Below are 117312 nucleotides of genomic sequence, written 5' to 3'. Positions count from 1 at the left end.
CGCGGCTGTGCTAATCTAAGACAAACAAGCTGCGGTGAGCAAGCGCACATTCTTTGCAGTGGAGCTGGTATAGTAAGGTCACTTATAGTTCTGGAAGATGGCCGAGTAGTTCCGGGAGACCGGATCGGGTTTCTCATAGCCGGAGCTTGAGCACGCTCGGCTGCCGCTCTCCACGGTGGTCTAGTGGCTGAAGTGCCGGTCTGTTGACCCGCAGGACGCGGGGTCGAGTCCCGGCCACGGTGGCTGCATTCCTTAGGGAGGCGAGGTTTCTGAGGACCGTGTGCTTACATTTAGGTGCACGTTAAACAACCCCAGCTGGTCAATATTTCCGGAACCCTTCCCTATACGGTGTCTCTCATAATCAGATTATCGTTTTGGGTCATCACCCCCTCCGCTTTTCATTCAAAAGCTATTATTAGCGTCGCATATCTATACCAATAATATATTACGTACATGAAAGGAACAAAGCTTTTCAATATAGTTTGTTTTGTCGCCGTTAATTTGTTTGCGTGTTTTCCGTATAGGGCACATACGCTTACTGCGTGGCTCACCATCAAAAGTGTTGTGGCTCGGGCGAGTTGGTTATCCATGAACTTAGCTTCTATTAGCGCGGCACATATGAAAAGGAAAGAGGAAAGAATACAGAACAGCGGGCAAGCAAGCAAGCTACCTGTCTTGACGTCTCTGTATTCTTTCCTCTTTCCTTTTCATATGTGCCGCGCTAATAGAAGCTAAGCTCACCATCAAGTATGTTCCAACAAGCTGTAAGAAGAAGTGTAGGAAATGCTTCATTATTTTCAATAAATGTTGTTCGATAATGACAAATGGTATCCTCTTGTTTCGAATTCTGGCTCCTGCCAGACACAAAACACGCGTTGTGCACGTTCTGTATGCAGCACACTGGGGAAACAACTGTACTAAAAATGGCCCTTTACTTGTGGGTGGTCATTTGTGCAAAATGTAATCGATAAGAGAAGGGTTAATAAAACTATATTTCACAACAAATGCCTTTGAACAAGCGCGAATGTCATGTAGTCTGACTTCGTAAGTTAATTGCGTTTCTGGACTTCGAGTACCCCTGACAGTGAATTTTTAGATGCGAAGCACATTTTTCTCGGGGTTGTGTCCGTCCTTCCCCGACGCTCCCGCTCCCCCACTGCGCATGCGCGTCCCCTCCCCCTATCCTCTCCTACGCACTCTCTCTCTCTCGAGTCGGCGGCGAAGGCAACGTTTCCGCGAGACAGAGCGCCTGTGCTTTGTTCGTAGCCGTCGATTATCGGCCTTGCGACTTTCCACGTTTCCATGAGGTAGAGCGCGTCTGCTTTGGTTAGCATGCAATCACGCTCGATGTCTTTGGCATGGGCGTTGAGGGACCGCCTGTTTAGCAGTCACAGGCAGCGCTGGTCACCGACAGCGTTTACGGCAAAGGCCATCGGCATCAAGCGATGCTCACCGGCAGCGTTAGTCAGGTAGATGTGTACTGAATGTTGGCGCAGCTACCTAAGGCGACGTAGATGAGCTTCTGTGGGTGCCGCTAACCGTCAACCCGCTGCTTCGCATCTACACATGGTTCTATTTAGCGGGAGATAGTGTAATTTTTAAAACAAAAGTGTTTTATGCCGGGGTTCACCATGGCTTCACTGACGTACTTCCGTGACGGAAATAACGTGGAAAAATATATGCTAAGAGATTGCAAAGAAAAAAATCCGAAGGCAAACATCTGTCACGCAGAATCGAACCAGGAACTTCTCGATTCTCAGTGCGCGGGGCTAACCACTACGCCACGAAGCATACTTCACTGCAAACGCAAAAATAAAAATAAAAATCTCTAAAACTTAGTAGTACGGTGGACCCCCTCCTAAAAAAAGTGGTATTCCCAGGGACCACTCGATAAGGTTTCTGGAGCATTTTTCGGCTCTCGTCCGGTATGACGAAGCGTTCTTTATCTGTGCAGCACATGCATATTCGAGCACAGTTCATGCCCATTTAATGCATACTTTACGAACTTAAATCCAGTGGTATAGCCAGGGTCGCAAGTGGCACATCAGTGAATACAATTCGTCGACGTGCCGGTCAGGCCTCTGGCTTCATCCATAGATTTAGGCGTGTCAAATTTAGATTGCGTGTGCATTTACGGATCCAAACACTACCCACAATGCATCCCGTTAATTGTACAAATTCACGCTTGTGAAATGACGCAAAGAAGATTTACCTTCAATGTTAATCACAATTGTACAAATATATTTGAATAAAATGCCCACGCGCTTGAGGGTTGTCACAAATGTTTCAGCAAAACCAGGAACGGCAATTTTCAGTACTAGTTGTACAATCTGGCTCAAATAGAATAATGTGAGAAATGCAACACTTGGCAGCGACCGCGTCGCTTCACTGCGTACTATTCGCTGATATGAATGGCGAGACACGAGAAAAACACATGATCGTCGCAATTGTAGCGAGTGTCGCGACTTTCTTGCCTCTTTCTTTTTTTTTTGTCTCTTTGAAAGCCTTGCTCTGTTCGCATCGTATGATGGCAGTTACTACCAATTATTAGTGTGCACAACAAGGCGAGACGAGAACAAGACAGTTATAAGTATATGCTCCTACGCGGTTCTAATTTATTTTAACAGTGCGGCTGCTCTAGTTGGGTGTGTAAAGTGGGCAACCCTGCCACCATAGTATCATCATCGTGAACAGGAGTGTGCCACGGAATTCGGATAGAGTGTAATAGAATAATGGAGTGCTCAGAATGAGCTCCGAAAAGGGTAGTCCAAATATGGAGGAGACGCTTGTCGCGCTGTGATAGACAGTCTGCAGTGTGTCGTCATTTAAGAGCTGCACTTGGCCCCACCAAAGCGGTGCAGGGGTGGGATTCCCGCTCCCCACATCAAAAGGACCGGGTTCGAATTGCAGCTGGTAATGGTGTGTTTTTATTTTTAGTGTTACTTTTTACAGCTGCATATTATTTTCCTTTGTTTCATAAACTAGCCACAGCTGTTACGTATTGCAACAAAAAGTGTGATGAGAGAGAGAAAGAGAGGAGTAAACGTTTATTTTTGAAACAGTGCCCAGAGCAATGCCCGGTGTCCCCCTTAGGTGGGAGGGCTCCTGAGTATACAGGAACCCTCTGGCTACTACTGCCCCTCTTGGTCCTGGCGACTAGTTGTTGGTCTTACATGAAATGTGAAATTGAAGAAATTTGATAGCGTAATTGTGGGCAGTGCCTGCGCATGGCATTATATAAAAACATGAAGTATTAATTTGTTTCAGAGATTTTCGTAAAAACGAGACTCGAAATGAGAGATCAGATTCAGCATTACGTTTTGTTGCAATATATAGCAGCTGAAGCTAGATGTTCAAGAAAACGAAAAATTAATACAACTACAATATTAAAAGTAAAACATACCGTCTGCCGCCGGGACTCGAACCCGGGCATTTTCACTGAGAAGCGGGAAATCTACCGCTGCACCTCTTTGGCGGAGCCGCGCGATTCTCTTAAAACGACAACACGTTGCGGACCACCGATCGAAGCTACACAAACAGCATGAGCCTGTTTAGGCTTCACTTTTTGTACATTGGTACTGCGGCCGTTCCGACCACAACCCTGCTCTGGTGCACTCTAATTTAGTCAAACCCACCAGAAATAGCGAGAAAGAAGTAGAAAAAAGAAAAAAAAAGACTTCGGCACAAGGCGGCATTCGCACCCATGTAGTTTTCTAACATTAACTAGAGGGGACTCTGGCGTTGCGATTGTTCAGCGACCATGGGAATGATGGGTAGTACATGAATTTGCCTAGTCTACGTGCTTGCGGGCTTCGATCGCAGTTGTGGCTTCGCTTATTGCAGTGTTTCTGTTTTATTTAGAATAAAAGAAACTGTGTTTCACTTGTGAAAGTTGGGACGATAAATCTTACATATCGATCAACCTCCCACTCCATTCAAGCCACTTCATTCCACGTCATTCAAGCCCAGCCACTTCACTGAAATCCAGCTTCATTAAACTAGTTGAAATAGCTAGCGAAGCGAAGGTTTCTTAGAAAGCCAACAGATTCACTGTTCGATCAGTGTCCGCAAAGCGCAGCTCGTCGAATCCTGTAAGTAAACAGAAAGATATATAACAGAGCTGTCTCTTGCGTCCACGGCACTTAACAACAGCGCCGCGAAGAAATATCCAGTTGAGGTATAGGGGCAAAGACACCGCCCAGAAACCGAAAAAAAGGCCACCACGATGTCGCTACGAACCACATCGCTTACTTTCACAAATCTGCATACTCACCAGCGCGAAAGCAAAGAGGCCAAAAACATACTCGGTGATAAGTTGCTTACAACCCATACCATTACATGGTTCCCAGCTCATATGGGAAACATGGACGGAGGGATCATAAATCTCAATGAGTTGGCCCACTCCAGGGCGCGAGGGTTAGCTGTCCGCGGCCATGGAGGACCTTTGGGTCGAACTGGAGATTTCGTAAACAGGGATCCGCCAACTACATATAATGAAATAACCCAACATTTCGCTATGGATAGGAGAATCTTTCCACCTCCACATGCGAAGCTAAATAGAGCGCAGGCGCTTACATTGCGATTACTTCAAACAGAAACGTACCCTAACCCTGCCTTTCTTCACAAGCTTTATCCTGATGTTTATTTAACCAACTCGTGTACAAAATGTGGCGGTTTAGCCACCTTACACCACATGCTCTGGGAGTGCCCTTCGGTACGTGGCACCGATACAGCATCGTCCAGAAAGTGGGACTCCGCTCTCCGGAGTCCAGACATAACATCGCAACTTTGGGCTGTCCAGAGGGCCCACGATGCGGCGCTAGGGCTCGGCCTTACTGTCCCATCGTGGGAGCGGCCCGCCGTGTGCTAGGGCGCACGCCTTCGGACTTGTCAATAAAGTTTTTCCAAACCAAACCAAACCAGCGCGAAACACGTATCACTCGAGTACTACCCCAAATTGTCACAACCTCTTGGCCGGCAGAGCAGGAAACTTCAAAGACGTCAAAAAGTTTATCGTATATCATGTACTGAGAATCTGACTTTGGTTGAAGGTAAAAGCCTGGAAACAGTGCGCCGACCAAAGATATATATATATATATATATATATATATATATATATATATATATATATATATATATTTATGTGTGTGTGTGTGTGTGTGTGTGTGTGTGTGTGTGTGTGTGTGTGTGTGCATATATATATGCATATATGAAAACACAATAAAGAAAATCTAGAAGCGAACACTCCGGCGCGCGGAATCGAACGTGGGACCTCGGCGTGGTGAAAGCGAGCCGTTAAACACTGAGCCACCCCGGAGAACATTCTTCACCGTTCAAATGCCAAGATACTTATATCTACCACTTACCGCTTCTCACGAGTATCTCGGGGTGGGGGGGGAATTGTGTTTTCAGCATTGCCAGCAATATGGCGCATAGAGCGCACGTCACCACATCCCGTGGCGGCGCCTACTCTTATCTCCTCCTACGTGTACTTCGCCCGGCGAGATGAGGGCGCGTGAGGAAGCGATGCTCCCTCACGTGAAGCCTCACGTAAAGCCTCGGGCTTTACCTGGAACGATTCTGCTGTAGTTACCTGGTGCACAAAGGTCACTGCAATCATTGCAGTCTCCATTTGCGAAAAGCGCGTGCTTTTCAGACACAGCAAAGTAATAAATGAGACGCTTATTCGCGTGCACCCGTACCTGTGAATACGTTTTGTGCACGAGGAACGCGGGGCATGTTTTGATCTGCTTTCGATTCTGCACGTGACCTTTCAATTCGTTGCAATCGCGTTCATTGGTTCGCCTTTCCGACAAAGCTGTGACTTTTCTCACAATGTCTCACAGATGGCGCGCACGCGCACGCACGCACACACACACACACACACACACACACACACACACACACACACACACACGCACGCACGCACGCACACACACACACACACACACACACACACACACACACACACACACACAAAGTTGTTTCGGCTCCCACAATTAAGGAGTCTGACTTAACGCTGTCTTGATTCGGGGATCGTGTCGCGTTGATAACACCAGTAGCACCTATTCTAAAGGGGTAGTTTTTTTGCTGCAATATTTTGCTGAGACTCCTTTAGGCATAAGAGGGCACATCACTTGCTGCAGTGGGTATAGCGGATAGCTAATTACAGTCCGTTTATTACCATCCAAGTTTCACTTTGGAATTATCAGAGAACAACTGGCCGACGAGTGCCACTAACGACATCTAGCTTTCGAAACGGCTCACGGAACTGGGACGCACTTCCGCGCTGTCTGCGTCGTCCGCTGGCATTGTTTCGTTTGCCGCATCTGCTGCGCCGCCATTGCATTTTTATCTTGTGGCAACGAATCGCTTGAGGCTTCCACACTTTCCCCTCACAGGCCGCGGGCATGGATTCACGAGCAGCTGCCGAAATAACCCACTGGCATTACGATAGTTATAGCGCGAGAACAAAACGATGACACAGAGACAATAAGGACGCGAAGGACACGAGCGCTACCTTCGTGTCCTTCTTGTCTCTTTGTCGTAGTTTTGTTCTCGCGCTGTAACTATCGTCATGCCATACCAACTAACGCAAGCTGCCACAACCCACTGGCGCAAGCGCAGCGAAATCGCAATGTTGACTAAGACGTCATAGCTGTGAACATTGGCTGCGCCAGCTCGGAGCTTCACCGCAGTGGTGAAGTCTCTGCAGTTGGGCTGGAGTCGCCTTCAGGTTGCTTTAGACGATGTCAGTGCCGCGAGGTGCGGTGTGCACAGGATCACACACGCGAACTTGCATATATCATGAGAATAAAGAAGTTGCAGGTTACCAGCTGATCTAGCCTTGCGAGATATGCAGGCTACTTTGCCACTCGGTTTCCTGCTTTCAGATTATGTTGAACTAATGCCCCTTTTAAAGCGAAGCACGGGCAGGCTAGCAAGAAGTTTCGCGCAGCGAGACACAACATGACACGTGCTGCTGTCCCATGAACTATCTTTTATGTAGTGTTGTGCGGGGTCCTCATATGACTACGATCCAACACAAGTGTCATTCATTCATCACCAGTCACATGCGAGGTCTGTAACGTTCGAAAACTTCAAAAGTAGCCGCAACTTCCGAGGCTACTGTACTCGCCAAGCAACGCCGGCCTTGCGTAAAAGAAAGAGTCAGTTTTCTTTGGTGTCGCGTTCTCGTCACTTCACATTACGCACCAGCACACACACAGTTTGGCTCCAAGTTCTTGTAGGCCACCACCATGTGATGAATATTTGTCATCCTGTCCTCAGGCGTTTACGAACAGTGTGGCTCCAAGCTTGACTGCTTCCTCCGAAGCCGATGTCTTGCCGTGAATTGACTACAGAGGACTTCCATACCAATACACACCTCTTTCACGGTGCCACTGCGCATGCACCCTTCCCCTAGCAGGAAAGTAACGAAATGCCTCTCGATCCTGGAGGCTCTCGTTGTGGTGACACCGGTGGTCCCGACCCTTACCAAAACGGCAGAAGGCAGCACAGGAATATGAAAAAGGCTGAATAATGTCTCTAGTTGGTCCAGTAAAACTGCCGAACACTCCACGGGTTTTGTTAAACGGGCACGCCAGTGCCCCCTAGGAGGTGGTCCGAGATGAACGGCTTCCGGTCGCAGTTGTAGCGGCACCCGTAGCGAGTCCAGGGGTTGTCCGAGGCGTTGGCTGGCCGCAACGTGTTCCGAAACTCACTCTCCTTGAGAACGCTCGCCAGACGGTGTGGCATGTTCGTGATTATGGCGTCCACGCTTCCCCTGCGACACAACGGGAATGAAACAAACAGAAATTTTGTTCAACCCAGCATGTTGTACCTGTATACGATAGCACTGCTATTAATATATTGAATGAACAACATTTCGGTAACATAATATCCAATTGAGCTAGTTAGAACGGTTTATTGGAAATGTGAAAAGTGAGGCGCAGTACGCACGTAGTGCCCCTGTGTTGTTCTCTTGATGCGCCTGTACCGTACGGCGCCCCACGTTTTGCATTGACAATATAGGCAACACTTGACCAATCATTTAGTGTATACTCTATAGTCGCCACTAGCCCATACATCATTCAGTAATAATTAAAAACCATGCACACGCTATAGTCAGAGTTGTGCTTTAGATAGGTGTTTTCTTTTTAACACTCTTCGAATGTTAACTTTTTGGGCAAAATAAAATTTTAATTTTCTTCAGCGCCCTACTAAATAAATATATTAAGATTATTATGATTGTAGTGAATAAGAAATAAGCCGATCGACCAAAAACAGCCTTCGTGACACCGGACGGTCTGTATGAGTTTAATGTCATGCCCTTCGGCCTCTGCAATGCGCCTGCCACCTTCGAGCGCATGATGGACTCGGTTCTTCGGGGTTTGAAATGGCAAATCTGTCTCTGCTATCTCGACGATATAGTTGTCTTTGCGCCAGACTTTGGAACACATCTCAAGCGCCTCAAACACGTCCTCACGTGCCTGAAGAATGCTCAGCTCCAACTCAACCTCAAGAAGTGTCACTTCGCTGCTCGGCAACTTACGATTCTTGGGCACGTCGTATCAAAGGACGGTATACTTCCAGACCCGGCTAAGTTACGTGCTGTCGCCAACTTCCCCAAACCAACGACTATGAAGCAGTTACGGAGCTTCGTGGGGTTATGCTCCTACTTTCGCCGGTTCGTGCGCAACTTCGCCTCTATCATTGCGCCTTTGACCGAACTTATAGGCAGCACCACTGATATTTCGTCATGGTCTTCTGAGTGTGACCAAGCCTTCTGTACCCTTCGTCGTCTCCTCACTTCGCCACCAATACTGCGTCACTAAGATCCTACGGCAGCAACTGAGGTCCACACCGACGCCAGTGGTGTCGGCCTCGGTGCGGTTCTCGCGCAACGCAAGCCTCGATTCGCCGAGTATGTCGTCGCCTACGCCAGCAGAACTCTTACCAAGGCTGAATCAAACTACAGCGTCACTGAGAAGGAATGCTTGGCGATCGTTTTGGCGCTTGTCAAGTTCCGCCCATACCTTTATGGCCGTGCTTTTGATGTAGTAACGGACCACCACGCATTATGCTGGTTATCGTCGCTTAAGGACCCATCAGGTCGTCTTGCCCGTTGGGCTCTTCGGCTTCAAGAATATGACATTCGCGTGGTATATCGTTCCGGCCACAAGCATGCCGATGCTGATGCACTGTCACGATCTCCCCTATCCCCGGACATCGCATCTGTTTCCTCGGACAACACGTTGTCAGCGCTTGACGAGGATACCATCTCTTCTGCACAACGCAATGACCCATGGATCGCTTCGCTTCTTGACGCGTTATCCGAGGCACCGACACTTCCAACCACTCGAACCCTGCGCCGCCAGGCTCCGCACTTCAGTATTCGGGATGGCCTTTTGTACCGGCGCAACTATTCAGCAGATGGTAGGAAATGGCTACTAGTTATTCCCCGAACGTTGCGCTCTACCATCTGCGCGTCGTTTCATTCCGACCCGCAATGTGCTCACGCCGGTGTTTTCAAGACCTACGGGCGCCTACGAAAAAGGTATTACTGGCGCGGAATGTTTACCTTCGTCCGCCAGTTCATTCGCGGCTGCCACGAATGTCAGTGGCGGAAAAGCCCGCCACATCCTGCAACAGGTTCATTGCAGCCACTTCCATGCCCAGACCACCCATTCGACTGTGTAGGAATTGACCTCTACGGACCACTACCATTAACAACGGCAGGCAACCGATGGGCTATCGTGGCAGTGGATCATCTAACACGGTACGCTGAAACCGCTGCTCTCCCCACAGCTGCAGCACAAGACGTCGCAACTTTCATACTCAATCGTTTTGTGCTTCGTCATGGTCCTCCTCGAGAACTCCTCAGTAACCGAGGGCGTGTTTTCCTCTCCGATGTAATACAAGCACTTCTTCAACAGTGCCGTATGGTTCACCGGAAGAGTACAGCCTACCACCCACAGACGAACGGCTTGACTGAGCGGTTTAATCGCACTCTGGGGGACATGCTCGCTACGCATGTCGCTTCTGATCAAACAAACTGGGACCTCTTTCTCCCATTTGTGACATACGCGTATAACACCGCTACGCAAGTCACTACCGGGTTTTCCCCATTTTTTCTCCTGTACGGTCGCGAACCATCACACACCATCGACACTTTACTGCCATACTCGCCAGATCCCTCCGAATACAAGCCTGTCTCCGAAGCCGCTCGTTACGCAGAAGAGTGCCGCAAGCTAGCCAAGCGGCTTACTACATCCGACCAACAGCGCCAGAAGGAGATCCGTGACGACGATCATCGTTCTGCACCAACGTTCGTTCCTGGAGCACTTGTATGGCTTCATGTACCGCCCTGCGCCTCTGGTGTATCACCCAAGCTACTCTCCAATTATCATGGTCCCTACCGCGTGGTCGAGCGTACTTCACCCGTGAACTACGCCATTGAACGCCTCACGCCACCGAGCGACCGTCGTCGGCGTGGACGTGATATCGTTCACGTAAACCGTCTGAAGCCGTATTTTGACCCGCTTGTCCCCACGTGTTAGATCGCCAGGATGGCTTCAACTTTTTCGCCGGGGGTAATTGTAGTGAATAAGAAAGACGTTGATACCATCAGGTCAGCTATCATCAGCACAAGAAGAAGGCACGAGATCGGCGATCAAGCACCGTCATCTGGGTTCGCCTGCGTTCCTTTAGAGCTACCACCCGCTTGCTCAGTCCTTCAATAAACCCCCCTTTACATGATGATGGATGAAGCGTGTTTTCTAGTTCGCGAGATTCTCGTTCAAGCCGAACTGCTGCTGGCTAGAAGCGCAGTTGATGCAACACACTTCTGACACAAACAAAACCTGTGGGCAAAATAAAATGCACCTTTTAATAATTCACTGGTGTCCGTCGATTCGAGATACTCTTGGCTTGGGAGTTTCATTGCGCTGGGAGATTTCTCAAGAAATGCTGCACAGTTTAATATTATTTACGAGCATCCGCACCCAGTAATAAAAAAAATGAAGTACTAGCATTCTTCTGTCTGTATTCCCGGATAACTTTTGCGTTTTTTAGCAAAAGTACCTCCAAAATATCCAGCTGCGTCAAACACAATTCTACGAGTATCTCAGTTTCTGTCTCTTATGCTTCCTGCACGTGCATTTTGATATCGGTGTTACAAGCTAGTCTCCGGGTATGAAGCATGCTGTCATGACGTAGCCCAGTGCTAGACGAACATAAGGTGTATTTTCTGCAGCGTTGAATAGTCATAACGAACAGCTTAGGGCTAGTAAGGACACCAGGGGAACGCGCTCAGACCCACAACGCTGCCTTCTTGCATGTTATTCTTCTTGTCTTTGCTCTCCCTGTGCTACTCTGTGTCTTTTTGTAGAGAGTCCGGAAGAAAGGTAGAAAACGCAACACGATACGTATGTGTCAGGAGTAGTAGGTGCCTCATGCAGGTTGGCCGACGTGTTAAATTTGTGTCAAATTTTAACACAAACACAGGTCCATCTGTCAAAGAAAGCTCTTCTTGTTAAAAAATTCCCTAGTGAGGAGCATGACTCAGCCTCTGTGTGAACAGAGCGAGAGAGAAGGTTCCGCCAAAGGCAGGGAGGTTAACCAGAAAATATTTCCAGTTTGCTACCGTGCACTGGGGAAAGTAAAATGGGATGTAAAGAAGATAAAAAAAATGACAGCGTATCGGTGAAGCTAGTTCCGTACGCCGCTACCGCGCCAATTCGCCCTTCTGCGATCGTACTGCAGGGTCCTCGCGGTGCCGCCGCGCACATCCACGGTTATAGCTTCGACCTCCCGCGCCTGCATTGCGGGGCCGCTTCTTCGAGCGCGAGCAGCCGCCGCCTTGCGCGCACGCCGTTCGGCAGTCTTCTTCATCCGCCAACCCTCTGAACGCGCACGCGCGCCGTAACGGCGGTTATATTGTACTATAGAGCGCCCCCTGGCGCACGGCGCTGCCGAAGAACACGCAATCGCAGTGGCGCGATCGTTTCTCTCTCTCTCTCTCTCTCCTTCCGTACGTGTGACGTAAATTCTGTCTCATAAAACTCAGCTTTTAATATTATCTTTTGCTACAAAAAGCCCTCTAGTGTGGGACGATTTTGCATTTCTCAGCGTACATGCATTTGTTCTATAGTACAAGGAGTGCCATTTATGGCCGGGTAGTAGACTCGACGAGTGGTGGTCACAAACGATAATGGGACGATTGGGTGACGCCATAAGAAGCTTCTCCTCTAAATGTCTCTGGGCTGACAAGTATGTAGCAGTGTATGTGATGGGAAGAGAGAGTTGAATTCGCACCTGAGTGACAACCGTAGTTGCTGCGAGATGTCGATGGTCCACTGATAAGCTTTGTCGATGTATCCGGACGCTTCTCCAGCGTCGCGATTTTTGACGACGCTGTTCATCCTGCCCGCCGGTCTTAAGTAAGACAGGCAGTTCGTCATGCCATCCCCTTGCCATCGATGTCCTTCGATGCCAAGCTCTCGGTACATGTTTTCGATCTTCTGCAGCTCATCGTTATTGCTGACGTCGAACCCTGTGCATTATGAGTCAGTAGGGAGTTTGCCTACAACACTCGCAGTAAAGGAATAACAAACAAACAACAACAACAACAACAACAACAACAAAGAACTCACTGGCGATTTCACGGTGTAGGCGATATATATATATTTCGCTCTCTTTAAGCACGTACCAAAATTCTAAGTTCAAAGCGACATCGAATAATGAAAATCAAGCGTAAAATAAATTGAATATTTTTCTAATACGAATTTTTAAAAGAAAATATTGCCAGGAGGTGATGTTCCCTTATTCTGCTCAAGCTTTCTTTACAAAAAGTGCATGTTTTATTCGCGGCTTTCAGTTGCATTCCTTCACTTGGGTGACATTTTTTTCTTATCATGGAGCTACTCGAAACTCTCTTCTGAAGTAGACCGCACAAAGATTCATCGTGATTTTGGTTTCTTAATCCGAAATTTGAACATCAAGCAAAACACGTTTGCGCCAACAAAATAAAAAGAATCAATGTTAGTTTTTGGGATGATTACCTATCTTGTTGATCATTTCGGGCATTCGACGATGTATAGTTGTAATGGCTCCCCGAAGTAGTTCCTTGTCGTCCACCGTGTGCACAGACAGGAGAACATTCAACGCCCTCTTGACAGGGACTGCGCAATGAAAATGAGATAGCCAGCGATAAACAAAAATATTTGTCATAATCGTAGACATCCGGCATGCGCACGCTGCCTTCTCACAACATACCAAACGTCCCAGCCATATTGGAGACCATCTCAAATGTATTTGTAAAAAATTGTGCATCCCAAACCTAACTGGGCCAGTCAAGTTTAGGGTGATGGAGGTAATCCCGATGGTTCAGATGACCACGACGCCACGTTCAAGGACTGGACAGGCCCGGTTGCTCAATTCCTGGCACACTTCAGTTTATTTATACACTGGCACAATCAAAGGCCGGGGTGGCCACTAAATTGACGGCACAGTAAGCACCGGGCTGTATTAACGTCGGCGTTACTTGCCGAGCCCTTAGTATACCGCACACATCGACATCAACTTCTCGATGTAGTACCAAACCCTGAATCACAGTTGGCGCCAAGCATGACCTTTGTCCACGTTTCCCGATCTTGTCCTCGAGCACTAAGCTCTCCTCCTCTCCATTTCATGCCTCCCGTCTCATATGACACCGCTTCGTGGGGCGCACTCCTTCTCGATGCTCCACCAATGCAGCAAACAACTCTCCTTTCCTCAGAGACGTGCCTCCACGTCTGCGTTCCCACACTTTGCCATCCTCATCCTCCAAGAACCAGCTAAAGAAGAACTCCGTTATTTCGTCAACGTACAGCTTAAAATAATTTCGCGCAACCAGAAGCCTGGCTATACAGCCGGTTGGTTGTCTGGAGTTAGTACAAACGATTGTGCCGCCTGTCCACACTTGCTGTGAGAGCACACCGCCACATTATACTGTCAGGAGCGGTGTCGTGCCAGGGATCACTTGTTTCCCAGACTGTCTCTCCGTGAGAACGCTTCTGCAGTGCGGTTGACTCACCAGTGCTAGGTGCGGTGAACAAAAACTCACGGTGCTTGACAGCAAAGGCACGTGCAGAGGTGAACGACTTAGTAGCTCGTCTGCGCAGCCACTTTTCATATCTTTCCCTTTTCGTCAGGCGCCTTCTACCGATTGGACATTTTTCGCTTGGCCCAAACATAACTCACACTCTTTGATGACTTTAGCAATGTTATCGTTCGTTGTGTGAACGGTAACGTCGGTTACCTCGTTTTGTCCTTCGAATCTATTCTGAAACGAAACTCTGAATTCCTGTACTGTCACTCCCACCTCTAGTTCATTAATTGTCTTCTTGTGTATCAGTTTTTGTGTTTGCTTTTTTTTAATCTAGCTGAATACGAGCTCTTACCGTTTGATGGTCACAGCATCCAATCTTGCCAACTATACTTTTACATCCTGTACAAGTCCTCGGTGTGCACACAGAATGAAGTCTATTTCATTTTCAGTTTTGCCATTAGGACGGCGTCACGTCTACTTACGGCTAGCCCATTTTCTGAAGAAGGTATTTAAGATCCATAAATTATTACGTTCTGCGAGCTGTACTCAAACTCCCCTCTGGCATTTCTAGAGCTGATGCCATATTCCCCCCATCATGATCTCCGGCCTGATTCTTGCCTACTTTGGTGTTATAGTCACCCATCAGAATAGTGTATTGTGACTTTACTTCATTAATGGCTGAATCTACGTCTTCCTATGTAAACGTTCAACCAAATGATTATCATGACTCGATGTAGGCACGTAGTCCTTTACCACCTTCATCGTGTACCTTTTTTTAAAATTTATTTATGATACATACCACGCTCTCACTGATGTCATAGTATTCCGCTATGTTACCAGCAATATTCTTGTGTATAAGAAGCCCCACCCCTCGTTCTTTTCTATCTAATAATCCACGGTAGTATAGGACGTGCCCATTCTTCAGCACTGTATAAGTCTCACGTGTCCTCCTAACTTCGCTGAGCCATATTATATACCACTGAACACCCTCTAATTCCTCGAATAGCACAGCTAGACTAGACTCACTAGATAGCGTTCTAGCGTTGAAGGTAGCCAAGTTCAGGTTCCAATGGCGGGCTGCCCGGACCCAGAGAATCTAAGCACCCTCCGCTACGTTGCAGGTCTGACCGCCACCTTGGATAGTTCTTCGTAACCGCTGGGGACTGAGGACTAATGGTTAATTGCTGTAGTTATGGGATGTAGTGACCAAATACTGCACCAGGGTGGCCAATCCTGCTCTTGTGAGGAAGTACATTACTGGCAGGTAGTCGCCAGTGAGGCCGCACCATGACCTCTTCTCTTTTTCTTCAATCGAAGCAAAGGCCCATTGATGCGACATATAAATGTGACAAACATTATGTGACCTATACTGTTTGAGTTTGATTAGAAATTACTCGAAGCAAGTCTCTATTTGCTTCGAAGCTAACACTCACTACTCGCACAATCCTTACGCCCGTCACAGAGGAGACTGCCATCGCTCACCTTCCTTTGCTGCATCTCGGTCATCCAACTTTACACTCTTGCCGAGCTTGCAGACAAATTATATGTGAGCAAATAATCAAGGCTATCATTAATCCACGCCTTCTCCCCTCTTTCTTTCCTTCGTCTTGAACGTCACATCCCTCCTCATCTTCACTCCTAGCCGTATTATACTATACTTTGTCGTGCTCTACTCTCTCCCTTTTTCTTCTCACAATAATTTCCCACTCTTTGCTTTCATAGTAGACAAGCCGTTACTATGCTTCAGTACATCTCCCTCCTTCTTTCCATCCCCTCACCTTTGCATCCCTCGTACTCACCCTCACACATTTTCCTGCCCCCTTGGTATACTATACTACACTTACTTCTTGGGATAGCTGTAGGCTGACCTACACCTCTCCTAACATAGCGCATTCACGCTGAGCGAGTCAACCCGGCTCGACAATGGAGTTTCGCCAAGCTTGAACAGTTCCAGAATTGAAAAATATTCAGTCTTGTTTACTATCGACACTCGTAAACCATTACATGCTATACGTGCTATACATTACGTGCTATACTTTGTTGTTGCCGTTTCATTTGTGCAACGCAAGTTTGCTATTTAGTTGAAAAACGTCGAATGATTTCGTCATGAGGTTTTGCTCAGGTGGCCACGTGCTATTGCTTAAATGACGTGCTAGCGATTCCAGCTTACATGGAATCACTGCGGCACGTCATTTGCCTTACCTCCGAGCCAGAGATGATTCGTAAGCTTGGTCGCGATGTCAACGCCCGCGTCGTACTTTTTGTCTGAATAGAGACTAGAAGTCTTGAGATCCAAGAATAGAAGTGCAAGGCTCTTTCCGTATATGCCGCCGTCTGAAAAGAAATATGTTTGTTTTAACCTTTTTTAGATGCAACCATTGAATGGCGGTAAAGGCATGGTATTTACACATATCTTCAAGGCCCCAAGTTCTCACTGGCAGTGTAAATGTTATGATACGTATTAGTCGCTGTATTGTAATTATTTAATACTTAGGTGTAATTGAATATTTACTCATCCTTAAATTATTCATGTCATTCACAGGCAAAACAAATAATATTATAGGATGTGAGTTTATGTGTTTTATTGTATCCATTATATACTAAAATATATAAATACCCATTCATCTTGTGGTCAATAATGTTGTGCTTCTGCAGAAAGTATGATAAGATCTCAGGCTAGAGCTGCAGTGCAACTTTGTCTTCGGTTATGTTATTCCTAGCAACAAAAAAATTAGAGGTTTGTTGTAGCTCGCCAACGTGGTCAGGCCTTCCCACAAATTATACTAGGCAAATGTACCCTGCAAAATGAAATTATACGATAGCACGTTTATTACGCAGAATGTTGAATTCATCGATATCTCTCTATTTATATGTTATCTTTACCTAATGGTCAAAGTGACTAGGGGAAACAAGTTGTGGGCCCAAATACGTGCGAAGCGAGTCTCAAAAATTTCAGAAAACGTAAAATATAAAAATGTCTGTTGCTACGTATATAGGCGAAAAGGAAAAACAATCTTAAAAAAAACCAGCAGTTTAATTGGTTAGGCGACGTTCATATAAGTGGGCCAGTAAACTTGCCTTTTTCCCCCTACAGTTTGATCATTCAGTCTTGTAACAACGTCTCAGATCAAGAAACTTTCCTTTTTCTGAGCTTTGAAATTCACAGCGCCAGTTTACGCCTTCAAAGTGTGTAGCGTTTTATTTGTTTATTGCGCTTTTATTTGTGACTTGCTCATAATATTTATGCAGGTAAGTAGGAAACAAACAGGCAACTTGCTGATTTCTCTGGCTTTACTGCCTGCTCACTTAGGGTGACTGTATAAAGCAATCCAATGGAGAGGCAAGAAGGGGAAAACGGAAGCCCATGATGAGAAATTCTCAAACAGCGGGTGGGTGCTGGAGGCAACATTTCGGCAAGTGGGCATCTATTTTTCAAGAGTGCAGTTTATTTTCTGAGCACTGGTGTGTGTATGCTTCGTATCCACCACTCCAATCAAAACAAAGGACGAGGAGGACGAGGAGAGGGCAACTGCGAAATCAATAACAGAGCCCATTGAGATCTTCATTCTCGCCCGCATGAAGAACCCATTTGAATTAGAAGTAGTACCAGGTAGGCGAAACGGTACTGATCACAGCACATTGCTCTCCGAAGTACTAAGAAAAACAAGATAAGGGATAACAAAAACTATTGTAAATGCAGGCTTGAAGTCATCTGAATATGTCGGGCTAGAAGTTTATGACCTGTTGAACAGGCTATAAACAACTGAAGAACAGACAGGGCGCGACGTAGGCGCGCTGACTGGGAAACGACTTATTATTAAAAGGCATATAACTCCTAGCGATTATATGAGAATAAACAGATATTTACTCATTCGCAGACATTTTTTTGCTGGCTTGAGATACTTAGTCGGTGACCAGTGTAAAACAACCTCTTGATAAAGATATTTAGCCTTTTCACGTGTAGGCACATGTTAATACATGTTGGTACACGTTCACATATGTTATTACAGGTTCATAGATGTTGGTATGATTGGCGACGAAAGTACCCGACGGTCTACCTTACTGAACTTCCTTTAATGGGGCGAAGTATTCCGTTCGCTTCAGAGACATGTTGCTTTAGCCTTACTGACGATTGTTCCCGTCTTGTTTTGTTAAAAACTATATCTTCATACCTTATTTGCAGTCAACTAACCAATTTTTAGGCCTATTCTCGAAACAGTCGTTGCCTACTTTGACTTCCCACCAGTTTGTGTTTCCATTCATGATAGTACTTGCGCTATTGTGAGTGCGCTTTCTCCAAGCCTTAGGCGACCCTAAAGTGAAATAAGAAAGCAGTATAGACTAGTAAATTGTACTCCGCTAACTTAGTGTCGTCAATTTCAATCGAGTTATTGATTTTATCACTTCCATGAGGTCCTGCAGGACGTACGCTAGCGGGCAGTATATAAGCGACTCTTCATTGATGAAAAAGAAATGTCGGAAGTTTTACTTTTTATCCGCCAAAATCTCCAATGGCGACATCACGAATTTCGAAGTTTATTTTATATATATTTTGCTCACAATGGCTCAAGGAAATTTCGAGAAACTCGGTACGCCGTCTCTGCGTACCTCGGGAGGGAACGCACGTCATTTGCGATTAAGAGCAGCGTGGGCTTTAGTAGATGCCGTCAAAATCTGTGACGTAATGGCGACGGGGCGGGAACTTCCAAGCTGGCGTCGCCACCTGCGTTTGCTTTTCGTGCACTTCGTCGCTTACCGGGCGTCGTCTCCCAGCAAGCGTTGTGTTTTATGTATTGTTGTGACTCTCGTTCTTTATCGACATGCTGTCCACGAGGAGCATATGTGGGCAGCGTTCCCACTACCTGAAATTCCAGTGCCTTTCTCACAACTTCTACGGACTGCGAGCCAACGTTCCTACAAGCATTTCCTCCAGAATGGCCTGTTTGGGGAAGCTACGCTGCCAAGCGACTTCGTAGGTTGAGACAAAAGCGATAAGTCGCTTAAAAATTGGGGCACGCTTCAATCCGCCTTTAAAAATTAAATGCGATAGCGAAATCCGGCCCCTAGTACGCCCTTAAACCGCCAAGTGCATACTTATTAATACGTTTTGTTTTATACACACACACACACACACACACACACACACACACACACACACACACACACACACACACACACACACACACACACACACACACACACACACACACACACACACACACACACACACACACACACACACACACACACACACACACACACACACACACACACACACACACACACACACACACACACACACACACACACACACACACACACACACACACACACACACACACACACACACACACACACACACACACACACACACACACACACACACACACACACACACACACACACACACACACACACACACACACGCACACGCACACATGCACACGCACGCACACGCAGTAGATTGTACTAGCGCGCGCGCGAATCGTACATACAGGTTTTTGATGCAAAGCAAGAGTCGCATGGCTTCCAAGATACACACCGCGCGCTTGCCATGTCTGCGGCCATAAAGAGTCTCAAAATGCCTCACAGATGGCAGCACAATATCTAGCGTTTGCTATTAGCTAGATCAACGCCTCTGGAAAGACATGATATATATTTTCCGCCAGAAGGACATAGTTATCTATTTTTAGAGCTGTTTGAAAGTTCATATGTGTTTTTAGCGGTGATGTCTGCACTATCCCGGCCTTTTTCGACGTAGAATGATGGCCTCCCAAATACGCCTACGAATCGACGGATGGGCTCGTTTTCGTCTCGACACCTGTCGAAAAAAAAAATGCGTTAAGGAGACTCCTTCCACTACATGGCATTTATGTAGTGTTTTTTTTTTTTTCGAAGCAGCTACAAGTAACATCGTGGCTTTGTGGTAGGACACCTGCTTGCCGCTCAAACGGCCCGGGTTTGATCCTCATCGGGACCCAAAATTATATTTGCGTCTTTCTCGATTTTTCGCCCACAACCAAGGGTGCCGACGCCGACGGCGGAATTTTTGCGACACGACCTCTCTAACGCTATCGCGTTAATACTTTGCTGCCTTCGAGGGAGAGACGGCAGTATAAACTACACGCCCGCCAACTTTCCCCGTGGTGGACCCCACTCCCCCTCTCTTCCGTGAAACTGACCGGGCGAACATTGATTGATACGTGAGGTTTAACGTCCCAAAACCACCATATGATTATGAGAGACGCCGTAGTAAAAGAATCCGGAAATTTCGACCACTTGGGGTTCTTTAACGTGCACCCAAATCTGAGCGCACGGGGACCGGAGGAACATTGCGTCAGCGAGTGCAATGACTATTTGGTGACCGTGTGCTATTGGCTGATGCCCTGGTGGGTGGGGATATGTGTGCAATTGGTTTTTCAATCAAGTAGGATCGAGCCTGACATGGTTTGAAACGACGCTACAAAGTGCAGGAAGTCGCACTGAACCTTCGTTTACGGTTCATCCACCACGCTCGTTGTTTGCGGAACTCTCACATTCCATGTTGTATAAAGTGGTACAATGTGGCAGTAAACTTGTTTGTTTTTCGTTTTCCCCAACTTTTCAGCATTGTTTCCTTCATCCGGAGTCGCTCCACGCTACCGCAGGAGTCTGGCTGCGACGTCCCTGGCGTATCGGCCACCCATGTTAGCGGGGACGTGTCGGGTAGACCCTGGATTATGGTGATGGGAGAATTTTACTAATATTGCCGCGACATAGTGCCTGCATTCAAACAACGCGCCCATCACCACGCGCACTGGGACATACATGCGCGCCGTCTAGTGTTGCGCAGAGACGATGATGATAGCACGAGAACCCAGCTGGCCCCTGCTGATGCACGCCACGTGCTTGGGACTCTTCTTGAAGAAGCAGAAGAAGAAGACATCTTTGGTGTTCTGCTGTAACGTGCTACGACCATAGTCCCTTTCAGTTGTGGGCACAGGTTCGCCCTTTCATAAATACGTTTTATTACACCCCGTGTCCTTCAACATCGTTACATTTCTGGTGGAAGTGTTGGGTAATGAATCAAAGCCCTACGAACGCAAGACAGCGTAGCCCCGACCACCAGCGAGTTGATCCTGCGGAGCCGACACCTGTGCATCAGAGGACCAGTCGCCGTCTTCGAGGTGATTCACCAGAATTCAGTCCACTCCACTTCATGCCAAGGGGAACTCAGTCAATGGACGCCGCCATCATGACTAGTCATGTAACACCAGCCCAAGTGGCGATAAATCAGCCTCACCAGCCACCAGTATTTCATGGCGACTCGTATGAAGACGTAGAAGATTGGCAGAACCTCTTTGAGAGAGTGGCACGTTTGAACGGTTGGGACGAAAGAGAGAAGCTCCGCCGCGTATACTTTGCTTTGGAGGACTTCGCAAAGACGTGGTATGAGAACCATGAAACCTCCTTTACGACCTGGGATGAATTTCGGCGACAAGCTCTGGCGACTTATGCTAGCGCGGATCGTAAAGAAAAGGCGCAGGCTGCGCTCGAATCTAGGAACCAACTCACCAACGAAAGTGTCGCAATGTATATCGAGGACATGATCCGCCTGTTCAAGCGCGCAGATTCCCATATGACTGAAGACAAGAAACTGCGCCACCTCATGCGTGGGGTGAAGCAAGAGCTATTCGCTGTTCTCGTCCGCAACCCACCACGAACAGTTGCGGAGTTTTGTACGGAAGCGACAGCCAAGGAGAAAACGCTAGAACAGCGGGCTCAACAGTAAAATCGAGACATAAACTATGCACCTGCCAATGTCTTCTCTGGACGCCAGCGAAGTGACATGGATGCCCTGCGAGAACTCATCAGGTCGGTGATCAGGGAAGAGCTCAGCAAGTTGCAAGCACCTCACACTACAGCAACACTGTCTGTCGTCGACGTAGTACGAGATGAACTGAGGCAGATGATACGTGAGGCGGAGCGTGTGCCACAGCCGATCCAACTCATCCCAACATACTCTGAAGTACTCAGACAACCCGCAGCGCACACCAATGCAGCAGTTGCGATGGCCTCTCCTTGCCCACAAACGGTACGCAGCGCACCTCGTCCACTGGAACCGACGGCTACCTACCTGCCACGAGCCCGTGGTGTAGCTCGCTACGTGGATCAAAGGCCCCGGAAAAGTGACATCTGGCGTGACCATGAGCGTAGGTCTTTGTGTTTCCATTGTGGGGAAGCAGGTCACCTGTATAGGTTCTGCCCTTACCGACAGGCAGGATTAAGGGGCTTCCCGTTGTACGCACCATGCCCTCGAAACGGTGAACGGCCAACGGAGATCAAAGAGTACTTGTCCGCGCGCCAGAGCCCACTCACTCCACGCCAACATCAGCCAAGATCGCCGTCGCCCAGGCGTTACCGATCACCCAGCCCACGTGCTTCTTCCGCACGGTCTGGGCACCGTTCTACAAGCCCACACCAGGAAAACTAAAGCAAGCGACCTGTGGAGGTGAGGCCGCTGATAACTACAGTTGCGAAGATCCTCCATTACGGTTTCAAGGTGACGATGCTATGTTTACAGAGGATAAGCGCAGCAGTGCGAAGATTACTTCAGATTTGCGGTGGAAAATAGAAGGATACGAGCTAAATGCTTTAGTTGACACCGGCGCTGATTATTCGGTAATGAGTCACAAATTGGCAAAGAAACTGAAAAAGGTTGTGACAAAATGGAGTGGGGCACAGATACGCACGGCAGGTGGCCACACTATTACACCGCTCAGCAGATGCACCTCAAGGCTCGAAATAAGAGGCTTTACTTACGTTGCTGACTTCATCGTGCTGCCGGACTGTTCAAGGGAGCTTATACTAGGAATGGATTTTCTGCAAGCCAATGGAGCCCTAATTAATCTGCGCAGATCCAGTGTAACGTTTTCGACCGAACAAGCTATGTCGGTGGAGGAATCGGAAAAGCGACGTCTTACTGCTCTGCGCGTTGTTGATGATGACGTCACAGTGCCAACACGCTGTAGTGTAATGGTGCTTGTTGAAAATAAGGCATTTTGTGACCACGAAGGATTAGCGGATGGAAACGTAGAGCTCTTTTTAAACAAGGTAATTTGCGTGGTGAGGGGTGTTGTTCACTTAAGGAATGGCCGCTCAGTTGTCCTCCTTACGAATTTTGGGAATGAATGTCAGCACATCGCGCAAGGTATGGCTATCGCCTATTTCCACGAGCTCTGCATGGCGACTGAACTATGCAGTTTAGTGACAACGCCAACCACTCCACAAGAGACCTGCAACGTCTACGCATCAGTTACCGTCAACCATAGGCTCCCAGAATATCAAAAGAAACGATTGTTCACCCTTATAAAAGAGTTTTCGGACTGCTTTTCAACGTCCTCTAAGGTGCGACGCACGGCTATTGCAAAACACAGGATCATAACAGAAGAAGCCACGAGACCGATTTACCAACACCCATATTGAGTATCGCAAAAGGAAAGAGACGTCATCAAGAAACAAGTGGAGGAGATGCTTTCAGATGACGTGATCCAGCCTTCCAGCAGTTCATGGGCGTCTCCCGTAGTGCTTGTTAAAAAGAAAGATAACAGCCTTCGATTCTGCGTCAACTATCGGAAACTGAACAGCGTAACGAAACGGGATGTATACCCTCTGCCGCGTATCGATGATGCACTCGATCGACTACGGAGTGCGAAATACTTCTCCTCACTTGATCTCAAGAGCGGATATTGGCAAATCGAGGTGGATGAGCGCGACCGTGAAAAGACGGCATTCATTACCCCAGACGGCCTCTACGAATTTAAAGCGCTTCCATTCGGCCTGTTCACAGCGCCAGCTACGTTTCAGAGAATGATGGACGCTGTCCTCGCGGGACTGAAATGGCAGTCCTGCTTGGTGTACCTGGATGACGTTGTCGTATTTTCCGCTACATTCCACCAACATCTAGAGCGAGTCTGCACAGTATTAGAAGCCATTCGTTCAGCAGACTTGACCATCAAGCCAGAAAAATGCCACTTCGCTTTTGAAGAGCTTCGATTCCTCGGACACGTCGTCAGCTCCGACGGCGTTCGGCCAGATCCCGAAAAGACAGCTGCCATCGCGAAGTTCCCGACACCCAAAGACAAGAAGCCAGTACGTCGCTTCCTGGGTTTATGCGCGTACTATCGGCGATTTGTGGAAAATTTTTCGAACATTGCTGAACCACTTACTAATCTGACAAAAGACGAGGTGCCCTTTATGTGGGAAAGTGAACAACAGGAAGCATTTGATAAGTTAAGAACACGCCTGCAAGCCTCTCCAATCCTCGCCCACTTCGATGATACTGCCGAAACTGAAGTTCACACTGATGCAAGTAACGTCGGCCTCGGAGCCATTCTAGCCCAGCGGCAAAACGGCCAAGAAAAAGTGCTAGCGTATGCCAGCCGCAAGCTTTCGAAGGCTGGGACAAATTACTCTGCAACCGAAAAAGAGTGTCTCGCGGTCATCTGGATCATAAGTAAATTTCGGCCGTACCTCTACGGTAGACCATTCCGAGCAGTCAGTGACCACCATTGCCTGTGTTGGCTGGCGAATCTTAAGGATCCCTCTGGCTGACTAGCAAGATGGAGCCTTAGGCTACAAGAGTACGATGTTACTGTGGTATACAAATCTGGGAAAAAGCACAGCGATGCCGACTGCCTGTCACGCGCACCAGTGGAGACGAGTGAGCTGGAGGAAGAAGACTTCGCGTTTCTAGGCGTCGTCCAGGCATCAGAAATCGCTCAACAACAACAAAATGACCCCAATTTGCTGCCGCTTATACAGCGTCTCCAAGGACTCAACGTTAAAGTGCCGCGCACTTTATCCAGAGGGCTGCCTTCGTTCTGTCTTCGAGAAGGGGTCCTTTACAAGAGGAACTTCAAGCCTTATGGTGACAAGTTTTTACTCGTTGTACATGCACGTTTACGAAACGAGATTCTGCACGCATGTCATGATGAACCAACATCTGGACACATGGGTGTCAGCCGTACATTCGCCAGAATTCACCTAAAATACTACTGGCCAAAACTGTTATCATCAGTTCAGCGCTATGTGAAAACTTGCCGTGAGTGTCAAAGACGCAAAACTCCATCCGTGAAACCTGTAGGCCTCCTCCAGTCAATAGAACCACCGCATGCCCCATTCCAACAAGTCGGTATGGATCTCCTAGGCCCGTTTCCGACATCGACTGCACACAAGAAGTGGATAGTCGTAGCCATCTCACTCGCTACGCTGAGACTGACTCGCTGTACACCGCAACAGCTCTTCAAGTTGCCAAGTTCTTCATCAACAACATAGTCCTCAGACATGGTGCACCCAGCGTCGTAATTACAGATCGTGGCCCAGCTTTTACTGCAGACCTAATGAAATGTCTGATGCGAATGACCCATACAGACCAGAGAAGAACTACAGCATACCATCCTCAAACAAATGGCCTAACGGAGCGCTTGAACAGACCTCTGACTGACATACTTTCAATGTATATCGACGTCGAACATAAACTGTGGGATGAAATATTGCCCTACATCACGTTCGCATATAATACAGCCGTTCAAGAAACAACGCGAGTGACACCATTTGAACTTGTATTCGGCCGAAGAGTCACCACTCCACTGGATGTCATGTTACCACTGAATGATGAAAGCAGCAATCCACCTGGCCTAGACTACTTCCTGCAAAGAGCCGAGGAAGCACGACAGATGGCGAGATACAGAATACGCCGCCAACAGCGTATCGACTCCTATCGGTACAATCAGCGTCGTACCGAAGCGCATTTTCAACCAGGTGACAAAGTATGGATATGGACTCCAGTGCGTCACCGTGGACTTTCTGAAAAAACTTTTTAGCCGCTACTTCGGGCCTTACGAAATACTCCATCGTGTAAGCGATGTAACTTACCAAGTCAGATCCGCTATACACGGGAGCTCAAAACGCCGCAACCCTACAGAGGTTGTACATGAATTCCGGATGAAGCCTTACTATGAAAGATCACCGGAAGACCAGTGACGCCTACCACGAATCTATTCATTGCCTGGCGCATCGGGACGATGCGTATGAGGAGGGGGATTATGCCGCGACATAGTGCCTGCATTCAAACAACGCGCCCATCACCACGCGCACAGGGACATACATGCGCGCCGTCTAGTGTTGCGCAGAGACGATGATGATAGCACGAGAACCCAGCTGGCCCCTGCTGATGCGCGCCACGCGCTTGGGACTCTTGTTGAAGAAGCAGAAGAAGAAGACATCTTTGGTGTTCTGCTGTTACGTGCTACGACCATAGTCCCTTTGAGTTGTGGGCACAGGTTCGCCCTTTAATAAATATGTTTTATTACACCCCGAGTCCTTCAACATCGTTACAATATTACAAAAACTTGTCCGCCCTAGTGTACCATTGACAGCGACAGCGTAAGTCCAACAGAGTAAGGGCCCCTACGTGCGCTTCTGTTGATGCACCGATTTCCTTTTTTTTTTCACATTGAATATCACCTGCCATAAAACTCAACGTTAACTGGGTTTCTGATGGATACAGTAGGTGGAATATTCCTAACAGTGCTGTGTGATTGGTTATTCCGTGTATTTTTTCATTACCATCCTTTGACCAGCGGACGACGCGTGAACATGATTGGATAACGACAGGTGTTGCAGAACACTGGAGACAGGAGATATAGCCCCTTGAGTGCTATCTGCCATGTGGCTTTGGCGTTCATATTCCCTAATTTTGCGCCTCAACAACGTTTTGCAAAGCTTTAATTTGGGCTAGTTGGTACGCCATTGTAATTTAATTTAACTGAGTGAAATGCACATACGAGGAACGAAGCAAGAAAGCGGACAAAAAGTAAATATACATATATATATATATATATATATATATATATATATATATATATATATATATATATATATATATATATATATATATATATATATATATATATTGTAGGCATCTATTATGCGCTTCATCCTCATCTGAACAACAGTCAATCATCATCATACGTTCTGGCTGACAATCATCATCTGCTTGGCACGAGCGCTTCTTTGTCGGGTCCGTTGCGCTTGTTCGTTCCCGAGTTCACGGCGAATAAACCTCGCTACAACCGAGTCGTCATACGTGGTGGAGGTGGATTGACGTTCCCAGTACCTCTATTTACAACGCCTACTCCCTGGAGCTCCGTTCAGGCCGCCGCTTGGACCCTCAGTCCGCCAACATGTCTCAGAGTGAGTGGGTGGATGCCCTTTCGGCTCCCGTCTCTGCGCCGCAAGCCGTCACTGCGCCGCAAGCCCCTCCTCTTTACATCGTAAACCACCAGCGTGACCCTCCGATCTTCGCTGGTCTCCGCGGCGAAGATGTGGAGGACTGGCTCGATAACTACGAGCGGGTAAGCGCAACTAATCACTGGGACGACTCTAACAAGCTCCGCCGAGTATCGCTTTATCTCACGGGCGTTGCCAAGACATGGTTTTTGAACCATGAGATCGACCTCACCGACTGGCCTGCCTTCAAGCAGCAGCTTCGCCAAGTATTCGGCACGCCAGCCGTTCGATCCGCTCTAGCGAGGAGGGCCCTAGATACTCGCCAACAACATCCCGGCGAGTCATACACATCTTATATCGAGGATGTCCTTGCGCTTTGTCGGCGCGTCAATTCTTCGATGTCCGAGTCGGACAAGCTGCGCCACATCCTGAAGGGCATCGGAAGCATTGCCTACAATGCCCTTGTTGCCCAGAATCCTTCTACTGTCACGGACGTCGTCTCTACGTGTCAGCGTCTCGACGAACTTGATTCTGTTCGCCTTCAGTCGGGCAATAGTGAACACCGTACCGCAGACCGGGACCTGCGTGACATGATACGGGAGATCATACGAGAAGAACTTCTATCAATGGGCATCTCACAACCTTCTCCATCTGTCACACAGCCTTCAAGCATGGCCCTCCGTGACATCGTAAGGGAGGAACTAACATCATTCACCGGTCCAGCCTACGTCCAGCCACCTCCGTCTAGCCCTCCAACGTACGCGCAAGTTGCTGCTGCACCTCCTCGCAACGTAAACTCTACTTCACCGCTGCCATCATTCACGCCGGTTGCTGCTGCACCACCGGTCCACTTCCGGCTAATCCCACCCGACCCTCCGTCAGTCCACTTGAGTGCGCTATCTCCCGGTGGGCCGAATGACCTCTACTACCCGCCTTGGCGCCCGTCTCGCCCAACATGCTTTTACTGTGGATATCGTGGCCATATATCGCGTTTCTGCCGCAAGCGCCAGCAGGACGAGCGTCGCGGGTACGACATGCGCGAACGGGACTTTTCCAGAGGGGATTCTTACGCTCGGCGTTATTCATCTGGACAGCAGCGGTCTCCATCTCCGCCCGCGTCGACTGAGATGCGGAACACTTACCGTTCAAGCCGACGCCGATCACCTTCGCCCTTCCGTCGCTCCTCCTCTCCTCTTCGGCCAGCCTCGTTTAATACTGATAACCGGTCGGAAAACTGAATGATGCAGTTTTCGGAGGAGAAACTGCATGTAACAGTAGGACTCATATTCCTCCAGCACGCCCGTTCAACATGGTTTCTGTTACGGTGGAAGGAGTTCTCGTGGACGCTTTGGTGGACACCGGTGCTACAGTTTCTGTGATTAGGTATGATTTGTGCAAACGCCTGAAGAAAGTAATGACACCTTATAATGGACCCAATCTAGTCGGAGCCCAGGGGAACGCTATCCGCCCTTTTGCTCTTTGTACTGCTCGTGTGTTTATTGATGACATTTTGCATTACATCGAGTTCACTGTGCTTACCCGGTGCTCTCACCAGCTAATTCTAGGGTGGGACTTCCTATCTTCTTCTTCAGCCGCTATATGTTGTGGTGAACGGATTCTGCACCTAACTAATACGGACTCCATGTTCGACGAAGGCGTCTACAAGCCTCTACGCCTGTTCGCTCGCGAAGATCTCGAACTACCGCCACACCAAGAACGAATTGTGACCCTGATCTCTAAGGACATCGACCACGGTGACGTCTTGGTGTCCCCTTCGTCGACTTGCGTCACAAAAGGCATAGCCCTTGCATCAGGTGTCGTACGCTTTCACCATGGCTCCGCGCTCGTCATTGCCACGAATGAAACGCCAGAGAAAGTTCTCCTGCCAGAGGGCACTGCAGTAGCCTGTGTTGTGGATGCTGAGCCTGTCAGCGTCACGCCACTTAACCCTGCCTCTACCAACGACCGTTCTATGAGTAAGCCTGCCTCATCCTCTCCCTTCACAGCTCTTATCAGTGATGACTTAACAGCTATGCAGGCGCAGCAGTTGCTTGCGTTATTAACGAAACACGCCGATTCTTTCGACACCTGCTCTTCAACGTTGGGCCGAACTACCACTGCAGCGCATCGCATTCAGACGGAGGGAACATCTATTGTACATCGCCGCCCGTACCGCGTGTCTCGCGCTGAGCGAAAAATCATCGAGGAAAACGTCGCTGATATGCTCCAACGAGAAATAATTCGTCCATCAACTAGCCCTTGGTCATCCCCTGTTGTTTTGGTACGGAAAAAAGATGGCTCCGTGCGCTTTTGCGTTGATTACCGGGCACTTAACAACATCACACGCAAGGACGTATACCCCATGCCACGCATCGACGACGCCCTTGATTCACTCCAAGGCGCCGAATACTTTTCAAGCCTTGATTTGCGTTCGGGATATTGGCAAATTCCCATGCACGATGACGACAAAGAAAAAACGGCATTTGCAACCCCCGATGGCCTATACGAATTTAACGTGATGCCTTTCGGGCTCTGCAATGCGCCCGCGACGTTTGAACGCATGATCGACACCGTCCTGCGTGGTCTGAAATGGAAGACGTGTCTCTGCTACCTTGATGACATTATCATCTTTTCAGCAACGTTTTCTCAGCACCTGCGCCGCTTGGATGACGTCCTAACATGCCTCGCCGGTGCGGGTCTGCAGCTGAACACTAAGAAGTGCCGTTTCGCCACCAAATCCATCAAGGTTCTCGGTCATGTCGTCAGCAAGGACGGTATTCGCCCTGACCCCGAAAAGATCGCTGCCGTCCTTCGATTTCCATGCCCCACAAGACTTAAGGATTTGCGAAGTTTTCTTGGCCTCGCATCATATTTTCGTCGCTTCATACAAAATTTCGCTTCAATAGCTGCGCCACTTCACAAACTACTTGCATCTAATGCACCCTTTGTGTGGTCCGAGGAATGTCAGTCGGCGTTTCACCTATTGAAGAAAGCTTTGACGTCAGAACCTGTACTCTGCCATTTTGATGACACCGCCCCAACACTCCTACATACCGACGCCAGCGGCTGCGGTATAGGTGCTGTTCTCCTCCAACGCGATAACTCTGGACGGGAAAGGGTCATCGCATATGCTAGCCGAGTGCTAACTTCTACCGAAAAAAACTATACCATTACTGAGCAGGAGTGCCTCGCTGTGGTTTGGTCCATACAAAAGTTCCGTCCTTATCTGTACGGCCGTCAATTCACCATCGTAACGGACCACCACGCCTTATGCTGGCTTTCTACAATGAAGAACTTGTCTGGACGCTTGGGTCGTTGGATTTTACGCCTACAGGAGTATCAGTTTGAGATTATTTATAAATCGGGCAAAAAACATCAAGACGCCGACGCTCTTTCTCGTTGCCCACTACCTACAGCGTCGTTCGACACTCCAGCTGCCACCTCCAACGACACCAGTGCGGACGTGACTCCCACTTCTGTTGCCTTGCTCGCCTCGCTGTACCAACCGCCGATCGACGATGAACAACCCTTCAGTTCTCACCAGCAGGCTGACCCGTATTGTCGGCGAATTATAGACCACCTTTCAGGAGCTACGCGTCCACCCAATGCACGCCTTCGTCGACAACTCGAACACTTCAAGTTTCAGGACGGTGTGCTGTATCGTCACACATATCATCCTGACGGCACACGCTGGGTACCTGTTCTGCCACGCGCTCTTCAACATCATGTACTTAACACCTTTCATGACGATTTGACTGCTGGCCACCTAGGCTTTCACAAAACCTACGACCGCATTCGAAGCCGCTTTTATTGGCCTGGGATTTCTACCAGCGTAGCAAAGTACGTGGGTTCCTGCTCTCCATGTCAACTTCGCAAACTTCCGACATCTCCCCCAGCTGGTCAGTTACAGCCAATGACGTGCCCTACAACACCTTTCGAGGTCGTCGGTGTCGATCTTTATGGACCCCTTCCTGTTACTGGTGCCGGAAATAGATGGATAGTCACCGCCGTAGACCATATGACACGCTACGCCGAGACAACTTCAGTAGCTACTGGTTCAGCATCGGAAGTTGCTGACTTCGTCCTTCAGGCCATAATACTACGTCATGGTGCACCTCGTGTACTTCTGAGTGACCGTGGAAAGGTGTTCTTATCACAGCTTTTAGGTGAAGTTCTTCGCGTTTCTGGTACCACACACAAGATGGCGTCTAGCTACCATCCTCAAACAAATGGTCTGACCGAGAGATTTCATCGAACCCTTGCCGACATGATAGCCGTATACATTCAACCGGATCACAGAAACTGGGATAAACTTCTACTGTTCCTCACTTTCGCCTACAACACCGCTGTTCAGCGCACAACAGGCTACTCACCGTTTTATCTCGTTTACGGACGTTCACCTACTTTCTTTATCGATGTTTCCTTCTTCACCAGCAATGGCCATACATCACCATCTTCTTGCGAAGAATATATTTCTCGCCTTGCCCAGTGCCGCCAGCGTGCTCGTATGAACACGGAAGCTACGCAACAAGCAAGGAAGGCCGTCTACGACACCTCTCATCGTGTGGTATCATTCCGACCGGGTGACGAGGTGCTGCTATTGACACCAATTCGCACACCTGGTCTCTGCGACAAGTTCCAGCCTCGATTCATCGGCCCATATGTTGTTTTAGAGCAGACTTCACCTGTCAACTATCGTGTGACGCCTCTTGTCGTGCCAACTGACCGTCGTTACCACAGCACCGAAATTGTACACGTTTCCCGCATGAAGCTTTTCACACGACGTTCCTCGTCACCTTGACTACCCGCCCGCAGCGGCCAGGCTGGCCGCTTCCACGGGGGGGGGGGGGGGGGGAATCAGTGTAGGCATCTATTATGCGCTTCATCCTCATCTGAACAACAGTCAATCATCATCATACGTTCTGGCTGACAATCATCATCTGCTTGGCACGAGCGCTTCTTTGTCGGGTCCGTTGCGCTTGTTCGTTCCCGAGTTCACGGCCAATAAACCTCGCTACAACCGAGTGGTCATAATATATATATATATATATATATATATATATATATATATATATATATATATATATATATATATATATATATATATATATATATATATATATATATATATATATATATATATATATATATATATATATATATATAGGGCTCGTTTTCGTGTTTTGACACAATGTTACTGAGATCTAACAGACAATAATGCCAAAGAATGTATAGGGGAAGTTATTAGTACCAATGTAAATAAGAAGAAAGAAAAGTGGGTGAAAACATAGCCTGCCATGAGCAGGAATCGAACCTACGGCCTTCGAATAACGCGTTCGACGCTCTAACCACTTAGCTGTCACGGCGGCCATCCCCCATCCACTTTTTTGGGTTTATATGTGAATTTAAACGTGGGAATATATATATATATATATATATATATATATATATATATATATATATATATATATATATATATATATATATATATATATATATATATATATATATATCACCTTGTAGATTTCTTCCAGAAGAAATCTACAAGGGATCAACTGCTACCATAGTGCTTCATAAAGAAAGCAACAGAATACCAATCAAGATGAGTGTGTAAGGCAGGAGGACACAATCTCCCCAATGCTATTCACCGCGTGCTTACAGGACGTTTTCAGAAACCTAGAATGGGAACAGTTAGGGATAACAGTTAATGGAGAATACCTTAGTAACCTGCGCTTCGCCGATGACATTGCATTGCTGAGTAACTCAGGGGACGAATTGCAACTCATGATTACGGAGTTACACAAGGAGAGCAGAAAGGTGGGTCTTAAAATTAATCTGCAGAAAACGAAAGTAATGTACAACAACCTCGGAAAGGAGCAGCGCTTCGATATAGATAATAGTGCACTTGAAGTTGTGAAACACTATGTCTACTTAGGGCAGGTAATAACCACAGAGCCTAACCACGAGATTGAAGTAACTAGAAGAATAAGAATGGGGTGGAGTACATTCGTCAAGCACTCTCAAATTATGACAGGTAGATTGCCACTATCCCTCAAGAGGAAGGTATATAACAGCTGTATCTCGCCGGTACTTAGCTACGGAGCAGAAACCTGGAGACTTACAAAGAGGGTTCAGCTTAAATTGAGGACGACGCGGCGAGCAATGGAAAGAAAAATGGTAGGTGTAACCTTAAGAGACAAGAAGAGAGCAGAGTGGATTAGGGGACAAACGGGGGTTAAGGATATCATAGTTGAAATAAAGAAGAGGAAATGGACATGGGCTGGGCATGTAGCGCGTAGACAGGATAACCGCTGGTCATTAAGGGTAACTAACTGGATTCCCAGAGAAGGGAAGCGGGTTAGGGGGAGACAGAAGGTTAGGTGGGCAGACGAGATTAAGAAGTTTGCGGGTATAAATTGGCAGCAGCAAGCACAGGACCGGGTTAGCTGGCGGAACATGGAAGAGGCCTTTGTCCTGCAGTGGACGGAGTCAGGCTGCTGCTGATGATGATGATGATATATATATATATATATATATATATATATATATATATATATATATATATATATATATATATATATATATATATATATATATATATATATCACCACTGGTCTTCTCCTTTGTCCATTTTTATTTGTCCTTGCCTTATCTTTATAATTAGCCGCTCATTTTATTTTCCATCATCGAACTCCCGCGTGCATAGTAACATGCGAGATCAACAAGCAGCAGAGGCCGACCTCTCACTTTCCGATAATAAAAAAAACACCCCTCTCTTTCTTTTTCACTCTCTTCTTTTGCTTAACTTAATATTTTGTATCACGGCTGCTGAACCGCAAAAAAAAGTATCGCGAAAAAAGAAAACAGAACAAAAGCTATTTTCGGTTGAAATATTAATGTGAAAAAACACCGAGCATTTAGTTTTGGCTCGCCACAGCAAACAGCCGGAAAAAAAAAGCTAAACAATCGAGAGAGAGAGAGAGAAAGACGGAAAAGCCAGTCTATCGTCATGAAAGCGTCAAGAACATATAAAAGTATATTAATAGTCACCACCGATATGAGTAATATATGTGGATACAGAGCACACATTATGTTACGTCCTGTGTGTGTGTGTGTGTGTGTGTGTGTGTGTGTGTGTGTGTGTGCGTGTGTGTGTGTGTGTGTGTGTGTGTGTGTGTGTGTGTGTGTGTGTGTGTGTGTGTGTGTGTGTGTGTGTGTGTGTGTGTGTGTGTGTGTGTGTGTGTGTGTGTGTGTGTGTGTGTGTGTGTGTGTATGTTATTTTTAGGGGCGAAGCTTCCTTATGGCGTGGCTTCTGTGTCCCCCGTCGTCGTAGTGCGTAACCTGTGACACATACCCGCATGCCAGTGGCACATACCAACCCTAGGACACATATCCGCATGTACACATGTTACGCAAAACGTAGCATGGAATGGTTATTACGCTCTCTGGGTGAGCAAAGCGCTGACAGTAGAAATGTGCTACATACTCTCGTTTACTCTTTGGATTGTCCGCTGCATGGTGCTACTCGTATATTATATGACAAAAAAAGCGAGATGGCAGTACTTGAAGTGTTCACTACATACACGGACGGACGCACGGATGGACAGACAGACAAGCAAACTGACAGACACATGGACGGACGGACGCACGTATAGGCGGACGCACGGGCGGACGCACGAATGGGTGCACGTACGGATGAACTGACGCACGGATGGACGCACGAACGGGCACTCTTACGTACAGACGGACGCATGGACGGTTCGCCCCACTCATCATTCACTACATGGATGTGCTGTGATTTTTCTTTTTTTTTGGGGGGGGGGGGGGGGTGTAATGTTTTATTGCGCTTTCAGACAAGCCATGAAGGTAAAGAAAGTTACCCGTGGTTCGTCGCAGATACCGCAGGAGCTTCGGCACTTCTTCGTAACGTTGGCACCACCGGAAGCAGTCACATGGCACGCCATGGTAGAACCAGAGTGCTGAACCATTGTTGTCGAAAGTGACGTCAGACTCGATGGCATTGGCTCCCAGCTCCATGCCTTCGTCCACTTGCCAGATGGCGTTCGTCATGTGATAGATGTTGTAGATGGGCCTCCGACGGAAGCCGCGCGCCTCGATTGAAGGAGAAACGTTCGTCATTATTGTCATTCATATAATGTATACTCGTTCCTTGAGCGCGTTCCGGGTCGTTAAAGGGACTCTAAAGTCAATTGTTAAGTCGACGTTGTTTGCTGAAACAGCGATCCAGAAACATCGCAGTGCCCGTTGTGTGTAAAGGAAGCGCTTATTTTGAAATAAAATCACGTTCGAGTGGTCCGCATCGTGTTAGCGTATCTTTAAATCACCCTCCTGAAAGTGCTATTTCTAACGTCACTGTTGCCATGCCCACCGTTGTCCGCCTTTACTGCGTGGCCACCGACACTTATAGCAGCACAGCAAAAGTTGCTGCTGTGGCTTCCACTACAGCGGCTATTGAACAAACTTCTGCTTGCTTGGTTCAACTGGGCCGCGCTAGATGGCACCACTTATCCAGCCTACCTAGAGTTAGTGTATATGCTACCTTTAGGTAGCAGAGTATCGCACACCATCGTGTGTTAAAATATCTTGCGAAAAAGTCACTCACCACCCGCGTAGAAGCAGAGCTCACGCTTCATATTACTAGCGTTGTTTATTAAAATTTTCACTTTCTTTCAATTTTTATGATAGTATAAGCAAAACTCGGTTGCACCGGTCACGCCTGGAAGCCTTGATTTTATGCTTACGTTCTTGGAACGTAATATTGGGCCAAAGTGCATCGGCTCATCGAACCAGTGAGATACATATTAATAGTTGGTCACACATTAGCTTGGTCTTCTCTTCCGCTGTTTTTCCCCTTTACAGATAGAAAACTATTTTCCCACTTTTGACCGCAATAGAGAAAGTTGAGGATAAAAATGTTTTCGTCTCGTTCGGCTCATTTGTTATCTGTGTGAGGAAGCCAACTATAGTTTTATAGTCTTCAGCTCAAATCGAACTGGACAGCTATCGAGAGTGGCCGTGCGACAGCCATGCTACGTGCGACTCGCGTATTAGGCTCGTATTATAGAAGTAGGGCTACTAGGGCTACTTCGTTGAATAGTCGTATTACAATCGCGGCTCACGACAGCTGATTGACGTGAATGGTTGTTCAACAGCCGTGTCGCGTCCAACATTCTTTTCACTTAACATTTGAAAGCTGCATTATATTCACGCGCTAGCTGCAGCAACACGTTGATTCGAATAGGTCTATGGTTTAAGTTCTCCCTTCATTTTTAGCGTTTGATCAATCTGGACGTGTGCAGCCAGCACAGGCTCGCCAAGGCTACATGTGTAGCGTATTCACTGCATCCGTAGGTAATACAAACAGAGCAAGTTTTTCAGTGCTGTTGATAGATTGAAAGAAGCCAAGCGGTTAATCTTTCCTCAGTGATCACCAATCTAGTAACACCAGCTACACCCGCGTCTAATCACATTAGATGTACGTTATAAAAATCGATGCGGAATGCACTTGGTACCACATTTCTCTCGACCAACAGGCAACATGGCTAGAGTACAGAAGAAGCGCAGCGAGAATAACAACAGCCGATGTCAAATGCGCCTGATCTGCTTGTAATCTGCGAAGCGTCTGCGTAGTGTCGGCTTCTCCACAGTGCAAATGAACCACCAAAGCTGCCGCTCGGCGAATAGGGACACTGAACTCCTGCAGGTGGAGTGAGCGGCGCCCGGAAAACAGTGGCGCAACTGTGCTGTCCTAAAGGTAGCATATACGGCAACTCTAAGCCTAACAAGGTGAAAACGGAGCTTGTGAATCACTCGCGCCGTTCGCCATATTAATGCGAAACGGTTCTTTTTTTTTTCTATGAATCAAACAGAAACGGACAAGAAGCTTTTTTATAATGTGGTGTGATGCACGGAAGGTTTTTTTTTTCCTCTCCTGCGACTGTGTTAATTGCCAGTGAATAATTGTAGTCGGATGGTTTGACGTCATTGGAATCATATCCAAAATGTCCCACCCGTAATGCATGTGGTGTCGTACATTTACCTTAATTTCTCAGCTATAGGGCACTGATGTTCATAATATCGCCGTTTTAGACGTTTCCATACATTGAGCTTTCTCTCTGACACAACTGTCTGCGAGCGGACATTAGATAGGCAAATTTCTGTTGCGATAACTTCTCCCGGCACTGCGGGCGATTGCTTTCCCTCTTCCTATGACGCCTGCAGCTGCTATATCACCTCGGCTGTTTATCCTCTCCGCCGCTAATAACAAAGTCCACGCCCAGGCGCGAAGTACTGTGGCTTAAGGTGCAGACTCGCGCATCGCCCTCTCTCGCTTCTATCTGAGATACTATACTATCTATCCATAATCTTCCCATAAATATTGCCCCGCAATTAAGGCAAATCCTAATCGTATCACGTGGAAGTGCCCTAAGCGCTCCTCCTTCGTCCTGAACGCTTGGGTAAAGAGGAGCTGTGGGAGGCTGCCTTGCGCAGTTTCAAACCTAGAAGGTTAGCCTATAATTAAGCAGTTTAGCCTAGCCCAAAAAGTTCTACTACACGGGCAGCGGCGAACACATTAGATTAATTTGGAACAAAAGGACGCCTTTTCAGTTTAAATTAGCCGCTAGCCTCTAAAGGCGAACAGTGTTTATTCAGACTCTCCCACTCACCTCTTGCAGGATTCCATTAAGTCACTAATGCTAACGCTACGCCCGCAAAACTCGCTAGCTTTGCGTACGGTATTTTAAAACTATTAGATAAGCAGATCTCCGTGTTTTTTTTTTCTATTTATTCAAACAAATCTGATAAACATCCACCAGTAAATATTTTTTTCAATTTTAATTTACCCGATAAACTCCGATTTTCAAAAGGTATTCTCCGCGTTCAAAGGGCATTTTGAAAGCTGAGAATCATCGATTGAAAGGACAGCATCTAGCTCCATCATCGGCAGTAACCTCGTAAAGTATGCTTAAACAAGCTGTTAGGTTGCAATACGAGCAAATTCTGTATTAAAGTATCCGTATATGTTTGTGTGCATACATCTTTGTGCAGTCAAACCTTCCAGATGCCTAAAATATACACTTACAGGGTTCGCATAATATCGTGGTCAGATGTCGTTTCATATAAGATTTAGGAGTATTGAGAATAGCAATATATAGCAGGTCCTTTATGCTTCATCAAATCGATAAGGGAGGCTGAGAGAAAAAGCCGAGGAGCAGCTTAACTGTAACTCTGGCTGCCCAAACGTACATTTTCATGATTCTACAGCAGTGCACATGAAATGCTTTATTAATAGGGTAAATAAAAAAACCAGTGAGGAAAATAGGAAATAATGGAGAAGCAGCATTATCAGCAACAAGGCTAAGCAACTTGAGTGGAGAGAGAGAAACGAGAAAAAAGGAAGGCAGGGAGGTTAACCAGATGCTAGCATCCGGTATGCTACCCTGCACTGGGGTTGGGGAATAGGGGGTTGAAAGAGAGAGAGCGAGAGATGGTTAAAAATAAGTAAGATAAAAACACAAACACACGCTCAGACACAAAATCAGTCCACTCAGAGGCGTTCGTATACAGGCCAGTGGTTCGCAAGAAACTTCAGTGGAAATAATTACTATTTCGACTACATTCGAACAATTTATAATGAAAGATTAAAACGCCAGATTTCTGAGAATGGGGGACTTACCAGAAATAAGCTCTGATAAGCGCTGAAATTTTTTCGAAAAAGTAAACTACGGAAAACACCCTCCGAACAGCAAGAAACATAAGCTGTGAAAATACGGAGTCCTGTACATAAGCTTATACGTTTACACGTGATGCGCAACTCACGAGGTCAGGAGTCGTCTGTAGGGCAACCATGATGGCCAGCAGCTGGGCGTACATGATCCGTTCTTTGCACTCCTGCCTCGCTGAGACGGTCAGTCTGCGAAATCGTGACGTCACTGACACTGACGTTGAGTCGATCTCTCTCTATTTCTCTTTAGTGCGAGCACGTCAGCGTAAGCGTACCTGGCAACGCTCCCATATCGCTCGGTGTATAACCAAAAATGTGATGACCATCTGCATTTCGAAGCTTGGCGCGTGCACCCAAGTAGGATCGTAAAGAAAACGCCAAGGCTAAAGCCCTCGCATGCAGCGGCTTTCATACGGGCATGCAGCTATGGCAGTTCCGCCTTTGAGAAAAATAAAAGCATTCGATAAAGGCCAAGCCAGCTTAGCTACGTTAGCCGACGTTCCTTGTTTTTATTGCGACGAGAACTTCACCTTGAGGCGTAATTCCTGGTGTTTATATTTGTATCACGCCCCTTTGCGACACGACGTCCTGTTTAGAGAGGCACTCACTCTGCGAAGACTGAGCTAATGGTAATTTAAGCGCTTTGTTGGCCTAAAGCTCCTTCATTGCTTGTGGTTGAAATTGTGTGCTGCATACGATCTCTTAGGTTTGGGCAGTATACCGTTTTTAACGACACGCTAAACATCGGGCATGTCGGCAGAAATATAAAAACGTTTTCTTTTCTTAATATAGCATTGCTTGCTCCCCGTAGGTAACTATTCCATGTATTATGAGTGGGTTTATGGTTTATGTAGTAATACGGGATGATTAACTTTATTATAATCGTGTAGTGACCCTCATCGGATTGACCGACAATGCGGAATGCCTCGTCTGCAGTACCGAAGAAGACATCGACCATCTGATATGCCGTTGCCCTCGATTTGCCTCTGAGAGACAGAAGCTTTCGGACGCATTGCGACAGTTGGACGATCGGCCACCCATTATGCAGATGCTACTGCAACACCGTCCTCGTTTTTCGTCGGCTCAAAAAGCAGTCAAAGCAGTCTTGCACTTTTTGAGGACTACAGGCCTATGTGAACACCTTTAATTTTTTTGTAGTGCCACCGCTGCATACGCGTCAGCCCATTGATTGACAATCCTTTTTTTTTTCTCTCTTTACCTTCCTTTTACTCTCTTTCTCTCCCATTTATATGCCCCCTTTTTCATTCCCCCAGTGTAGGGTAGCAAACCGGGCATGTTCCTGGTTAACTTCCCTGCCTTCTCTCTTGTTAGTCTTGTCCTCCTCCTGTGTAGTGATGTACGTTGTAAATTGTTGCAAAGTGCACTAATCAGGTATTCCAACATTTTTTGGAGATTGGTCATGATATCCTTGCCATGAGATTGCATAAATTTCACGAATTTATAGATAGTCGTCGATCACAATGCATGTCGTAGTCGCCATGGTGGTCTGGTGGCTAGGCCACTCTGCTGCTGACCCGCAAGGTCGTGGGATCGAATACCGGATGCGGCGGCCGCATTTTCGATGGAGGTGAATATGCTTGCGGCCAGTGGGCTTAGCTTCAGGTACGTCGAAAAGGACCACGAGACACTACTTCCCTTCATACACAACACCGACCTATACCCAGCAATTATTATTATTATTATTATTATTATTATTATTATTATTATTATTATTATTATTATTATTATTATTATTATTATTATTATTATTATTATTATTATTATTATTATTATTATTATTACTATTATTATTATTATTATTATTATTATTATAGAAGTATAGATGGCAGCAGAATAAGCAACGCGAGAGTTAACTCGCTTGAGTAGACCGTCTGTCTTCACACAAGCTCTCAATTGTTCATGTGATCATGATCAAGGTGTACTGTTATGTGCACTAGTTTATTTTTGTATTCGTGGTTGACTACTACCCTCAAAGAAGATCTGCGGTGTAGAATGAAGGCTCAAGTAGACCACTAACTCTCGCACTGTGTGTTTTTTTACACACACACATGCACGAACTTATTTAGCTTTAATCGGCGTATATTGAAGTTCAGTTTTTGTGGTGTACTTATGCGTAAAATTTATTTTGTAAAACTGTGTAAGTAATCATGTGTTACTGTGTCTGTAGACTACATCACAATTATTCGCACTTCGTGTCTTCAACGTTTTCTTGGTAAAATTAACTTGGTCTCGTGCTACTATATTTTACTTCCGACCAAACAGTTAAACATAAAACAGAAACAAAAATCAGGATCCGGGTAAAACGAGCTCTATTTCACTCCGATTTAGATCCGGTTGGCTTCACCGTTCCATTTTGAATATATAAATACGTGTATTCAATTTAGCAAGGAACTGTAATTGTTGCATAAGATAATATATATTAGAAATTTCATTTCGGTATAATTATTCTTTTTAAGGTTTCTTTTTCGCCATCGAATATTGACGATCCCGCCTCTTTTTTTTTTCAATCAATTTTTCTCATCGTTTCCGTGCCTTCTTGTCTAGCCCTTGGTGCTGCTCAAATCTTCGAATAATCAGCTAACCAGATTAACGTACCGTGCTTCACCAATGCAACGCCAGAAACAAACCAACAAAATAAGGCGTGTTTTCACGCGCGCACACAGCTATATATTGAGAGAGCGTGAACAGGCGTTGCACATCCGGCCATCTATAGATAACTGAGCGTTGTGCACGTGCCCGAGTATGAACCTGTAACTTGAACGTTTTTATGTCTATGCCCAAAGGTAATAAATTAATCATACTGCGTCACTGATATTTTCTTTTCTTTTGGCGGCCATTCGCACTTTTTTTAATTATTGCATCCCAGCAATGAGCATTTTTTTTACAAGTAACAGTGTCTCTAAAACCTAGCCAACAGACCCTATCACTCCTCACAGGCTGTAAGCAAGCAAACAAACGAACGAAGAGAAACGCAAAGTAGGACGAAAGCGACAAGCAAAACGCCTTGTCTGTTGTCTTCATCCTACTTTCATCCATGTTTTCTTCAGAGGTGCGCGCCGTATCATAAACCACCAACTTGGGCGCGTTATTCGGCCGTCGCCGGTTACGGTCCCTGCCCACGGAAATATTTTCCTTTATCACTTTTCTTTCTTCACGCTTACATTGTGTTTACTACAAACCTGTCCAATATACTTTCCTTGGCAGTGTTGTCTGTTAGTTCTGCCCCACCGTCATGATCTAGTGGTTATGACACTCGGCTGTTAAGCTGGAGGTCGCGGGATATAATCCAGGCAGCGGCGGCTGCATTTTTGATTGAGACCGAAATTTCGGAGTACTTTGTACTTAGATTTATGTGCATGTTAAAGAACCTCGGTTGGTCTAAGTTGAGGTTTTGAGACGTTAGAACCCTGACATTATTATTAATATGTTATGATTATTATCTTATTTAACAAATAAAATAGTGATAAGATAGAAAAATACAGAACAGGGCGGCAAGGTTCGTTCTGGGACGGTATCAATGGCGGGAAAGCTCTACTGCTATGAAACAAGAATTGAATTGGGAGCTGCTTTCATCGCGTAGAAGAAAATTGCGATTAAAACTTTTATGTCTAGTATTTAATAATAAAACTGGAATCATTAAGGATATGTATTTACAGACGCCGTATTATTTGTCAAATCGAATTGATCATCCTTTTAAACTGAAGGAATACCGTCCCAGGACTGGAATTTTTGCAAATTCCTTTTTTGTCAGAACAATACATGAGTGGAATGGGCTCACAAGTGTACAAGTGTCTGCTGTAAATGAAAATTTGTTTCTTTCGAATCTGTAACCCCCCTGCTATAACGCCTTCGGGCGCTGCAGGTACACTTCGAATAAAGAATAAAGAAAACGAGCTCTGCGAATTTTCACTTCTTTCGTACAACTTTACCAAACAAATACCCTCCTGCGGGACCACTGTTCGATCCACTATGCGAGGTTTTCGAATATTCGCGCGCCAGTTGCAACATATTTCACGGCACCTCACGGAGATACGCTGTTGATGCTACAGTTGGTGATATCGAATTATTATAGATTCGCATGACGACATGCCTTCATAATTGACTCACCTGCGGAGCAAACGTCCATGGCTGCGGCGAATATCGTCGCTTTTGCGGCTGCTTACATTTCCGCACTAGCGCATAGGCACGACCGAACAGCTGGGCAAACAGATGGGACCGTGATTCGCAACTAGCTTCGTTGTTCCGATGGAACGCAGTGCTACACGCACAGTCAACGGAATACCGCTTCATGGCCATCCGAGGGAAGCGATAACCTTCAATCGATAACGTGCTGTAGGCCCGTGTGCTCAGATTTGGGTGCACGTTAGTACACCCCAGGGGGCCGAAATTTCCGGAGCCCTTCGCTAGGACTTCTCTCATATTCATATGGTGGTGTTGGGTCATTAAACCTCACATATCAATCAATCAATCAATCAATCAATCAATCAATTGATGACGACTATACAACACATATATTGATTGATTTGTAGGAATTAAGGTTCCAAAACTACGGCGCTTTGCTGCCCTGTGCTGAGAAGAAAGTCTGAGCGAGAATAAGAGTTTGTAACAGTAGGAAAAAAAAGGGGGGGGGGGGGTACTGGAGTGTCGTTATAGTACTCATTAAGACGTGACAATATTGTCCTGGAACAGTCACACTTTTTTGTCACTCACTCTGGTTACTTGCAGAAGCCGTGCTCAGAGCAGCCCGCGTTGCAGATGCGCTGGACGAGGGTACCGGTTGTTTGATCACTGAGACGGGACGGTTAATTGTCCAGCTGACCTATTGTGCAGCCGACAGAGTTGCTTTAAAAAAAAATGGGATGCTAGGTGGCTCACAGTTGGGGTGCGGGGAGGAGGAGGAAGCAACAAAAAGGGAGAAGGCAGGGAGGTTAACCAGAAAGACATCCGGATGGCTACCCTACACTGGGGGATAAAGGAAGGGGACAAGAAAGACGAGAAAGAGGGAAGAGAGGGAAGAGAGGGAAAAAGGGGGTGGGGGAGAGACTGACAGTAATTTCACTGCAGCGTGTAGAACTCTACCGCATGTCAGAGGCGTTCACACAAGCCTGTCTTTCTCAAGAAACGCAGCAGGGCTTTCACTGCCTTGTGGGCTGTCGAGGCATGTGTACGTTGCTGTAATAGCACCTGCACAGAAAGAGGCCGATCATCCAGTCGCCGCATTGCGTTGGCAAGTACTTGTCTCTCTGAGGCAAATCGAGGACAATGACACAGCAGGTGTTCGATATTTTCGTCGGTGCCGCAAACATCGCACGCCGCACTGTCAGTAATTCTGATTAACGTGGTATAAGCTTTCGTGAAAGCAACTCCCAGCCAAAGGCGATAGAGAAGCGAAGCGTCACGTCGATGTAGGCCGGGTGGAGGCCGGAGTTGTAGTGAAGGGTCGAGCTCGTGCAGTCGTGTACGTCGTATGCTTGGTGTGTTCCACTCAGTCAGTGTGAGACTGCGGGCCAGTTGACGAATCTGCCTCGCCGCATCCGCTCTTGAAAGCGGTATCGGAACGCTGTTCGCTTCTTTATGTGACGTGCGAGCAGCATGATCTGCAGAATCATTGCCGCCTATGCCACTATGCCCAGGTAACCACTGAAAGACGATGTCATGGCCTTTTTGTATTAACAGGTGGTGAAGTTTCACGGTTTGGTAGGTCAACTGGTCGTGGCATCCGCGTCGGAGAACTGATATCAGGCACTGTAACGCTGGTTTTGAGTCAGAAAACACAGCCCATTTACCTGGTCTTTCTTCTGAATTGATGTGTTCCAGTGCATTGCGCAGAGCCTCGAGTTCTGCCGTCGTGGAACTTGTCACATGTGAAGTCTTAAAACACCGAGTTATCCCTTGTGATGGTATAACCACTGCTCCACCTGAACTAGACGGCGTAGTAGAGCCATCCGTGTAAATGTGCACGTGGTTACTGTAGTTTTCTTCCAGTAGGAATAGACTCAGTTGTTTCAGGGCATGTGTTGGGGTGCGGAATACTTAAAGAACGAAGCTTCCAATAGCTTGTCCTCGAGATACCATTACTTCACTGAAAAGCTCGTTGCCGATAGAGTTAGGTTTACGTCCATTCGCTTACGCAGTAGGCTGTCGCAATTTGCCGCAATGATAAACATTGGCGGGCAAACAAAAATTTCGAAACGGTTCGTCCGAGTGCTCTATAGAGTGCATGAAGCCCGTGCTCGCACGCTTATCTGCGTGTTTGTTTTGTGTGCTCGACGCTTAACGTAACTATTCTTGAGCGAGAAGCTCATGGTCACATTGACAACCACGGGGGTTTTGTATCAAAAACTCACTTTGCGGACCCAGCTTGTGGCATAGGTGAACGGTGATTACGTTACGTATCGTGTTTACCAGCGTACAATTAGATCGGTACGCCTCGGTGGAACACTGGTTATGGTACTCGGCAGCTGTTCCGAAGGTGGCGGCTTCGATCGCAGCCGTGGCTGTGGCATTGCGACTTAGGCGAAATGGTGGACGTCTGTGTATTGTGCGCTATCGGCACACGTTGAAGAGCACAGCAGACGGTTGAATTTTCTCGAACCTTCCATCTCCGGCGTGCATCATAATCTCTTCGTTGTTTTGTTGCGTAACATACCAGATAGTATTAATATTATTACAACCAGTACTGATTAGTCCTTACTAATACGGTCATGATTTGAGAATGCTTGCCTAATGTGCTCCACTCCAGTGGTATTCTTCTAGTTACTTCAAATCTCGTGGTTCGGCTCCGCAGTTATCTGTACCTGTTTTCAGTAGACGTACACCTTTAGAACTTCAAGGGCACTGCTACCTATCTCGGATTGCTGTTCTCTTCCGAGGTTGTTGTACATTACCGCAGTTTTTCGCAGATTAATTTCAAGACCTACCTTTATGCTTTCTTTGTAAAATTCAAATCATGAATCGTAATTCGTCCTTTCAGTTACTCAGCAACGCAACGTCATCGGCGAAGCTCACGTTACTAAGGTACCCATTCTAGGCCTATGAAAACTTCCCGTAAACATGCTGTGAACAGCATTGCGGAGATCGTACTCCTTTGTCTTACACCCTTCTTTATTGGTATTCTGTCGCTTTCTTTATGGAGCGCTATGGTGGCAGTTGATCCGCTGTAGATTTCTTACAGAATGTTTACATGTGCTTCATCGACACCCTGATTCCGCAGTGTCTGCATGGCTGCTGATATTTATACTGAATCAAACGCCTTCTCGTAATCTATGAAGGCTATGTATAGTGGTTGGCTGTATTCTGAGCACTTCTACAGTACCTGATTAATAATATGAGTGTGGTCGATTTTTGAGTAGCCTGCACAAAATCCTTCTTGATACTTTGGTTGATTGCATTCTGATGGTGTCTTAATTCTGTTACTAATAGCCTTTGTAAATAGCTTGTATATGGTGGAGAGCAATCAGATCGGCCTTCAATTCTTCGAGTTCTTGTCGTCCCTCTTTTGTGTAGATTAAGATCACGGTAGTATTCTTCCAAGATTCTGGTATATCCTCCCCCTCCGGAGCCACTTGGTAAACAGGGTGGCCAGTTTTTCTAACACAATCTGTCCTCCGTCTTGCAGCAGATCTAATGTCACCTAATTTTCACCAGCAGCTCTGCTACTTTGCATTCCCTCCAATGCTTTCCTGACTACTCCTGCGAATTGTAGTTTGTTAGATAAATAATTAGTAACATTCGCTACTCATCGTAATGCTGCCGAGTATGACTAAATGACCGCTAACCTTGACTATATAGGTATGCTTGATGTTGGTTAATGTCGGTTAGTGTAGAAGTGTGTTCGCCAAATGGTGGCCAATGTTTGATCAATGGTACAAAGTGTTGGCTAATAATTGTGCCACTTAAGTGCTATTCGTTACAGTAACGGCAACATTACCTTGATGCAATCTCGACATATTCATGCTTTTAAATAAATACACTTCGACAAAATCCGCAATTAATCGTTTCGATTAACATCACATTTTTACGGGACATCCTCGCCCTGACTGGCGATATGGAACATTTGTCACCGCGCTCTTCTGTACGGCCTATGATGGTCATTTTATTACCGAGTCAATCCATGTCCATGGTCGTTAACGTGCCCTTACCTTATCTGAGTGCCCCGCCATGGTGGTCTATAGTGACTGGGGTACTTGGCTGCTGACCCGCACGTCGCGCGATTGAATCCCGGCTGTGGCGGCTGCAGTTTCGATGCAATCGAAAATGCTGTAAGCCAGAGTGCTCATAGGGTGCACGCTAAAGAAACCTATGTGGTCCAATTTTCCGGACCCGTCCACTGCGGCGTCTGTCATAGTCATATGGTCATTTTGGGACGTTAAACACCACAAATTGTTATTACCTTATCTGAGCGTACGGACTACCCGTTCTGAAATTTCGCATGTGAAGTATGGAGTAGTTCTTGTGACTTGAAAAAAAAAGCCATAGTAAGTTAACAGGTAAGGTGGCGTGCTGCTAAGATCGAGCGCGCTGGCTAATGGAATTCCCTGCGACGGCGGCCACATTTGGATACAGGAGAAACGCGAGAATGCCCTTTTACGTTCAAGCATGGGTGGAATCGAAAAGCCTCAAATGTTCATCGCGGAGTCCCGCACCGTATCACGTGCCCGATGAATATACCGTGTTTTTGACACGTAAGTCCATAGAAATGATGAATTGTCCAACGAACACACACAGACAAAAGCTTTTTTTTTCATACAAGCAAATTACTATTTCGTGGTTCCAAAATCACTACGCTCGCAGTAAGAAGGTGTTTGGTAAGCCAGAAAGAGCGCGAAAAGAAGGTGGCGTCACCACTTTTAAGTTCGCGCACCAAACACCCTGGTGTCATAAATTTCGACGGCGTCCAGTAGGTCCCACGTAGCTACCAATCAGCAAAAATTAGGTAGACAACTCGTGGATTGCAACGCGAAATTTGCTCGAGATAAATTGTCCTGTCGAGACGTTTGGCCTCTAAACAAGATATAGGCTCTGATATATACATGTTAGTCTAAATAACGCTGACATTGCCCGAAGATGATGGAAGCGAAATCACGTGCGTTACTTAACATAAAAATGTCCTGTTTCAATCCGTTAGTATACTGTATATTGACTTTTTAGAGGGGCTTAACGGGCCATGTTTCTGGAAATTCGTTTGCGCGGAAGTCGTGAAAATACGAAAAAAATGAAGTGTGAAGTCGGTGACATCACACACGGTAGTTTCGGAGCTAATTTGAAACACGAAGCGTCAAACTTCATTTTGTCCTCTATTAAGAAATCTATGACGACGAACTTAGAGACTGAGTCGGAGTATATATAATTTAAAATTGTAAACCAATTGGTTGCTTCACTTGAGCGCCCCGTTAATAGCAGTATGTCTAAAAGTTGAGAAGAAAAAGTAACTTACGTACTCCGACAGACAGGGACATAACGAGGATTGGCTTTTAACATATTTACTTGGAAGCGTGTCACTTTATACACGTTTACGTCGAGACGACGCAAGCGCATTGAACATAACAAGGAACTGTACGAAACGACGGGAGCAACAGATAATATTATCTGCAGACAATCTATTGTGCCGAGAGATATAGAAAGATTACCGACGTATGCGTCCAATATGGCGTATCTTCGTGATTATACTTCAGCTTCTACTTATCTGTACTAGATTGTTGTATAGGCTGCTGTAAACAATACGAGGAACAAGTGACGGCATGCTATTAGGTGAGGCGAGATTTCTTCGCTCATTTGACAATGAAGACCTTCTCTAACTGCCATCGAACGTGTAGCATAACAAGAGGATTCTGTAGGAATAATGTTGTAGATAACGACCGTGGATGGCCTTTTGAAGTTCTTTCTCATAAAAGATAATGCTGTTTCATGATGTTGGTTTCAGAAGGTGTTGTGGATGACGAAGAGCATGATACGAACACGCTGATAATGTAAACGCCGCTTAATTGGCGCCACGAATAATAGCGTTCCTCGTGAGCAGCAAGACGACTTCCCATTGCGAGCCTGACAGGCCGAAACACTACAGAAAATTTACCAGATGTTACTGTCTCCGTTGTAACACAAGAAGGTGACAGCCCGACTACATTGATGTAAGACAAGTAGGCTGTAGCAAGCAAGTACACACAGGAAAGAAACTACGTCACGCGCACGTCGTCACTGAGCATGTCGTCGCGGTGATCAAATCAGCCAATAGCCTTAGGATTCCCTCTGTTTATGCAGTCGGTCACGTCTTAGTCGGCCACATAGTCGGACAGCGTTAAACAGGCTGACCAAAGAGGTGCTTCACGTCTAAACGTATAGTGCACCAGACAAGGGGGCGTATGGAACGATAATTCACAGCAAATGTCTTGTAAACAAGTGCGTCAGTCCTCTCTTACTTTATATACGATTTTCCTTGTGCAGTAAGTTTCAAACGCGCGATGGTAGCGTGGCGGCTAAGGTGGTGGCACTCTTAAACACCTTAAACACTAGGGCGCTGATGCCATATTCGAAGGGCACTGCAGCAGAGCTTCGGTGGGGCGAAACGCAAAAGCATACATATTTAGGTGCACGTTAAAGCACCTCAAGTGGTCAAAATTATTCGGGAGTGCACGGTATTTGCATCGTGTTCTCACTTCTAAAACGAAGAATAACTTTTATTTAGAGAAAGAAAATGGGCCTAGAAGATAAGTGGGGCCCCATTCCAAAGCTTGCCAGCCGGACATGGTCCAGAAGCGCTAGTTCCACCGGGTCCGAGCTATCGAGGAGTGCGTCCCATTGCTACAAAGGTTTTTCTATTGTATGCTTACGCTGTAAGCGTAATTTATTACTTTCACCAGGCTGTTGTCAGTCAAGGCTTCCTCGTCTGTTGATGGTGTTGCGCTGGTCTCGTGGTCCTGTGGAATGGCAAGAGTGTGACTCGGCTCGAAGGGGGAGGGCTGCTCCACCAGAGTACAGTGTACTAGAAGTACACTGTAACCAGAGTAAGTGAGAGTGACGCTAGAGGGAGAGGGCAACACGATGAGAGGCACGCAAAGAAGGACGACTCTGAGGCTCGGTGGAAAGGGTGACACAAGGAGAGCCACGCCAAGAGGCTCGGTGAAAAGGGTGGACGAATGAAAGGAGCGCAAAGATGTGTGGTGGTAAGCCTGAAAAAAGGAGCGGGGCACCAGCTTCGTTGTTTCAAGAGTTTTTGCGAATTGGAGCTTGCCGCACTCTCTTCAATACAATCTTCACTTCATTTACAAATTCATTCCAAATTGTAGCATGAAACATTGAGCTTTTTGAAGGGAGGCAGCAGGCTAGCGATAGAACTTCTGAAAATGCGTTAATAACTTAAAATAGGTTAGACATTGTGCCCGATGAGGGTTTTCACTACGTGTCACTGCTGACCTCCTTATTAACATTGCGATCCATGAACTAACAAAATGGTGATTCTGACGAGTTGGAACATATACATAAAAAAAATGGTACGAGTAAAGGCGCACACAGAAAATAAATGTAAAACAGAGGGGCCGCTTTTCAATGAGACCTTTAACTGATTTGAGACGTTGTATATACAGAGTAAACAACTAAAACAAGACGAAAAATGTGTTCGGTGGGCGTAGGACATGCATATTTGTAATGTACTCAAATTACAGCATGCAGAAAACCTTAAATTTCTGCGTAGCGTACAGAAAAGAAATAGGCTTTCGCTTACGGCGTTCATGCAGACCATATACCACTTCAGTCTTTATTTAGAAAAAAAAAACGACTTCATAAGCCCTGTCGGGCATTGCGTAAGGGTAACGCTGTAACAATGATAAATGTAGAACGACGGAAACGATAAAAAACGGGGGAAAATCTAACAAAACTATACCGTGGCTGAACAATTGACAGCAGGTATTTTTTGTCTGTCTTTAATTTCATTCATGTATGTTACTAGGCATCCATGGCGGCAGCTTTATTAATAAAAACGCAGGAGCTGCTGATCCAATAACGAAACGCGAGATTCAAGGTAGTCCTGCAACACCTTCCCATGTAATTATTGAATGACCCCACCATCGGAATTCATTGCCTTACGAATCGACTTCCGAAACAATATTTTTTTTTAATTCGTGAAGTACGAGCAGTGTTAAACGAATAATTGCACGCTTCAAGACCTTTCTGTCTCTTTTCGTCCCAGGGAGCAAGAAGTGATGCCCGTACTTCATGGAGCATCTCGATCTTGAACATTTTTTTCGAACACGTGGTTTACATTGCCTGTGATCACGAGCACGCTAGTGTAATTCTACATCGTGTCAAACTTAGCACTATTAAGTGCAGCGCAGCTGCGTCACAGCACCCCGCGAAAACAATGCAGCTGATGATGTTCTAATTAGCCAATGGCTGTGTCCGTGAGCTTGTGACGCAGTAAAGATTGTGGTTATTGTGTCACTTGTCGAGAGAAGACTCATCAAGTTCTAGCTGACTTTGAAACTTAACTGTAAATTCCTGCCACGCTCTGCACGATAAGGTTTAGCTCACATGTTTTCAGGAGCGTGGACAACGATGGTCGTTGGCAAAATTTTCTCTGGGGGGGGGGGGGGGATTGCGTCAGCGTTTTCTGAACGTGTTCGTGCTATGTTGCAGGGCCACTGGGACGGTTGTGTTTGGACTTGACCATGACCTCGCTCGCTGGATTTCGTGCCGACTGGTTGTTGTCCCCCCCCCCCCCCCCGCGATCTCCGACAACAGCGCAGCTCTGGCCGACCGGCTCGCCCTCCGCCATCTCCTGACGCCGTGAAGCTCTCGCTGAGTGGTGCCCCGTCCTCGGACTCCTGCGACCGTGTCCATCTTTCCCATCTTCTCCTTACTTATGTATGTGGGGGTCCCTGTCCCTATATCTATTTCTATTCCTTTCAATCCTCCCTATCCTTTTTAATCCCTCCTTACCCCATCCCTCGTGAGCCACTATGATGCAGACAGTTACAGGGCTCACTTTTATCCTCTTTTCTCTCTTTTAAGAATCACTTACACACATTTAAACACTGTGTATTTCAGTTGTCCCATTCCTCCATCAACGTTCGTGCGTGAGGTCGTCGAATTGAGTCCAGGGATTGTCGTAAACGGTGGCGGTTCGAACCACGTCTCGAAACTCGTCTTCCCCCAAGATGGCGGCTAGGCGGTCCGGTCTGTTGGTGATGATGGCGTCCACACCTTTCCTGCGAGATCGCGTGAGAGCAAAGTGAGTTTTTGTGCACGCCGTGTCTTTTCATCTCAATGCGTGCCACCAGCTCAGTTCTGTTGTTTTGTTCATGTAATTCTTCAGCAGCAAGAGCGCCGAGTGACACTCTTGTTTCTCTTTAGAGGTACACTAAAGTCAATGAACTAATTACGTCAGGGTGAAAGCGCAATGTGCGACACTGTCTAAAACGACAATATTATCAACAGCAGTGCCCTACTTACCGAGCAAGGAAGGGAAGTGCATTTGAACACATGCGCTATGCGTAGGACATTCACAAAATTATCCAGATGATGTGAGAGGTATACCGTATACATTTGATCACTAGTAATCGAACAAGCTTCACTAAATACAGAATCTTCCGCGCATCAAGAGACGTGATCAAATGCTACTTGTTCATCTCTGTATGATTCATAGGAAAAAAAAAGAACTACCGGACTTTACTACAGGAAATGGCGCGAGTGGTTCAAAAGTTGTGTTTTCGCCTGGTTAAACTGGACAGGTCGTACCACATATAGTTGAACTAAGCAAGTCTGCCATCTCTGAGGCCTTGGCAGGAAATGGTTCAATGGCCCATTGTTGCTGCTTTGGCTCTCGCTACTTTCGTTCTGCTGCTACTAGTGTCGGCGGCAACGCAGTGAAGCCGCGCAACGTTGTGAACGGCAACAGTGGCGTGAGACGTTCTTCTTCAGGCGGGTAATTTTAAGTGCGCTAACACAATGTTGATCACTACAACGAGATTTTATTCAAAAATAAGCACGTCCCTTGGCACAAAAGTAACACTACGAGGTTTGTGGACCACTATTTCAACAATGAACTTCGACTTACCGGTTGCCTTCAGTGTCCTCTAAAGCACTTCTGGTCAAACACTTACGCTTTTCCAGGTATTAAAAAATTTGTGATATCTAACTGGTACACATTCTATCGTTCCTAGCTCATGTTTAGAGCTATACGGGATACGTAAAGTATCGGAGCGAAACTGTAATCTATCTATCTATCTATCTATCTATCTATCTATCTATCTATCTATCTATCTATCTATCTATCTATCTATCTATCTATCTATCTATCTATTTATCTATCTATCTATCTATCTATCTATCTATCCATCTATCCATCTATCTATCTATCTATCTATCCATCTATCCATCTATCTATCTATCTATCTATCTATCTATCTATCTATCTATCTATCTATCTATCTATCTATCTATCTATCTATCTATCTATCTATCTATCTATTTGTAGTAGTCGTTTTATTGCGTGAGTTACCGAGTATTATCGGCGTCAAATGAAACCAGAACAGCGACAAGCATTCGCTATGGTACAGTGCGTGCCCTGCAGTCATCACCATTACCAGGCGCGCACATCCAGTTTGGCAGCACTGCGCGTATATATGCACCTGCCCATGGTGATAACTGGACGGCACCAATATAGGGTTGGGAATGCCGGGGGCTGTTCCGGTTTCGTTTCACGCCGATAGCACATATCAGAATTTACACGGCATGACTAGCGTGTATATGCTCCAGGCGAGTGACATGTCATGACACACGAGTTCCACGATATGCATCGTATTTGCGCTCCTGGAACTAACACTGGTTGGTTTAAATGTCAGCAACCCGCCACGGTGGTCTAGTGGCTAAAGCACTCGGTTGCTGACCCGCAGGTCGCGGGATCGAATCTCGACCGTGGCGTCTGCATTTTCGATGGAGGCGAAAGTGCTTGAGGCCCGTGTGCTTGGATTTCGGTACACGTTAAAGAGCCCCAGGTGGTTGAAATTTCGTGAGCCCTCCACTCCGGCGCATCTCATAATCACATGGCTGTTTTGGGACGTTAAATCTCAACAACTGTTAATATTAAATGCCGGCAAGCGTTTGGTTACACAGACCAGTGCTGGCTAACGTGATCGAGTGGCTTCAGTGGTGGTCAGCACTGACTACTTGTTTGCTAACTTTGGGCTGGCGTTGCCATACTGTCCACTCATTTACGGCGTAATAAGTATTACACATACCCTGCTGTGTTTCTGCTTCGCTATTTCAGTGTCACGTTGCCTGGCTGTTTACCGGACACTGCGACAAACGCCTCTTTGCGAGACTCAGGTAAGCTATCTGGTGAAATCATTTATGTTCGCTGTAACTTACGCCTGTGCTAGTACTCAAGTGTAAACGTTGGTTGAACCGTACACACTAGGTTTTAGGCGTAGTTTCATGCCGGGTGAGCTTATATAACGCTTAAAACTACCTGAATGAGTCCAACAGATAATAAACTCAAGTAAAGAAAAGGAAGCAATTATTGTTTTTTATATGTTGTGTATTAAATATCACATAAACTCAAATGAATAAAAGAGAAGGAAGGAATAACTCATTCGTCGGCGAGACGCAAACCTACAACCTTCAAATTACATGTTCGATGCTCGACCGATCGAGGTATGACGGAACGCATTTATACGTCAAGTTTGTTCGGCATTTCTGCATGTGTAATCCGTGGGAGTAAAGAAGGAAAATTTACAGGCACGTGTTTGTAGCCCGAAGCAAATTCATACGGATTTCTCATAAACAAAGGAGGCCGCAGAGTTGCCGAAAAACTTATGTTGGCTGGGGGATCGTACCTGGGACAATCGCCTTTACGGGAGGGTTGGCCAATGCCACTTGCTGTCAAGGCGACACATGTGAGTTCATATCTGACCGACGAACAGGGTTAAACTTCGACCACTTTAATTAAATTCACTTGATGTATTAGGTGCTACATTGCAGTTCAAAACATTAAGTAATGTGCCTTACGCTCTTCTTGAATTAATTGTCTGTTTGATTGATTTGGTCGTTTAGAACAAGAAAAAAAGTCTCTCGAAAACGTTTCCCGTGATTCGTTCATACACCTACCCAATTAACACAAAGGCAAGGCAATGCAAATGCAAGGCAACACTTCGATTCACGTCTAAGGGTGTGACGAAGCGAGCTTCTGGCACACTGTCTTCGAGTAAGACCGGAACCCACAGAGCAAGACAAAAACAAAATCCTTCGGAGTTCTTTATCACTATGGTACGAATAACCTAGGGATATAAACACACTCTCTACCAATAATCTAACTCCCGGTGAAGTCGGCTCATTCTGCTTGGACACGATAGGAAAGAATGTGTACTCGCTTGGTGTTTTGAGATAACCCTCGCCAGAGGAATCGCCATCGTGTCTTTTGACAATAGGGCATGCAACTTTGATGTCGTCCTGATAAGCCACCACCTATATGGCTCACCTGAGCGAACCTCGGAGCTGCTCTGGAAGGTCGACAGTCCACTGGTAAGCCTTTTCGACGTAGTGGTACGGTGCTTGCGACTGGCGGTTGCGGATGATGCTGTACAGCCTCCTAGGTGGCCGCAGGTACGAGACGCAGTTCGTGGCACCGTCTCCTTGCCAACGATGACCCGTTATGCCGAGCTTCAGGTACAGGTCCCGTATAGCGTCTATGGGCTGGTCGGTGTTGCTAACGTCTACACCTGTCAGGTAGATTGCGAGAGTACAGTGATTTCATGTGTAGCACCGTGATTTAAACAACATTGATAACCTTTACATTCGCCCGTTAACTATGCTGCACTTGTTACTTACAGCCCGTAGCACGCTGGCCGCACGTGCACTCAGGCGCATTAGAGGCTTTTAGTCAGTTTGCGGAAATACTGTACGGCATGACCGTATACCGCTACATATTTCCCGGTCATTGACATTTTACCAGTTAAGGCACCCAACAACACTAGAGCTCTTTCAAAAATTACTGTGGAGTTGTCACGCCTCATTCGGAATGCACAGTCACTGGAAAAGACAAGCGCTACCGTACTGCCTTAACGTATTTGCGTACCGGTATGTCCGTAGCTTGCTAAAAGACCCTATTAACAGACAGGCACAGTCTTCGACCGGTCAGAGGTGGAGTTAGACGCTACCTATACAGTCCTTCATAATGTCCGTCTCCGATTGCGTAAACTGGATCTAACAGTGGAATCACGGCCGGAATCGTCTGTTGCCGCGCTGACACTTACGGCATTTAATTACGTGAGAGGTGTTATGTCGTACAGTGTCGAAGGCAGTATAAGAGATGGCGAGCCTCCCCATCACACCCCACCCGGGTAATGATCTAAGGGCGCAAAGACGCAGCCTCATCCTAGGCGGAACTGCCCTATGATAGCTAAATGTACAGTGTTATGGTCATGCTGACTTTTTGTCATGACAGCAACCAAGGAGACCCGGTCTGATGTTGCGTTCCGAAAACTGTCTACTCCCAACTTATACCCACAGGAATTATGGGAACCAATGAGAGGGCGTTGTGAGCAACACGTCGTCGTATCATTTTCGTTTTTGCATCCATTGCTAAGCTTGCTTTTTGAAGGTGTACTGACACACACACACAAAAATGGCCTCGCGTGTTTCTGCTGCAACGGGTTGCTCGGGGCTTGTGCTGCAGCAAACGACACATCATTTGCTGCAGCACGCGACAGATAAATAATTACAGGTCTCTCATTAACGGCCAGTTTTAGTTTCGTTTTGAGAGAGCTCCAAAAATGAGAAGCCGCCGGGAACAACTATCGCCACGTATAGCGTTCTCGACCACGTCAGCACACAGAACTGTGACACATTTCCGCACGGTCCGCATCAAGAATTACTTTTGAATAGGAATTGGGACTGCATTGTCGCCAAACATAACATTTTCAATGCGTGCGCCACGGCTATGCACTCGAGACCAGACTGCAGCGAGGACAAACGTGCCAGAATAAAAATAGCGGCTATTACGTCATCGTTTTGTTTTATTGACTGCAGGGTGGTGAATGGGGAGGGGGAGTAGGTTTCCCCAAAACTGTCCCCATCGAGGTTGTTAATGGCACGAAGGAGTCAAGCGCACACACATATTTCAAATATAATTATAAATAGCTTACAAGCTGTATTCGCTGTTGATTTTTTTCACATGATATACCAATGTTCACGGAAATCGACCCCGCTGGCTATTTCGGCCGTGAAATTTTGCGTCAGCAACACTTTAACAGTGGAGCTGGTTACGATCTTCGACGAGACGCCCAGAAGGACAGTTTTTTTTTTTCGTTTATTCAGCGTAAAAAACACTTATACGCATGTAAAAGTAATTGGTGTATGATACTTACCGATCTTAGAGAGCATGAGCGGCATAATCCGGTATACGGTATGTAGCGCTCCGCGGAGCACATCACCATCACGGACGCTCCGAATAGACAGCAAGACGTTCATCGCATTCCCGGCGTAGACTGTAATGGAGCCAGGGATATTCAGTAGATAGCTTGGTATGTACAGTGCACTCTGAACATTTGTGCGATGTCTCCCATATTGCTTGGTATAGGCACATTTACCGCGAGGTTCCTATGAACCAAATGACTTTGTGTTTAAATATACAATGAGGCCGGACTTCTGTAACGCACTTTGACATCTAAGCAGATCCCACCGAACGGCCTCTAGAACTTCCTCGCGGAGTCTTCTTTGAGAAGAACTCACACATTTCATTGAGGACGCAGTGAATATACTGTGTGAAATCTTCAGGCCCAGGCACCTCAGTGGCTGTTCATATATAGTGCAAGAAGCGTACGTTTCTCTTTAGCGTTAAGGGAGGAAGAGCGGGCATCTGACATCGAGCGAACGTTGGGATGAATCAAGACATTGCAAAAAAGTGGTAAGTTGGGCCAGTAGGTACTTGTTCATAATCTCACAGCACAGAAAAAAAAAGTACGGGAACACAAAAAAGAAAGAAGCACAAAAAAGCGCAGTTTGTGCATCTCTCCTCTTTCCTGTTCCCGTTCGCTTTTTTTTTTTTTCGCTTTTACACTGTGAGTAAACCTCAGCCTCACTGACAGTGAGGAATACAGCATAAATATGTCATTGTTGCGATCAACGTAGGTGTAACTGTTGCGATTTGGTAGTGTTTCTATCGTGAGGTTAATTTTATTATTATGTTAGATATACAACAAAGAAATACATCTGTCAATTAAAGCTGATACAGCCCACGGGTGTGCTTGATGCCACCATCAAAGTGGGTGGATCCCGGAGGCCTCTCAAAACTGCGAGACGTGCCGAAGTTTACAATGCCTTTGTTCTCGGAGGGCTGGGCCAAACTACGATAAGTGCAGAAAGCTTTCGGTGGTGGGGAAGTTGGGAGTTATGCATGTGCCTGAAAAGAAAAAAAAAATTAGCATATCCACGAGGTGAATGAAGACGAATGGGCCAAAGTGGACGGACGGAAGCACGGATGGACTGACGGACGCCCCATTCATCCTCATTCACTCTGTGGATATGCTGTGATACCGTTTTTATAGACATGCAATGAGAAGCAATTGGCGACTACGATGACAAGTTACATACGACCCACGGCGTAATGGGCTTCGCCCCTAAAAGATGGGTTTCACCATCGATGTGTTTTAGAGGAATGTGCAAGAGGCCGTGTCATGCTTTATTGACGATATGCCCGTTTTAAATGGTGTGGCTCGCGTGTTATTTTTCGGTTTCGCTTCATGCGACGGCGGCACTCCAGGTTGAACTCACCTCCGCTCCACAGGTGCCTGATAAGTTTTTCCGCGATGTCAACTCCAGCGTGGTATTTGTACTGCGGAAGCACATTCGTGACCTTCAGATCCAAGAAGAGCAACGTGAGGTGCTCCTTGTATATGCCATCGTCTGAAAAAAAAAATCCACGCATATAAATGAAGTGAATGCTGATGATGGGGAGAAGCAGTGTGCATCGGATCGTGAATCGTGGTTTTTTTTTTTGTTCAGGTTAACGGTGTTTTACTTGGTTTATATTGTTTTGTTCTGTCACATGCTTTGACGGACGAGCTGTTAAATGTTGTTTTCACGGTGTATGGCCTTTTATTTTGTTTATTCTGGTTAACAGCCTTCCGATAGGCTTTCTCCTGTTCACAGATGTTACGGTTTGTTCACATGCACTGGCGCTAGATCTGGCGTAGACAACGGTGATACACGGACATTCCTCTCGTACTGTGTCCCTAAAAAAATCCTGCTTCGAAACGACGGTCTGATAATTGTTGTTGGCAAGTGAGACAAGTTAGGTAGGTGTAAACATGTGAACCGTAGCGAACTTCCTTACGGGAGTTGTATGATGAGTTTCAAGTCAATCAGGGGGGACTCGCCAGCCTAGCCTAGGACTGAGCACTACATCATAGGCTGCCATGTTGAACGACGTATTGCTGAAAGTCGTTCCCGCAGACATCGTAGTTGACTACTACAAACGAGAGAGCCTGGGGTCAGGTTCAGTCGCAAAGGACGTCAGCTGTACCCAGACATCGCAAGAGGAGATCAGTTGTTTGCTCCATGTTCTTTTAATCGAAGTGTAGTGTCACGAGAGAAACGCAAATATATCAGCTCGAAGTATGATGACTGATCGTATCGTTACCACTTAGAGATCCTGCAAACCTCCATCACCTTCGGCTGCCAACTTGCGTCACAACAGGACAATCATTTCTTCTCCGTCCTGCGTTTTTCTTTTCGGAAAATGACCATATAACCGAAGAGTGGACTAGCCGACTCAGCCTAGCAGAAAAAAAGCAGCCCCCTCACATATGATGGTGGTTGCTTCAAGTCCACCGCAAAGGGGCACCTGATATGAGACTGCCGTCGCAGAGTAGAGTGCGATATATGCAAACGCCGTCATGCGTCGACAATGTGTTCCACAGTGGCAACTGCAAGTGCAGATGCAGCAACGGAAGATGCATCTAACGCCACTACGTATACGACCCGCCCCTCTCAAAAATATAAACGCAGCATATAGACTGTCGTGAATCAATTTTTGCAAGGGACGGACCTTTCGTTAGCGGTCCAGTCCGCTCATGACTGTCTTTGCCTTATGTTTATTTCTTTTGTTGAATGTATTCATGAGCTACACAGACGGAGTTTCCGTCTGAAGCCTTTTTTAAGGGGCGAAGCTCCTTATGGCGTGGCTTGTGCAGCCCCCGTTGTCGTAGCGTGTAACCTGTGTCACATACCCGCCCTCGGGCACATATCCGCATGTCCACATCTAACGAAAAACGCAGCCCGGCATCGTTATCATCTACGCGGTGTTAACAAAGCGCTGACAGCAGAAGTGTGGTAAATACTCTCGTTTAGTCCCTAGATTATCCGCTGGATGGCGGTACTTGTATATGATGAGTATATGGGAAAAAGAAGCGAGATGGCGGTACTTGAAGTGCTCACTAGATGGACGGACGGACGCATGGATAGACAGGAAAGCAGATGGACAGACGGACAGACACACGGACGCATGGACGGATGCATGAACGGACGCACGAGCGGGCGCACATACGTACAGGCGGACGCACGGACGGATTCATGGACGCTTCGTCCCACTCATCATCATTCATTCCGTGGATATGCTGTGTTTTTTTGTTTCTGTAAGGCATCCCGTGCGGTCACCATGCGTTAAAACAGGTAATCGTGAAGCAAGGATTCTATTTCATCATCGGTGTCTAATTTCAGTCACTCTGTCGATCAGTATACCGACATGTGTCTCAAAAGGGGACATATTTCTGAAACCCCTTCAGGAGTGAAGCATGCATGGGATATGGAAGATGCTTTTTTTGAAGTGACAACGTTAGCTAATATTTTGTATAAACCACACCTCTTCCCTCAGGTCCTACCTACATCCCTACCCCAGCCCCGGTGGGGATTTATTCAGGCACCATGACCCGCCCGCTCAGGTGGGTTGAAACCCATGCCTTATGTAATTCGTTTACACTGACCTCAATAGACTCATACTCACACTCCCCTCAAAGGAATGTTCCACGTCTTCGCCGTGACCTAGAAGCTTACGATAAATAATTCATAGCCAATCACCATATGAGTCAGTGATCGAAGATCCCCTTCATGACGATATTTCGTGGCAATGCAAAACGATCGGCTATTATGGTCGACAGAATTTCGTCTAGGGAAGAGGGGGGATGGGTAGCTCCATCACGGCTAGGAAAAGGGAAGCGTTGGTGCAGCTTGGGAGGGCTGGGGAGGAAAGTATTTGTGTAGTTTTTGGTAACGAGGCGGGGGTGCTCTTCTTGGAGATGGTGTCACACCTGTCCCGTTTATTAGGGAGGCGATCGCCGGGCTAGTTCCAAGAGCCAAAGTATTGGCCCCCCGAACCGCACCACGAAAGCGTGGACAATTTAGAAGTGGTCCTTATTGGTGCGCCAGCGGACGCCGGCTGTGGCCCAAAGAACAAGTCAGAGTCGAGAGTTGATAAACAAAACAAATATTATATTCTCAAAAATGGCAGATCGAAAACAATACACAAGAATGCACACTCCACAATAGTTACATACAATACGTCACCAATCAGACAACGTACTACACAGTACAATCAGCCACACTCAAAACAACGGACACAGACAACAATACGCACTACAATGCAGTCGCATGCATTGAACAACCAAGACACTTAAGGACTAAAGAGATAGAAAACCTATTCAGTCCAAAGTCCTTGGAACAAAAGTCTGAATGATACTCTTCCGAGAATCACTCACTCAAAGTCCAGCGTTGTTGTCGTTCCGTAGTTCTCGAAGTTTCTCTTCCAGGAAACCTCGCGTCCTCAAATGGCCACTCTCCAAGCTTCAAACTTCTTCGCCGGAAATCCGTCGGCTTCACACACGCAGCTGTTGCCCGCGTCTTCGCTCGATAGCGGTAAACCCACGCTCTTGCCTGTAGCTCGAGCCGTCCCTACGGACCAAAAACTTCGCCGACTACACGGCGGACTCTCTACGCACTCTGGCGCTCACTTCCGTCTCCTCCTGTTCTGTCACTACGGGCAGAACCTTCGCCGACTACACGGCGGAATTCCTACGCGCTCTGGCGCTAACTTCCGTCTCCTCCTGATTTCTCGTCTCGGCTGCTCGGTTAAATACCTTGCGCGCGACTTTCCAGATGTTTCTCGTCATTTCGTCGGCGCGATACGCAGCGAAGGCTGGGGAGAGGCACGAGACGGTTCGACTGCCCTCTCTGGAGGATGATTCACTCGGTCTGACCCCGCCTCCTTCGTTCTAGAAAAATCGCGGCCTTGCTGGGCCGCCGATGTGGGGTGAGGAGGATCGTCTGCGAAGCCGTGCTTCTGCGGGGAGAGCGCGCGCCCGGGGGCCCTGGATGTTTGCTTTCTTTTTTTTTCTTTTTACCTCGCGGCGTTTCTGTCGCCCGTTGTCGCAAGGATTTGGCGGCGCGCTCTTGTTTAGCGCTCGTTCTGTGACACTGCCCCCCACTTTAAGAATATTATCTCATAATATTCAAAACCACACAAACGAGCGCGAACAGTCACCACACATTCTCACAGACTGTAACACCATCAGTCGCTCATAACACTTCACATTCACAATAGATCACTTAATACAATTGTACATTGTAATTCAATTACACAACACATGAAAACACAACCACAAGCGCATGAGTACAACACTCCACCACACATTCCCAATATACAAATGTACAAGGTTCTCTCACTACAACAATGGTACAATACTATACATCACATCACAGCACAACACTTCGACACTTGTGACACAGGATACCACAACATTAACACAACATAGGGCACTCAACACTGCCAAACACATTCTGCTTTGGCCTCAGCACTTATCCTACGTACTTTGAGCGGCGCTTGCGCCCTTTCTTGCGGTGCTCGCTCGATCTCTTCTTGTGTTTCCACGTTCGGCGAGCCCTTTCCAACGACGATATCTGAGGCGTCGTCTCAGCCATCGCTGTCTCTTCCGACACCGTTAACGCGTCATTACATTCGACGGGTCCTGTCTGTTTATTTACCCGCTTGATCATGCCTCTACATTTTGCCCGGCTGGCCAACACCGTCTCCTTTACACTGTCGGTCGGTTGAGGTCGTGCCGACGTAAGTCCGGTTGCTCGGCCTGTGAACTTATTCGACACGATCGTCTTCTCCTTCGCTGTCTCTTGCGCCGCAGCTTCTCCTTGGGCTCTAGTGAGACCCGTCACGGGATGCTCCTCCACTGTATCTCGCGGCCGCTGTGTTGGCGAGGGCTCTATCTTCGGCTCTTCTCCCAAACATTCTGGATCACTTGGCCCTCGCGCCCCGTCGATGTTTCCGATGACAAGGTCATACAGGGGGGTCGTCATGCATAACGCAGTAACCTTCCCGCTGAAGTACGGGGTTTCAACCTCAATTTCTGCTTCGGGAAGCATCCGGACCGTACGGTCAATTAGGCAAACCGGTTTCGTTCTGCCTGTCAACTCTCTTTCCCGTACCAAATTTCTCCTCACGATAACCGTGGAGCTACCGGTGTCTCTTAGAACCGTAATCTTCTTGCCTGCAATCTTTCCAGGAAGCGTTGGCATTCCCTTCGTAACCCCGGTTGGCTGTTTTGACATTACAGCACCCACAATAGGAATTTTCTCCCCATTCTTCAACTCTACGAATCCATCAGTGACGGCATTATTATCAGATTTCGGTGCCGCTTGCACACAAGATACCTGGTGAGTTTGACTCACTCCGTTCCGACAAGCGTCTGCTTTGTGCCCAGTCTGACCACACTTAAAACATTTTACAACCGTAGGGCTCGTAAAGATCGTTCGACAGTTTTTCGCGCGATGACCCACTCGGTTGCACAGAAAACATCGCGGAATGCTCTCTGGTGCACGCTTCTTTTCTTCGGGAGCCAATTTCTTCGAATCGTGGGGGCACTCCTTCTTTACCTTGGCCAAATTAGTGCCACCTTGCGCTTCCAAGAATTGATCAGCCAATTCAAGCATGTCTTCAAGTGAGTCAGCCTTCCTCTCTTTTAAGTACAGCGACAGGCTTGGGTGGCAACTAGTAAGAAATTGTTCTCTAATTAGCAGCTCTCTAAGCTCATCGTACTCCTGTGCTGTCCCTGAAAGTTCAATCCATCTGTCGAAATAATGGCAAAGTCGGGCGGCATACTGCGTAGCCGTCTCACCATCAGCTGGCTTTCCTGTCCGAAATCTGTCCCGGAATCCTTCTACAGTAAATCTAAATCGCTTCAGCAAAGCAGCTTTCACCTTTGCATAGTTGGCTGCATCGGTCGGCGTCAGCCTACCGTACACACTGAGCGCTTCACCACTCAAGCAAGTACTCAAAGCAGTTGCCCATTGATGTTCTGGCCAATTCTGGCTCTTCGCAATCGTCTCGAATCGGTGAAGGTACGCGTCAAGGTCGTCCTTCCTTTCATCAAACGCCACGAGCAGCTTGCTTGGGTTCAAGCGGAAGCCATGATCTTCCCGTTCACTGCTTTCAACTCTAGGTTGGACGGGAGTTTCACTTCGCTGTTGCAAACGGAGTCGCTCGAGTTCTATCTCGTGCTGTCGCTGCCGTTCCCTTTCCTCTCTTTCTTCTTTCGCCCTCTCAGCTGCCAGTCTTTCTCTCTCCAGCTCCAACTTCAATTGCTGCTCTCTTTCTTCTCTCGCCCTTTCGGCTGCCAACTTTTCTCTCTCCAACTCCAACTTCAATTGCTGCTCTCTTTCTTCTTTCAGCTGTCGCTCCTTTGCCTCTCTTTCTTCTTTCGCCCTTTCAGCTGCCAACCTCTCTCGTTCCAACTCAGCTGCTTTTTCTTCCTTGGCCCTCTCTGCTGCCAACCTCTCTCTCTCCAACTCAGCTTCTTTTTCCGCTTTGGCTCTTTCGACCGCCAACCTCTCTCGTTCCAACTCAGCCGCTTTTTCTTCCTTGGCTCTCTCAGCTGCCAACCTATCTCTCTCCACCGCCTCTTTCTCCTTCTGGCTTACCCACTTCCGTAGTTCGGCGCCAGAAAGACCCATCTTCTCACCAAGAGCTACTAACTTTTCGAGATCCATTGTGTCTCGCAAATAAAACCTTGCCGCGTGCAAAAAGTATCTGCCTAAATCAGTCTATCGGAACACTCCCCTGCACTCGTTAACGAGAACACTGAACAACACACAAAATCGTTCCGATAGCACTATCAACAACTCGAGGCTCTTTCCCACTACTTTGGACACACTGTGCACCAAAAGGTCCTGTATCGCGGACGCCAGATTAATTGTCACACCTGTCCCGTTTATTAGGGAGGCGATCGCCGGGCTAGTTCCAAGAGCCGAAGTATCGGCCCCCCGAACCGCACCACGAAAGCGTGGACAATTTAGAAGTGGTCCTTATTGGTGCGCCAGCGGACGCCGGCTGTGGCCCAAAGAACAAGTCAGAGTCGAGAGTTGATAAACAAAACAAATATTATATTCTCAAAAATGGCAGATCGAAAACAATACACAAGAATGCACACTCCACAATAGTTACATACAATACGTCACCAATCAGACAACGTACTACACAGTACAATCAGCCACACTCAAAACAACGGACACAGACAACAATACGCACTACAATGCAGTCGCATGCATTGAACAACCAAGACACTTAAGGACTAAAGAGATAGAAAACCTATTCAGTCCAAAGTCCTTGGAACAAAAGTCTGAATGATACTCTTCCGAGAATCACTCACTCAAAGTCGAGAATCACTCACTCAAAGTCCAGCGTTGTTGTCGTTCCGTAGTTCTCGAAGTTTCTCTTCCAGGAAACCTCGCGTCCTCAAATGGCCACTCTCCAAGCTTCAAACTTCTTCGCCGGAAATCCGTCGGCTTCACACACGCAGCTGTTGCCCGCGTCTTCGCTCGATAGCGGTAAACCCACGCTCTTGCCTGTAGCTCGAGCCGTCCCTACGGACCAAAAACTTCGCCGACTACACGGCGGACTCTCTACGCACTCTGGCGCTCACTTCCGTCTCCTCCTGTTCTGTCACTACGGGCAGAACCTTCGCCGACTACACGGCGGAATTCCTACGCGCTCTGGCGCTAACTTCCGTCTCCTCCTGATTTCTCGTCTCGGCTGCTCGGTTAAATACCTTGCGCGCGACTTTCCAGATGTTTCTCGTCATTTCGTCGGCGCGATACGCAGCGAAGGCTGGGGAGAGGCACGAGACGGTTCGACTGCCCTCTCTGGAGGATGATTCACTCGGTCTGACCCCGCCTCCTTCGTTCTAGAAAAATCGCGGCCTTGCTGGGCCGCCGATGTGGGGTGAGGAGGATCGTCTGCGAAGCCGTGCTTCTGCGGGGAGAGCGCGCGCCCGGGGGCCCTGGATGTTTGCTTTCTTTTTTTTTCTTTTTACCTCGCGGCGTTTCTGCCGCCCGTTGTCGCAAGGATTTGGCGGCGCGCTCTTGTTTAGCGCTCGTTCTGTGACAGATGGAATCACACGAGAACAACTGTTTATTGTTCCTTTGGAAATCTGCACCAACTATTTAGTTAATTGAAGCGCAATAAACGATACAACAAAAGGTGAAACATACGGCATGAAACGGTTCGCCCTGTGTATTTCTTCGTTTGTTGTCACTTTGATTGCGCTTTATTTCACCAAGTACGCATCACCAAATGGCCCAAACCTATACTCTTCTAATTTACCAACTAGCCCACTTTTCAGAGCTCATTCCCTTTTGCATCCCCCTGTCAATGTTAATCGTGGCTACATTATTTATTTATTTATTTATTTTAAGTGAAGTACCCTCAAAATAGATACAGTTTATTATAGAGGGGAGGGGCACATGCGCGATTATATGTAACACGGAACAAAGTAGAAAGGGATAGCGAGGGAAAAAAAACAACGATGAAACAAGTGAGTACAGTACCAATGAACAATAAAGACAAAAATTGAAGGGTTACACCTATTTAAACACTGGTTAAACGAACCATACCACTCGATTGAGTAAACCAGGTATGAATTAATAATAATATTACCAAAAAGTAAAAGGGCACGAGTTCATAGCCCGAAACAACAAGAAAAAAATGCATTCCTGTTTGCGACTCGGTTCCGGTGAACAGGGCACTGACAAAGCATGACACAGCAACAGCACCGGCTACCATCTCACGTGACTCGTTCTGCTTTCCTTGTCTTTCCCCTGTCCGTGTCCTGCTCGCCGTTGTCAAGTTACTTATCAATAAATAAATCGAACAAACCCAGCTCTCTACGATCGTCGGCTATTCCTTACCCGTGGAGGTCGTTCTCCGGACGTAGTCCAAGAGGGCAGGTATCTCTTCGTGGCGGTCGCACCACCTGAAGCAGTCGCACGGCACGCCGTGGTGGAACCAGGTGGCGGTGCCGTTGGCGGTGAAAGCGGCGTCGACTTCGATCGAGTTGGCTCCCAGGCGCATGGCTTCGTCCACTTGCTCGATCGTGTTCACCATGTGGGCGATGTTGTACACGGGCCTCCGCACGAAGCCTCGCGGTATGACGTACGCGGAAAGTGACTGCTGTATACAGAGATGAACAGGATGCAATAGTAACTATAAAGACGGGTTGACTTTGCAGGAAAAAATAGGAGACAGGAGAGATGGGAGTTCGGGAAGCCAACTAGCTCAAAATAATCGGTATACCACCCTATACTGGGAAAATGAGTCCATGGATGTGAAAGTTTATGGTGTGCTGTAGAAAATCTTGGAAAACAAAATGTGCGCCAGTTAACCATAAACAGATTTTAAGAAGAAAAGTATCCCGACGCACTCAATGATTACACGTGCAAGTCTGCGTTGCTGAGTATTGCTTGGAGTTAGTCACACTATTTTTGTTCTTCCTGATTCCTTAATTGGGCACAAATTTTCCAGCCACAAGTCTGCACAAAAAATTTTAATATGTAAGCTGCAGATACGTTCGCAAAAGCTCCGATTAGACATTTTGTAACGTTTCACCTCTTAAGTAGCAATGCTATCTGAGGTTGTATGCCGCAAAATTAAGGGGTAATTATGACACGCGCAGTAGGAGAGTGATCCGGCAATGTCGACGATCTGGTGTCCTTTGACGAGCACTGACATATCATAGTACCCGGGACTCTAACACTTCGCTTCCATCCAAATGCGGCTCGGCTGCTGACCCGCAGGTCGCGGGTTCGAATCCCGGCTGTGGCGGCTGCATTTCCGATGGAGGCGGAAATGTTGTAGGCCCGTGTGCTCAGATTTGGGTGCACGTTAAAGAACCCCAGGTGGTCGAAATTTCCGGAGCCCTCCACTACGGCGTCTCTCATAATCATGTGGTGGTTTTGGGACGTTAAACCCCACATATCAATCAATCAATCCATCCAAATGCGGCCACATCAGCCAGCATCGAACCGGTGACCTTTTTTTTAATCTACGAAGCATCGGTGTTTTTTTATTTACTAGCGACGCTCGGGAAATATAAAGAAGAATCAACACGCGACATCGCCTCTTGCGTGGCTATGCGCGCAAGCGGGCGTGTCACGTGGTACCACGTGGAATGCCTTGACTGTGACTAGAATCAGCTTGGGCGCCCTTTATATAGTAGATTTGGTTAGCGGTGGAAACATTTAAACTGGGAAAAGATTCTAAGACAGATCGGTACTCTAACTGTATACAGAATATAATGTGCATGTTCGGGGTGGTCGGTATGCCATACAATTGATTGATTGATTTGTGGGGTTTAACGTCCCAAAACCACCATATGATTATGAGAGACGCGGTATACCATCCGAGATTTGTTTTTAACCAGGGCTAGTGCTTGTCGCATTCTTTTCGCCTTTTGTTGCCGAAGTCTTATTTTTTTTTTTGTGTGTGTGCTAACAACAAAACATACATAGCGAGAACTAGGGTGTAGCGATAGGTTTACCTCGCAAGTGTTTCGGTGATAACAAATTGATCAAGTCGGAGAGCGAAAAAAGAACAGAAGTCTGAGTACTCGCATGCACATTACAACACTATTATCAGGTATATACCTTTGCGAACGTCCTTTACATACGACGTACTTTGTGAAACCGAGTACTTTCAGTGTGGCACTTACCGGGTTTCAAAAAACATTCGGCTCTTCTAGATTACCCAAATCATACCTATATATTTGCTGAGACATATAAAAACATCCGCTTTGCGACAACAATTATGATACGCATTTTGTCCTTCGCGGTACAGTCTAGCGGACTGCACTGTCGCCCCTTGTCTAGTAAGCGATTCTTCGTCATTATAAATCATGAGTTGAAGAACAAGGCAACAGATCTCGGCCCCGTGAACAACAAAGCAAGCGCCATAAATCTATTCTGAAGCAGCCAATGACTTGGAAGCTACTGAAATGCCCCCGATATCTACGTAGGCAGTAGCAGACATCGCAAAACGTGCAGTAACGTCGCTGAAGATGTAAAAAAGAGGGAGGGGGGGGGATGGAATGGCAGAATTGACACCAGTACAAATGCCGGCTTACCCTAAGGACACTGCAGAGAACAGCGGCGAATGCAAAACACCGCGAGACACTGCATCCTTTGTGCGCCATCAACATCGTCCTGGCGCTTGTCTTGTGGCTGCTGCGAATGTAGCGACATCGAAGCAGCGTCGCCAAATCGAAGTGCAGGTGTCAAAATGATGAATGTGCTCAGAAGACTACAACATAGAACTCGCATAAAGTAAGTTGTGTCCAAAATTGCCATGTCAAGTTTATTTCATAAACCTAAACCTGCCAAATATCACTGGCCTGACCATAAGCGTGCGCAGGGCTTCCCATTTGGAACGGGGGGGGGGGGGATAAGCAGTGGTTCAACGTCACCACCCTCCTTCGATTTCTTGTTTGATCCGAGTTCGAAAGGCATGCTTTGCGATGAACGAAAAAAAAAGTCAGCACTAACGTACTTCTGACGTAGCCTACCCTGCTCCCTGGCTTGCCGGGAGTAAAATGGCAGATGCACAGTTATTTGAATTCAACATCAGGGCCCTTACGTCACAATTACGTGATGCACAGGGAAGATGCGAAGAAGCGCGCAATGTTCTGAGAAGGAATGAAGTAAACAGAAAGGGAGGAGGCAGGGAGGTTAACTTGAAATACTTCCGGTTGGCTACCCTTCAATAGGAAATTAGGGAAGGTGAATAGATGGACGAGAAAGAGAGAGAAGAGGGAAGATAACAATACATTGATGAGGCATTAGTGGTACCGATACTGAAACTGGGCATTTGTGAATGAGGGCGTTTCCGCGTTACTAAGTTTGCCGGAATGCAGCTTACTCTGAGGCGCTACGTCTCCCTTTGGGCCCGGTTTCTGTTCCCTACCATGGTTGTATGCCGAAAATTTGTTTTTTTTTCGGGTGCAGGGGGCACCTCTTTGATCTCAAGTGAGGGCCAGGCAGGGTCATTTTGCATTATGTTGCATGGCGGGAAAATTTTTGTGAGGAGGAGGGCGGGGAGGGGGGGCGGTTGCCATTTCCTGGCTCCGCCATTGTTCCCTATGGCATGCAGAGAAGTGTGTTGCAGCTCCACTAACATCGTCTGCTTTTTTGTTGGTCTAACTGCTATTTTTCTTCATTTCAAGTGGACCGTGAGTAGAGAGATCAACAGAATTTTCGTGGCGCATTGGCGTTTTCATGATGGGCCGTGACTCTATGACATACCGCGAGAACATTGGATGTCGACAAGGCAAGATCCTAAGGTGCATCACACCTGAAAACCTACGTGGATATAAGCCTGCTCTTCAAAAAAAAGAAAACGCGTGGCAGGTCCAACTGATTAAAAGAATTGGCGGGCTGCATCCCCTTTAGATGGTTATGGGTGGAGGCCTCACGTCCCCAGACTCCCCACCATTTGGGTCTTAGGCCCCTCAAGGTAAAAGATCTGGGCAGATATCCCAGGAACTTTCATGTTAGGAGGAGTAAGTCCTACGACTTCGCACGCAACCTACTACCATGTGGGAGTTTGATTATCCGACGTATATTATTTTCCTAAGTATTTTTATCTGCGTACACATTCGTATCTGTTCACTAATTAAGCCACAGAACACAAAAAGCATATTTGGGGTGTTCATGTGCCACACAACACGGCTCTTCGTATGTCTCACCTTGATTTGGTTGCGACTTTTATAATAATATTTAAAAAAGCGAGTGAGAAAAGGTGTCCTTTTGTCCCACAATTCTCAACATTTATCCAGTTACAGACGTCCGTTTGCATTGTTGACGCGCGCTAGGCTTTTTCAGGTAACCACCAGCCAGCTTGTTAAATGAGAAACCATTCTCAATAGGAAAGTGACGAGCGCCGAGTTTTAACGATACGAAATGCAAGCCAGCTATATGTCGATAATTGTTGTCGGGACACTGGCATGCACTTTCTTATTCCAGTTTTCATAAGAGGGCCTAACATAGTACTCTTGAAGCAAGGTAACGAGTTTTCGAGATGGAAAACACGTGGAAGACAAATAGGAATTCATGGTACGACGCAGAAAGATTTCCCGTTTGGTTTAAAGGAATACTGACACGAATTTCAAACATCTTCCGATTTTTCCTCGAGACGAATGCACTGGTTTGGAATAGCCAAAACGAACATTGTGGTGCTCGGGAACGCATCGAATGTACTTTTATTACCGCTACCTTAAAAAGACACCTCCGGTTTCGGTATTGAGCGATGGCTTCTGCGTGACGTGTCAAAACGTTGTGACGTCACGGCAAGACAGCAACCGTTATCTGCTCGTAGTGCACATAAATAACCACGAGTGAATGGTTGTCCACTCACTTTGACAGTGGCTCCTGCAATTTTCGCTACGCGCAGTACGCAGAGCCCGCAGTATCAGGAACCGCGTGCTTTCTCTGGTCAGGATAATGCCCATTGCAGTGGAACTGACTTGCAGATGCTCAGCGATAAACACGATAAAGTCAAAATAAAATATGTTATACGTGTTACCTGACCTTTATGTGAGGAGCGTTGATACTGCATCCAAGGAGACGAAAAATGCCCCTTTCACGGTATCTTCAGATCGTGTCAATACTCCTTCGACGGGTACTGACATCAGCCGTCGAAGCTCCGTCATAGAAATCTCCTGTAGCAGAGATTGCCCTGAGCAGTTGAGAGGCTCATTAAATGCTGTTGTTTTATTTTGTTACTAAGTGATTTTTTTTTTTTTTGAACGGCACACCTACTAATATCCACATAAGCGACGCCGTGGAGTCAGGCCACAGTTCTGGTGACCTTACGCACAAGGCTAGTTGTGATAACGTCCGGTATTGAAACATACAAGATGGCCGCTTGCGCGAAGCCAAAAACATTCAGAATGGCCTATCGTGCGTAACTAACAAAGCCGCACAGTTGAGCATGCTTGCAAGCGTCACAATATCTTGCGCTAGCACATGAATAGAAGCTCATACCGTGTTGTGACGTCAGAGAGCAGTAGGAACCGAAACTGGCTTTTAAGGATGTAATGGGCTTGTTGATCGTGAAACGTCGCGAAAAAAAAAAAGAGACAGACATTAAAGAAACGACGGGACACTACGCAATTTGTTCAAGGGGCACGCACGCTTACCAGTACACTTTCTATCTCTCTTCGGAAATCGACCTTTCATTTGACTAAAAAAAACGTGAAAGTTTTCGGGTCAGTACCCCTTTATACTGTAACGTGTAGATATACCTGGCCATGCGTGACGCACTTCGATGCTTTGTTACGGTCCCATTGTCCAATGATTCACCAAGTACAGGAACTCTGGCGAAAGAAAGCTGCGAACAGGTTTTTTCTTATGCATTCTTGAGCCAAACAATAATATATATATATATATATATATATATATATATATATATATATATATATATATATATATATATATAATTTTTTTTCTTGTTATCACGTTGATTTCTTTTAATTGTAGTGGATACGCGTACGCAAACAAATGCATGACGAAACGTTTGGCTTATAACGTATCACTAGCAGGCGGCATTGTTTTATAATTTTATAACGACTTGCCAATGTTAAGGTCGAGTGTAATTTCTACATATGGCGATTGCTTTTCTTTCATCTCGTCCTGTTTTATTGAGTGCGCGCTCTGAAGCCTACGCAGTATTTCAGTCATTTAAACTTCAAAGGATTAATCTTTTTGAGCCATTTGAATTTATTTACAGCTAATCAGGAATGTTCGTTTAGCTTAACCAATGTTTAGGCCTATCGCCTGTTCAGTTGATGTACGGCTTACAAAGGAAGCACGACATCATAAGCTCACTTCAGTTACTTACAAAACCCAAGAGACCCAAGAGGGCTACAATCTAGCGTTAGCACACCGCATCTATATATATCACCGACATTTCTTTCGTAATTATACAATCTGATCTTCGAGTGCACTCATGTGTAATTGTTTTATTGCTCACTCTTTCTGTATTGACGTTATCATTGTGTTCTGCTGATTGGCAGTCCTTCTCAACAATCGTTTACCTTTTCTTGTAGAACGTTATTTTCTGGCATTTCGTCTACGGGTCTTACAGCATGTGCATACATTCGTCATCCATAACTCTGCGCACTTGTTTCATGTCGATGGGTTTCTAAAACAGAGTTTCTAACCTCAAGTACAAAATGTCCTATACACAGCAGATATAGTAGTAAGAAATACTGCATTTCATCGAATACCAGCAGCCCTTATTGATATATACTGAGCACGCTTAGGATTACCTCTACAAAAAAAAAGTCAAGAAAACAAAGTTTTCTTCAATGGTGTAGCCAGGGGGTAGCACACCAGACCCATACCACTCCCCCTCCCTCCCAGAAAAAATGTTATTTTTGTTTTTCTTGTGTCATATACAGGAGAAAAATGACCATTTCAAGGGGGTGCCCTTTCTCCCGAAAAATATTTCTGCTACGTCCCTGGATAGCATATTCCTGCATATAACCCGCACCGTCACTTTGTAAGTACATTTTTGAGCATTTCTAGCACAGATTATTCCCGAAAAAATACGGTATGCCCGCTCCCACAATGTATTTCCGTTTTCTCTTATGTAAAGACAACATGAAACGCCTATCAACGACAATGCACCCTTAGGCTGCACATAGGCACAGAGTAAATCGTTATGAATTTTTTCACAAAACTTAAATTGCAAACAAAAAAGAAGCTGGTCTAGGATTTGGACAGATAACTTTTTTTACACCACTTGCGAAGCTTTCATTCTGAAGAATCCGTATTGGTCTGCTTTGTAGCTTAACGGCGACAAAATGGACTGAATATTTCGTGTTATGATTCTTGCTCGACCCTGCATCGTGCTCTGCAGAGCACAGTTTCTAAAAACAGACTGCCTTAAATTACATGTTTTTTTTTTTTGGCAAAATCAGTCGCGCGTCTCACACGCTATCATTAACCATCGTCAAAGAAAGTGGTCCGCTGAGAGATGTCATTAACATTAGCACAAGCCACATAAAGAGCACATGAAACATACACGCGCACTCACGTTAGACGTTTAGGCAAAACGCACCTGGTGACGTTTGAGGAGGGAAGCAATGCAGTGCTTGCTAAACTGCGAAGAAAGTGCTAAACGTGGAAGATCTCATCTGGAGCGTGAATCTTCATTACTATTTTCGAGCGGCATGCGAACCTGGATTCAGACTACATCTAGGCTTAACGTCACACGGACAAACACTACAGCGTCTACACGACGGCGCAAGCCCAAGTGACACTGCACTATATAAAAAAAGACGTTGCTAAACAGCACTTGCACAACAAAAGAAGCCGAAACGATTGTTCGCCCTCGAAAGCAAATACGACGGCGATTAACAATAGCCGAAAGCACCGCAACGACGCATGAACTCACATGTGTCGCACTTTCACGGGACGCGCATTGTCCTTTGAAAGCTGGAACCGAATTTCGCTTTGCCTTACAAACATGACAGTGCTTTACTCCATCTTGCCAGTTCCATGCAGTGCACGGTGCTGCAAATCATGCCGCACGTACACTATAGTGGCTAGAAAGCAACGTTGCTATAGAAACCTGCCCGAACGCGTCACGAGACGACAGCAGCGCCTCGCCTTTCTATAGGGGAGACCCGCTCAAGTTTGCCCGGCGACGCCAGCGCTTGCCTTTCCTCTGCCAGAAAAAGCGCACAACAGTAGAGTCTTCCGACCCTTCCGCTCCCTTTGGCTTCCACGAATTTGCGAAGCACGCGCTGCACGTGAAACGTCCCTCGTTCCGCGATGTCACCCCAACAGAAAAGGGGGTGACATCGCTGCGTCGTCAACTGTCACAGTAACCATGCAAACACGACGAGGTCGACTCCACCAGTGAAATTCTACCGATTCCCAAACCGATGGTGCGAAACAAGCAGATGACAGAAATGGATTAAAGCAGTGCGCCGAAAAAAGTATGTAAACAATTTTTTTCATAAAAATTAGCACGCGCACAATGCATTCAAAATTACGGGTGTTAATTCCTGCGTCACCGTTCCTCCAATTTAACGATTTACTGGGAGATGCACGTCCCCATCTTAAAAGTATAAATTTTCAACGCCCGTCTTTAGATAACTGTTAAAAAATAGCGAATAAATATTTTATGCTGCTACTATTATTCGATATTGTTGGGGACGTAGTAGTTGAAGCTGTGTGCACATGTGGTATTGGTAATGTGTTGTTATATATTTTGAAATCTACGCAGCGCCGACGGAAGTGTGTGGTTGCCAAAAGCTTGGACAACTATGAAAAAAAAGAAAAAAAATGCATTAGCCGTTGTTGCACGTCCGTTGGCAGATACAGTGAATTAGTTGTTACTGAGTGTGCAGGGGTAGCCCGAACAACACGGTGCATTTTTGATACGTGACCAAGATAAAATGCCTTTATAGAAATGTGCTCTTCCCCTGCAGATTAGACACACACAAAAAAGTTTCTCTGAAAGCTGGGCGCTCATCATGATGGTACACACGCTGTTCGTGAACTCAAAGTACCCGCGATGAGAACGGTGATAATGCAAGGAAATACACGCGAGATAGATGTCAATTATTGTTGTGGGTCAGAAAGAATCCCCTAATAGACCATTTATTTTTGAAGTGCTGTGTATATACAGCACGATAACTTGGGTGGGTGCTAGTAAATTAAGGTATCCCAACTAATAGCAGTCACAGCGCAAGAACCGCTTAACCTAAAGCAAGAGAAGCGGCCTTACCCATGCATCCAGTAACAAGCATAGTGCATAGTACACAGAGTAAACCAAATAAATCAGGTATGTAATTATGAACGTACAGAAAGTTTTATTCCCCTCTAACGTCGTAAACAGCGTCGTCTTTCACTTGCGAAACGCACTTCGCTCTGACGAGAACGGCGTCGTCTGCTACAACTTGCTTCGCTGCCCTTTACTAAATTGCTGCCACGAAAAAAAAATCCTCAATTGCGGCATCCTATTAAATGCGGACAGAGCGCATACATCATAACCGCGCGCGACGCGAAACTCTCAAAAACACGTGCAGAACGCGTGCAGCGTGCGAGTAAAGCAATGCGTTTTCAAGCAGGTTGAATGGGACAGCGGAGAGGCCAACACTCGAGTAACCAGTTTTCTCACCGCATTGACTGACAGCGCCACGCTCCGCAGCGCCTCCCTCGGCGTGGGTCTCCTCTATAGCGAAATAACTTAAAATTGGCCGAGTTCGTCTAGATTCATTATTTAGTGCGCCAAACTATAATCGGTTAAGCAAGTGGCATTTCCCCTTCAAAGAGGGATGCACACAAGCCTGCGCCAACGGGGCGTGTTACTCAAGACTGACGTCATGAGGGGGACGGCCGTTGATCCCGCCAGCAAAGAACATTGCCGAGAGCAAGAGGGGGACTATTTCTTATCTGGCTTAGGTGAGTGGCTGTCGCGCTGCGGTCGTCCGGGTGGGCTTCCCCCGACACTTTAAGGGGGTAAGGTAGGTGAGTGGTATCTGTCAGCTCTTACGTAATATTTTAGAAACTGTTACACGTACGCACACAAAATTTGACGGGCTCACAAAGAATGCCGCTGGTTATCACGTGGCACCTTTTTTTAAATACTTACATTGTTTATCCTTCCTATAGCTCACTCCTAAATTTTAAAGTTCAATATCCCTTATTCAATATGCCTTTATTCAATATACCTTTTCTCTGCAGTCACCGAAAGAAATGCAATGATATTCAACCGTGTTATTGTACAGACTCGTAGGTTATATCTGAAGGGGGAAGAAATAGGACATCTGTTCCGGAGTTTTTGCAAATAAATAAACAAATAAAACACCTGCACCCACAATGCCATAGAGGCAGCGTATTGCTGTTTAATTTCTTTACAGCTTCACTTTTTACAATTTCTTCAGTTTAGACGCTCTTCAATTTGTTGTCCCCTATGCATGCAAAGCTTCATCGAAATCAAATTGAATACTTTGTTCCGAAAGGTTCATTGAAATTGAGAAAAACTTATAAAATTCGAAATGAAACGAAGACTTAGGTGCGCATACTGCGTACGCCAGAAGGCGCGAGGCGCACATTGGAGCGGCATTTTACCACTTGTAGAGGCCGCTCGACATCGGGCTTCCACAGTTTTTTTTTTTTCCTTATATTGCAGTGAGTTTTTCGGTGTCGAAATTACAAATTTTTTTTTTTTGGTGGGGTGGTGGGAAGGGGTTTACCATAAGAAAGTTTTCCCTACTATACCATACCATACCATACCAAGTTTTCCCTACCATACCAAGTTTCCCTACCAAGTTGAATACGACTAAGTGCAGGAAAGAAGTGATCGAAATAACACGAGCGCAAACTTTCCCATGGTTTCTCAGAAGCAGGAACGACAGTTGAAACAATGCGGATCACGGCACCTCAACACAACCGCATGCTTAGTCGGCACTAGGCTAACTTGCGACGAGACATGGTATACTTCAGTGTTGTTCCTGCTTCAAATGAACAAGTTGGGGCTTAGCGCACGCGTTATTTCAATCGCTTGGTCCCTGTCTAGTGTTGCGCATGGATCGATGAACCTTTTCTACAGCGCATCACAAGTAATTATGTGCGACGCGATTTATGTGTAGCGCCCTGCTCTTATGGAGAAGCCCTCTTTTCCTTCCCCGAATACAGCTGTCATATAGGGTTTCGGAGGTGTTCGCTCAAGGCCATCACGACGGGGGGAGGGGGGGGGGGGGGCATTTCACTTCTCGCGATTGATGAACTCCGCGTTGAGTTGCCTCTCTCTCATAATCGACACCTTCCTAGCTAGCGCATTAGTGAAGTACGCCTTCTTGGCACATTACCCCCGTACACGTGGATGGGATGCGCGAGAAAGCTCACGCGATGAGATGCGATGCGCTGTTCGTCGCATTCATCTGAACGCAAGCACGGTATACGTATCAGACACCTCGTAACAAATGGTTTGCAAATACAACCATTTTGTTCCGGAATTTACATCCTAAACCAACACTATAATTACGAACAACGTAGCAGTTGAGGCAGGCCCATAGCCAGGAATTTTTTTTTCCTGGGAGAGGGGGGGGCACTTGCTGAAGGCCCTGAAAAACACCAACTTTTATTTTTCTTCAGTAACCCACCCGCCCCCCTTTCTCCACCTGAATTTCGGGCGGGGTGTACCACCCCCCCCCCCCCCCCCTTGGCTAAAAGCCTCAAAAGAGGGCACCTATGTCTAAGCACACGGGAACCTACCATTTTATCTCCACCTATTTAGGAACACCACGCATCCTTCGGTTCAGCAGGCGAGCACCGTATAACCACTGCAGAAGCGCTGGCCTAATCTATAGCTTTAAACGAAGTACATGAAGCAAATGAGTCTGCATCGTTCTTGCGTTCGGTGGCAGATATTCTACGTATAATTGACGCTGTCGCAGAACACCCGAGTTAACCGAAAGCCCAACATGTATACAGAGTCGGGGTATGGGCAGGGGCACAAGTAGGCGTGTGCACAGAGGCCGTAAGACACCCACTGTAATTGGAGACCTTGCTTGTTCTGTGAGATCATGCTGATGTAAGCATGGGGATCTTGATTGTGACTCTTAATTGGTTGCTGGGTAAGTCCGTTGCTCTGCGGATGGTAAGCAGTTGTGTTTCGAAGCCTATAGTGTTACTTAGCCGAAAAATTCACAGAATATTTACGGAGTGAATGACGAGTGCGGCCAAGCTTCGCGGGCTCTCAAGTCGGGATCCACTTTTGTGTTTGTTTCTCACCACCACCTCTGGGGCACGCCTCTCCAACGCATCCGTCCATCCATCCGTCCGTCTCTCTATCTACGATAACGGACAGACGGACAGGGTCGTTTGGACAACGAAGGAGAGGGACTGAGCCGCAGTGTAAGGAGCTTCGCCCCTAAAACTCCGTTTATAAGCAGCACAGTGGACGCTGTCCCTCCGCCTGTTAACAGTATATAGGGAGCACGATGACACAAAACGATGTGGCAGATCAACAACTGCGCTATCACACAAGCTCGGCTTAGCGTCTCACGTAGGCAGTTCAGTTGCTGTTGTTCGTGAGTAGCTTAGGTGGCCATGTGTGGGCTCGTCATGCTATTCGCATCTCCCTCGGAAAGACGAGGTAAGCGCGGCTCGTGAAACGGGTGTTTTAAATGAGAAGCATCTTATGTCAAAGTTCAATCCGGTGTGCGGCGTGACCACCCATACTGCGCATGCGCAACAGCTGGCCCAAACCCTGCCAGAACGTGCTCACGCGCTAGCGCGTTCCGGGCTTCCGGCCTGCGCAAAGGGCTTGGTAAGATGCTGTGGCTCCTCCCCCTTACACTTTCTCAGCAACCATGAGGTGACATCGGGGAACGAGATTCTGCAGGCGCGCGATGAAGCAAAACGTAATATCTTGAGGGCGTGGCACGTGCTAGCTCGTTGGGGCCTGCGTAAGTGGCGGAGTATGAGACTGGCCTCTCTCTCTTAGACCGGCATTAGATGCTTGCTGAGATGCTCCGGCCTCAGTTTCGTATATATGCATGACACACTCCATATCCATATTCCTCACTTTCACATGGGTTTCGACACGACGGAGCTTCTACAACTCTCAGCATGCGCCGAGCTTGAATGTGACAAACGTAGCTCTCCGAGATCTGTGGGAACAAGAGCGGATCTCGGAGGCTGTTTGTTAAATCAGATTCCGGAATGTCGAAAGCACTCGATTTAGCTTGAACTCGATTGAGTTTTCATTCAAGCATCTATGCGTCTTTTTAGCGAGAGAAAGTGCGGTCTGCAGCGAAACTAGAGGGCCTGACTAACTTTGCAGCCTAAGACGCGCACTTCACCACCGTCTCGTCCACCATTTCGACCTACCGTCATGCCACCTATAGTGGCATGGTCGAATAGATTCAAAACAGCTCCACAGGTGTCATGAGGGCTGTTGGTTTAACAAAACATATCACTCAGTGATTTTGAAGGTGGACAAGAAAGCATGGCGAAAACACAAGACCATTTACAAATATTTCTTTCGGCCACAACTTTGGGTTGTCCAGCAGGCCCATGATGTGGCCGAGGGGCTTGACTGTCTGGTCTCGAAGTGGGAGCGACCCGGTGCGTGATATGACGCTCGCCAAGATAGATTTCATTAACATTGTTTTATTACCATACCACTAACTCTGCGTCTTTGCGAGTTTAAAGAACTTGTCTTGACCGTATCTCATCGGCGTTATTGTCCTCACGATGTCGCCGACTTAAGAGACTATATGGTTTAATTCTTTTAACTTTTGGAGTGTTAGACCACACAGATCAATCAATCATCATTTGTTAATTTAACTACTGAAAAGTTGTACTTTGGCATCCTTAGTAGCCCACGCGTATGCTGTGGTAGGATGCGGAACTAATATTACCAGAATAGTGTTAACCAGCTTATAAAACATAACTATACAAGAATTGAGAAGCGTATGTGTTTATTCAACAGACGTTTACGGCCTTCTTGTGCCGCAAAAAGCACCACGTACGGTTGGCTTTATATCAAAAGAGCTCGATACAAGTATATATATACTCCTCTTTTTAACTAAATTGTCAGGTGACTTTCCCGGCAATTTTATTTACAGCCTTAATTTCGAAATATCGATGCTATGAGAATACACAAACTGGGTACCATTGTTTTGAATGCACAACTAGAGTATATATGTAGCATTATACTAACAAACTAAATATTTTGAAATGCGAGGACTTCTTGACATTGAAGGTGGAACTGCAGCTTGCATATTTGCTTAAAGGCACATGATTCGACAAACGTACGTAAACAAGAGGGGTAAAAACATGAAAACGAATACGGCTTGATTTGAATGAAACTTTTTACGTAATTACAAAAACTGGCGATCTCTAAAACTGCAAATATGAAATACAAATATTTTGGATATATGAAAACTCGCGACTCAAATGCCCGCTGTACCTCCGCTGGGAGGTGACATGATAAACGCAAACAGCAAATAAAAGGCCAAATAGTAGGCAAGAAAGCTACAACGAGATTGAACTCACTCAAAGGTGTCACCTGGTTTAAATCTTGAGAATGTGCACCTGTTCAAAGCTGAGAATGTTCAGGAGACGCAGACAATGCACGCTGGAAAGAAGCAACAAGACTAACCAGACTTCTGCGACGAAGCCTTTTACGTCAAGATCCGATAAGGAAGGTCTTCCCTGGACAGCCACATTTACGTGTAGTGTCTGACGGCTGTGTATTCAAGACACAATGATGCACCGTGTAAGATAAGTAGGAAAACGTACTTTCAAGGAACTCGGCTTAATTCGAGTAGAAAATATTTGGCGTGACTCGAAAACGTGACAGTTAACAGAACACATGTAATGATATGGAAGCAATCGAGACACTGACGTTTTGCGAGGACGCATGCTATATGTATGATGTGGGGTGACCCTATCAGCTGGAATGTAGGCGTAGTGGCTACGGCACATTAGAAAAAAAAGTATTGCTCATTTGCCACAATGTTTTAAGGCACGGCCATTGCCATCATATAAATTGTTTCCCTCTTGAAATCTGGTTTAATGCAGCGCAACGTGTTGACACCAACACTGTTATCTACGGGCAGATTGGACAGCACCAATCGGGAAATCTCGAGTGAAGACTAGTGTGCAAGGCTACGCTCGGGCCTCTCGAATCTTGCAGAATCCAGCTGGCATGGGCATGGAACCTGCTTTCAGAATATTGCTCACAATGGCCCGTGCTTCCGCATCGGTCAAGACCCCCCAAGCGTTGGGGCCTTCAACGAACTCTTGCGGTGTCAGTGCAAGAAACCGCAGCTCGGGAAACAGTGGTGCAAGGGCAGCTCTAAACTCTTCCTTTTCGTGGTCGCCAAGTTTAGGGCGCTCGGTCATGCAAGATTCCTTCCCACGCGTCAAGCACTGCCGCCCCCAAGCGTACACAGCTCTTAGCACCAAAGTTTCAGCTACATTAGTAACGTGTTTGAGAACATATTTGATTGTAGCTTCGGTGCAAGACTTAAACGCCCTAGACGAGAGAACCTTGGGGCTGTCCTTTACGATCACTATGGTTGCAGGAGTTGCCAAGGCGTCTTCGCCGACGGTCATAATGTAGTCTAGGAAGGGGCACACGTCATTGGGGGCCATGCTGCTATTGATAAATCTGAGGCATTGCTGCTCCAGCTGTGGCACGAGGTACTTGGCAGCGGCAGTACGGGTACAGGCGGCCTGATGCACTGTACCTACTTCAAGACATCCACTGTAGAAGTACCTGCGTGGCAAGAAAACGGACGAACATTGACCATCTTATTTCATCTTCAGTTGAACTTCAGAATAACTTCAGTTGAAGTTGACGAGTTGACAATTAGATAGCTACGTAGGCTAGCCAACCGGCAACGACGTATTGGCTGAGCTAATATCGAAGGCCCCAGCTTATAGCCTCGACACCTCACGGTGCGGCTGTAGGTAGCACTCTTACGCGCAACCACTAGGTATTGCTACTACGCACCAACCTATATTAGGGGCGGTCGCGGTTTGTTATCACGATAATTGTACACACATGAGTAGTGCGGTTAATTGCTCTCATTGTATGTTGATTCATGCGAGAGATGGCGTTGACCATATGCTTAAATCAGTCTTGATCTGCCTTCTTGCACAATAATAGCATTCATTCTACCAGTCCTTCAATATCGGCAGCTTGTCATGGCTTCACGTGTGACAATCTACATTGCCAATATCACACAAAACCGGGCGGCTCACGTTCAGGCGATGTAGAAGACTTCATGTACGGGCTACCTTTAGGATTTTTCACCATGCGGGCGAGTGTTAGGGACAAACAAAATGGCGCAATAGCTTTCGAGATATTCGCTACAATATCAGATTTCGGCGGACCAAAAAGACGCCCTGAGTTTTGGAAATTTCCCGATCTAATGAAGCGATTCGAACGTGTCATCACTCCGATAAATCAAGTTTCAACTGTACGCTGCATCAAAACACTTACTGAACAAACCAATTGGATAGATGTCTAAAAAAATTGAAATCCGGTATAATACTGTCTTTTTTGCATGTTTGCTGTCGCTATGTAAGAGAGCAATATTCGTGGGATGCTGAAATAATGACTCGTTGAGCCATCGGTATGATTACCATACTCAAAAAATGAAAGAATGGGCACCTATACCTCAGTAATTCTGAGAACATTCCAGCTTCGGAACTTGCAATTTCATGGCAGAGAAAAGCAATTAAAGCACAATGTATATTCTGAAATATACGAGGGTCAGCTTAATCAGCCTGTCCTTGATGTAAGTTGAAAAAAAAACTTCATTTATTTGAGAACATTGCTGTTTTCAGTTAATAACCAATGGTTTCGGTCGCTTATGTCCATAGCCTGTCCATGTTTCGTACAAGTTTTAGAACAAGGAACTATAAAATAGTCAAGGAATTTCGAGAATACAGAAAAGGTCCAGGAAAACGGAAGCCTTACCGCAAGAGGCCACGGACGCCCTCTGGATGCAAGTCAGTGATTACTATGCGGTCCTCCTTGGCGAAGTCGCCGTAGAACATGGCCTTAAACACGTCATTTTGTAAAGCCACGATCACCTTGTGAGCCTTAAATGAAGCCGACTGGCCTGGAAAGTGGGTGGACTCAACCCAGAACTCCACGTCGGCAAGGTCGCCAGATGCCAAGGTATGGGACAACGAAAACTGCAAAAAAAGAAAAAAAAATAACTGTCCGGGCTCACGCGTTGAACGCAAGAACTGTCCGGGCTCACGCGTTGAACGCATACACACAGACGTCAGACTCAGTTACGCAAGATGCGTAGTGCCACCTGTCGGATTAGTATTGGCTGGTGTGGTGCAACGTTCAATTCCGTTGGAAGGTCGGCTGTGGAACCATGCAGATGCAGCTAGCGATTGCGTAATTGCGACCGGGCTTAATATTGCACGTGTTCGCCCATCCAATACTATGAACGATAGCTATGAATTTCCTTCGGGTAGTCGGAAGCACTCCTGAACCGCCATGATATGCTCGATCCATGACGAAAACGAGAGACGACAGCTTCACGAGCTAAGCATGAACACCGCAATCGAAACTAACTTTTTCATTGTGAATTGCCACGGACGTAAAGGACTCAAAGATTGTTAACCCACCCCTTATGTAATGTCTCCTTCTGAATGCCCTAAATGTAAATTAACTGAACTGTACTGAATAAAACAACGGTTCAGTGCCACCATCGTCGTCAGCTATGGTGGCAGCAAAAATTTTATTGGGGGGGGGTGCTAACAGGCTGGGAGAGGGGAAAGAGCACTGGTCTAGCCTGGGTGCGGGCCCCTCTGAAGCCGGTGAAGCTTCAGAGGGGCGATTGCCTTTTTTGCACCCTACTTCCAACGTTCATGGGGGTTGCCGAATTCTATAGATGTCCTACAAAGCAGCGTGTGCTAGTTACGGGCCATTGGGAACATGTTGGGTAGGCGAATCAATTACTCGCGTCTTCCACAGCCGCTCGAATGAGAAAATATGATAATGTGGCTTTGTTGTTTTTATTTCACGTAGGCTTTACGGACAACCATGGTAACTGTGACCACGAAGCTCTGACCGCGGTGCGTGCCGTGTGACACGAAGCGAGGCAACAATAGGCATACTGAGGACGCGTGGTAAACGTTACGTGTCACAAGCTACGTGATGCAGCAAACAAATCAGTATCCACACTTGTCGTCACGGTCACCAGCAGCCCTGGTGAACACTCCTACATTTGAATGAACATATATACAGGGTGTGCCAGGTAACCTTAGCCTGAGTTTAAAAGTATGCCGGCACACGCAATTACGATGCGATCAAATGTATGTTGCTCACCATTGCCTGGAATTAGTCAGACTAATTTTTTTAAGTTCTGAAATACTCTTTCATTAAATCTGTTTAATTAGTTAACTTTTGAAGGAACGAAGATGGATAAAAAAATTTCAAAGAGAAAGTTGCAGATCGATTGCAAAATGTCCCAATAGATAGTTTTGAACTTTATATCTGTTAAGTATTAGTGTTTTTTTGTTGATTACAAATGGCCACGATATTAAAAAAACACGTGACAAACCCTCTCGCGCGTCAGTGGGTGCAATGATTCTAGTGCTCCCTAACGTTCCGAGTACGAATCACAACAAATCCATTCCCCTATACTTTCTTTGACATCACTGTCTGTTAGTTCTCAATAATATAGTAAGTGTATGTGTGTGTCACTGGTGTGGTTTCCGCCTTTCTTGGGTTTGGCTGACCTTCCATTGGCGCCAGGAAGGTGAAGCATCGGGCTGTCTCATCAACGCGCTCTTTGCCTGAGAGAGATGCAAGCCGAGGTGTCCACACAAGGCAGGCTAGTGGGATATCTTGACTTCGGTGCTCGATTTTACGGGCAGTATACATCTCATGCAAAGTTTTGAGAGCCTTGCCGGAAGTGTAAATATTTATTATCCTACTGGCAGGTTGTGCGCCCACAGCAAGAACTATATCACGCTGTTCGGTCTGCGTACAATTGCAGTTGGCATTGTTGCTTATCAGTTATCACACAGCTTCGCCTTTCCAGCATTGTTGTCAACTGCAGAGTAATTGCCCTGAAGAGAGAGAGAACAATTTTAATGAATATGCATGCATAGTCAATTAGGCTTTCTCCACGCAGTGAGGACTAAGTTTTATTGCGACACTTAAAGAATAATTTCAATTTTTTTCGGCCAGCATAGGGTAGTAGGGCGGTGACATTGAGTAACTTCAACATATCGCTCATCATTGATGAATGGAAGACGAGATCCGTGCGACATATCCGAAGGTAACGTTCCTGAAGAGATTTGAATTGAAAATTTCTCAATTTGAATGTCGCCAATACAAAAGACCAAATATAATACGTCCGACATCCTTGTTCCAGGTCTTTTTTTTTTTCCTCAAAATGTTTTTTCCCTCTCTGTCGTCTCCGTCCATCTGTTCGTTGCGTGGAGGGGCTTTTAAATTTTGCGGTGATCAGCTTTAGCTATATAAATATATGTGAATGTTATATATGCCTCATGATAAACCAAAAGGGACGGTTGGTGTCAACGAGTGTTTCAAAAAATCATCATGACATGTGGTATCACATTGTGACGTCAACTGATGACATTATCAGGCGTCATCATCACACGGTCGTAGGTGGGCCGACCCCGAAGGCACGCCATACGTCTGAACGGAACGTCGTAGAGTATACCTGATCGGTTCGTTACCACTTTTAAACGCGCTATTTCAAGGTGTCCGGTAAAACCAGTTATTCGATCACATGAGTTGCGAAACTCTTCATATGCTCCATGTATCGAAATACAAACATGTCATTGCCCCTCCCTCCACCCCCCCTTGTCGGGAGTCAGCACATTGTCGCGCCACATGTTGATCCGCAGGCCCACTATGAAACGCATTATTTGTGTTTTGCGTTGCCACTCCCAGGTGGCGCGACATCAGTTTACTTTCGAAAACCGGGCCAACTGCATGCCCGGATTTTGGAACGCCGTTTCGCAACTGGTATGATGGAATAACTACAGAGTAAAACGTAGGGTAATAAAGAATTTGTAGGGTAATTTTGACCTTGGCGAGTATATTCCGAAAATTGGTTGCCAACACTGCCTTCCAGGCGGCCACCGCAACTACAGTGTACTTCTAGTACTTTCAACCGCGACTGCTTTTACCAGACGTTGTAGTCTGCGGGGTCCGCAAGAGTGTGTCTTTGTCGTATGGCCGGTGCAGTGCCTGCAAGCATGCAGCTTGTCGGACGGTGGACACATGGGGTGAGCGTGAACTTCGAGCTTTTCTCCTTTACTGCAAGGCAAAACTGAACTTTTTTTTATTTAACAGAGCAGCAATCACGCACGGTGCTCAAGATGGTGTGCGCGTTCCCGCTGAACGTTCTCGAAGGCAAATGTCCATTTCTCCTGTCCTTGCGCGACGGGCGATAATCTACCGTTAAATTATCGCTGTCAGCCTCCGTAGGCGCAGCTGCATTCTAACACTCTTTTAAATTAAAATTGGAGAGAAACGAAAAATGTAGTTTTCTAGTCCACTTGTTAAGCACGTAACTGCTACGTAACGGCTGTCATAAGGCCGCGTGACGACATACTCACAAAATTGCCGACGGATTACGAAAAAGACAAATCCCTCAATGACATGAAACACTCCTAAATCTGGCACAAATCATTTGCCTTAGCTTCATTGAATATCTGACCCGCGTACTTGGCGTGTGCATATTCGCGGCATACCTAGCATCAAATAAGGGCGACCAGGCGACTGGCATGTATCGCTTCGGCAATCAACAGCCTACAGCTCAATCCTGCCACAGTATAAGGCACAGCCGTGGCCACCGAAGGCCCCGCACTCGGTGACTGCGGTTAATTTGAATACATGAAGCCTAATCTCCATAAAAAGGTGCGTCCCCCTACGTTTTGGTGCGACTGAGGCCTGAAGGCAGAAGCGATGTCACAGTTCCGTCTCAGAAAATCTAACTTAACGCCTTGTATATTATTATACTTTACCGTCACGATTTAATGAAGGAAGGAAGAAACTGCATGCGTTACCTCTGGGCCCATTTCAACTTGCGTCGAAGCATCTCGGCGAGCGGGCCGAGTGCGCCTGCAGTAAGGACACGTCTTCCAATCATTTCGACAATAACTGCAGTACTCTGGAAAGAACAGCAAATAAAAAACAAATGTATTACGATATAGCTCTCTTTTTACGTCAATGCAGAGAAAACAATATACTGGTACATGAGTGCACTGATTGTATTACGTAGACGGACATCGCCGCATATGTCTAACATGGTGCAGATAATGTTAGTTGTTGCAGTTCTAAGCTCTCTGATGAGCACCGCAACCAAAATACCTGACGAAACTCACCACCACCACCAGAACATAGCAAGGAAGTCCTTAAGTATAGTGTTATTGATTAATGTCAAAGTTTAAAAAATATTAGGAACTGATTGAGACAATTAAAATAAACACTTAGGCCTCACAATGGTTATTAAAGGGACAAAGTGCGACATTGAAATATTTCTTTCATGTATTGTTCACATATATACATATATGGATAGTAGAGGGCACACGTCAAAACCATAATGGTACCCTGAGCTTTTAAGCATCAAAAGTGCGCCAATACGCCACCCATTCGATTATCTACTGCAGAAGTTGATATAGCGGTGAAAAAATTCACTGAGAGAGAAAGACAATAAGGAGAAAGGTGGGCAGGTTAACCAGGGCTGTGCCCTGGCAGGCTACCCTTCACTAGGGAAGGAGATAGGGAGAAAGAAAGGTATAAAGGAGGAGAAAAAAGTCACTGACGGGGTGGACGCGTAACAGCTTCATGTTTCACATCACAAACAATGAAACAGGCCGGTGTCTTTAAGAAAACGCAACAGCGCTTTCGTTGCCTTTTTCCGAATTGGGATGGGCAGTGCCGTGGTTCCAATACTTTCTCGACAGTAAAATCACTTCTGTCCAGCTTATTTAGAACACTGCGTAGGTGGAGCCGCTTGTTTGTGTATGCCGGGCAGTAATAAGAGGTGTTCGATAGCATCATCGACAGCACAGTCGTTGAACTCCGCGCTGTTGGACATTCCAATCCTAAATGAGTAGGCATTGGTGAAGGCTACGCCCAGACGCAGACGGCACAACACTGTAACTTCCTCCCTAGAAAGACCAGAGCGTAGCCGCAGTCATAGAGATGGGTCGAGAGAATACAGTCGATGATGTGCGACTGACTGTGATGACTGCCACTCTTGGAGCGTCATGTTCTACGCCAGCTTACTTAGGTATCTAGCCACATCAATCCTAGATAAAGTAAGGTACGGAAACAGGGTTTGCTAGTACGTGTGCCTTTCTTGCCGCTTCATCGGCAAGGTCGTTGCCCGAGATGCCGCAATGACTAAGTGTCGGAGAAGGATGAATAAACCTTTATTTTTCAAAATGGTGTCGCCGTGTAGATTTCGTGTCCACCTTGGGTGGAACGGTCTCATCATTTTGGGAACCCTCTGGCCTTCACTGCCTCCTTGGCCCTGGAGACGAGACGTCGTTGTTGGTCCAGGTCCTCCTAGACGAGCTTGGCCTCGCCCGTTTCAAGGAGGTGTTCGTTTTCTTTAACAGCATGACAGGTAATCAGCAGAGGCGATAGGTCTGTATGTGTATTGCATGGACACCCGAGGATCAGGTGGGCCAACGTGTCAGGTACAGCGCAAATAGGGCAAACATATTCATGTAATGTTGGGTGCAATCGCTGCATTAGTATGCCGTGTGTGTATTATGTGTTACTCTGCAGTGTTCTCAGTATTTCGTGTCGGGGCAAAGGCAACTGCGTTCTAGGTTTTGACTATTCGTAGATATTTCGATCAAAACTGCCAGCACTCTAGTGCTACGCGCACCATTCTGTCCATTAAGCTGTATTCAAACGACGGACGCGATCAGGCACGAACTACTCACGTGACATTTAAGGTAATACGGATCCCTTCGCTGCCAGGATTCACACGACCGGGGAGAATTCATGCTACAAGCGAAGATTTCTTGAAGTGGGTGTTGAAAAGAAAACGAAGAGAAAAGTGTCGCCCGTAACTGTCCTTACGATGACACCTCAACAGATCGTCACCGAGATGGTGTAATGGGAATAAAAGAGATATGAAGGAAAAGGTAAAAGAGAAGATAAAAAAGAGATAGGGCTCATTCGATTCACCTTTCTCAACAAGCGCTGGAACCAACGCAATTCGCTGCCGACCGGGAAAGCCGCCGAGAAGGTCAAGGCACAGTGATGCGCGCGATAGAACACAGGCAGTAAGACGTAGACGTTTATTTCAGGCAAAAGCAAAAAAATGGAAGGTACAATTTGCCTAGGGAAACGGCCAAAAGGCATCAAAGCCTGACGAGGCGCCTACTTGCCCCCTGTAAACCCAAAACCAACCAAAATGACCCAGTCCTTAGTGTGAAGTAAAACGCCAATAAAAAGTAAGCATAACTGAGTTTCTACATGCAAAACATGTGTGTACAAGAATACATAAATGAGCGAAAACTTGCCCAGCAATGAAATCAATAAAGCATTTATGCATCAGACAAATGAAACAAAATGTAGAGGACATAAACAAATGCTAAAGTAAAATATCTAAAATACTTGAACTTCAAATTTCAATACACAAGGTCTCAAAAATCGAAAGATAACGGCAACAATACGCGATATGTGTGACAATAGATTAAACACAGTTTAGATGAAAAAGTCACCACTTTGCTGCAAACGTGAACGCGATAGCAACCAATTCGAAGGTCACACGCAGAATAGCAAGCAGATCGATACGTGTCCCGCATTTCTCACGTACAAAGGACGCACAGAACGTACTCACAGGTACAACTTAACGTGAATAAGCGCGCCCTTTTCACGAACCGAGGCTGTGTAACTATTGTAGTGACCTTTGTGCGACCGGTAACTACAGCAGAATCGTTCCGACGAAACTGAAAGGCTAGCCAAGACGTACGGTTCTCCCCACTGCAAGATTAGGGCACGCGATCGAGCGTACACCGCCTTAGTCTCTACGCGGGCTAAAGTACGCGTGTGAGAGATGAGAGCCGCCGCGCGATCACTGCGCCATCTTGCATATAATGCTGAAAACACTCTAGTCCCCCTCCCCCCCCCCCCCCCCACCGAGATGCCCGCCAACAACGGTGCGTGGTAGATATAAATAGCTTGCCGTTCGAACGTTAATAGAGGTACCTGTCGGTGGCTCAGTGGTTAACGCCTCGCATTTAAGACGCGGAGGTGCCATGTTCTATTTCGCGCGCTGAAGTCTTTTTTCAGGAATTTTTTTCCTTCTTCCGTTTTCATATATATAGATACGTATACATATACAGTGCATGACATCCACGCCAACGCCCACGCCGGCGGTGTGGGCGTTGGCGTGAAAGTTATTCCAGACTTGTACTTTAACGATGTGCTCATAAAAGATAACGGAGACATTACTTTGGCGTTTGAAACGTACTATAACAGCTTATTTAGCTCTTCCTCTGATGATCTTGACGCTCACCTCAAGGCTAGTTTTGTTTCTCTTGTGAACCCCTTGAAGGACGATGATTGTGCAGTCATTAATGAGCCCATTACTATACAGGAAATCGAGCAAGCAATCGACAACTTGCCTTTATTGAAAACACCGGGGCCTGATGGCATCTCAGGCGAATTTTACAAAGCTTTCAAGAAAACGCTTGCTCCTATATTGCTGAATATTTTTGAGATGAGTTATGACATGGATACACTCCCACAATCTTTTTGCAAAAGTCACACTGTGTTAATACCGAAAACAACTGACAAGGAAAAACTTCGCTTCGTCGAGGGCTACAGATCAATATCGCTGTCAAATGTGGACTACAAAATTTTCGCAAAAGTATTAGCAAATAGGTTGCAATTTGCTATGTCGATCCTCATTGGGTCTCATCAGACATGTGGGATTAGAGGTCGATCCATACAAACCAATATACATGTCGCTCGAACAGTGCTTCAATACTGTAATGGTTCTCAAAAACATCTTGCAATGCTACAAGTAGACCTTGCAAAAGCTTTTGATCGTGTTTGTCATTCCTTCCTTTTTTCTCTTCTCGAACAAGCTAATGTTGGCAAAGTTGTTCTTAAAGGCGTTAAATTATGCTATAATGAATGCTCAACTCGTCTGATAGTTAATGGTCAACTCTCTAAGCAAGTTTCTATTCGCTCTTCTGTAAAACAGAGATGCCCGATGTCACCTCTTTTATTTGCACTTTATCTAGAACCACTGTGCTTTTAAGCATAATACAGTCGAGTTGCATTCGTGGCTTTAGAATATTAGGCAGTGAGGTTAAAGTATCGGCTTATGCAGACGATGTCGCATTCTTTTGCACAGATAAACCAAGTGTCGAAAATGTGGTATATACTATTGAAAAGTTCGGCGTAGTATCAGGAGCTCGTTTAAATGCCTCTAAAAGTTTAGGACTGTGATTTGGCTTGTGGGGTAGCACACCGAACCACTTTGCAGGGATTAATTGGACAAGAACTCCTCCAACATACCTCGGTGTACCATTGCATGCATATAGATTCAGTGCGCATTACTGGAAGGAACGCGTCCCTAAGCTTGAACGACAGGCCCAGACATTTGTGCCCTATCGACTTTCGATATTTGGGAGAGCTGAAGCTTGCAATACTTCCTTAGCAACAAAACTTTACTATGTATTGCAACTTATTCATTGCGCAAGATTCTATATACAACGCTTTCATAGAATTTTCGCAACTTTCATATGGTCTTCGACTTTTGAGCCCATGCGTCGTGATAATATATTCAAGCCAGTTAGTGAGGGTGGGTTAGGACTAAAACACCTTTATCTATGGCAAATAGTGTCCCGATTCTTCTTTTTTCGAGACCATTCCCATCCTGTAATCCGTTCCTTCTTGCAGGTTACACTCGTTGATTGCTTACCAGATTTAATTGTTTCATCCAACTTTTCTGAACGCCCATGCTTGTGGGGATTCATGCAGGAGGTTTACCTCGCAGTTCAGTTCCTTAAAGCTTGCTTCTCTGTAGAATACCTGTACACAGTATCGCACAAGGCGCTGTATAAGGACCTACTGAGTACACTCTTCCCACCTCCATTGTACCGTTCACTCTACGCCAATCTTCCAGGTCACGATGTGTTGAAGCGAGTGTGCAAAATGTACATTCCACCGAATTAAAAAACATTCTTCTATAAACTCCACTCTGAAACATTGGCGGTAAACAGATGGTTAGAAAGAAAAAGTATTTTCATTCCGTCTGTTAACTGCCGTCTATGTGATGTGCCGGAAACGATTGAACATTGCTTTGTTAGCTGCAAAGATGCCATACTGTTTTGGGATGTCCTTCAGCAAGCACTGAAAAAACGTTTCGTCATTAATTCTCACACAATACGTTATCTTCTGCCAGCAGCGCTTGATGAAGTACCATATCATATGTTTTTCCTCATGCGTATGCACAGCTTGTGGAAGACACGAATGCAAGACCGCAATGCAGAGCCCACCACCTCTTCAAGCGCACACTTCATTCAAATGGCTATCCACCTGAAAAACATTTACGACGAGCTAGACTTTAGACCGGACTGGTACTCCATCTTAGAGAACTGTTTGACCTCACCCCATTTTTGTTTGTATAACACAATGTGAATAACTCTCCATGTGAAGAACTCGCGCTGTGTTAGGCATTCAGTGTTTATGAGTAACACTTGAACGCTTACTTTCGCGATTTGATTGTACTTTTGTTCGCTTGATTTTGTCATGATTGCCCAAGTACTTTAATAAATACCATGGTAGAAAAAAAAACGTAGCTCAGTGGTAGAATATTGGGCTTGCACCCAGAGTACCCGGGTTCGAGCCCCACTGTGTGATCAGTGCTAGGTCATGCTTGCCTAAGGCAAGTTTGACATGTTACAAGCACCGGCATAACTCAGCGCTGGAATATTTGGCTGGCACCCAGCGGATCCGGGTTCAAGCCCCACTGTGTCATTGGTGCAATTTTTTGTTTTATTATTTTCGCGTGATGTGATTACGGACACCGGCGGTGGCAGACAACAACAGCTACGCGTGACCCGAAAAGCGATCTCATAACAACCTTCGCTGTAAAACACCAGGCCTGCGCTGTAGGCGCAGCACAGTCACAGCGAACTGAATAACCTGCTTGTAGGCCTGCTTAACGATTACGCAGTCCATTGTTTTCCGTCCAAATAAACAATAGATAATCGCCATGAGGTAAATGCAATCCTTCTCATTTTCATATTTCATCACATTAACCTGCATGCTTAGCTGAAGAAAAAAAACCGCCAAATGAGCTATGTGCTTAATATGCCAGTTCTTGTCGCATAAATGAGATCAGAGCCGATAATGCTGCACACTAGTAGCACACTGGTGTGATAGTACACATTCTTTTCAGTTTCTGTAGGACTTGTGAGCTGTTCAGACAGTAGAGCTTCATCATTCTCGCTCTCTCAGTGTCATTACAGAGCAGTTTTGGAGCAACAGTACCAATAATAATGACTGCTTGGAGCAGTCATTTTATGACCTCTTGGAGCAGTTCGGTATAATTTGAACAGTACTGCCGTCACTGCCACATCTCCTAGAGGCGTTCTCTCAACCACGCAAATTATTACTTCATAAAACACGTGAACAGAGTCAGTACTAAGCGTTGATCCGATCCAGATTTCGCGCTTGTGGGCTACACGCTGCTACGTCCGCAGTCGAAAGCGTACGCAGCGAAGGGAAAGCAGTTCATCACGGTCGATTGTCATTCGAGATGAGGCGCAACTGGCAAAGCAGGAGGAGACTGTTCGTAACTGATATCCCTCGTAAGCAATCGAGAGCTACACAGAGTAGCATATCACTTTTGCTAGATCACTAAAAAACCCTGCCTTTTCCTTTCCCTCCGGTTCCTTCCTTCTTTATTTTCTCGCGTCGTCGCATCGGCAGACAGCTGATGTTACGAATTGTGCGAGAAAGACGGGAAACGCGAGGAGAGAATAATGGTGCAGTTTCTTGTATTTTCAGTGGTTGTTTGGAGGCCATTTAATGCTCCACCGTGTGCCTAGAACGAAATGTCCAAGTGAAGAATGCAGGAAATAAAGCAGTTGAAATCTGCATTTTGTCCAGTTAAACAGGTCTGAGGGTCTTCGGTGCGATTCTTTCAATCCGCAAGTAACCAAAGCTCAAACATTTATTAAATACTTCGATATGTAGCTTCAATGTCGTTATGAATCCGTACTTAGTTTGTAGGTTGTTGAGTGGCGATTGTGAGGCGAGCGAAACAGAGACAAGCACCGCGCTGTTGTCGAGAGCATTCGCACAAATGATTCAATAAATAACTCATAACGATCCAATATACTGCCTTGACAATATACTGGTTAGCTGTAATCGTGATTACGTGCACAATGTGACCGAAACGGGACGTTGGTTCCGCGTTCAATTGCTATCAAAGCACCGATACAGATGCAGAGTGCTCTGTTCAATCGACAGGCTATTGATACGAACGCCTTCGAAAAGTCACAGGTAGCTGCTCTTGTTTGAACATTGAGACTACCGGTTGAAAAGCCTTCCGAGCGCCCGTGCAATGAGGGTGTCAGGTATGTCGTTTGCCCATTTCACACTGTGATGCCAAAAGGGCGGTTTGTAGTCAGACGCAATACCACCACTCGTGCGAAACATTACGAAACACTAGCCAACATATATAACCTGCGTAGGTTTTATGCAAGTAATGCCACGTGTCATGATACGCACGTCATGTCACTTTTGTTTTGTCATGAGTTATGAGACCAACCCAGCCAAATAAATGACTGAAATGACATCTTGTCATTTATGGCATACCATACAACACATCTGTCTTGAATACATGCCAATTGTGATATCCTTGAGCAGCTATATCTAAGAGCCCACCAATACAGTCACTGTCATCGCATGTATGAGATGCCGACGTCAATCAACTACCCATCGATCTTGGTGAGATAGATAAAAAGATGCGCTGTCGCCTCCCCCCCCCCCCCCCCGAAAAGAAAGGCTTCTCATTAATTACTGGTCGATAAATTACTAATTGGTCTGTGATTAAACGAACGAAATGAACCTTTTATAATGGCGGACAGCTGACAACAACAAACATTAGCCTACTTTGGCAAGTATCAGTCAGCATTTAGTTAACAGCTGTCACGAGCAACACCATTCTTTGTATTATGAAAAGGGCGAAGCCTCGGGAACGCGTTGTTTTGTGTTCGCAATGTTCATGGACTGTCGCACCACCTAGCAGAATTCAGGAGCGTCCTCTCAAAGATGATCAGTAGGCAGACGCTCCCTTGTTCGGTGGTGATAGCGTCAACGTTGACCCGTTAGCAACCTTCAAGCAACCTACGACTTCTGAACAGGCAAGCCCTTTCCGTTGCTCTGGAATGTGCAGTGCCAGATCAAATTAAAGACGTAAGAGTAAACCCAAGGAAGAATATTCTTGCCATAGACGTGCACGATGAGAGTGCGCTAGGACAGCTGCAGCAAATGACTGAGCTAGGTGGCATTAAAATGCACCCCTTTATCCCGATGGATGACAAATCAATTGCCGGTGTAATTTATGACATCGACACTGCCATTCCTAATGCTGACTTGTCTACCCTCATCAAGCCTGCAAACGAGGGAACTGTCATTACGCAAGTGCGGCGCCTTGGAAATACGCACTGCGTAAAAGTGTTTTTCAAGAAAGATCGCATACCGTCCCATGTTAAAGTTGGACATTTCAGACTTCCGGTTCGGCCATTCATCCAAAAGGCACTTCAATATCGTCAGTGCTTCAGGCTAGGACACGTCAAGGGCGTACGTCCTAACTCACGACTGCGTCCCCGTTGCGCTGAACCTCATGCCGAAGACGGCTGTCGAGGACTACTTTGAAGTGCGCCAACTGCAGCGGTCCTCACGCTGCCTCGTCGAAAGACTGTCCTCGAATACGAAAGGAGCACGAGGTTCTTGAACAAATGGCCCGAGACAACTCGACACACAGGGAGGCAGCCGAAGTAGTCCGGCATCGGCGTTGACGTCGGCATCATCGAAAGTCTTAAAAGAAGGCACATTCTCGAAATGCTAGTTCCCACTCTTTAGTGGTTCCACCCAGTAGCGCCGCGAAAGGACCCACCACTTCTACGAAAGAAGTGGAGAAGCCTCCTTCTCTGGAGGAATGGCACATGCTCCCAACCCGCTCTTCTGCCAAGGAACCTCAGCAGGTTGCGGCCACACCAGAGCAGTCTCCAGCCATGGAAAATTTGCCTAAAACAGATCGCCAAGTGATCTCGGTGCTGCGTTCTCTCATAGAAGCCATCCAAGCGATATTAGTCGACATGAAGACAGCATCTTCTCGAAGCGCACTTGGAGTATTGGACGCCCTAAGCCCAGTGCTTGACTCCCTCAACTAGAAAGATGGCTACTCACACCTCAACATTTCGTAAAGAAGTCAAGGCTGCATCTGTCATTCAATGGAACGCCAGAGGACTAAAATCACGCCTTTCATATTTTCGTCAGTTTGTGTTTACCAACGTGTTTCTACTCGTCGTCATTTATGAACCCAATTTGTCGAAACTAATAAGACTTTAGGGGTACGAAGCTGTCATGTCTTCAACAAACGGTGCGTGCAGAGAAATCATCGTCTCTGTTCGTTGTGAACTGACGTATGTTGTGCAACCAATTGCGTCTCACGATGACATTCAGTATGTCTGCATCACTGTGAAAAAGAACAAACTCGTGTTAACTCTCATAGACGTTTATATATCGCCGTCGAATAATCTCGATTCCAGGAGATTAGCGGATAGTTTGAGAGTGTGTCCTGCATCATTGGTCATCATAGGTGATTTCAATGCGCACCATCACGCATGGGGAATTACGCGGACAAGTGCAAGAGGACGCAGGTTAGCAAACATCGCCCACAACTATGGCTTTACTTTCCTAAACGACGGTAGCCCCACTTTTCTTCGAGGAGTGACATACGGCAGCTGTCTCAACCTTGCTTTTTGCTCCCTCGTGGGGGTACGTCGTCGTTTAACTCCCTTGTGGGGTACGTCAAGTGGTTTCTAGATGTTGAGACACGAGAAAGTGATCACATTCTAATCTACCTTAACATCAAAGGCTTGTCTGGTTGTGGTCCACGGACGACCATTCTAGCAGTCTAATGGACAGACTTCAAATCTGACATGGAAGATGCTTGCAGTGATGGCCTACTATCTGGGTTAAAGCAAACAATTAAGAGCACAATGCCAAACGCCACTCGCACGGTGACCATACCTTCCACGCGAAACGTCTTTGACATAGAGTTGGATGACTCCGAGCACTCTGACGCCGGGCGGAGCGTCGGTATTAGCGTACAAAATTAATTCACGATCTTAGGGCAGCCAGCAGGATGCAAAAAAAGATTCGGCTTCGCATGGATAGATTAGCGTCGGAACGATGGACAACGTTTTTCCAGACACTAGACCCTCACAAGCCACTCTCACACATTTGAAAAATGGTGCAAGGTCTGCGTCACCCTAAGCGCTCGCGCTATTTCAAGGGAGTCAAGGCATCGATGTCGCAGAAGATTTCTGTGCGCAGATCGCCAACTAAGCCACTTGTCCATATTCTACTGTGAGAGGTGACGACCCCCGTTCCTACCACATGAACCCCCCTTTTACAATGGAGGAGCTCGAGGCGGCACTAGCTCTCCTCAGGCGTTCAACTTCTCCGGGCCCATATGGTATTCCGTACCGAGCCTTGTGGAACCTTGGGGAAGGTGCAAGGAGGGAACTGTTGAGCCTTTACAACATCTCGTGGCAGGATGGCAACGTTCCTGACGACTGGAAAGTAAGCCGCTTGTTACTCATCTTGAAGCAGGGCAAATCCCCTTGTCGAACTCGCCTCATACCGCCCAATAGCACTGGCCAGCTGCGTAGGGAAGATAATGGAACGAATGATACTAGGCCGCCTGGAGTTTTATCTTGAATACTACAAGATTTATCCGAATTCCAAGGCTAATCTCCGACGCGACCACTCTTCCATTGACAATGTCGTTGATTTAGTTTCGTACGTTCAGCTCGAAAAATCCCGTAAGTGACAATCTACAGCTTTGATTCTAGATGTGAAAGGCGCATATGATAATGTACTACATGAAGCCATTTTGGGTGCTCTTGCAGTGGTTGGCCTTGGTGGTCGAGTCTTTCGGTGGATTTCGAGTTACCTGGCTGCAAGATCATTCTTTGTGTTAACTGAAGATGGCCTAACTACGCTACGCTATACTTGATTGATTGATATGTGGGGTTTAATGTCCCAAAACCACTATATGATTATGAGAGACGCCGTAGTGGCGGGCTCCGGAAATTTAGACCACCTGGGGTTCTTTAACGTGCACCCAAACCTGAGCATACGGGCTTACAACATTTCCGCCTCCATCGGAAATGCAGCCGCCGCAGCCGGGATTCGAACCCGCGCCCTGCGGGTCAGCAGCCGAGTACCTTAGCCACTAGACCACCGCGGCGGGTTACGCTATACTTCCAAGGGTGTTCCTCAAGGTGGAGTTCTTAGACCGACGCTATTCAATCTTGCACTAATTGGCCTTGCTGAATATTTGCCAAGTACCACTAAAATCTCAATATACGCAGACAACATCTGTGTCTGGACTTCGGCAGTCACACGTCCTCAGATACATTCCCGGCTTCAAAAGGCAGCAACTATGATTGCCAGCTACTTGTTAAAACAAAGTCTCAGCACTAGAAAAATGCTCGCTAGTGGCCTTCACTCGCAAAGCAATGACCTCTTATGTCATTTCAATCTACGGGCGACCGATTTCTTACACCAGAACCCACTGGTTTCTGGGCATCATTATTGACAGAGACCTCTGTTGGAGTCAGCATGGGGCCTATATGAAGAAGCGCCTGACCGCTATTTTATAATTGTTGAAGTTCCTGGCAGGAAAGACGTGGGGGATGTCACTAGACGCAATGATGGAACTTTACAGAGCCCTGTTTCTCGGTTTCTTGAGATATAGCTTGCCTGTGCTTAGCAATACCTGCAAGACCGATGTTCGTGCTCTACAGGCAGTACAAGCCCAAGCACTTAAAGTGTGCCTCGGTCTGCCCAGGTGTACGTCAAAAGAGGCAACAATCGCAATTGCTGGTGACTATCCGATACAAACTCACATTGTTGTAGAAGTCCTAAGAACGCACATCAGACACTTCGCACGTGCTCCCTGTCATCACCTTGCACTGTTGCTTTCAGAGAGGCCCCAAGCATCGTTCGCTAAAGTGATTGTGAAGTACAACGAGAAACTTCCCTCGGGCTTCACTCCTGCATATAAACCATCGATACACCCTTGGTGTCTTATTCGACCCACAGTGCATCTTAGTTTACCAGGGATCCGGGGGAAATCTGAGCTTTCATCGCCCATGCTGAAACAACTGTCTCTTCTTCTTTTGCAGGAGAAATATTCTGACAGTGTACAGATATATATCGATGGCTCCACGAACCGCCAGTGTTCGTGAGGTAAAGTAGTTGTCCCAGGAAGAGGCGTTACCAACAGCCTTAGAACTGACCACTCCACGGCATCTACAGCAGCGGAACTAGCTGCTTTGCGCGCTGCACTTTGTGTGGTCAATCGGGAACCGCCGCAACAATGGTTGATTTTCAGCGACTCAAGGGCTTCCCTACAATCTGTGCTCTCAGCACTGCGTCGTGGGCAGTACGAACAGCTTGTTTCCGAAATTAGATGCCTTCTCCACACTTCACACGAGAAAGAGCATCATGTGACGTTTCAGCGGCTGCCAAGTCACTGCAGCGTTATAGGGAACGAACAAGCCGATACTGCCCCGCGGGCAGCTCTTGAAGGAACACGAGAAGAAGCCTTACCACTTTCGCGGACCGATGCAGCTAGTAATTTTCGAAGACTTGCGCGTGAAATCACGTTTTCATTACGGTGCCCACCAAGCAACGAGAAGAATCATCAACACCACCTATACGAGAAGAAGCCTTACCACTTTCGCGGACCGATGCAGCTAGTAATTTTCGAAGACTTGCGCGTGAAATCACGTTTTCATTACGGTGCCCACCAAGCAACGAGAAGAATCATCAACACCACCTGTTTGTCCTCTTTGATGGTTCTCCGCATGCCCACTGGGCTCGACTGAAGAGAAGCCACCCTTCATCATCGCCTATGGCGAGAAGTGGCATTTACAGAATCTTATTCCTTTGTCATAGGGATAGCCGACAACGCTCTCTACGATGCCTGTCATTGCGAAGAGACGTCACACCACACCCTGTGCGACTGTCCGTTGTATGACATCCAGAGACAGTCACTAGCGTCCGTTCTTGCGCGCATCGACAACAGCCAAGAGTCTTTGGACACTATTCCGTCAAGTGCCCGAGAGAAGACATTGCAACAGAAGGCGACAAAAGCTCTGTTGAAATTCCTACACGACAAGGACTTGAACAAGAGGCTGTAATAGCAATGTAACACAGCACGAAAGACAAGATTAAACTATGACTGAGTGTGCGTGCGTGTGCTGCCGATTGTGCTGTGTTTATCTATCTTCCCTCTTTGCTCTCTTTTATCTCCCCCATTCCCCTCCCATGCGCAAGGTAGCGAACCGGCTGCCTATAGGCTCGTTAACCTCCCTGCCGTTCTTTTCCTCCTATTTTTCTTCACGAGATTTTCTGCAGCCACGTTGGATAGTTAAATATTATTTTCTAACCTTTGCAGAAATTCACGTTGTTTTGCTTGCGTACAGGATTCGCCAGTGCTTTTGTACTGCATGAATCATATAACATTCATTGCAAGCGGAAAGTAGCGCAGGCTCACAATTTGCGATTCCAAACCATGGCCTACGCTGCACCGCTTGTTTGTTTTTTTACGTTTGTTGATAGATGGCAGCACACTGCAAGCGATTTTTTTTTACTGATATTGAAGCGAAATGTTTTCTGTACTCCACAATAAACGTGTTGAGTGACGCCGTGTTGGGGTTGTGCGATGACGCGTTCTTGGTTTCATCAAAGTCGTTCAGTGGCGAGAATTTCTCAGATTAATTTCAGCAGTAATATTGTAAGAAATTGTCTTGACATCGAAGATTTTTAACTGGACGTAGATGGTTATAAATGCGCTGAGAGTGACAGCGACGATGAACGATCAGCTGCTAGCTCGGGAGAAGCGAGTTGCACTACCCGTCCGAATGTTCTTTTTCACGCTCGTAAATCACGTTGACTATATTTATTGACTGTATCACGTTGACTGTATCACGTTGACTGTATCACGTTGACTGTATTGTAGCTCAAAAAATAAAAACCATAGTTTTTCTTGTGCATTGCATGTAGCCCTATTACAGTGGATATTACAAAGCGCCGCATGCTGCCAACACGCTCGAGCTCGCGACCAGCGAAGCGAAATGGTTAGAGCAATGAAGTATGCAGTTACGACTACAGCTCACGCTAACTTCTCCTGTACTTCACCGGTGCCGTCCGAATGATGTTGTTCGAGAAATTTTCACCCATTCGACGTTGCGAAAAGCGTACGCGTGAATTCGTTTCGATAACCTTGTTTCGATCGCGCTGATAGAACCTGCAGCATCCGAGTGTAGCAAATTGTGCACTGTTGGAGTCTGATCATGGCTGTGACAAAACCTTTACTTAATGGGAAGTTAAATGGTTGTATCAGAACGGGCTATCGCGCATGTGCGCGGATACCACTTGCCACTTCCTTCCTTGTCTTTCCCTTCCCGTCGCTGCCCACGTAGCTATATAAGCGTCATGAATAAACGACCAGTTGGTCATTCCTTGTTCAGCAACGTGTCGTCTCGGTTCGTTACATCGAACGCGTTACATGGTGTCAGAAGTGGGATTCTCTCGGCGGCAGAATAGATGTCGTCAAGCCCCCACCACCGCAGCAGCTTTCCGGAAACCTGAGAAGAAACTGGCTGCAGTTTAAACAAAAGTTGGAGCTCTTCCTCACAGCCACATCGTCAGAAGAGCCAAGGATAGAAGCTGTGAAAGCGGCCCTACTCCTCATCGCCGCAGGTGACGATGCCCTGGACGTGTACAACAACTTCGCGTTTTCCGAAGGTGAGAACAAAGAAGATTATCAAACTTTGGTCAAAAAGTTTGAAGAGTACTGCGTCCAGCAAGGCAATGAAGTTTATGAACGGCATGTGTTCCACCTTCGAGTACAAGAGGAGGCAGCACCATTTGAAAGATTTTTGAAGGACATCAAGAAGCAAGCGAAACTCTGCAACTTTGGGGACCTTGAACAATCCATGATAAGGGACCAAGTGGTATTTGGGATCAGCGATAAAAAACTCAGACAGAGAATGCTAAGCGAGAAGGACCTTACTTTGCAGAAAGCTGATCAAATGTGCAAAGCAGCCGAAGTATCTGCGCAGCAAAATGCACAGTGGTCGAAGGAAACCCGGCAAATGGAGTACACGAGAAGAACACAACAAGCCAGCAAAAACCAGTCTTGATGTCGTCAGTATGGAAGATTCCATGCTCCAGAAGAATGTCCAGCTCGGGGAAAGTTTTGCTACGTGTGCAAGAAAAAAGAATCATTTTGCGGCGTGTTGAAGAAAGCATCAGGTTGACCAAGTGGATGATGCACAAGAGGCGGATGATAATTTCGATATCTTGAACATCAGCGTGTGCGGCATGGCGGATGGTGTGGGAGCAGATTGGACAGTGCGCGGCAAGATAGGCGGCCAAGAACCTAAATTTAAAGTAGATACTGGCTGACAAGCCAACCTACTACCTCTGTCTTTGTTCCGGCGTGTCAACCAAGCAACGGAGCCAAGAAAAAGCACGGCAGTTCTTACTGCATATAACGGAAGCATTATCAAGCACGTGGGAGTGTCAACATAAGTCCTGAATTTAAACGGCCAAGAACGTCGCGTTGCGTTTTTTATTGTGAAGAAAGGTCGCAATGCCATCATTGGTCTCAAGGCATGTCAGAAATTCGGACTGATTCCAACAGTGAATGCGGTAGACTCAAGAGAAGACATTCCCCAGCTGGCTTTTCCAAACCTACTTCGCGGAAGTGGTTGTGTAAAGCGACAGTACAATGTGGTACTGCGACCGGATGCCTTTCCGGTAGTGCAGCCTGCCCAGAGGGTACCGTTGGCGATCAAGGAGCAGCTTCATGAGGAGCTGAACCACATGGAAAGGGCCTCTATCATCGTGAAAGTGGACGAGCCTACCGATTGGGTAAGCCCTTTAGTTGTAGTAAGGAAAAAGGATGGCCGTTCGCTTATGTATGGACCCAAGGGTCATAAACAAAAGCATAAAGCGCGAACATTATCCTATGCCATCTCGGAAGGACATTGAAAGTGAAATCTTGGGCGCAAGGTACTTTTCCCGGCTAGACGCAAACGCAGGCTTCAATCAGATACCGTTGGACAAGTCCATCAGATACCGTTGGACGAGGCTACGTCACGCGTGTGCAACTTCGCAACGCCCTTTGGTCGCTACAGGTTCTTGCGGATGCCATTTGAAATTTCTTCAGCAAGTGAGGTCTTCCAGAAGACTTTAACAGAAATCTTTGAAGGCCTGACAGGCGTGCGTGTATACATTGATGATATACTAATCTGGGGGGACTCGACAGAGCAGCATAATGAACGGCTGACAGCCGTACTAAAGCGAGCGGAGCAAGCTGGGATTACGTTTAACGCCCAAAAATGTATGTTTTGTGTGACACAGATAGCATCTCTTGGTGACGTGATCAGCGAGGGCGGTGTCCGTCCCAGTCCAGACTTAATCGAGAGCATACAGGCTATACCCCAACCGAAAGATAAACAGGCAGTTCGCAGAATGTTGGGCATTGTGAATTATTTCCGCAAGTATGTACCCTCGCTTAGTAAAGGACGTCACTACTTCGGGGCCTTTTGAAGGAAAGCGTGGTGTTCGAATGGACGTCAGCACACGCGCACGAGTGGTCTCAGATCTGCAACGCATTGATGAACCCACTGACACTAGCGCTCTGTGATTCAAAAAAAGAAGTGAAGGTAAGTGCAGACGCCTCTAAAAGCGGGATTGGTGCCGCCTTGCTGCAAAAACACGGAAACGACTGGCACCCAGTCACGTACGCATCACGGGTTCTGAGCGAGAGTGAAACACGCTATGCTCAAATCGAAAAGGAAGCACTGGCTATAGTATTTGCATGCGAAAAGTTTCACCCGTTTGTCTATGGCTGCAGGATTCTTGTCGGAACTGATCACAGGCCTCTGATTGCCATCGCCCAAAAAAGTGTTGGGACATGCCACCAAGATTTTCATCCGTCTTTTCAAATACGACTATGTCTTGCAGTTCATCCTTGGGAAAGACCTGGTGCTCACAGACATGCTGTCCCGTACTGCCACGCTGCCTGGGGCCGCTGATGAAGCGGAAGACATGAAGGTCCACACAATTCAGGTGGTTTCAAGCCTGGTAAGCAGACGAACAAAGCAACGACTTCAAGAAGAGACCCGTGCCGACACGTATTTAAGCAGCGTGTTAGAGCAACTAAAAGCAGGTGCGACGATTCAAGGGGAACTAGAGCCATTCACATTGGAGTTATCGGCAGTGGACGGCGTACTGCTAAAACGGAGCAAGATCGTCGTGCCGAAAAGTATGAGATCAGAAATTCTGGGGCGTATACACGATGGCCACATGGGACAGAACAAATGCAAGGCCAGGGCACGTAGGCAAGTTTTTTGGCCAGGACTAGGCAGTGACATTGAGAACCTAGTACGACCATGCCAGGTGTGTCAACAATACGCCTACAGCCAGCCGAGCTAGCCCCTTCTACAACGGCCTACATCGAAACGACCGTGGTATCGGGTCAGAATTGACTTGTTTCAGTTTGCAGGGGACTCCTACGTCATGGTGTATGACGACCAGCCGAACTTCCCAGATGTTGAAAGACTGGTGAGCACAACAGCAGCGGAAACTATTTCTAAGATATCCGCCATATTCTCTCGCTATGGCATTCCTGCGCAAGTCTGCACCGACAACGGGCCCCTATTTTCTTCGAGTGAATTTGCTGCATTCGCAAAACGGTTCGACTTTGAACATATAACATCTAGCCTGAATTTCCCCCGCTCAAACGGCTTAGCCGAAAGGGTCGTACAGATTGTGAAACGAATTCTCAAGAAAACTACGGAGGGTCGTGAGGATTTCTGGCTGGGCATTTTGGCTTATCGATCTTCCCCCTTAGAAGATGGGCGGTCGCCACGCTTGCAACAGACGGCGCCACGCGCTTTTCAATATGGCAGCAAGCACTGAGCTCGCTGTGTTCTGGTGTATAGGCCGTGGGCATTGCAAATTGAATGGGGGCAAAAATGCTGTAAGTGCATGTGCTCAAATCTGGGCCCACGTTAAACAACCCAAGGTGGTGGAAATTGTCGGAGCCATCCTCTACGGCGTCTCTCATAATCAAATGGTGGATTTAGGACGTTAAATCCCACATATCAATCAAGCAATGTATTGAATAGAAACTTGGGATGAATTACGAGGTGCCATGACGATGATCGCTGAGGTTTCACGTACCGTTTCGGCGTATACATCGGGGGTCTATTCCTTGGGTAACATGCGCGGTGCAATATTTGTTTACAATGCGGTCCAAATATTCCTCTAATTTTCAAAAAAAAAATACAAACATTGTGTGCTGTCAAGAAATTATCAGGTGGCCGTGAGAACGAGCATATATTGCGTTTTCGAGTGCCACCGGTTTAAAAACTCGGCTCACCACCGTGCTACAATCCACGAAGACGCTCTCGCAACAATGAACATGCAGACTAGCCGTGGTGGCAGAACCACTCAACTTCCAGTGCCCTCACAAGTCTCAAATTATGCCACTAGACACCTGTCATTTTATGCTGATCGTGTGTACATGTTCTAGCTCACATGCCTAGTAGGTATATTAATTTGTTTGTTCCTTTCAGGGATTTACGCATACATGTACGGCAGCACCTAACATGAACCAAAGGGTTTTCGCTGTACATGTACGGCAGTGCCTGTATATTCGAAACGCCGCCTTTTTCGACAATTTCTCTAGCTTAGCATGTTCTGCCATACTCCGGGAGTACGTAAAATTTTTTCATGCGCCGATGTAAGTACGTTCTTCGTTTCGTTGTTCGCTTCGAGAAGCGGCGATCCGACAACCACATGCACGCCCGAGCACGTTCGTGCTTTGTTTGGTTTAAAACTCGCGCGTGATCGATTAATTTCCTATCTCGGAATGTGCTGCTTACGCTTCGGGAAGACTTGCAATCATTTTAGGCGGCGATATCTTTCTCTACTTTTTATCTTTTTCTTTTCTGCGTTGCGTAGCGGCGCGGTGGCTTTACCTTGCGCATCCTAACACGCGGTGCGGCTGGTTTCGTCCTTTTGGGTGGTTATCACCTCTCGCGCCCGCAGAGTTGATCGTTGTCGGGTTTCCAATCTCTCAAAGGGTGGCCGCTCGTGATTCTCTCGGTTTATTGCTCTCCGGGCCGCGATTACAAGTTTCCGTGCGGCGGCTAAATTACACGAACGACGCCGCGGTGGTGGCGTTTCCCGTTTTGGGGACTCGAAAAAGCTTAACAACGAACCTCGTCTTTTTGGCGATAAGACGTACGCATTACAGCTACTCCACTCGTTTTGCTGCCCGTACAATGCACAACCATAGAGATTTCTTCCGTGCACTCACTCGTCCCTTACGCCGCCACTTCTTCTGCTGCTAGTGAGTCGAGCAGCGATTCTTTCGATACGCACTACTTCGATCGATTGATTGATTTGTGGGGTTTAACGTCCCAAAACCACCATATGATTATAAGAGACGCCGCAGTGGAGGACTCCGGAAATTTCGACCACCTGGGGTTCTTTAACGTGCACCCAAATCTGAGTACAAGGGCCTACAACATTTCCGCCTCCATCGGAAACGCAGCCGCCACAGCCGGGATTTGATCCCGTAATCTGATGGTCAGCAGCCAAGTACCTTAGTCACTAGACCACCGTGGCGGGGCGAGGCGGACGGTTTCCTAAGTGCTGAATCTCATTCAATGAGTTTCAATATATCAGGCGAGGATTGAAGAGCTCAGGCTCGGATAATCATGAAGGAACGACATCTCGAGAGCGGGTGCGGAAATACGATTAGATCGGATTAAAAACGTCACTATTCGCCATTGTTGATTGTTAGAGCAAAAAAGCATTTTTTAGAGCAAACGTATTGTGGTGGACTCATTTTTTGTATGTCTGCGAGCTGTGTTTACTATAATGCCTAAATTTACCTTAAAAATTGAAGAAGTGTCTATGTTTAAATGTTTGCTTGATGTTACTATGAATAAATAAAATGTTCAATACACACAAAAAAAGATTTTTGTCACTTTACGGTTACGAAAAGAAGTTTAGGCAACATTTTTCCTGAATAGAATTGCCTGTAGAACTTAATTCAGCAATACAGAAAAAGGACGAAGAAACAGGCTTATCAGCAACAACACCGCGTATTCTTTTTAGGTGAGTTTGCATAAAATTATGATGCAAAATTAAGCACCAAATTGCGAAGGATTGGGTATTTACGAGCAAAAAAAAAAGCCATGTTTTTTTTTTAAACAGATACCCCAAATGAAGTTATTTGAATGACTCACTCACCTCGAAAAAAAAAACACCCTCCAAATGACAACTAAAATAAACTCCGAAAACACGAAGCCTTTATATTATAGTCACAACCGCCCCCCTCCACTACCCTGTTTGTTTTGCTATCCGCCATGCTCCGCAGTGCCAGCGTCCGTCAATGTCCCAGCATTTTCGCATCCAAACCATTCACCCAGTGATGTTTTAAGGCAGGGCATTGTGCCTTTGTCATGCAATTTTCTGACATCATTTTGAACGAAAGGGAAAAAGGGAATCTGCGATATTGGAGTGTATTTTGGGAATTCAGAAATTCACCAATGAGCACCGATTTATTACGGGCAGAGCGCGGCTTCGGCTTCTGCAATTGGTTTATTCAGGACGCAAGTACGCAAGCGTAGTCCTTGCGAACAGTTTTATATTTATGTGAAACATCTTTTAGTTGACACCTACTGTGGATGACACCAGGCACACTAGTTACGGTGTACACGAGTTAAGAAACGCAAGTTTTTTTTGTTGTTGTCGTGCAGGAGCACGGGCTTCTGTCTTGATATAATTAATCGCAGACACTCCACACGCATGCATTTATGTCTGTGTTTGTGCGAGACCGTACGCACGCATATTAGAAATAATGTGCAGGGAAAATGAGCTGGGAATTTTGTCATCGTTTGAAGGGAAAAAATTTCCCAAACAGGGTCACGTCTCGCAAGGCCAATTCTTCGGCGTAGTACGGAACATCACCGAATCTTAAAGCCCTCGCAACACCGCCACCAGGCGCGCACGCGAGAGCACACGCCCTTCAGAAGGCAAAACGTAGCAGGGCACGGGCGAGATACGGGGCGCCAAAGGGGAAGCTTGTGCCGCCGTTGCCGCCATCATGTCGCGCCATGCGTCTAGACACTGTGGCGCCTGCCAGCGCTGCGATGCAAGCAGGCAAGGCGCCTCGGGCAGAGTGACCTTGACCTCGGGCGGACGCCGCAGACGCTGGGTCATGAGCAAGGCTAGCGTGAAGCTCGTTGAATTGTGGATACGGCGTAGTTTGGAGTGCTCTGAACATTTCGTGGGCAGCGGTGGCGCGCGGCTTAAAACAGTTGGCGCAACCGTGATTGCCTGAGCAATAGCAATGTTTTTTATATGACGTACCAGTTACGTGCATGACTCGGCATGTAGTCCATCCTTTCATCTCGGCCCCGACTCTATAAAGGGCCAGTAAAACAACCCCGAGGTCCAAAAAAAGTCTATGAAGAGAAACATGTACACTTTTGCTTTGTGTACTTGCTGTTGCAAGCATTTTGCGAATACGTGCTAAATTGAGGAAGTTACAGAGGTTAGAACGTCGGTTTCAGCTGGTTTTGAATTTTCGCGCGGCATCGCCGTCATTCTCTCTCACAGAAAGGGAAAGGCATAGCTCGTAGTCGTGACTGGTTTAGACCAATCTATGAGACGAGTGCTACGTCAAGTCGCCGATCTGTGACCTTGCGTCACTGCGCTTGAAAGGAGGATTGGTGAGGCGCAGGATAACGAGCACGGGGATAGTTTTTCGGGATGGAACGCTCTCTGGACTTCGAGCGGACCGGTATGCGCCCCCGCGATCTCCAACGATAGCGCATCTCTGGCCGACTGGCTCGCCCTACGCCATCTCCTGAAGCAGACAAGAGCTCTCGCTGAGTGGTGCCCCGTCCTCGGACTCCTGCGACCGTGTCCATCTTTCCTATACCGGTATTCTTCTTATTTCCGTAAGTGGGTCTCTCTGTCCCTGCCCCTATCTCTATCCCTATCTATTTTATTCTTCCCTATCCTTTTTAATCCCTCCTTACCCTCATCCCCTGCGCAGAACTGTAGAGGCGCCCTCCATTGAGAGAGGCAGTAACGGAACTGCGCTTATTTCTTCCTTTTCCCCTTTTCAAGTCACTTGGGAGCCTCTACGCCGGAAAACGCGATGGGCCGCAGTTTACTCCACGGATCGCCGACCTTTTTTGAGGGGTGCAAAAAAAAAAAAACAGTTGGAGCCGCTTGATTGACCCTTCAATCAAAGGACAAAATGAGTGCGATGGACACAACTGAGCTTTTGTCTGTCGCATTTGTCTCGTAAATTTAAAACGTTTTTTTCTTCTTGCCCAAAGAGCGTATACATACACTCTAAGCAATGATCGAGTAAAGGGGTTGTTTTGTCACACAACAATAATCGTCTTCTATTTCGCGTTATTATCCTTGCAATATTATCACTGCGTGCCCGGCACTTTCAGGTTTCGTACACATGCACGTTATTGGCGCGGCCAGCGCCGAGTTTTTTAAGAAAAGAAGCGCAACCAAGCCGGATTACGATTATTGTTGAGAGATAACAAGGCCCACTTTTTTTTTTACTCGATCGTTCTTTAGAGAGTATAAGAGAGAAGACCCGAGACCCTCGTAACAATATTTTTCTCCAAATTATGCGGGCTACGAATGAATTACGGCTATAACGACTATTGTACGTCAAACGTATAGAAGGCCGAGTTCATTAGTGTGAACCTGAAAGCCTTTTGGTATGCGCTGACGTCAGCTTGCACAGAGCTTAGAATCATAGCCAGTTGAGAAAGCATAGACGAAGCGATCGTTTTTTTTTTAAATTTTGCATGACGTTATTACTACCACACCGATAGCGAGGGAACCACGGCATATGTGATGTGTCGCACGGGCGTACTCACGTCTCATTTCATGGATCGTGCCAAGGCCGTTGCCAAGGGTGGGGATTCAAACGCGTCCGAAAATTAGCAATCTTTCTTTTCTCTTATACACGCGCGCATACAAACTCACGCACGAACGTAAAATATGGCTGACCCCCCACCCCCTCCCCGAAAAAAAATTGCTGGCTATACGGCCGAAATCGTGTACATAGAAACCTGTGCTCTATAGAAAAGAAAAGTGAAGCATTCAGACTTCGCTCGTTTAAGTTATTTTAAATACCAGTAGGTCATTCGACTTCCAATAATAAAGTGTTTAAGATTAAACCAATGACGATATTCATAGTGCAACTGCAGCAGAACCTGTTTGCAAGGAGAGGAAGTCAATACACGCGCAAATTGCGTATGATTCAGAGATATATACTCGACAGTCTTACTCTGAATACAAAGGCAACAAAAGCGCGATGATTCATGGTGCGTGGAAAGAGCATGTCGGCAGTGCTTTTACCGGTGGTTTTAACAATGGGCTTCTTAGATGTGACCACTTTGTTACTGATGTCAATTCTTAATAGTGTTTGATATTTGCATATTTACGCTTTTCTGTCCATTGCCCTCCTTCCAACTATAGTCGCGCTAAATATGGGTTGCAACATTGTCTCGGCTGAAAATGGCGTTATCACTACAAACCAGCACCTATTTAAAAAAGAACGGGTGAATTAAAGTCTCGCAGTTAGCGGTAGTCTTTGAACCAATATAATGTTTATTGGCGGCATTGTTCCCGTTTTGGATCTCTTTGAGCTTATAGAGAGCGTGTTGCAAGTCACAATGAGCGCGACTGTTTACACGCATTCAAATACTAAAGCTTATCTTTTTACATGTAACGACTGGTAAGCGCAATAGCTCGAGATAACACGTCATGTCTGCCCTTGTAATGTTGGCTCTGATCTACGCAATCGAGTCGGCATCTCGCCGACATTACCCGAACCAATGGCCGTGGACACGAAGCCATATTCCTTACTAAACGATATATGGCGTCCTGTTTCAGTCCGTGAGTACCGTAGACTATAGTGTGCTCACCTAACTTCTAGGAAGTTAACATAGTGAGATGACCTAAGGACCGCGCTGAGAGGTTCTGAGGAGACACCCCAAACAACGCCACAGCTGTGGAATATAAAAAGACATTGCGGAGTCTATAGAAGCGTGAACGTCCAGGCATAAATGTCAATTATCAATCATGCTTCGAGGCTCGGGCACATAACTGTATTTGCAGAAGCCCTTTAGCTGGCACGATTTCCGGCCACGTCGGCGACGATGGCGATGTGCTTGGTACAGCCCTGTGCTTAGATTTAGGTGCACGTTGAAGAGCCTTAAGTGATAGATATTATTCTTGAGCAATGTGTTGCTTCGGGCCAGGCGACAATTCTTAATTACAGGCTTGATAGAGCGAGACTACTTAAGCAATGGACGAAGCAACACGACAGGCACAAGCTTGCCTTATGGAGCAGTGTCCACTGCTACCATCCTTACGAGGGCAAGCGCCACGTATCAGTTTACTGCTTTTTGAACGTGCGTATGTATAGCACGTGCATTTGTACAGATCTTTAGCGCCGCTTCGTAACACTTCGCCCCAATAAAAAATTTGCAACACAGTCACTTTCCCTCCGCATGCTTTGCATAACGTCGATTTCTAAGGTACGTTGGATCTGCCGAATTCTTAATTATTATTAGTGAGAAAAACACGATTATTATAAATTGTACACATAACTGCCTATCGCCATTGTGTATACACGTGAATCGGGGCAATCTTCTGGCAGTCGACAACCAAGAACTGCCAAGTTTTCCATCCGTGCTCGCGCCATATACCTCAACCGTTTCGTGAGGAAACAGTAACCTGTGTTATACTTTTCGGTTCAGGTTCAGCTCGATTTCAGGCATGTCCCGATAATACTGGCTAAGATTCAGTTCAGACTAATATTTGTGCTTGTGTACAGTTTTCGGTTGAAATTCAACACCCTTGTTCCGTGTAACAAAAGCCCCGCATCAAGCGCGCTAGTGCGAAGCACGGTGTCATGAGTCATGACACTTGACTCATGAGCAGGTCATGTCATGAGCAAGGTATAAAGAGCTGTTATTTAAGGCGAACGGGTCTCCGCGGTAGGAATATATGCACAGTGAAATTCAAAAAGAACTTCGTGCACAACATACACACCGACTATTCACACTTGTTGCATCGGGACGCAGTTATGTACCTTCCTGTCCGTATCAACGTGTTTTGTCTCATTGCAGTTCATAATAACCTAAGAGCCCGTGCACCAAATACGGCCGTTCCGCCGTTGCGGAATGACCGGGGCACATTAACAGACACTACCGCGAGATATTGTACGGTGCCTTGCGGAAGCATTGGAAAGGCGCGGTACCGCTCAACCACCGAGAGCTGACCTCAACCGACTCAATTGAAACACGCCACTGGCGACTTACCCGACATTGCGCAGGAGCAGCCAAACGATCTCCCAAGTGTCCAAGCGCGTGGAATCTTCTTTTGGGCCAACAAAACAAGTGCGGCGTTCCGTAGAGAAGAGTGGACAAGGTACCGCACAGTCAGAGCGAACAACTCATTCTGAAGCCCGTTTCGCCAATCGCACGACTCGAGCGGCTCGCACGCTCGCAAGGCCGGAACCATGTACTGTGCTCTTCTGTAGAGTACGGTCAACCAGAAGTGCTGCGGCAACACGAAAATCCAGGCTGCGCTTGAACCAGACACTGGTGAAAACGTCGCTGTGATTATGGTGACATATTCTTCTAGCATCCATTGAAGTAGTCAAAAATAATCAAAAGGTTCTTGATAGCAAAGTGTCCGACCTTACAACACGTTTAGGAAACCTTGAAGAAAAGGTGAACGCTTTGGAAAGCGTATCCGAGGGATCGCGTTCGGATTGTTCTGTTTTTATTGCGTCAGCGGTTCGTAGTGAGAATGCTACTCTTCGCGCACGACTTGACGACTACGAAGACCCATCACGACGAGACAACTTAATCTTCCCCGGAATTACTGATCCTGCAGCTGAAACATGGTCAGACACAGAAGCAAAGGTTGGGGCAATTCTTTCAAGTTCTTTCGAGATTCAGCTTTCAGATGACGCGATATCTCGAGCCCACAGACTAGGAGCATTTGTAACAAACAAGTGCCGCCCTGTTGCCGTACGGTTTGCGTCATTTATAGTTAGAGATAACATCTTTTCCCAAGAAGCAAAGTTGCGCGGTACGAACATTGACATTAACGAAGATTTCTGTAAAGCCACACGGACAGCCGAAAAAAAAAACTGATTTCGGTAAAGCCAGCGGTCAAAAGTATTCAGTAAAATACAACAAGGTTGTTATTAACAAGAAAAGTTACGTGTGCTGCCCAGTCACTGATCGTGTCTTGTCTGTTGTTCCAGTTGACGATAACAGCGAAAATGATACTAACCTAAGTCCTCCTAGCTCGTCGGTCCAAGCGTCTTCATAGCAAAAAACAAATTCACGACGTGGTGCTGTCAAACACAATTGTTCTTTTCTGCTTAGTAATGTGAGAAGTGTAATGGGCAAGCGAGACGCCCTGTCATCTCTGATTGACACCTGTCTTGCAGACGTCGTCGTATTGACAGAGACGTGGCTTTCCGCGGAAATAGACAGCTCCGAAATTCTAAATTGCGAAAAAAAATACAAGTTTTATCGATGCGATCGTGGATCGCGTTCCGGAGGCGGTGTCCTCATAGCTGTTGCAGACGATCTGGTTTCATCGCACGTAGCTCTCGTTTGCCCTCTAGAATTAGTGTGCGTTAGTGTTCGCTTGCACAATAAAGACTCTCGTTTGTGCGTGCTATCAACCACCTAATGTACCTGCTGGTTTTTCTTCAGATTTGTACGATGCCCTTAACATGCTTCATGTTTGGTTTCCCACCTCGCATATTATTCTTTTAGGCGATTTTAATTTCCCCGACATCCATTGGAATTTGCCTTGTACCTTACCTGGCTCCAGTAATTCCGAATCCACCTCTTTTGTTATTACATGCTTAGAGTTTAACCTTAGCCAGTTGGCTAACTCCCCAACCCGCATCACGTCTACTAGTTCTACCATATTAGATCTGGTGTTCACAAATAACCCAGGTCTCATCCAGTTTCTGTCAGTCGTGCCAGGTCTCAGCGATCACTCTGCCAGTCACTTTTTCGTACCGAACACGCCGTCAAAAATTAGTAAAACTACAAAAATAATCAGAGATTACTGGAGAGCTGACTACACGTTAATTAATGCTGAACTGGAGACATTTTCACACGAATTTCTTTCCAGCTTTTCTGAACACTCGGTTAACGAAAACTGGCCATGTTTTAGAGCTAAAATCGAAGAACTTACCAACCGCTTCATACCGCGCCGTAAAATAACCGATAACAATCGGTCTTCTTGGTTCACGCCTTCTTTAAGGCGGCTACTTAATAAAAAGAAGCGCATCTTTCGAAGTGCAAAGCTCTCGGGCAACATCAAAAGATAGGATGATTATCGTAGTGTAGCCGACGAGTACGCACGCGCACTCTCACTTGCCAAGCACTCGTATTTTGAACAAACGTTGCCTTCTTCATTAGTAACTAATCCTCGTAGATTTCGGCAGGTAATTGGTGGGAATAACAAAAAACAAGTTGACCTCGTTTCAGGGAGTGAATCATTCATTCCAAGAGAAAATTGTTGCCTAGCTCTTGACAGTGTATTCCCATCATCATTTGTAAACGTGGTGCCTACCACTGTTCCTAACTTGTCTACTCACAACTACGATCTAATGGAGCCAGTACACCAAGATTGGGAGGGCATAAGGAAATTAATTGAAAATCTCAAGCCTTCTTCTTCCCCCGGAGATAACGGAATTAACGCCAAGTTTCTCAAAAACACGGCATTGTTTTCGTCCTTAATACTGTACAGAATTTTTTCACAGTCTTTGGAATCGAGTACCCTGCCAAACGACTGGAAAGTGGGGAAGGTAGTTCCTCTTCACAAGTCAGGTAACACCAGCGATCCCCACAATTATAGACCCATCTCACTAACTAGTGTGCCATGTAAGCTATTAGAACATGTCATTTACTGCAACTTAGTCAACTTTCTTGAGAATAATTTTTTTTACTAACTTTCAACATGGTTTCAGAAAAAGTTACTCGTGTGAAACTCGGCTCTTATGCTTTAATAACGATTTGTTCTCTGCTATTGGTAGTGGTACGTTTATTGATTGTGTATTTATCGACTTTTCTAAAGCATTTGACACAGTTTGTCACCAATTACTATTTTTAAAATTAAGTAAACTAAATCTTGACCCCCACATTTTCAAATGGATCGAGTGCTTCTTACGTAACCACGAGCAATTTGTGACTGCTAATGAATGTAGCTCTCCTCCTACTGCCGTAACCTCGGGTGTGCCTCAAGGCTCTGTTTTGGGGTTCCTTACTTTTTTTAATATATATTAATGATTTGCCTCATAACATTTCCTCCTCCATTAGTTTATTTGCGCACGATTGTGTTATTTACCGTGAAATTTTGACCTCTAACGACACTGACACCCTGCAATCTGACCTAGACAATCTTTCTTCGTGGTGTAATAATTGGCTAATGAAACTTAACACAAATAAATGCAAATCAATGAGAATAGCTCGTAACCCTTCAAAAGTTGCGTCCCCCTCGTACCTACTTAATAACACTCCCCTAAACAACGTTTCTTCTTACAAGTACCTTGGTGTTAACATTTCTAACAACCTGTCATGGCAGGCTCACGCTGACTACATAACATGCAACGCTAATCGAACTCTTGGCTATTTACGTCGAAATTTTTCTCTTGCTCCAATTAACCTCAAGCTTCTTCTGTATAAATCATTAGTGCGGTCAAAACTCGAATATGCGTCGTCTATCTGGGATTCTCTTATTCACATGCTCATAGACAACATTTAATCCATTCAGAATCGCTCAGCACGTTTCATATTGTCCAATTGCTCTCGAACTGCAAGTGTCACATTAATGAAGGCTTAACTAAATTTG

General features: G+C 46.4%; 2 protein-coding genes across 2 annotated transcripts; both read right to left on the bottom strand.

The window, feature by feature from the left end:
- Window positions 1-6983: 6983 nt before the first annotated feature.
- Window positions 6984-74790, bottom strand: LOC119179876 (uncharacterized). Its single transcript, XM_075870000.1, has 16 exons — window positions 74572-74790; window positions 72752-72837; window positions 72031-72183; window positions 69578-69677; window positions 67368-67629; window positions 58893-59024; window positions 57488-57607; window positions 55600-55840; window positions 52189-52330; window positions 43239-43303; window positions 39206-39299; window positions 35245-35476; window positions 16295-16426; window positions 13065-13184; window positions 12319-12556; window positions 6984-7786 (listed from the first exon to the last, which is right to left on the bottom strand). Exons 4-16 carry the CDS (start codon window positions 69650-69652, stop codon window positions 7591-7593), a joined length of 2049 nt encoding a protein of 682 aa, XP_075726115.1. The 5' UTR covers window positions 69653-69677; window positions 72031-72183; window positions 72752-72837; window positions 74572-74790; the 3' UTR covers window positions 6984-7590.
- A 6146-nt stretch (window positions 74791-80936) lies between these two features.
- Window positions 80937-113931, bottom strand: LOC119179216 (BTB/POZ domain-containing protein 6-A). The gene is made up of 4 exons (XM_075868127.1): window positions 113745-113931; window positions 88059-88162; window positions 83968-84188; window positions 80937-82758 (listed from the first exon to the last, which is right to left on the bottom strand). Exons 1-4 carry the CDS (start codon window positions 113749-113751, stop codon window positions 82146-82148), a joined length of 945 nt encoding a protein of 314 aa, XP_075724242.1. The 5' UTR covers window positions 113752-113931; the 3' UTR covers window positions 80937-82145.
- Window positions 113932-117312: the final 3381 nt, after the last annotated feature.

This window comes from Rhipicephalus microplus, chromosome 7 (genome assembly GCF_043290135.1).
Source record: "Rhipicephalus microplus isolate Deutch F79 chromosome 7, USDA_Rmic, whole genome shotgun sequence".
Taxonomy (NCBI): domain Eukaryota; kingdom Metazoa; phylum Arthropoda; class Arachnida; order Ixodida; family Ixodidae; genus Rhipicephalus; species Rhipicephalus microplus.
This window is presented reverse-complemented; position numbering and strand designations above follow the sequence as displayed.

Bases quoted from the DNA above. Each gene is read 5' to 3' on its own strand.
- LOC119179876 (XM_075870000.1), bottom strand. From the start codon at position 69,652: ATGTTGATGGCGCACAAAGGATGCAGTGTCTCGCGGTGTTTTGCATTC. The intron at 55,841-57,487 runs GTAAGTATCATA...TCTACCTGACAG, and splicing joins GCTCATGCTCTCTAAGATCG to GTGTAGACGTTAGCAACACC. The intron at 7,787-12,318 runs GTGCGAATTCAA...GTTGTGTCGCAG, and splicing joins CAACTACGGTTGTCACTCAG to GGGAAGCGTGGACGCCATAA.
- LOC119179216 (XM_075868127.1), bottom strand. The intron at 84,189-88,058 runs GTAACGCATGCA...CTTTTTTTGCAG, and splicing joins AAGTTGAAATGGGCCCAGAG to TTTTCGTTGTCCCATACCTT. The intron at 82,759-83,967 runs GTAAGGCTTCCG...CTTGCCACGCAG, and splicing joins GGCGTCCGTGGCCTCTTGCG to GTACTTCTACAGTGGATGTC.